At 41.6% G+C, this 101,542-nt stretch overlaps 14 protein-coding genes across 26 annotated transcripts; 5 read left to right on the top strand and 9 right to left on the bottom strand.

The window, feature by feature from the left end:
• The first annotated feature begins 9,140 nt into the window (after positions 1-9,140).
• Positions 9,141-10,602, top strand: LOC115743234. Its single transcript, XM_048276211.1, has 4 exons — positions 9,141-9,490; positions 9,653-9,789; positions 9,902-9,999; positions 10,131-10,602. Exons 1-4 carry the CDS (start codon positions 9,277-9,279, stop codon positions 10,357-10,359), a joined length of 678 nt encoding a protein of 225 aa, XP_048132168.1. The 5' UTR covers positions 9,141-9,276; the 3' UTR covers positions 10,360-10,602.
• Positions 10,603-18,340: 7,738 nt separating this feature from the next.
• On the top strand, positions 18,341-21,034 carry LOC115743231 (protein RGF1 INDUCIBLE TRANSCRIPTION FACTOR 1-like). 2 transcript variants are annotated; one of them, XM_048276212.1, is made up of 5 exons: positions 18,350-18,378; positions 18,435-18,543; positions 18,923-19,123; positions 19,522-19,737; positions 20,244-21,034. In XM_048276212.1, exons 2-5 carry the CDS (start codon positions 18,541-18,543, stop codon positions 20,517-20,519), a joined length of 696 nt encoding a protein of 231 aa, XP_048132169.1. In that variant the 5' UTR covers positions 18,350-18,378; positions 18,435-18,540; the 3' UTR covers positions 20,520-21,034. The 2 variants fall into 2 exon arrangements, with proteins under 2 accessions (XP_048132170.1, XP_048132169.1); XM_048276213.1 differs by having other exon boundaries at positions 18,341-18,543.
• Positions 21,035-28,522: 7,488 nt separating this feature from the next.
• Positions 28,523-30,248, bottom strand: LOC115743167 (protein TORNADO 2). The gene is made up of 2 exons (XM_030677832.2): positions 29,512-30,248; positions 28,523-28,967 (listed from the first exon to the last, which is right to left on the bottom strand). Exons 1-2 carry the CDS (start codon positions 30,007-30,009, stop codon positions 28,656-28,658), a joined length of 810 nt encoding a protein of 269 aa, XP_030533692.1. The 5' UTR covers positions 30,010-30,248; the 3' UTR covers positions 28,523-28,655.
• A 3,229-nt stretch (positions 30,249-33,477) lies between these two features.
• LOC115743161 (RING-H2 finger protein ATL51-like) lies at positions 33,478-35,501 on the top strand. 4 transcript variants are annotated; one of them, XM_030677821.2, is made up of 2 exons: positions 33,478-33,826; positions 33,943-35,501. In XM_030677821.2, exons 1-2 carry the CDS (start codon positions 33,790-33,792, stop codon positions 35,130-35,132), a joined length of 1,227 nt encoding a protein of 408 aa, XP_030533681.1. In that variant the 5' UTR covers positions 33,478-33,789; the 3' UTR covers positions 35,133-35,501. The 4 variants fall into 4 exon arrangements, with proteins under 4 accessions (XP_030533681.1, XP_030533684.1, XP_030533685.1 ...); XM_030677824.2 differs by having other exon boundaries at positions 33,481-33,826; positions 33,948-35,501; XM_030677825.2 differs by having other exon boundaries at positions 33,481-33,847; positions 33,948-35,501.
• Positions 35,502-38,793: 3,292 nt separating this feature from the next.
• LOC115743164 (transcription factor bHLH71-like) lies at positions 38,794-41,384 on the bottom strand. The gene is made up of 3 exons (XM_030677827.2): positions 40,914-41,384; positions 39,772-40,227; positions 38,794-39,320 (listed from the first exon to the last, which is right to left on the bottom strand). Exons 1-3 carry the CDS (start codon positions 41,370-41,372, stop codon positions 39,225-39,227), a joined length of 1,011 nt encoding a protein of 336 aa, XP_030533687.1. The 5' UTR covers positions 41,373-41,384; the 3' UTR covers positions 38,794-39,224.
• Positions 41,385-44,039: 2,655 nt separating this feature from the next.
• LOC115743160 (uncharacterized protein At4g17910) lies at positions 44,040-51,359 on the bottom strand. Of its 4 annotated transcripts, XM_048275951.1 has the most exons (19): positions 51,207-51,359; positions 51,030-51,093; positions 50,866-50,911; positions 49,736-49,869; positions 49,069-49,142; positions 48,782-48,944; positions 48,594-48,683; positions 48,296-48,369; positions 48,020-48,107; positions 47,156-47,282; positions 46,955-47,059; positions 46,390-46,519; positions 46,218-46,269; positions 46,089-46,133; positions 45,383-45,481; positions 45,122-45,303; positions 44,988-45,067; positions 44,832-44,900; positions 44,040-44,351 (listed from the first exon to the last, which is right to left on the bottom strand). In XM_048275951.1, exons 1-16 carry the CDS (start codon positions 51,254-51,256, stop codon positions 45,151-45,153), a joined length of 1,494 nt encoding a protein of 497 aa, XP_048131908.1. In that variant the 5' UTR covers positions 51,257-51,359; the 3' UTR covers positions 44,040-44,351; positions 44,832-44,900; positions 44,988-45,067; positions 45,122-45,150. The 4 variants fall into 4 exon arrangements, with proteins under 4 accessions (XP_048131908.1, XP_048131909.1, XP_048131910.1 ...); XM_048275952.1 differs by lacking the exon at positions 44,040-44,351 and having other exon boundaries at positions 44,485-44,900; positions 48,782-48,857; XM_048275953.1 differs by lacking the exons at positions 44,040-44,351; positions 48,594-48,683 and having other exon boundaries at positions 44,485-44,900; positions 48,782-48,857.
• Positions 51,360-52,252: 893 nt separating this feature from the next.
• On the bottom strand, positions 52,253-55,500 carry LOC115743163 (zinc finger CCCH domain-containing protein 12). The gene is made up of 2 exons (XM_030677826.2): positions 54,026-55,500; positions 52,253-52,722 (listed from the first exon to the last, which is right to left on the bottom strand). Exons 1-2 carry the CDS (start codon positions 54,915-54,917, stop codon positions 52,442-52,444), a joined length of 1,173 nt encoding a protein of 390 aa, XP_030533686.1. The 5' UTR covers positions 54,918-55,500; the 3' UTR covers positions 52,253-52,441.
• A 6,658-nt stretch (positions 55,501-62,158) lies between these two features.
• Positions 62,159-66,642, bottom strand: LOC115743165 (cinnamoyl-CoA reductase-like SNL6). 2 transcript variants are annotated; one of them, XM_030677829.2, is made up of 5 exons: positions 66,432-66,642; positions 66,152-66,309; positions 63,648-63,839; positions 63,153-63,487; positions 62,159-62,940 (listed from the first exon to the last, which is right to left on the bottom strand). In XM_030677829.2, the coding sequence occupies exons 1-5, from the start codon at positions 66,562-66,564 to the stop codon at positions 62,802-62,804; spliced, it is 957 nt and encodes a 318-aa protein (XP_030533689.1). In that variant the 5' UTR covers positions 66,565-66,642; the 3' UTR covers positions 62,159-62,801. The 2 variants fall into 2 exon arrangements, with proteins under 2 accessions (XP_030533689.1, XP_030533690.1); XM_030677830.2 differs by having other exon boundaries at positions 62,159-62,937.
• A 3,537-nt stretch (positions 66,643-70,179) lies between these two features.
• On the bottom strand, positions 70,180-74,335 carry LOC115743170 (protein YELLOW LEAF 1, choloroplastic-like). Of its 2 annotated transcripts, XR_007197796.1 has the most exons (7): positions 74,142-74,335; positions 74,037-74,050; positions 72,668-72,744; positions 71,394-71,605; positions 70,743-70,818; positions 70,332-70,587; positions 70,180-70,256 (listed from the first exon to the last, which is right to left on the bottom strand). XR_007197796.1 is itself a non-coding variant. In XM_030677838.2 (6 exons), the coding sequence occupies exons 3-6, from the start codon at positions 72,717-72,719 to the stop codon at positions 70,391-70,393; spliced, it is 537 nt and encodes a 178-aa protein (XP_030533698.1). In that variant the 5' UTR covers positions 72,720-72,744; positions 74,037-74,050; positions 74,142-74,335; the 3' UTR covers positions 70,267-70,390. The 2 variants fall into 2 exon arrangements, 1 of the variants encoding a protein (XP_030533698.1); XM_030677838.2 differs by lacking the exon at positions 70,180-70,256 and having other exon boundaries at positions 70,267-70,587.
• A 2,695-nt stretch (positions 74,336-77,030) lies between these two features.
• On the top strand, positions 77,031-78,282 carry LOC115743169. The gene is made up of 4 exons (XM_048275861.1): positions 77,031-77,271; positions 77,371-77,455; positions 77,562-77,734; positions 77,878-78,282. Exons 1-4 carry the CDS (start codon positions 77,069-77,071, stop codon positions 77,942-77,944), a joined length of 528 nt encoding a protein of 175 aa, XP_048131818.1. The 5' UTR covers positions 77,031-77,068; the 3' UTR covers positions 77,945-78,282.
• Positions 78,283-78,356: 74 nt separating this feature from the next.
• LOC115743166 (protein WVD2-like 3) lies at positions 78,357-81,446 on the bottom strand. Of its 3 annotated transcripts, none has more exons than XM_030677831.2 (6): positions 81,331-81,446; positions 79,986-80,433; positions 79,535-79,661; positions 79,064-79,135; positions 78,868-78,981; positions 78,357-78,695 (listed from the first exon to the last, which is right to left on the bottom strand). In XM_030677831.2, exons 2-6 carry the CDS (start codon positions 80,429-80,431, stop codon positions 78,531-78,533), a joined length of 924 nt encoding a protein of 307 aa, XP_030533691.1. In that variant the 5' UTR covers positions 80,432-80,433; positions 81,331-81,446; the 3' UTR covers positions 78,357-78,530. The 3 variants fall into 3 exon arrangements, with proteins under 3 accessions (XP_030533691.1, XP_048131816.1, XP_048131815.1); XM_048275859.1 differs by lacking the exon at positions 81,331-81,446 and adding an exon at positions 80,686-80,870; XM_048275858.1 differs by lacking the exon at positions 81,331-81,446 and having other exon boundaries at positions 79,986-80,596.
• A 637-nt stretch (positions 81,447-82,083) lies between these two features.
• Positions 82,084-100,255, bottom strand: LOC115743168 (uncharacterized membrane protein At4g09580-like). Of its 2 annotated transcripts, XM_048275860.1 has the most exons (5): positions 100,250-100,255; positions 84,212-84,403; positions 83,069-83,339; positions 82,824-82,994; positions 82,084-82,684 (listed from the first exon to the last, which is right to left on the bottom strand). In XM_048275860.1, the coding sequence occupies exons 2-5, from the start codon at positions 84,388-84,390 to the stop codon at positions 82,559-82,561; spliced, it is 747 nt and encodes a 248-aa protein (XP_048131817.1). In that variant the 5' UTR covers positions 84,391-84,403; positions 100,250-100,255; the 3' UTR covers positions 82,084-82,558. The 2 variants fall into 2 exon arrangements, with proteins under 2 accessions (XP_048131817.1, XP_030533693.2); XM_030677833.2 differs by lacking the exon at positions 100,250-100,255 and having other exon boundaries at positions 84,212-84,497.
• Positions 87,731-89,722, top strand: LOC115743199 (inositol-tetrakisphosphate 1-kinase 1-like). The gene is made up of 2 exons (XM_030677904.2): positions 87,731-88,873; positions 89,546-89,722. Exon 1 carries the CDS (start codon positions 87,811-87,813, stop codon positions 88,801-88,803), a length of 993 nt encoding a protein of 330 aa, XP_030533764.1. The 5' UTR covers positions 87,731-87,810; the 3' UTR covers positions 88,804-88,873; positions 89,546-89,722.
• Positions 96,868-98,714, bottom strand: LOC115743184 (transcription factor MYB39-like). Its single transcript, XM_030677868.2, has 3 exons — positions 98,386-98,714; positions 97,476-98,121; positions 96,868-97,112 (listed from the first exon to the last, which is right to left on the bottom strand). The coding sequence occupies exons 1-2, from the start codon at positions 98,667-98,669 to the stop codon at positions 97,476-97,478; spliced, it is 930 nt and encodes a 309-aa protein (XP_030533728.1). The 5' UTR covers positions 98,670-98,714; the 3' UTR covers positions 96,868-97,112.
• Positions 100,256-101,542: the final 1,287 nt, after the last annotated feature.

The following is a 101,542-nucleotide window of genomic DNA, read 5'->3' as shown; positions in this document are numbered from 1 at the left end:
TGTGATTAGATTAATCAGTTAATTAAACGCTAAGCGAGTTGGTTTTGGTGGCTTCTTTTTTTTTAAAATTATTTAGGAATAATAAAGTAAGTAATTATATTGGAGCACGTTTTGCTCGATGCGCGTGGTGAAAACAACGTTTTTTGTCTTTTTTCTTTTTGCGCGCTTACGTTGTTTTATTTTTTTTGGGCGGGGGGGCCACGTCACGTGGACGAAACCGCTTTCCCACGTGACCAACGACCCTCTTCCCACCTCACATTTTACAACGATTTATCTGCTTTTGTCTCGTTCTGTTTTTTTGTGATGCCCTTGAACTTTTCTAATTTCCCAGTTTCGGGCATCCCTCAATTGTTTTTCCTTGCAAAAGAGTACGGCACGACAGCCAAGCTCATACATTAGACGAATTTCAAGTTGGCCTCCATTCTTTGCCAACTAATGGCGTGCATGATAATATTTCTAGAGTAGAGATCCATTTAATAACGTAACTTCTAGAGCAAAGATTCGTTTGGTTACTCAACTTCATTTTTCTACTTTTGTAGTATTTTTTTGCTCCAAAAGTAGTTTTTGGAGCTACTTAAAGAAGTAAAAAAAAAAATTTCTCTTTCCAAAAGTACAAAAAATCAATTTTTGCTTAGAAGCAGAAATAGAAAAATCAACTTCTACCCAGAAATTGATTTCTTAAGCAAAAGTGTTGATATGAGCACTCTAAGTTTATGGGAAATCCTTAAGCTTCGACTCGTATTTTATAAAACATAAATTGTTGTCCATAAAAAAAATCTTTTATTAACTAATTATTTCAAATGTTCATATTTAATAAAATATTTTTCAAATCGTTAATTTTTCCACGATACAAACGAAGCTTTACTGAAGGATGTATTGCATCCGCATCGATTAAAAAAGTCTACACAATTAGAGAAAAGATTTTACAAATTTTTTCCCGCATGTGCTCCGTGTAATTTGTGGCGTACCAAGTTGGATTATATAAGAGAGGATGGATGCCTAATCAAGCAAATAATCAAACTTTTAGATTGTTGGTCCATCAATACAGCTTAGGAACAAAATACCAAACCAAATTATTGACCGTTAGCAAGGGATATTTAACCCCGATAAGCAATTGTGAATAAGTTTATAACAACGATGAGGATTGCTCGATGAATCAGAATATAACTCGCCACAATAGACTCTAGAGAGTCTGCCTCCATCCACGAAACCTGCTTCTATTGTAATGCAAACACTCAACGGATTGAGCAAAAGGCGTAAATATACATTTGTAAAAAATCATCAGAGTATTTCGCAAAGTCCTTTCAATATAATGTAGCAGTTTTGTTTCCTTCAAAATCTAATACAATTTCTCAACATCAACTAGTGTTTGGAAATGTTAAATCTTAATGAATTTCTCGCGAATATTATCGCTTTTATGATGTGCATCAACACCCAGAAATGGTAAATCCAGATTGAATGGACCGGGTTGAATCTGCCTTGTTGGACCCCAACCAATGAATATCATTGTGCTTTTCCCTGTGCTTAAAGAGCAGAGGATTTTGAGGCTTAGTGACAAAATCTATATGATTACCATTTCTATGACGCCTGAAATGACGGTTGAGGGCCCAAAAAATGTAACTTTTAAAATTATGTTGAGAATCATATTTCTATTCTAAGGTGCGATTTGGGACATATATCTTTTATTTTCATTTATAAATAATGAAACCATTTTAGTTGTTTTTAGTTTATTCAAACATTTCTTGGATAAAAGCAATTTTTTGTTATTGTCATGTCTAACTACAAGGTTTTTTTATTTATTTATTTCATTGCTCCGTAATACTTTTCACTCGTAAACTACAGTTAAAATAGAAAAAATCACCAAAAATCTTAAACTACACCCACCGTGACGCATTTACCCCAAGATTTATTTTGCGACGCGAAAACTCCAAACTTGTACCCATCTAACACATTGAGAATAGTTTAGGGCTTCTTGCATCACCAAAAAAAAAAAAATTGAAGTAAATGTGTCACGGTAAAAATAGTTTAAGATTTTTGGTAACTTTTTTCCTAGTTAAAATAAGTATAGACTTATTGTAATAAGCAAAGAATGCACATTTCGATATCGGTATTTAAACACTAAAGGTGCAATGAATATACAGTGTATTATCCATCATGTAAACTTACACAGAATGTTTGCTTTAAGCGATATTGAAGCACCTAATGTTTCGTGAAAAATGAGTGATTTGAAAAATATATATATTTTTAAAATGGCCGCTTATATCGCTCACAAATATAAATAAACAAAAAATATGTTCTCCTTTTACACGAATGTGGAGACACACATTATTGTTAATAATGAAAATATTTTTCAGGGACTAAATATTTCAAGCAATACATAGATCCTTTTAAGGAAAAATACTTTTCAAATCACTTATTTTTTTCGAAATAAACTGGAGCCTTGATTTTTCTTGTTCTTTTTGCATGTGACCGTGCTGGATAGACAGTAGACATGAACGTGCTTTATCATCCGCTATGAAAGTGTGCTCTCATCACATCTCGCGAGCAACGTGGAGTCCACTCAGGCTCATCTTGCGATTATGTTGTACGAGAACCGAATGACAATGAAGTATCATCGAGTTCAGTTTTTCCGCCACAGCGTCCGGCGCATCGTCCTAGATGAGGCGAATAAAATAGGATTTTGGATCTACCTCCTCTATATTCTAGTCGGCCCATCTTTGTCTCGATAGAGTCTTTCGGCAGCATGGTTCGATCCTCTTCCCCATTACTTAATATTAAAAAAAAAAAAAAAGCCGAGTCATTGGTTCAGGTACAGAATACTATTATTGATGAATGAACAGAGCGATATGCAATCCCCACAAGCACAACGGCTCGACAACAAGAGCACAGCTCTATCAACCGAGCTATATTCCCTCGGGATAAGAGGAGCATGCATGAAGGAGTCGAATGCTTTTCTTTTCTTTTTTTTCCTTGGGTCGGATTTTCCTAATCTAATCTCGGTTCCTAGTCTTCCTTTAGTGGGGTCTTTCTAAGTGTAAAATCAAAGGAAACTACGTGCTCTCGTGAGCACGTTACCATCTTCAGGTTGCTCATTTTTTTTTTTCAGTTGACATGTCACCCCCTCATCATTACCCCTTTTCATCTTTTCAAATGTAGAAAACCAAATGTCACGCTTTTTATTCCATACATTGAACAACACCCTAAAACTAAAAAAAAGCACGCGTTATGATGGAACTCTAGAGTCATAGCGCGGAATTCGACTCGCGAGATTATTGTACGATCTGTCGCATCAACCGCCACGTCTCGACATCCGTGTGCTCACCACAACTAGCGATGAACGATAATATTCAGGATTCATGTACATTGATCCGACGGCTTTTTTAAGGCGGACGGAATCTCAGCATCACGCTAACAAGCCTCCTCCTTCGATTGTCTTTCCTATAATTGCCTAACCAATCCTTTCTAAAGACACACAATGGAGGGATCCATTCTAGTTGGATCGATCACCTAAACCTCCACGACTGTCCGGGAATAATATAACTAGAGGGAAAAAAAAAAAAAAACTTTGTGTAACAGCTCCAAAATGTCGGGATTTTTCTTTTTATATTCAAGAGCCAATGTGCTGTCAAAAGTACGAAACTGCCCTCGTTTTAACTTTCTCTTACACCAAACGATTCCGCAGTCAAATGATTTTATCCGGTGACCGCACGCGGGGCTCGGTACGAAGGCCGGTGTGGCCCCCACCCGAGTCTGTCCGTATTAGGAAATATAAAATAAAATAAAATAATACGGAAAAAGCGGGGGTGATTGCAGGAAAATAAACGTGCACGCATGTGGGAGTGGGTCCTACCTTATGAAATAATATTTTTAAAAAAAGATGATAAATTAAAAATCACCAAATTCATGCTTTGGCTGGGTTTGATCATGGTCGTCCCTTTTTTCTTTTGCCCTTTATTTTAAAAATTTTACTTTGATGGACGGCAGCGGCACGCGATTCGTACTCCACGTCAACGGCGTCCAAAATTTGCCACGTCGGTGATGACGTCACCCCGTGGCAGCAACCCGCAATCATGCAGTCACCAGCCGAAGCCGACGCCGCCACGCTGTTCCACCCTTCACATGGGGCAGCCTTCTCGCTGTTGATTTGACCCCTCCCCGTTATATGGCGGATCCGCCGTCGGACCACTCATTCTCGACGGGCTTTGCCAGCGCGTACGATGACCCGACAGCCGATTTGCTCGAGAAACTTTTGCACGAGTTCTCGACCGATGCCGAGAAAGCACTCGGATGAATAAACTGGGTCACCTAGCCGATGTGCTATTCGAGGAGACCGCGAAAGTTGTGGACAGAGAGATCCTATTCGTCTAAGGATATTCATGGATTAAGGGGTTATATTGCGCACACTCATTATTAGTCTCGGCTCTCGAATGACATAAATAGTATAATTCGTTGAGATGTACGTGTGAATTACGTTAAAAAAGTCCCACATTAGAAAATCGATATGATGTGAAACAATGAATATAATCCATGAGCCAAATCAGTTACTATAATTCAAGTTGGCTCATAACTTATTTGACTTACGCTTTTGAGTGAAAGTTAGTCAAGTTTGAACTAGAACTCCATTCTAGATAAGTTCGGACTTGGACGCCATTCTATTGCACACTTTACAAGTGTGAGGGGAAGTTTTATCCTTTGAGCAATATTAGTGGTCCACTTCATGGTTTGGTCCAAAAAATACCACTTCATGATTCGGTTCGAGAAATGTTAAGTTTTTTAGTGAAAGTGAGATTGATTGATAGCCCACTTAATAGTTCAGTCCGGAGAAAGAACCAACGATGAAATTGTGGCTTAACTTTTTGAGTGAAAGTAGGTCAACTGGATATGTTGATGGATTCAGAATTAGACTCTCTTTATCGCGCGTTTCCAATAAATTTGGCAAAATCAAGATAAATTATTCACTCTCACGACATAATAATTCGAGGGGCAAGATCAAAACACCACAAGAGAAGCAAGCGTCGCTTTCTGTACGTGGTCTGACCACAAATTTCTAGCGACCTCCACCTTAAAACTTTTTTTTTTTTGTGTGTAGAGATTTTATGTACGGGGACAAAACGAGGGTCGGGACAAAGCCGTGCGTGCCCAGAACAGGGGTGTGGGGGACAGGACTCGACGAGAGAAGTCCCCGAAAGTGGCCACGAGCAAAGCACCACGTGATTATTAAGGGGCCTCTTTGCCGGTGCAAGAATCGAGTCAGCGGGGACGCGCAACGCATGATTGAACGAGTGAACCCGTTTTCCCACCTCCGTCCACGGATTCTGCATGGGTCCAACGCTCAGCTTTCAAAAGCGTATTGAAAGTTGGAACACTAATCACGAAAATGCCATCCACACTAAAAATTTTCGAAAAGCACGATTAAATACTAAAAATTATCAAATTAATGCAATCAAGCATTTCCATTAATTTCATTTAATTTGACTGACGAAAAATGTTGATATGAGTTTTTTTATTATCTTCTCTCTCTTACATAGCGTCCTAGGCTGCACTAAGATTAACTAAACTAAACTACTCAAACATCTTTTAATCAAAATCTCAAATTGTTAACCTAAATTTTAGTAAGATTACATTATAAAATAGAAAAAATAAAGTTTTTTTAAAGGAAAATTACAGGTAGGACGACTAGTCGTCGCTGCCCCTATGATGATGAGATGGCGGCTTCCCACTTGTGTTTTTTGTTTGGAAATTTTTTTTTACCTAAAGTAATTAACATTTGGTGCAAAAAGTAGGATTCGGGCCAAAATGATGTCATTTCAATGCTTTAGTTACCTTAGTGCCATGTAGGATGCCACGTAGAAGAAAGAAAACAATAAAAAAAAAAGTCACGTTAGTATTTTCCGTTAGTTAAATTGGATGCAGTTAACGAAAGGGCTTAATTGTACAAATTTGATAAGTTCTAGGACCGATACTGTATTTATCTCTACTATTCATATACGTATCGCGAAACATCAATGACAGAGAAGTGCATTGATGCAGGATTTTATGAATCATAAAACAATGAGAGACTCGAAGGAATAAATATAACTTTTTCCATTGCTTTTGGAGCGCATTAAATTCTGCCTAGCCAATGCTGCAAAGGTACGACATCGTATGTGTGGTGAATGAGAGTGGTTGATGTGGTGTTCTTTTGTAGCGCGACAAAAGAAATTATTAGGGAAAAGTACGTGTCAGAAGTGTCAAAAGTTATGTACGACGCTCACTTTAAGGCCAAAAGTTTCGCAAAGATCACTTAAGTGTCAATTTCTTTGAAAAGTGATTACTTAAGTGCTAACTCCGATATGTTGGTTGAATATTCGACGTGACATTTTTTACTAATATCTGAAGCTGACGTTGCTCGTTGGAGGTTTAGTCAGCAATAAAAAAATAAATTAAAAAAAAAACACTAAAAGAACAAACTTAATTAGATTAAAAAAAGTTAAAAATTTGAAAAAAAAAAAAAACTCATGCTGGTTGTGGCAAAGCCGTGGTCGGTGGCCGCCGCCACAGCTGCCAAGGAAGGACTAGATGTCGCCTGGGCCTTCTCGAAGCCTGGTGACCCTCCCCAACCCCGCGTGAGGACTCGGAGGCCCCAGGGAGGGCTTGCTCTCCCAGATCTAGGGCTGAGCGCGACCCTCACCGTCGGCGGCCCTCGCCGGGACGGTATTCGCATTTATGTCGAGGTAGTTCGTGCCGTGTTCTTTTGATTTTAGGTGTTTATCTTTGCTTGTTATGAGTCTGGACGAGACTTCCAACCTTCAATGTTCGCTGTCCTTCCCTCATTGCGTTGCGCACCAACTGTTTGACATAATGCCTGAACCAGATCCGCGTTATATTCCTTTGATTTTCTGGCGAGTTCTGTGTACGTTTTGGTCATTGAATGTGGTTTGCGAAGCTCTCGTTGTCATTTGTTGCTAGGTGTATCGTTTCCCTCGGTGTATTGTGTGCATGTTGGTTGCTCGACGGTGGAGGCTATGTTGGCCGCTCACCAATGTTTCGGCCACGGAGGGGATGAGGTCCTTGTCTCGTCGGTTCAATGACGCTGGCCGTCGATAAGGGTTGAGTGTTGCCGGAATTGGGGTTGAGGTTGGTCGAGATGGATAACGTCGTTCCCTCTCGGTCGGCATCGTCCCCAGTTTGGCTGGCTGAAGTGGCCTGAGTTTATTGTTTTTTTTTTTTTTTTTGTGGCTTGATTTTGTTTTATTTTTAAGTTTACCTGTTTTTTTTTTATTGACTTTTTTTTTTATAAATAATTTTAGAAGTGCACATGGACTGAGTGAAGTGGACATGGACTGAGTCTTGTAAAAAATTTTCCAGGTCAGATTAAATTTTTTACTATAAATGCCATATAATCTGTTTAGCCGGAATTTCTAGTCGGAGGCGCTTAGATGATCGTTTTTTCTCCGATTTGAAACTTAATAATTCGGCAGAAACTTTCGACACTGAAATATGCGCCATATACGACTTGCGACCAACACTTCGTTGGCATTATTTTGACTAGTCCAAATTACTTGGAGTTGATTTCATAACCCAATCCTGAGAATTTACAAGGCACGTGCGACTCGATAAAAAGCATCATGCGATATACATTTTTTAAAAAAATGGAGCTTCACATTGAGATCAAAGGTGAAATCAGAAGATCAACGCAATTCATATAATTTTTTTTTCTTTTGGAGGTTTCAGCGATTAGGAGTGTTTGAATCATTTTTTGCACTCCGTGCCAAGTTCATCTCCTGCATTGGCCAAGGATTTAGAATTTTACGGGACTAGGAATCGGATCAACGCCTGGAGAACCAGATCAGATTGAACGATTCGGTTCAGGCGGTTTTCCAATTGGGTGATTCCTTTGGCTCACCCATCGTGACCGGAACCAGACACCCTAACGAGAGGAGAAAAGTCCTTTGTCATCGAAGCTAACACCCCGTTGGGCGGTGCATGATCTGTACGATTTCGTCGGTAAAGTTAAGGCACGTTTTGATGAACTTCGAGGACAGTGCCCATTGGAAAAAAAAAGAGTCAAGAGTATGGAAATATTTTTTTTCTCAATCGGGTAGCTTCATGGTCATGGGTCGTACGTTGTCTTGGTCGAAGCTGCACGAACTGTTTAGGACTGGATCGGTTTAGCAGGCTGGGCTCCGCTCTTCTGTCTGGGCCAAAACTGGGACTCTGACTTTTGTTAGTTGAACGAAAATACACACACACACACACTCTCTCTCTCTCTCATTCTCTTGTTTGCCATACTCTTGTTATGCTGCTATCCCTCGAGAAAACTTTGGTAGACCCGTCCATGTCGATGCTGCGCGGATCCCTCCCTTTGCTCTCTTGCTAATCACTGCACGCCAAGGACAGAACCATCCTCGGGTGAGTGAGTTTTTCGGATTCGGACTCGAGTCGGCAGTTCGGTTGCGGACCCTTTTTATGAGTGCTTGCCTTACAAATGCAAAGACTTAGTTCAAGTCCTATCAGCTGCCGCTAGGAACTCATACTAAAATGGTGTCATACGCGGGTTAAACCGGGTATTGAGGATTCAGTACAGGTACCCCATGCGGGTCATGCGTGGACAGGTCTCCCCCCTCGGCTCTCGTCTCTCTCGGTCCTTGGGGGACCAGGGAGCTCGGCCTTTCGTTGGTCGGCCACGGCGCTCGGCGCAGGCTCCCCCTAAGGGGCCTCGAGCTTTCATATGATTGTTTCTCGTATGCATTTCCTATCTGCAAATAGGATGGACATCTCGACCAAATAAAAAAAATGGGTCCAAACGACCTTGATGGGCAGACTCTGCAGCAAATTTACAATTTCTCGCATGAGAATGCATCTTTCTAGCGAAGAACGAAATTTAACTTTTTCATGATCTTTCCTGCCTATGATTTTTCCTTGTTCTCTCCACGCTGTCTTTGGAGATACCAAAACTTCGATCTGCCCGCCTCTCTGACGATGCAGAAGCAATGGGTTCCGAAAGGACAAGGAAGTATGACCTCACTGATGGCCCGACTCGTTTACAACGATCAGGATTACAGAGGAGACGCATGGTTTGCGTAAGAGGAAGCTTCTTGATGTTGTCAAAGCAGGACAAAAGCCATTTCCTAGCGATTTCAGCCTCTTAGTTTGAACGATTACATTCAAGACAAGACATGTTGGTTAAATAAATTTGTGTGCAAGACCCTCCTTTCATCCTCTTCCGCTCGAGCTATACCCCCCTCCACTTCAACCCTTCGTGGGGCTAGTTTTCTAGTTCAGTTGGATTAGAGTATGGGTTTCGTGACGTTCCAGAGGAAAAGGATCGGGGAAACCCTTCTGCCGAGGGAGTCGCCGGCCTCGGCCGACTGCCCGAGGCACGTGGTGATAGTCATGGACGGCCTGAAGAGCTTCACGACAGCTCCGCTGGAGTGGGCGCTCGAGAATCTGATCAGCACCGGCTGTACTGTCACCCTCATAGGCGTGATGCCGTGGTTGAACATTCCTCGTGAGTCCTTAAATTTCTTTCCACTCACTTGTCGAACCCGACCTTACTGGAAGTGACTGGACAAGCTAACTGGATGGGCTAGCCTAATAACTTGGATCCCACGTCTTGCATAATTTCTGCTTTCGTGATCTTAGATGTTTCTTCTGGGCTTGGTGCTTTCAGTTTCCAGCAAAATCTCGTCCGGTGTTTGGCCAGTGGAATGGGCGACCTTGGCGAATCTACAAGAGAGGAACGAGTGGAGGAGTGACGTCAAATACCTGAAGTTGCAGGCAGTGATTGATCTCTGCAAGAAATATGGGGTAAATTAGCTCCAAGATCGAAACTTTCTGCCCAGAAAGGAAGTGTCTTGGTGAACTTATGATTTGACGGTTCAAATTAGAGAATGTTGCTCACGAATTATTGGTAATGCAGGTGGTGCCACAGAAGGATATGGTGATGGGATATCCTTCAAGGCTTCTGGTTGTGGAGAAGATCACCAGCCTTCATGCCACATGGGTGGTCTTTGATAGGTAAGACACCATCAAATTTTGTTTGTCCCTAAGCAGGCCGCCTTGTCTTAGGCACATCGACCACTCGCGAACTTAAAAGGATACATTGTCCCGAAGACTACTTAAAACTTTGGTCGATGGTGTCGTGGCAGGCATCAGAGAAAGAACAGGGAGTTCTACGCCAAGAGAATTCCGTGCAACATGGTGATGATGAATCAGAACGGAGAGGGAGACATGTTCAGAGGCAGAAGCTGCATCAGTGACAGTGAAGGCAACACTCCAGGGGAGTCTCCTGCCTCCTTTGTGCCCACCCCAGAGGTTTTGATCTCTAAAGAGCTCAGGGAGATCCTCAGGGACCGTGTTTTGTATTCCATGCTATGAGCTGGTTGGATTTAACCCGCAACGACGAGGACTTTGCGTTTGCGTCTACAGACACTTACTTAAATCTTCGTGGAATAAGATGGTGATTATGGATATACGGCTTATATTAGTGTCCAATCTACCACGGCCACACTCTTTAAGATTGTTGTGCTTTCTGATCCTCTTTTGCATTGCCTTGGTTCTGTTTCTGACCATCTGCGCTTGATGATTTCAAGCAAAGCTGCACCCTTCTTTTTTTTTTTTTATCTTCTCGTGCTACAGATTATGAATAAAAGAAGTCAGAAATTGGATTCTAAGTGTATTCTGGAGTTCTGTCTTTCCAAATTGTTTCAAGTTTGAAGGGTTAAGTGAAGAAATTGAATGGAGTCAGGCAAGGAGAGGCTCTAAAATGCCATGGAACTTGGTGATGATGACACAGGTAAGTGGACAGCGAAACACAGCATTAAGCAAAAGGCTGTGGCTTTAAAGCAGAGTGAAGATTCTCACAGTAGTGCCACCAACAGGCATGTAGATCTAACTAGGAAAAACGAACCCGAACAAGGTCAGAGCGAAGTAGTTCCGAAATCCGACGGCGAACAAGAGAAACAGACATAAGACAATCGAGATTCAGAAAGAAGTAGTCTCGAAAATCTAGCGGCGAAGAAGAGAAACAGACACGCTTTTTCAGAACAGCTCTTGCATGGGACTGCTTCTGAGAATATATCTCTTCCTCTAGCATGGATAGACCAGCTCTTCTTCCCTAAAAGCCCATCACATTCCATATATGCTTCATCAATTAGATTCCACAATGCTTTTTCTTGGCATATGTTCCTTCCCTCAAGAAATAGTAGCTGCATAAATTAGCATCTATAGAGAAATCCACCACCACAGGAAGCTACGAATAGGTACGAATATTCCTCTTTTTCCGTTTTCCTTTCTTTTCTTCAAATTGCGGTGGATCCACACACGGTCGAACACGGCATTCGTAACTACCGGAGGAATGACCTGGGTCGGTCCATACCCGCCGTACCAACAAGTTAATATGGGCTTTCGGTATGGCTCTAGTTGGATATTGATATCGTTCTATATATATATATATAAACAGATACATAGTGATTATTGTCAATTATATTTTCAAGTGGCAAGCCTAAAGAATAGTTAGTCAGGGAGAGAGAAGCCTAGCTGGAGCATTGATGCCTAGATTTTGGAATCCAGATATAATCATATGATCCTTATCCTTTAGAGGTGGTTTTACAAAAGCCCTAACTTAAACTCAAGCACTCGAGTTTAGTTAATTCATGGGAATTAGAAAAGCATCAGTGGAGAATGATGCTGGTGCTCATCAAAAAGAGTTGTAGGGCACTTCTTAGCCTCCTTTTCTCTCTCTTTAGCATGGAAACCTCACTAGACCCAAATAAGCAGCAACTGGAAAGGGGTCTTCAGTTTAGAAACTCTAACCATCGTTGAATTTACATTTCGAAAACAACCGATGATCAGGCCCGACTGTATTGCAGAATCGAGACTTCGATTTTTTTGAACCCTTCCGTTTGCGGCTTTCAAACTTAGTGAAATTCGACTCATATACTTGGAGAGTCGGTCGGATCGTAAACTCTGCATGGTTGAGATATTCAGTCTCCGCACACACAAATGAAAATATTAGACACTTGGACAACAATCCTTGAATTCTATAACAGACATTTCCCAAACAAACCTTAAATTAACTTTGTGGAAAGGTATATCTATCTGGTGGAACGCATAGGGCTAGCCACTAGAGAAGCAACAAAGAAAATTAGAGCGAAGCCAAGAACAACATGCAAATTGCGGTAACAACTTATAATACTACGATAATGTCTAGCGATAGACCTTGGAGTCATCTCTAGAATGCTTACCGACTCACTTTTCACTTGTTCTTGCCCAAATCCTTAAATCGAGACGAAAAAAAATAATTAATGAAGAACAAAAGATAAACAGATACTATGATCAGTGGGATTGATGGACGGGCAAAAGCAATGTCTTTCGATCTGTCCCATTATCGATTAAAAGAGTCAAAGGAGTCACATTCCCAAGATTTAAAAATCGTTTTTTCTTTCTCTCTTTCTTTCGGTAAAGTATTGTTAATGGTTTGCTTTCGAGAAAGAGAGAGAGAGAGAGAAAGCGACGAAAAGGCAAGTACAAGTTGCTGGACCCTCGTGAGCAACATGCTAGTTAAGAAGGAAGAAGAAGACGATAACGTGGATTAGGGTTAGTGATCACCCACTTTCCTTTCCATGCTTCGCAATGATCATCCCTTGAATTGCGAAGCATGCACGCACAAATTCTTGCTACCGAAGCGGACGCGAGCCCCCTCATTTCGTCGCTTTTGTCTCACCTCTTCCGCGGCGAAGTGCCGTACCAAGTGCCTATAAGGTGTTCGGTAATTAGCATGTATCGAGAAACGCAGGTTCCGCGGATGAAAGCCCTTGATTATTTCCACTTCGAAAGGCGCCACGTGATTCGAATTAGCTAAAACGATGTATTAATTGATCCGGCCAAGGGTCGGTGAAGAATGACTTGAATTTTTATACCTTGATAATTGCCGGTTCTTCCCTAGTTCTGACATGGATACGTGCCTTTGATGGATCGAGGAGCCGCGCGAAGTCTGGCGCGCAAGATTGGAATCGGGGAATGAATACACCGCCACAATGATATGCGTGCTCGACTGATACAGTGTTAAGAACGCAGGAAAACCGAGGGCGGATCCTCATGGTCTCCGATCTCGACTCAGATGCTCTTAATTTGACTGGCCGGAGCCCTTAGCCCGTCGTCGGAAATCTAATCTAGGATATCACCCTGGCCCCTAATCATAAAAGGCACAAATGACGCCACAAAAAAAAAGTTGTGACTGATGGTGAACGTAAGGGCTAGGCCGGCCGTTCGAGGAAGTTAAGCGTTGTGCGTTCTGTGGAGGGGGGGCCCAAAGGTGGGGCCCAACACGGGGCTTTTGAATTATTGAAGTCGAGACCAAAACGACATGGGGAGGGCGAGGCACAGTCAATAAAACGGCAAGACAAAAAAGCCAAAGTGTGAAACGCACGGCGCACAGGTTGGTCAAGCGTGGCGTGCCGTGACACGCATAAAATAATAATAAATAATAAATAATAAATATACAAAATAAAAAAAATAATTAAATAAATAACAAGTGGGTGGGTTTCTAAAGGGCTTACTTTGACTCAATGTACCACCCGCCCCCACATTCCTTGGTCAAATTCAGACCATCCTCATTACTTTTTTTTTTTTTTTAATTATATATATTTTTTGTCAATTTATTTTCGTCCTTTGATATTTAATTTCCGACCGAGGAAAGGACAACTTTTCAGTGTCGAACTTGCCGTCCCCTCATGAGAACCGCATAATTAAGCCTGCGCCACCCGTGTAATTTAGCAAAAAAAAAGGCTATTGAGATTTGATTGATTAGGGCACTAATTATGGGGCTGGTATCATGATGTGTGTGGTTAAGCATGCATTCGCAAAAGCGACACTGCTGCTTAATCATTTCGAATCTAAAACTAACCCCCGGTCATTTTTCCTGCGTCGACAGTTACGGCTTGTCGAGCGTAATTCCTTGGAATCCCCGACGTTGAAGATAAACAACCGTTCTTCGGCCCCGACAGTGGCCGACGGATAGAAAGACAAAAGTGTCGAAACGTTCGTCGATTGAATCCTAGTCAGATGGTTGTTTATTTTTTGGTATTTTCGGGTTTTTTTTATTTCCCAAAATGAATGTGGGATTAGCCTTGTTTGTTGTAATGGCAACTTTTTGGGATTTGCCTGCAGCAAGTGGATTGATCTTTGAAGGCACTCTTTGATATTTTTTCTTGGGAGCATTTAAAACCCTAGTTGAATACGTCCATATGCGCTCTCTCTCTCCCCGACTTTCCCCGCGGGAGGGAATCGTGGTCCAACCCCACTCTAGACTTTAGTGATTAATGTCCACTAATCTTAATAATCCCTCTTGCAAATATGGCCTTTTTTTGAACACATATATACACACACACAAACTGGAGTTACGAAGGAAATTTTGAGCTCATATTGGTTATGAGTTGAGAACCGGGATTAAACTCTATGAGATCAAATCTCTCGTTGTTCCTCGGCAGTTCAGTGTTAGAGCGGTCGGGTGTTAATTAACCGGTCGTAGTTTCGAATCCTACTTGGGGAGATACATATATATGAGGCTAATAATAGATTTGTCATTTTTCCCAACTCGAGCTCGCATGAGATAAAACCGAATAAACCTCTCTTGTTATTCAGAATAACCGCGGCGGCTCAATATCTCGAACGAGGTACAAAGAGTGGAATTTCAAATTTCTAACCGATCAGAAAAAAAAAAAAAACGTAGGGATTATTGCATAAATGGTTTCTGAACTTTAGCCCAACGTGCAATACCGTCTCCAAACTTTTAATTAGCTCGATGCGGTCCCTAAACTTTTCGTTAATGTCCAATCTAGTCCTAAGGTTATATGAAAATAAGTAATGTTTATCCTTCCATTGATTCAAGTTCAAGGACTAAATTGGATATTTTCATGCGATCTAGGGATTAGATTGAACATTTACTAAAAGTTCGGAGACTATATTGAATAAATTAAAATCCCATGAACGACATTGCACGATGGACCAAGATTCAAGCACCATTTGTGTCATTTTCCACGAACTAATTTATTAGTTTTGTGTATCAATTTTTTTTTCTTCATTTTTCAGAGTACTTGATGTCAAATTAACTTTCACTAAAACCTCCCACCTACATCAATTTCCAACACCATTGCGAGCAAATCAACCCTTTTTATATGTTTGGTTGGAAACTCCACATGGGGCACTCTTTCTTACAATGATGGAAATCATTTTCATTATCCATTCAATATGGTATTTAGAGGAATCTTTCTTCCCAATTATTAAAGGAGAAAGCGAATTCCGCTAATCAGGACAGTGTTCAGTAAATAGTTTGGAGCACTAGAAAGCATGCCGAGGTCTTCCATCAAGTCATTAAGACATCTTGGAAAAAAAAAAATTGGTAGTTCATGCTATTTATTAAGATTTGCAATTGATGGGGGGAGAGTGCTGTCAAATATGCCTATGATGTTACAATGCCACCTCTTAAATGCGCCCGGCAATAAGAAAAAACAAGGGTCGGATCTCGAACCGATATAAAATGATCGGTTCGAATCGTAGTTACACCCGGATCCGAATGCTAGAGGCCGACAAGCTCATCACCACAACTTCTCCGACGCGACAAAATGCCAACAAGTCTATTCGTATACGAGGGGGTATGTTACGGTGGTACAAGTTGATTAGAGATTCGCTCACGAAGGCTCTAGTTCATGATCGTGTGAAGAACAGTGACATGGCAGCCCTTATTTGAGCTACCATGCTCCATCGCAAAAAAAAAAAAAAAAAAAAATAAAACGAAAATAAAACGATACGATAATTCTAGCTAGTCAGGTAAATTCGACCCATCACAACTTGAAACCGAGTAATTTCTTGACTATGTAACTCTAGAAAGAGAACCGAATGATGTGTGCGGCTTCATTAAGTCGATTGCGACATGTATTAAGGCACATACATTCGCACCCAATGTGCTACGTACCGACTACTAGTCTAACGCTACCAACAATTACATCAATTGCTTCTTTCATTATCATCATGAAAAACTTGGTAATGGCTTTGTCCAAAGCAAAACATTAGGCGACAAGGCCCGCCATAAACACAACCATCCCCGGACTCGTCATTTCTTGTCTCTTGTGGATTAGGTGACTTCTAGAAAATTGACAAGTACCGCGGGAAAGTTACTAAGCCGGTCCTTTGCGGGTTCATAACGCTGAACAGTTACAATAGTTAATATTTAGAGATGTGCAATGCTGACTATGTAAAACCTAATTATTTGGTTACCCTCGAGAATCTCCGTGCGACTTTATAAAGATAAAGTGCATACTTTGACGAGTGATTGATCGTAACAACAAGAATTTGAAGACCGGTGTTGCAAAAAAGCAATGCGGGAAGATCACGTGAATATGAACGGCATATGAAATATGTCATCAAGCGATGTCGGATACTATTTCAACACTCTATACCAAAATAATTGCCGACAGTGATCATGATGTAGCAGGATGTATTAATCTTTTAACTAAGAGACCGTAAGTTTTTTGTACTTTTTTATCTGTTTCTCCCCTTTCTCTCTCTCTCGGTCTTTTACTCCATGGGGCCTTAGAATTTGATCGTTCAAATTTCTACCCGCTTCGATTTTTCCGTCCCCGTGGCTCGACATATTGAGATATTTGACTATTTTTGTTGACTTGCGTGGGAATGGTTTTCGCAAACTACATGTCTTAGGCACCCAAAAGCCCAAACGACCATGGTTAAATTTTGTCATACGTGTCTATACCACAACATCAAATGCATCTTCTCATTACCTTGCATTACATCACGGATACGTTCGAGAAGAGGAAAGTCCAAAGAACCCTAGTCAATTCTCAAACATACGTGTATCGATGTACCTTCTCCCATGGAACATTAACATAATTCAACCTTGTTTACTGCCCATTTGGACAACTGACATAGGACCTAAACTAAGCTAAGCAAAAACATAAGGAAAAAAAAAAAAATTAGAGGCGGATGCATCGTCATCACGACAAGAACCGAAGAAATTTGCCCAAGACCCGCCGAATAATCTAACAATTCATGAGTCAACCGAGCCAAACCACAGACAAAACCCCTGCGAAAATTCTGCGATGATCGCCAAGAATTAATATATGATTGCAACATATTCCACTTCGACATTTTAGTAATTAAAAAAAAGAAAAGAAAAGGAAACTAGAGGCCAAATACCCAGCGTGCGTTCTATAAAGATGAGAGAAAATTCCTAAAAAGGTGCTAAAGTATCCTCATTATTTATAAGAACGACCTGATCAAGGGTATTTTCGTCATGTACATTTTCTTGATTTTTTTTTCCTTTTTTCCCCTTCATTTTCATCGGTTGCCTGTTTCGGGTGATGGCCGGCCACGAGCGAGTTCGACCCTTGCCTACGGCCGTCGAGGGCGGCCCGGCCCTAGCTAGGAAAGGCCTGTCATTGGTGAAAAAGAAGGGAAAAAAAAGAAGAAAAAAATCAAAAAATATAAATGACGAAAAATACCATTGATCAAGTTTTTTTTTATTTAAATAATGTCCATTTCATACTATTATTTAAGAAAATGATGACATTTTAAGCTCTCATTTGAAAAAAAAAAAAATGAGACACTTCACGCATTTATTTAGAATTTTCCTTAAAAATGGGGTGTTGTACTTATCCTAAGGAGTGACGAGACGGAACAGGTGTGCCCGGAATTGCCATTGCGGAATTAAATATTCCGGTTAGGAAAACTTAATTGAGTGATCGCCAATAATGGGACGAGAGCAAAGAGCAGATATTAAGATATTGTGTAGACGAGAAAAAAAAAATTTAAAAACAAAACATGGAATTTGATAAGACCAAGGCGCATGAAAATGAAAGGGCAAAGGAATATTATAAAAAAAAATTTTAAAAAAAATATAAAAAAAAGGAAGGGAGGAGGTTGGTTCCTTGCACCTGACGCATCTTCTGATTAATGCTTCTTTAATGTCTAGTTTAGCTTAGTTCAGAATAACCCGTTATTAACGTGACGGATCGGGACGATCGCATTATTTCGCCGGTCTCGTTTATTTTTCACGATTACTATTAAACATCGAGAACAAAAAAGGTAAGAAAAACCGTCGTGTTATTCTTAAGATTAGTAATAATGCGTGGCGACATTAATTTTAAGATATGGTGATGTTATTTGTAAATGTGACCTAAGATCAGAGATCATCTATGTAAGTATTTCTTGCGGGAGGGTGGGGGCGGGGGGAGGTTCGGGTTCGGGCTTTGGTTCGGATGACGACTTGGAGCGGATAAGAACGACCTATTCTCATTCGCTTCTCGCTACAAAGAACTCATTTCTCTTCTTCCACCTTCTCCACTTTCTAAACCCTCTCTCTCTCTCTCTCTCTCTCTCTCCCTGAAAAAGCTTGTTGCTCGCACTAATACCGTCGTTCGCTCTCTCTCTGTCTCTCTCTCTCCTCACACTAGGGTAAAAGAAACGGAGTGCTCAATCTTCAAGCTGGCGATCGAAAATCAAGACACCACAGTTCGCGAAATCAAGCCGAAGAACCGCAGGATCATGGTATTGTGAAAATCGGTTCTTGCTTTTTTGTTTTTCTCTTGGCTCTGTTCTTTGTGTTTGCTGCAAAATGCTGTTTTTATCAATCGCAACATCAAATGGGTCTTGAATTTATCGTTTTGCAATCTCCTTTCGAAGGCTGCATTCAGCTGAAAGAAACTGAGCCTTGTCTTGATATCTGTGTTGGGTATTCTTCATCTCCTCTGTATTTCTGGAAGTAAGCTCTGTTTTCTATGCTGTTCTTTTTTAAAAGAACAATAAGCCAGGTTCTTTCTAGGCTTGTTGATCGTCCTTCCCCTGTGATTTTATCCGATCGTTTTGCTTCTTTTTGAGTTTCGATTGATGTGGGTTCTGTGGTTTTGTATTGGATTGAACGAAGCAGGGTGCTGGAGGTCCAGATGATGACGACAACAGGTGGCCGCCATGGCTGAAGCCTCTGCTCAGGGAGAGCTTCTTCGTGCAATGCAAGACGCACGCCGACTCGCACAAGAGCGAGTGCAACATGTACTGCTTAGACTGCATGAACGGACCTCTCTGCTCTCTCTGCCTCCTGTCTTACCACAAGGATCATCGTGCCATTCAGGTCCCAATCCCCCAAATCTCTCTCCGCCATTGTTTTGTGAGATTTTCTTGATACGGATTCCCTTTTTAACCATTTTCGTCTGGGTTTTCATTTCGATCGTCAATGCTAAAGTTTTGTTACCCGACTTTGGTCCGGCTCTTTCCTTTCATACTCCTTTTCTCCTCTTTTTAACAGATTACCCATTTTTAGCTGATCCCCTGAATCTTGATCATATCAGCATTAAAACCGGTTCATCGCATCTTTCTAATTTACACGCAAAACCAAAGTTACCCTTTTTTTTTTCTCTCTCCACTCGCCTCAATAAAGTTTTCATTTTTATGGGCATTCACTTGTTCCCCACAAATCCGCAAGTTTGAGCTAATACCATCATCTGATGGCTTTCATGGTTAATTGTGCAGATAAGGAGGTCGTCATACCACGATGTGATCAGAGTGTCCGAGATACAGAAAGTGCTGGACATAACTGGTGTCCAGACCTACATCATCAACAGCGCCAGGGTCGTGTTCTTGAACGAGCGACCTCAGCCCAGGCCCGGGAAGGGCGTCACCAACACCTGTGAAGTCTGCGAGCGCAGCCTCCTCGATTCCTTCCGTTTCTGCTCTCTCGGTTGCAAGGTAAACATTAAAGCAATTCAAACCAAAAGAAGAAAAAAAAGTCCCAAACTTTTCTTGCATTTGAAACAGTTCGTTTGGTGTGCCAGACGAAGAAAATGAAGCGCATTTAATGATGAAGCTTTTTGCCGAAAACCCATCGTTTCAACAGCTGTCTATTGCTTCCATTTGATTGTTGCCAAAATGAACATAATATTTGGAAAATTTCTTTTCATGTAAGATCGCTCTTTTAATGTCGGAAATCTCGGAAAAAAGTATTGCTTATGTCCTGTTGCTTTCCCAATGGAGGGAGAGTTCAAACCTTTTACCCGATCAGTCCGCTTCTCTGAATTCAAGAATTGCATTTTGATCAACTCGTGCTATAAACAGACTTTTGATTCAAAGAGGAGTTTTGGGTTTTCTGGGTCAAATGAAACATTACGTCAAAAAGGAATTCCTCAATTCAGTTTTCTTCTCTTTGGAACGACGACGGGTATATGCTCGAAAGTGATTAGTTTTCTCATTTTCAGATTGTTGGGACATCCAAGAACTTCGTGAAGAAGCCGATGAAGCCGAAGAAGCAGCGGGCAATGGCCTCCGACTCCGATGAGGATTCATACAGCAGCAGCAGCAACAGCAGCCGCCGCCGCCGCCACAAGAGCCCCCACCGCGTCCACCACCACCACAAAGTCCACAGCTTCACGCCGTCCACGCCGCCTCCGACCGCCACCAACTACCGGATCGCGAAGCGCAGGAAAGGGATCCCCCACCGAGCCCCCATGGGCGGGCTCGTCATCGAGTACTGATCAGCCCCCCGTCTGGCCGCGTATTTACGTCGTTGCCACGAAGTCAACGTCAGCAGTCAAGGTCCCTGCGATTCCGTACCCGAGCTTCTCGCCAAGGAGAGAGGCCGGTATGGGGATGGGCCCCCCCTTCTCTCTCTCTAGACTTTTCTCTTTTCCTCTTTTCTTTTGTGCATAGAAGCATAAAAAAGATAGATAAATGGGGTGAAAGATGCAAATAAGATAAAATATCGAGGACCACAATGCAAAAGAAGAATGTGATAAATAGAAAATAACAAGCGTATAGGTGGAAGTGAGTTTAGGTTTTAGAGTGATGGGAGCTTTTATACATATAGGTTTTGGTAATGGGGGGGAAAATGTCAATATGGGGGTTTTGTGGGGTCACTTCAGCTTAGTAGTATTTCGGAGAAGAAGCATGTAGTCCCAATGACGATGTTTTATATATGTGGATTGGAAATGAAGTTGCAAAAAAAAAAAAAAAAAAAGATTTACTAATTCTCGCATTTTGGATGTTTGCACAGCTCGATATTTCCATTTTTAGAAGTTATCTTGTCCTTAATAGTGATGATAGAAATCGAAAAATAATTGTCCATTTTTCTTTATTTAGAACTTAGGAAAATTGAGGTAAATGTTGCTGAAGATTCGTGACGTTCTTCGGTAGTACCTGTGTTTTTTCAATGAAATGCGTAAATCGGGGTCGATTTGCTAGAAATATTTCGCGGGGGGTTGGGGGGGGCCACGGCGGCCGGCAGAGGCAGCGTGTGTGGATGCGGTCAAAGCCGGGGGTCGCTGTCGGGACGTGACGTGTCGGGAGGTGATTGGAGGGTGGAAATCTAAGTCGTCTGGATTCGGAGTATGCGATATTAAAAACGCCCCAGCCGCCCTTGGCATCGTCCAAGGTGGTGCCCTGTGGGGTCCGCCGGTGGAAGTGAGTGGAGCTGAAACTCGGTCGTGGGGCCCGGTTTTGTCGTCGGGTGGTTATCGGTCGGGTTCCGTTTCCGGTGCGCAATTCGAGCTTTTCGCTCGTGTATGATCCCGATGCACCTCGGTAGTCAGTACACGCGCGATTCAAAAAGGTTAAAAACCATCGACATTGGTCCCAAAGACTTTGATTAGTGAACAACCGGGGGGGAAATTCATGTTCACGTCGATGAATCCCCGTTTAAAATGCTCGTGTTTGGAGCAAATAGCGAATTGGGTTCTGGATTATCGAGACGGCGACACGTTCTCGTCCATCCGAACTCAGCCCCGTGTTTTGATTATCGTCCTTTCAGAGAAGTTAGGAGAAGAGGATCTTTCGCTTTTAATTAGTTGTCTAACCCCGTTGAAACCCTTATGAGCTTTATTTTATTCGGAATCTAGTCTTTTATACCCGAATTATGGAGTTAGCTAATGAAATCTTTTTTCTGACATAAAAAAAAAATCATTTTTGGGGACGGAGTTTTCGGTTACAAATGTCTTATCAAGAATATTAAATGGTACATCTATGCTTGGAGATTAAAATAAAAAGGGATAATGTCACAAATAGTCTTTGAACTTTGATTCAATGTGCAATGCGATTCTTGAACTTTATATTTGTTCAATGTGATTTCTAAATTTCAGCCCAATATACAATATCGTCGCTGAACTTATGATTTATCCAATGTGGTCCCTGGACTTTTGGTGCGTGTTCAATTTGGCCATTGGATGGTACAAAAATGTTCAATATTGTCTTTCTATTAATTCAACTTTAAAGACCATATTTAACATTTTCATACAATTCGTGGACTAAATTGAATATGTATCAAAAGTTCGATAATCGTATTGAATAAATTAGAAGTTTAGGGACGATATTGTATATTGAATTAAGTTCAAGGATCGTATTAAATAAATTTAAAATTAAGAAGTAAAGGAAAACATTCCCTTCTTATGGGATGGAGCTGAATGAAAGGTTGATGTTTGCCGTGGGGCGTTGGATGTGATGATCTTATCATCGTCCACGTTGCTATCGATCTTCTCTCTTTCACCGTCAAAAAAAGTTTTGGGAGACTCTAATTTTTTTCTACCTTTTTTGACCGATGCGGTTGCCCCCCTCCTCCTTTTCTCACTCGACCGTCATGTAACCTTTTTACGTGGGGAATTCACCATGCAACACGAGATTCGCCATGCGTGGCCTCACGTAGCACCTAGGTTCCTCATTTTATTTTATTTTTTTTATTGCTTTTCACGTGCCAACTTCTGACCGTATGAATAAAAAAACACCCTCGAGAACTTCAAATTATACAAAATTTTTGTATAATAATCGTTCTCTCATCTTTTCATATTTGTGTTAGCACTTTAACTTACGTTAAGTTCCATGGTAAGTTCAATGATTTAACACTGTAAAAAAAAAAATAAAAGAGTAACTTTTTCGGGAATGACCTTATTAGTTTGTCATCATTTTATGTCGGGACAGTTTTGGGAAGAGTGAAAAGTAAGGAAAGGGTGCTTGTCGCTTAACGGTAAGAGCCTAGAGACGCGAAATAAAAAACTACGAAGGTTGATTAGGAGTAGTTTTTTTTTTGCGGTTTTCAAAAAATTGGAGGGCAACTTTGCAAAGGGTCATGTTTTTCTCGATCTTAAATTACAGGAAATTTCCTCCAATCTCGTTTAATTTTTTCTTTATTAGTGCGCTCTTGTCTAATGCTTATTATATGTTTAATCAAAGTGATACGTGGGTGGAGTTCAAAAAGTCATAATTGAGAGAAATTACCGACAATTAAAAGATTATAGAAGGATAGAATATAACCCTTTGGTCCGTGAGTCCTGGTTATCCTTCAGACGAAGCTAACGTGTGAACTCGCACGGAATCAAACGACCGCCAACACGTGTGGAGGGGAGCCACTCTCTTTACCGGTATTTCCGGTAAGGGCATCTAAAGGTCGCTGTCCCCGAGAAAAGCGACCCTACGACACGTAGCCTCCTTCTTTGTCTCCATCTACTCCTCTAGGGAAGAGGAACCGCCACGTGTGGGTGAAGATTCCAGGCATCGGGAGCTCAGAACCGTCCACCGCATCGCCACGTGTCGCGGGGCGGCAAGACCGATGTGCCACGTCGAGACATTCCTTCGGGAGCAAGGGTCTTGTAGGTGCGGGATCACTAAATTCGGTTGGTGCTCCGGACGAAATTTGTCGGGCGCCTCCGGTGCAGCCAGCGAGCTCGCTTCACATGAGCCGTTAAATGAGATCGGATTCATTAAATTAGCAAAGCCGCCGCTCTTTCCTAATCAATACACACCCAAATCTAATGACGAACGTGAGCCGAGTTCGTATGCGGGTGTAACCCTATACCAGCTCGTGTCCGAACCCTCTTCAATAACTAGCTTGGCAAATTAAGAATGCCTCGGCTAACTCAAAGTCGCAGCTTCTTAATTTCGAGAACGAAAAAAGATAATTGATATGGCGATCATACGATTGAATTTTGAGTGATAATGATATTCTACATTGAATAATGAAAGAGATTGCTTGCTCTTAATGCTGAATGGGGCATGGCATGTTCCTTCCCCTAACTTTCAGGATAGGTTAAAGTGAGAAACCATCAAACGAGACTAAGGGAGAAAGAAACGCACGGGGCAAGACGGAGATGGAATTATTTGGATCAAATCAACATCACAATGTCCAAAAACGACGGCGAATTTGCGGGTGGTGGGCCTCCCCTCCTCCCACGAATCAAAAACGACACGACGGATGTGATGCACCCCTAACTTTGTCCGAGTTCAGAGAGCTTTTGCGACGTCCGAGTTTCTCGCGACGTGTTCTCATCATCCGAATTCGGTGACATCGCACGTCCAACTAAGATTGTTTCTAGCGAGGGAAAAAAAAATGACTACAAATAGATTCAATAGATAGGGAAAGTATTGGGGTGCAAAAGAATAGGAAACAGTCTGGATCGCTCAAAATAGGACCGGACCAGCCGAGAACCGGTGGGTCTAAAGGGAAAATAAATAGATAAGGAGATAGGAAAAGTTGTCAAAAAATACTAAACTTATTGTATTTGTACCAATTTAATTATAAATCTTTCAATTAGATTAATTTAGTTATAAACCTTTTTTATCTGTGCCAATTGAGTCCTTTTGATCGATTTTAATCCATTATGAGCCGACAAATTGAGTTTAGGCTTAATTTTCTGATATATACTATCTAAAAGAGTTGGCTAATCGATGATTGTGAATTCCCCGATTGTCAAAAGTGTCCATCGATATAGAACATTTTACATTAAACATATCTTATAAAGTCAATCGGGAAAAAATAATCCAAAACATCATAAACCTATCGCACTTTGGCCAAAACCTTTCAATTTTTGCCGATTGAATCCCAAACCTTCGGACATTTTATCAATTGAGTCTATCCGAACAATTTTAATAGGAAATCACCTACTTGAACTTTGATGGTGTTTCGTAAGATGATCATTGTCTACGTCGGTGATTTTCGACTAAAATTATTGGAATGAGCTCAATGGGAGAAAAATTAAAAGGTGTCTAGTCGAACTGATCAAAGCGTGACAGGTTCGAGACTTTTCGGACTGATTTGTATCGATTGCGACGTGAAACGCAATGGTTTCCAACATGGAACAGATGGACTGACCTTGGCATATATCATCGTTTACCGAGTCTCTTTCCCTGTTCGACGTATTCAGCATCCATCTTGGTTCGAGCTGATTGGCCGACGGGGCTGTGTCAGGCCACCAACAATTTACCTAATCTTTGCTATTACAACCATACAAGAGGCCCACAGCACGCAGCGTTCCCAGCTTTGAGGTTTCCGACGAATACTTAAGTAGCGGAGGAGACGGAGAATGCGTTGCACGAAAATTTCTCATCGCAGCAAAAGCTTTTGACAGATTGCAGCGGACGCCTCTGAATGATCCTGCAGATATAGGTCGCTGCGATCACTGTTTCTCTTGACCTATTCGGCTTGTTTGTGCGTTCTAGTCGGACTGCGATCGTCGATGCTCACCCGCTCGCTAATTATGATCCACTGGATCGAAAGAACGGAACTAACGTTACATTTAACTTCTCCGAAAGATTGATTCCAAGAGAACTAGAGTTTTCCATTCTTTCGGGATATGGGACAAATTGTAAAGGTGACAAAATAGGTTAACAATCCATATTCTAACCCATATTTAAGAGTATGAGTTATAAATGAATTGTCTAACAAACATAAATAGGTCATTAATAACTTAATAAATCTTAAATGAAATTTAAATGAGACATAAATAGATTAGCTAACTATCTTAAAAATTAATTTTTTTTTTATTTTTGCCTTTTCTATTAGAAAAATGTCCACAATGTTTTAGTAATATAGTTTTATTAATAATTTATAAGTTTGGCTAAATTAGATTAGTAATATAGGTCGGATCAGATATGGGTCGTTGGATTTGCACTATATGAAAATGAATAAAAAACGGATTAAATAGATCAATATGAGTCGGATCATATTCGACCGGATCCAAACCCAACCCAACTTACTCATTTGACGTCTCTAGTAAACTATGACCTTTCGACTCGCGCATTATCCGATTGACGAGATTACCGGGGGAGTATTTAGTCAACTCGAAGTCGGGGAGTATTTAGCCTACTCGAAGTTTGCTTAATTCAAGTCGGATCTTCTCGCAGGTCCAAAAAAAAAAAGAACAAAGAACAAAGAATAATCAAACCCTGATTAATGGGAGAAAAAGTAATCCAAGCAACTACTGCTCCCACACGACAAGGCCACTATCAGCCATCAAAATCAAACTAAGCATGAGATTAGGAGGAAAATGTTCTAGGTTAGGTTCGGTTATCCAACTTGCTAAGTTTAGGATCAAGACCAGCATCTCATGTTTTGGTCGTGTGTTGGAGTGGGGGCCCACCCTGGAATCAATCGATCAATCAAGAAAGAGAGAAGTTTCAATTTTCAGAACTCAGATAAGAACGACCAACCGCTCACCACCCCGCTTGAATATGCTGGAAAAAACCCTAAAATGGGCCTTTCTTTTTTTCCTTCTCTTGTCTTTGCTCTGTCACGTATAAATACAAAAGCTGATGATGCAAACCAATCTCCCTTGTTGGGTCGGAGCAATCCCCACCCTCTTTCCTTCTCATTATAATAGCTTTAAGGCTCAACGATGATGATGAATGATGCTCTCAGCGCAAGTTGGAGGGACCTGTCTATTCATGGGGGGGACTTCACTCCCACCCCATATGATGTTTGTGAAAAGATCCAAAAGAGAAAACGGAAAGGACGTACCTTTTTTTTTTTTTTCCGGTTTTTTCGCTTTCGTTACCTAATTCTTCTCGTTTTGTCCCATTGACCCAGTTCGATTATTGCTGCGTATTTACCCGTATTAATCCATTTAACGTGATTTCCGAACTTTTGTAACATGTTCAGCTTAATCCCTGAACTGTAAGAAAATGTCTGATGTCCTCCATGAATTTGAATTAATAAAATGACTACATTAAGCATATTTCTATAATTTAGGGATTACGTTGAACATGTTCCGAGAGTTCAATAACTTGTTGGTCAAATTAAAAATTTAAGGATCACATTGTACATTGAGCTAAAGTTTAGGAATCATCTTGATCAAATTAAAAGTTCAAGAATCATAACTACATATTGAATCAAAGTTCATTGATTATTTGTGTCAGTATCCCTAAATCTGTTAACCTAATTGCTAGCATTGGGTTGAACCTTGGGACAAAAATTATGGTTCTTGAGAGTTGCAATGGAGGCCCATGATAATTTGTGATTGTTATCCCCAAAGGTGTTCTGGGCCGGCTCAAGGCCTCGGAAAGCTACAACTCCCATTGAAGATGATCTTTTCTTATAACTCGACTGCCGATAGCTTTCAATAGACTAAGCCTGTACCTTGATTTTTGACTTGGATAGAGAGAGCTGCATTGCCAAAACCAAGCTTTTACTTCATCGCTTACCGATCTCTTCTGTCCTGTCATTTAAAAGCAACGTGATCTCGAGCGACGGAACCCAGCTATTGACAAAAGACGAATAATGCCGTCACTGATCACGACCATCTAGCCGCAACTCTCGTGCATTCGAGATGCCTTCCTTACAACAAAAGTATTAAGAAGAGGGTCTTCACACGACATAGAGCGATGCTACAGTTATCAAACTTTTACTAAGAAATCAACGCGTATCATTTAGCATTTTGTGATCACAATTGGATTATGATTCGTAAAACACGACGGTTCTTCTGGAAATACGATGTCGTACTGCATCCTTGGCGCCATTGGCGCCAAAAAGGTTTTGTCCTGTTCTTCAAAGTTTGAATCGTTTCACGGTTATCGAGGTGACATTTATGTCGCTGGGTACAATAATAGATGCGACTTCGTAATGGTCAAAAAGGTGACCAGCTTTCGGTGCTGTCCGCAAATGTCGTGCAGCTTTCAAGCTCGAGTTTCAAAGCTTTGAACCCTAACTCACTCAAAACTTCATGTGTACAAATACAAGGGTTTTGTCGACTAGTCATGTAAACTAAAAAGTTTAACCCAAAAAAAAAAAAAAGGTTAACTAAAAACAAGACACCTAAAAAAAATAAATTACTTAAAGAATCAAATGTTTTACTAAAATTACTTACTTTAAGGTGGCAAATTTTACATATTAAAGCCACAATTGATAGAACTTAACAGAGTTAATGTTGTCCATTTCATAAAATGTACAGAATACTTTTCCAACATGAGTTGACGAGCAAAGATCTATAATGAAAATAAATTTAGCCGTATCACATTAAAGAATTTCTAGCTATTACCTAATTAAAGGAGAAGATACACACGATTGATCAGGTGACGCAGGTGACATTACATCAGTTTGAGCACATAACATTAATGTCGACGTATTATACGGAAATATACGCTCTCGAGACCTATATCATTCCTTCATGAGAAATAACAGCTTTTCGCATATTTCATACTCTCTAATATGGAATTATAACTTTGACACCCAAAATTGTACCATAAATTTTCCATCCCAAGCCATGATTTTAGAGCAATTATGAACAAGAAAAGAGTCCGCAAACTAAGAATCCTCCAATTCAATCCAAACCCTTAACCCTTTCCTCACCTATCTCCATTCCTCAGAAAACTTCCAACATCTCTCTTTCTTTCTCTCTCTCTCTTACAGGCACACACTAAGTGTAACCTTGCTTGTACCTGCGGAAGAGGTCCTCGGTCTTGGCGTTCCTGAAGGCACAACACCCGATCAAATAGACACATATCAACGCCACGAGCGCAAAGATCAAGACGATGTCGGCTCTCCTCCATTCTTTCTTCAGGTTCGCAAGCAGCCCAGCTTTGCACGAGTTGCAGTTGTAACAGAGCTGGTTCTGGTCGTTGCTCCAGTTCAGGCAGTCCATGTCCGCCGCCATGTTGATCGGGCTGATCCAGTATGTTGGGTTTATGAAGGTGTACCCACACTGCGTCGGCGGCTTACAACATCCCGACTGTTCAATAAGGAAATGATAAAAAGGTTAAAGATTTGAAAGATAAAAACAACCCAATAAAATAAAAAAAAATTTCTTGATGGTAAAGTCGAGGAATATTTGGAAAAGGAAGATGATAGCACATAGCTCGAGAACCTTTAACCCAGTTTCGCTTTACTTTCTCTCTCTTGTTCTTGCTGTTCATCGTTCTTCAAGAAACCACCCTAGCCCAAGATGCCCGTTAAGCTCTAGGAATTCATTAATCAAGAACGACGTGGCCCAGAGAACCCTAGGAAGAAAACCTTAATTGATGGTGTCTAAGCAAATTTGTAAATCGGTCTTAATATGCCCATCACTATTCCCCATCTCAACTCACGTATCAGCATCCAGAAGTTCGGGAAGGAGGTGGTCTGTGTGCACTGTAAACTTTGGAGTAAGAATAATGAAAAGGCGTTGTTTTGGAAGGTTTATGCACAAAGTGGTTCTTGTTCCTTTGTTAGAACTTTTGAGGTGGAAACATCATTTTCGGAAGAATGAGGAAGATTTTAGACATGGCTAAGATTACCTGCAACGGAGAGATCCTGGCATTGAAGAAATCCTGAGCCATCCTGTAGCTCTGGTTCAACTCGGCACACATGCTGGTGGAGCTAAGGCAGCTCCTAATCCTGTCCCACTTGTACGAGCTCTTGACCCTCCTCCTCAGCCACGCCGAGTAGTCGTTCAGATCGTACTCCAAGTAGGCCCGGCTCGGCTCCGGGTGGCCGTGGCCCCGCACCGTCACCATGTACACGAACACCACCAGGCAGGTGAGCAGCACGATCATGACCAGCATGGCCACAAGGTAGAATATCAGGAGCCACTGGATCCTCCACACCCCTCCGATGAAGCCGGCGAGCGACACCACCAGGATCAGGACCCCGATGATGATGACCGGCCACTGCAAGATCTTTACGCACGAGTTGTCGGCCTCCGTGGACAACCAGATCCCCGCCCCGATGACCGGGATCGACAGGAGGACGGCCACGAAGTTTATCGCCCCGATCACGTTGTTGCTTAGCGCCATGACTATATCGTTTTCGAGGAAACTATGGACCCCAAGAAATGTTTTAGGGCTTAGGATTTAGGATGCCGAGGGAGATTTGCGGTGGAGATTGAAAAGAGCAAAAGGTTTAGTACAGTGATGGAGAGATTGGAGAGAGATGCTGGAATATGGATGCAAGATCGAGCCTTTCTGGCTGTCCACCACACTTTGGTCTTGTGGGTTTCGGTTCCTTACCTTGGATGCATTAAGGAAAGCTAAGTAGTAAAGTCACGATGAAATGATAATGTTTGCATACATATGTGTTTCAACTTTATTGTTGGGTTGCTTCCATACGTCAAATCACTTTAGGAATACCTTTTGAAAAAGGAATACCGTGTATAGAGAGACGCGAAAAAGATTTTACAATTTAAAAATTAATACAACCTAAAAGTAAGAATTTAACTATATGAAGATGGAGAACCTATGGCTTTACATATCATATCCAAGTTTAATCCTTAATCGTAATTAGGAAACGAAATAGCAGAGGGAGTTGCACACGGAAAATCAATTGTGCACGTTTTAGCTTGAATACAATGTTGAAAATTTCTAATATAAAAACTTAAATTGATAGGTTGAGGAAGATCGTATATATATAAAAAGCATATAAACTCCATGATCGAGATACGCGTGATATCTGAATAAGATGGAAAATGGAAAAGAAGAAGGAGAAAGGGATGAGGGATTACTCTCATCATGAATCACGATATCCCTTATTTAGATGCACATTCTTGCTCGAATTCATTTTCAACAGACAGTGCACATAATACATGGTGCTAGAGCTAGAATAACTCTAATACAATGTCGGGTCGGGTTTTTTTTCAATTTAATTTTTTTTTAAAATATTTACAAAATTATTTTTTAAAAATAAATATTTACAAGTTTGGGCATCGCTCGGCGGTTGGGTTGCCGAGCAAGGCCCGCTCGGCGATTGGGCTGCTGAGCAGCTCTGCTGGGCCCAGCCCCAGCTACTCGGTAGCCCACCTGCTGAGCGGGGTTGGGCACTTGGGCTTCTTCTTCTTCTTTTTTTAAATTTCAATTTTTAAGCATTTTAATTATTTATACTTATAATATTTAGTTTATTTCGTATTTTTTTAACATGTTTATATTTATTTTATTTATATTTTTTTTCTTGGGAAAGCTTATCTTTATAACATAATTAGTAATAATTAATATAAAAATTATTAAGATCTATAATTAATAAATAATGTCGTAATTATGTAATTAATTAAAAATATTCATAAAATAAAATTGGTAAGATATATGAAATTAAGGAACCCCATTCTTAATTCAATATCTTTATAATATAATCAATCAAAAACCCATCTAGACGATCCCGACTAGCAAAAATTGCCATTAATAAATCCTGAAAATACTAGAAAAAATAGGAAAACCCATCTAGACGATCCCGAATTGCAAAAATTCATCGTTCATCACCGCCAACGGCCGAGTTTGTTTGGGGAAAGAGGGAAAGGAGGGTTCGTTCGATATTGAGAAGTAGCACCGAAGGAAGAAAATGCAAAATTGACAAGGAAAACGACGTTTTTTGGGGAAAAAGCTGGGCCAAACCGCCTACGGCCATTTGCCAATGGATTCGTCTCGAGAAATTACGTGAAATAAAAAAAAAATCATCTCAAACGGACACCCGAGCGATGAGATATGCTCTTCCAAAGTTTTGCTCTTTCTTTACTCATTTCCACTATTTTGCTACGGTTTTTAATCTTTCCATACGGTTTTTAACTCTTTTCTTGCGATTTCCCATCTATCTATTATCATGGTTTCTAACATATTCTTGCGGCTATATTACATTATATCACAACATTATTTATTAATTATAGATCTTAATAAATATTGACATTAATTATTGCTAATAATGTTGTAAATATAAGCTTCACAAGAAAAAAATTATAAATAAAATAAATATTCTAAGTATCAATAATTAAAAAAAATACGAAATTTACAAAAAAAAAAAAAAAAAACAAAGTGGGCCGGGTGTCTGCCTTGCTCAGCAGCCCAACCGCCGAGCGGGCCTCGCTCGGCAACTCAACCGCCGAGCGAGGCCCAAATCCGTAAATATTTATTTTTAAAAGGTATTTTTGTAAATATTTAAAAAAAAATTTATTTTGGAAAAAAACCCTGTCGTGTCTTAAATAACAAATGCAGATATTACATACAAGCCGATTTCGGTTTCAGGATCTTACATATAAGCCGATTTCCGCTTAGCTGATCTCGGTTTCAGGATTTTACATATAAGCCGCTTATTTTAGCACACATGAACAGGTATGCCAGACTGAAAAAGCATTCTTTAAGAGGGTTGGGAGCCTCAAACAGATTTATCAATGGCGAAAACCTAGTTATCAGGAAGCTAACATGGACGTTGCTCGTGAGAGGTAGCTCTCTATGGATCGTTTGGGTCGAAGCACAGACGTTGAAGCACGGAAAGTTTCTGGCAGATAACTTCTTGTGCTTCTTCCTCGTGTGGGGAGGAAATTCTTGAAGTTGTAGCGCTGGCAAAGAAACTTTGACAGGTACAGGTTGTACCTGGGACGGTGGATACTGTTAGAAACACTGGCTCCACAGGTAATTTGGTGACAGATTGAATTATTACATGTCTTAAGGCCAAGATTGAGCATACTTCTATGTAGGTGGGACGATGAGGATATTTTAGGTTGATGTTTTGGGTTTATTTCATTGGGGAATTTGAGACAAAAAAAAGGGGGGGGTTTCCTTGCTTATAGAAAAATGGGAGAAAAAGGAACCCATAATAATAATAATAATAATAATGGAACTCGACAATGTTAAAGAAATTTGCGAATAAATAGAAAATGTTTCGAAGAATTGAGTGAGACGATGCGGTGTATGAAAATTACTACCAGTACGTCACGGATGAATGTGGCATCTATGAAGGCACTGGAAATTGGAATTCATGCTTAAAGATATAAAGATACTAAGAAGGAGAGATGCATTTTACTTGACGTATTACCATATCTATCGTTCACGACATTAGTCGATGACACGAGCTGTCCATCTAATATGGCGGATATGTTCCGAGGGCCTTCGTAGCATGTGTAGAAAGATAAGCGTCGTCTAGAACAATGAAATTTGATATGTTGATGAAGAACCTTTGAAATTTTTTAACAAAAGTTGCCAACTCTTGAGAGAATCAGATGCTCCGTGTGAAAATCTCCAGCCTGATCCTCTGACTTTTTTTGAGTTTTGGCACCATGTTTTGTTGAACAGTGGCCTTGCACTACTTCCCTTGTTCTCTCACAATTTTCTACCGCTCCCACCTTTTTCTTCTTGGATTTGCAAAGTACTCAAAAGCTTATTATACAGGGAAACAAGAAGAAGAAGAGGAAGAACATTGCAATGTCTCTCATGGAGTTCATGCCATATACTCACACCCAGCTGCAACTACAAGGGGCTTGGACAGCAACAAATGAAAGCATTCCTTACTTTCAATGAATTCCAAACACTTAGTCAACAAACCGGCATCTCCTGGGAAAGAAAAAGAAGCAATTGAATTGGGTGGGAGGCAAAAGAAAAAGAAAGAGTGCACAAAAAAGCAAAAGAAAGGAGAGGAAGAGAATATAATTCCATCAGCAAACCCCACACCTTCCTCTTTCCAAGGCTGCTCCAACTCAGCTGCTTTTCAGCTTTGCCTCAATCCTCAAAATCTCTTCCTATCTTTGTCCCTGAGAAGTTGTCCATTAAACAGAAATTCGACAATTGAATCACTCACTGCTCAGACTCCAGGCCAGCGGAATGACCCGCGAGCCTTCCGATCCCCTTGCAATTCCAGGTATTCTTTTCTTCTTCTCTGGTTAGTTGATATAAACATCATGTGAGAACTGTCTCAATTTTGTAGCATCTTCTGGAACATTTCAAAGGCTTTTTATCTCTAGCTTGTCCTAAGAGTGCAGGAGAATTTCCTAGAGTCTCCCAGTCACTATACTCATGACCAAATTATGGAGTCTCCAGGATACCCTGAAACTTGGATGCCATACATGACCCCCAAGGATTGCTCGCAAGGTCTCTGCAGCTTTTACTGTCCACAGTGGTGCTCTGTTGCTCTGCCTCCTCCACCAACTTTTCGATTCTCAGATGATGAAAATCCAGGCCCAACTTTTTCCCCACTCATCATAGCAATCATTGGGATTTTGGCCAGTGCTTTCCTCCTAGTGAGTTACTATACCCTGATCTCCAACTGCTGTGGCGGCACCAGCTCGAGAAGAAGAGAAATCTACGACCCAGATGAGCAATTGGAAGAAAACCGTCGCCTGTCTGTCCAAGAGCCATGGCAGGTGGCAACCGGGGGATTGGATGAGGCCCTGATCAAGTCGATCGCGGTGTGCAGGTACAAGAAGGACGATGGTGGGGTAACAGAAGGGACCTGCTCAGTGTGCCTCAGTGAGTTTCAGGAGGATGAGAGCATTAGGCTCTTGCCCAAGTGCACTCACGCCTTCCACGTGCCGTGCATTGACATGTGGCTGAAGTCCCACTCGAACTGCCCGTTGTGCCGGTCTGACGTCATTTTCATCGTTCCTAGCGCTTCGCCGGCTCCGACTCCTGCTCTTGCGACTGATGGGAGCTCATTAGGAAATGAACCCTCCCTGGAGATCCACCAGGAGGAAAGCGAAGATGATAATTCACCGGCCGCACAAGATTCAGGCTCAGCCCACAAGACGGCTCAGCTGAGTAGCGTTCCTAAGACCCCATCGCTGAATTCTAGCGATTTGAGGAACCATGAACTCGTGCATACGGTGATTGAGGTGAGGGAAGGAAGCTCACAGACGCCACAAGTCAGGAGATCTTTCTCTATGGATCACTTGTGTCAAACCTGGGTGTCGGTCTCCGGTACATCACTTCAGGCGAACGGACAAGAGCGGCTAGTCATCAGAGTGGACGAGTGCACAGGAAATGCAGAAGCAGGACCAGCGAATCATTCACTAGGGGAAGTACCAAAGGCTGATCTTAAGAGAAGGCTCTTGCACTTGCACTGTGTATGTGGAGTGAGTCCGGCGACATTGAAGAGATCTTTTTCGAGCGGGAGGATTTCCATCCTCTCCTGGCCCGGGAGGCCGAGGAACGCTGCAGTTCCCATCTAGAAATAAATGTAAGTGGGACAACGGCAGCTGAAATTAGCGCGTTTTGTCTGCGGCGAGAGCTATTGTAGCGTCACCAGTTTGGTGGTTAATTTCTTAGCTTCATCAGCAAGATGGTTATATGCATAAAAAAGTATGAATGCCATAGCTGCCATGGAACTACACTGTCATGAGCAAAAGCAATGTGCTACAGTTGGCTAGTGAAGTAATCTAGCAGCCAATTTGCAAAGGCAGATCATTGCAAGAAACATGTATACTCGTTCAGTTGAAAGGAGGATGCTTTAAAACGAGTATTCGTCTTTCTAGGCCCAACATCGGCCTGACCGCAAAGCCCATACTGTTGAACGGGCTGAGCTTGGAATTATCCAGGTCCATCCATTTATCAATCAATGCCCATACGAATATCAATGGGCTTGCATGGAGGAGCAAATGGAGACTTTCTAACAAGTCTTTTGAAATACAAAAGAGTTTCCCTACGACCGAAGTGTGAAAATGATAATCATTCTGTTTTTTATATCAATTTATGGCCAAAACTAGATTTTTGTTTCTTGACGAGTTGCTGAGCAGAAAAACACATTTGATAACGACAAATATGATGGAAAGTAAAACCTTTAAAAAACCAAATATGTTGGAAGGATACCTGAGTATAGTCACATCCATCATCGAGAGTACCAAGCTTATTCCATATCGGGGTCCTTGTGTACGTCGCGCTTTCCTATTAGACAGGCACTTTTGTAAGTTTCGTTTCGTCAGATGATCGATATGATCAATACAATTGATGTAAACACAAGAAATGTGCAGGCGTGGGTTTTTTCGTTGTATCTCCCTCCAAGTATATTCACTCCTAGAGGTGCAGCTCCAATCCATCCATCCATCATCCACAACATGCCAATCGTCAGCAGACAAAGCATGAATTATGATGGGACATTAAGTTAAAAGAGTGTTGTGCTTTAGGGAATGTAGAGGTGAATGTACTTTGCTTAGATTGTCCCAACCTTTATGCAAAAATGTCCGACGACATCTACCTATTATTACCTTCTCATTAACTCCCCGGTTTCTCCTCCATGGTTCCATGTTTTAGTCCTTCGTCGACATGGATTTTTTGTTCCAACTGAGGCACAGTAGAGAGAGAGAGAATGAGGATGGAGGTTATCGTCATGTCTCCTAGTGGCACACAAGAAGACACGAGCCTTAATGGGAGGCATATGGATTCTCTATCACACATAGGAACAAATTTGAAGACTGATAGCAACTATGAAACAACTCGCAAGTGCCAAAAAAAGGAAAGAAAAAAGAGCATCAGTTCCGATCCCACAAACCATCGTCGCTCGTAAGTTCTTGCGACGGGGAATATTACTGGCAAAACCCGAAAAGGTTCCGGACGGAACTGATAAAATTAAAAAGGTTTAGGACTGATTCATGAACATCACATTTCATGAAGCAAGTACGTTCCCTAGAATTGAGCCTGGATCTACAAACCGACGCGAAACGTGGTAGGCCGACAGAGAAAAAGAGACAGGCCGAAGTCGAACCCGACATGATAGCTGCAGCGCACGTTTACACGAGCAATCTATATTACGAAGAGACATTCGACCGAGGTACGAGTGGGAAGCATGTGAAATTCCTTTTTGGGCTCATCCGGTGACAAAAATCTTGTGGGCAAAGATTAGGGGACGACCATGTTCACATCTTCGTTATCGCCATAGGCAAATGGATCTTATCCTCCACAGAAGAGTGACCAATTGGAAGGATGCCCTCCGTTTTAAGGTCGAGCACAGCGTTGTGTCCTTGAAGGTGGGAACCAAAAACTGCTTCTCCATCTCGTCAACATTTGCAACCAGCGAAAGAGACAAGGAGGAGATTAAGCTGATGAGCATCTGATTAAAATTCCCATAACGTATACGATATTGATATATTACATGAAAAGTTAAGTGACAAAATTTAGATGCGCGTTGGCGTGAGGAGGAATATATTTACCAGTTATATCATCCGCAATCGCCTAGATCTCGAGACATTCTTCAAACCAATATCATAAACTTTATCGAAATAGGTAAATCGAGAGTCCCCCTATCCGAGAACCGTATATGAGAATTTCATCTCGTGCAGCTCAAATAAAGTAAAACTCCGATAGAGGATATAGAATAGAAAGTTCGAAACTCCGAAATATATCTGTCGAATATAAGTATCTCACGCAACCATCTCGACAACTCTAAGTGATTGAGCTTAAGAATAGTTATTGAACCTCGAGCATGTGGCCCATACAGGAAAACAATTAAGCAGAAAAACAACGTAATAACATATTATTATGAATCCGACCAAAAAAAAAAAAAACATATTATTATGAAAATTTCAAAAGAAAAAAAAACATAAGCTTTTGTTTCTCGATTCTTAATCTGGAAAAATTACTTAACCAATGTTATAAGCTGTCGAATGGAGTTTTGAAAATACTATAACAAAAGTACCTAGAGAAAGTGAAATTATTGATGAGCTCACATAAAAATAAATGCTAAGTTGGCAATAGATTAGGCTTGTTAAAATTGCTTAAAATGGTCACAATTCCTCGAAAAGCTTCAATTTTCATTAATATGTTAGAAATGTCCGAAATAACTTTAGAAGATATCTAAAATGTCTCTAACAAATATATAGATTACTTTGATCACATGAACATTTGCCAGTGTTCCTCTTTTGGCACAGTAGAACACACGCATGACCTGCATATGGATAATTACCAAAAAATTAAATTAAATTTATTGTACGGATGTCAATTCAGTCATAAACTTTTTAATTCGGCCAATTTTAATTATAAACCTTATGACAATTTGTTGATGTAGTCCTACGAACTAATCTTGGTCGAAGATCGCCGACGTGTATGGCATTCATCTTATGTGGCATGACCGGTGCAGATGTAAATAATTTTCGCATTTTCTTTTAAAATTTTCTGATTTTTTTTTTTCATTTTTCGTTTTTTTCTTTTTTCGGTCCACCAGCTATACGCGAGGGCCGGGACGCCATAGCGGGCCCTCGTCTATCCCAAATCTAGCGACTCGATGACCTTGCTATGGTCGGTGAGGGCTTTGGGAAAGGCCCGCAACGCCCTCACCCGCGGCCAGCGTTTTCTGATTCAAATTGGTCGATTTATGACTTTTTTGGTAATTTTCACCTTGCCGCCTATCTTGTTATTAGTTAATAAAGCTTATGAAACTTTAAGTTCCACGAAACATTTTTCTGAACCACAAGACGCGACATGTTTCTTCCAGTTGGCTTGGTAATTCGCAGAGCCAGCTTGGTGGACTTAATTTGTTTGAGAGAGGCTGGGAGGATGATACTTAAAAAGTCTATTGTCTGGTGTAAAGAAATCACTTTCCATAGTGAACGAACCGTGACTGCTTATTCTCGTCGATATATTCATGGATGCATCCATGGATTTCAAGAGCAGTTGAAACAATCCAAAGTCCTGGATTTTAGTTCAATGAAATGAATTAATTAAGACTATTTGGGATTATGTTTAGGCAAAATGTTCCCCTTCTATTGCTGTCTATCCAAGAGTTGCTTCTCAAGAAGGGGCAAATCCTTCTATGTATGGTCAGAAAGAAGAAAAAGTGAAGAGGTTATACTTTTCCAATTGGAATAGTGTGTAGTGTCCATTGATTTACACCCCATACCATTGCCTGGGCTTGAACATTTGTGGAAACTTTGCAATTCAGTCCAGCCAATGCACATTACTTTAATCAGATGCTCTATTTCCTCTCTCTCTCTCTCTCTCTCTCTCTCTCTCTCTCTAGCATTGCTAGAACTGAGGAATTGCACATCCCACTTTGACAGTCCAAGCTCTTTGATGGTTTCTGCTTTCTTTTTTTTTTTTTTTTTCTGGTGATTGCCCAAATGAAATGGTACCCAAGGAAAGCTAAACCAATAAAAGAACCCATTAACACATTAATTACATACAGATAAGCAGAGAGAAACTCTTAGTGCAAGAGAAAGGAGCCCCCCATGAAGAAGAAGAAGAAAGGAAAAGAACGGAGAATTGCGATGGGATTCTGGTTATTTCAGCTGGATCCAGAGGGCAATCTAGGCAGCCTAATGTAGAAGAAGATATCAACAAATTTCACTGCCTTCCTCAATTATTCTGAGCATGTGGTGGACAGCTCCTGCTATGTCATCTACTGAGGTGAGCTGGCACCCTTCTTCAACCTGTGTGTTCAAAGCACCGAAGACACCCTCATCAATTCGAAGCCCCTTTGTTATAAACCCCAAAAAAATCCGAACTTGTTTCCTAAAACCATGAGCACAGACATTTGTTTCCAAACATGGAACACAAGCCATAGTCATGTAAAGAACCTGCACTTTTCTCTGTTCATGCTCTCTCCTCCTTGTGTCAATTAATGCTAGAGCAGATTTAATAATGTCTGCTACAGTTCCTTGGACCCCCCCCCACAAATATTAAATAATGTCTGCTACGACATATGATTATATAGTTCTCATAATGACTGTCATTGAATTTTTGCTCACATTGTTGGGATTCAATCTGTCTAATAATGCATCTTGAATCAAGAACAGAGAAATCATTGACCCAGTTGAGAGAGAAACAAAAAAAAAATTGTGTAGGACATAGCAAGGACGGGTGTAAGTCAAACAGCATTACCTTGGCACTGATTGAGTAGAGGACTAGATGGTCCAATGTGGTCACATTGAGGTGGAGGATGTTGAGGTGGAGGGTGTGAAACCCTGCAATCAACCTCGAGAGCTGTCGATGGTTCCTCCTCGAGAGGATCCTGAGGCTCGCATGAGTCTCGATGAGGGTGACCTCGATGTCGGCTATGGCCGCCCTGGCGGTTGAAGCGGAGGAGGCTGTGTACTTGTTGGGGGCTTGAGACCATGTGTACTGAGGATACATGAAGAACTGTGAAAATGGGGGTTGCAGGATTTTGGAGGGATCATCGTTGTTGGTGTTGCTGGTGGTGTCCGCTTCTTCATTGGTGATGTCTTGTCCTGCTTGGTATTGCGAAAGCTGAAGCTTTTGGGCTTCAAGGGACTGCAGGAGATGCTCTAGCTCCTTGACGAACTCAATGGCTCCACCAACTATGGAGGCTTGGTCACCCTTCACATAGGAAATGTTGAGCATCCACATGTTAGATCACAGATAATGAAAAAATAGCTGAGGCAGGAGTTAACAATTGAAGCCAAAAACGTTGCTGCTCTCAAGGCACGAATTTGCTTTTAAACCGAGTTTCGAAAGATGTCGAATTCCCAGCAAACATATATGGAAGAGGAGAAGCATGCATGCTGTCTTTCCAACATTTCCATACGAAACCCACATCACACTGTATTTTCCCCCACTTCAAATGACAGAAGGAACAATCCAGGAGGCGATGACAGAGTATGAGGGTCAACTTGAAGATGAACTGTTTCATTTCCTTAGAACAATGCAGCATTAAGATAAATACTCACTACCCACTACGAATTTCAAGATTTCAAATTGCTTTTGGTGACCAATGATTCTGTGGGGGAAGCATGTTGTGGAGTTTAACGAAGACACTTTTTTTTTTCCCCTTCCTCCCCCTATTGTTGGGGGGCAATGCAGTTTTCAATAAGGAAGAAAGCATAGTAGTTTAATGGCCAACCCCACAGAAAAATTCTGCATGGAGCGTATTAAATGTGAAAGGCTGCTGTATCCCTCCACATATAATGAGAAAGATGAAGAGAGAATGAGAATGAGAATGTACACAGCCATGTCGGTGTAGTGCACTTAATGAACACTACACACGAGAGAGAGAGAGAACAAACCCTTTGGACATAGGACTCGGGCATCAAGGACCGGAGGACGGCCAAGTGCTCGTTCATCTGCTTCCGGCGATTCCTCTCGACGGCAATGTGGGTCATCCTCTGCGTCTCCGCCTCCTCCTTGTTCTTGCACACCCTCGGCCTCCTCTTCCGCTTCTTCCTCCCCTGCGCCGCCGCCGCCGCCCCCAGGCCGGCCGCCCTCCTCTCCCCGGACCTCGCCCGCGGGTTCTGAGGAGGAGGCTGCGGAGACGGCGGGGAGCCGTTGTTGGAGTTGGCCTGCAGAGAGCAAGAACCCGCCGCGGCAGCAACTGCTTGCTCTTGATGGGGTTGTTGAATGAGGTGGTGGTGGTGGTCGAAGAAGTTGGTGGCGGAGGAGTCGTGGGAGCTGTAGGGGGCGGCGGAGATGGTGTCGTAGATGATGAAGTTGAGGAGATCGTTGGCCGAGAGAGCGTCTAGTGCCATCTTTGAGCTTTTGAGCTTTGGTGTGTGTTTCTTTTTTCCTTTGGGGAATATACTGACTCAAAAAAAAGACCATGAAAGACCACCGCTAGAAAGCTTTTGCTTAGGGCTATGCTATAGAGCACACCAGCGCTTTTATACCTAGCCCTCCCTAAGGTGAAAAAATACTAAGGACACGTTGTCGTCTTCTTCTTCTTCTTCTTTTAAAGAGATATCTGAGAATTATAAAATCCTATGTCAAATAATCGTATGGGTCAGTCCCAAAATTCCAAATTTAATCAGGTGGTACCCGTTATTCCGAACGTGATCATGCCCAACAAGGTTCTAATTCGACTATGCAAGCTGCTCGACAGTCGGTCTTGATTCCGCCCCGCTCCGGTAGTTCTCTTCTTTGCACAAGTTCATCATCGAGGAAGGAATTGAAGGGGTGCGTGTGGCCAACATTTTCTTTCTCCTTTACTGTATTGTTTGATCACACAAAGATAGGGATTATAGCAAGAGAATCCATCCAGCTTTGGGGAGGACAGGGGAAAATTGAGGATGAAAATGGTAAAATGAAGAGAGTAGAGAGAATAGGGAAAGAGTGCACGTGAGAGGAGCAGTGAAAAGGTGTCGTGCTTTTTCTGCTTCCAAAAAGTGAAGGGAAGGAAAAAAGATTTAAAATGAAAATAAGAGAGAGAAAGATCGTCTCTCTCTCTCTCTTCTCTCTCACTCGTCCTTGTTATGGTTCCCTTCCCGATTTCACAGACAAGCTGCCAATTCTGCCACACTTTCTGCAATGTAGAGAGAGAGAGAGAGAGAGAGAGAGAGAGGTGGGGACCCAAATCTATCAAATGGACAAAACATTGGATACAAACAACACGAAGAGCATCTATATTTATATGCTAAAAAGCAACTCCTCTCCTCGCCTCACAGTTCACAGTTCAAGTTCAAACCCTCCTCCTCCTCTCTTTGGTTGGGCTTAGGGTGAAAGAAAAGATAAAAATGGAATTGCCCCCCAGCTTATACCCTAACGTTCTCTCTCTCTCTCTCTCTCTCTCTCTCTCTCTCATCCCGCGGTGAAAATGTAGACATTGGCATTTACCCACCAAAAAAAACAACCAACACAACTTCAGGGGTTAAAAAGTTGTCTGGTACGTTGCATATCTATCATGGGGTTTCCAATAATTCTCAGAAACTAAGCCAAGCCAGCCATGCATGGGCATTGGCATGGTGCCTGTTTTGGAAAAATGAAGTGCCACGGAGGGGGGTGCAAAAGAACCGGCAAAACAGCATGGGAAGTCTGTCTGGCTGGCCACGAAGTATCAACAGGTGGGAGCAATAGTACTAAGCACGTACTAATGAATTCGTTGCTTTTTGGCATTTCCATGTTGGACCTCATCGTCTGAGAACAAAGCAGAGAGAGAGAGAGAGAGAGAGAGAGAGAGAGAGAGGAGGGTCATGTGTGGCCACTCTTTTTGGGTGCGTGGAAGATAACACAAGCACTGAAATTTATAGACACTGTGGCCTGGGGTGGGTAGATTCTAAATGTGCCGAAAAAGATCATCTCTCTATAGTCCCCTCCTTTGGTCATCCCATGGGGTTTGGCAGATTTTGCTCCCCCACTATCGTAGCTTCTCCCCCTCTCTTTTGGAATCCTTCTGCCACCAAAACTCTTGCCTCTACATAAGATGATGAGCACATTGGGAATCCTGACAATCCAGTTGAGCTTCAAACCATTTGGACATGCTCCCGTGCGACCCTTCCAATGATGAACGAAGGGAACGTAAAGATTTGTGTTTCTCTAGGCATATTTGGCGGGAGAAAGCTCCGACTGTGGGTGGTATTTTCCAATATTTTTTCGATCCTTTTGAGTGACATTACTATGCTTTAACTCTTGGGATGGATATGAATGACACTTCTAATTGGAAAGCAATATCGGAGTCCTTGCTGCCCCCGATCAGAGGGCTGGCATGTTTCTCCGACCAAACCCTTCCTCTTCCTTCTTACAATTGTTGTACTATCCACAGCGCATTTCATTTGATCTTCATTGCCCGACATGATCGCACTTAGCCTATATATTTCTTATGAGAAAGACAGACATTTTTCAGCGAAACAACAGTTATCATAATCCAAGTGAAGAACAGTCTGTGGTAAAGACAAAATACGTTAATACCAAAACAAATAAAAAAAAATTCCAGTAATCGAAGAAGATAAACATATTGTAACGTAATCTAGATACCCAATGATCTACAAAATTTCAAGATACGAGTAAGCAATGGTCAAATAAATAACACGATAGTATTAGGACATTTACTAGTTCGACCCAAGTACATTTATGCCCGAAATAAAAGCTTGGAACAAAACATTATCCCGTTGGACACTTAAAAGGGTTTCCTTAAGACTCGCATTATCCCGTTATTGCAATGCAATCATCCGATTCAAAGCACACTAGCTTTTCATGAAGCATGTAAGGCCACGAGCGACTTAGTTCCACACGCCATAGATGGGGCAGATTCAAAGGATCACACCACACCTTTTCTTCCCCATTTATCTATTCGTTGGAGGGGAGAGGTTCTTTGCTCCTTACTTTCAGCAGATAGATAGATAGGACCGGATAGACAGGATAAGACTCGCAAGGTTCTATGCGCACTAAAAAGAAAGAAAGAAAGAACGAAAAATACGGCTTCGTTTGTCTACGCATCAGAAGATTCAGAACCACATAGGCAGAGTCAACGACGATGTCCGTACGCTTCAGGGAGAGAGAGAGAGAGAGAGAGAGAAGATGCAGGCTTAAAAACAGTGGGACTTGTAGCCCCTTTTCCTATTTCCATTGTTGTTCGATTCTTTATTAATAGAGGAAAAGAAGACTGATGAAGTGCGCGCGCGCGTTGAGGTGGTGGGGCTGGTGGTCGTGCTGGTGGTCGACCTTCTTTGGACAATTATGGTCCAACCTTGTCAGAGACTTGCAGGCAAATCCATGTGACCACCAAAGCTTCTGACCTTCAGACCAAGAAAACTACTTTTTACCAACAGCAGCAATCATTCACTCCCCCCCTCTTCAGTTTTCAACCCCCACCCTTGCTTTCCTTCCACAATAACATCACGCGGTAAATCTCTAATCTCATTCTATGCATCCAAAAGAGCCAATCAAATTAATCAAAAGAGTCTGCCATCTGGGTATGGAACGTCCTTCTCCCCAGAAGCAACAACACTTGGGGGGTTTGAGAGATAAACAAGAATCTATGCATGCAGACGACAAAACCAACCCTGCGGACACGTACATGACCTAGAAATATGAGTTGTGTGTTGTCTTTTATACAGAACCAGGCAAAGTGACTGATCATATGGGCATGGGCAACTAACAAGCTCTAGTTTAGTATGCATCTGCATGTGCTTATACATGTGTGCACCAGCGACACGTGTCCGTTACATGCTCGCCGTCTCGCCTCGGGACCATGAGATGAAAAGGATTTTGCTTACCTCTTCGATTTGGTTTTTTTTTTTTTGTTTACCTTCTCATCTCGATCAGTGTGAAGAGAACAATCCATTCTGCAATTCGTTAATTATACATTACAAGAAATTGATTACCTTAGTTGCTCACACTAGATATATTAGATTCAGAATTGGAATACGAACCAATGTTACTAGCAGTGGAACTTTCCCAATGCAGGGGTGCCAAGTGCACGAAAGTTGAGACTTTAACATGCTAAATAATTCTCGACCAAAAAAAATAAAAATAATAACATGCTAAATAATCACTGCCATAACGTATAAACAAATAGGATCAAAGTAAAATTCCCTACCAAAACTTTAGCCTAATGCCGTAAAATTCTAAAGTCCCGGTGATCACAGACAAAACATAGGCATAAAGCAATAAGATGGCTAGGGATGTGAGTGGTGACGCAAACAGAGTCTCGAAAAACAAGTTAACCACACCCGTTAGCACATTTGCCTGCACATAAGCAGAAGTAAACATTAGGTGATATCAAGATTCAGCAACATAGTTTCCACATAAAGCACATTTGCTGTACCAGGAGGAATGAACCCAGTAAATTCCGGTTGAATGCATCTTCAAGAATTGAACTTTTGCTCCCACCAACATAATCAGAGAGCATGAGTATGGCTAATACCTACAAAACATGCCCTAGTCTCAACCTCGAGAGTATGCAAAGTACCATAAGGGGATAGCACCGTGTGTTTGCACAAGATAATTATCCACTGGAAGAAAACTAACGTCTAACTAGAGCTTAAGTTACTGTTCTAAGCAGTTCCACATGCATCTCTTTCAGAAGTTAACATTGAATAGCACATTTGACCACTGGCACTTTGACTGTCGATATCCATCACCCAACAACTTGAGGATTTAATATCAAGGACTTGTTTGTTTCCACTTAAAAATAAGCAAAACGTAATTGTTGCTTTCCTGCCAAAATCAAAGTACCATTCAATTAAAAAAATTATGAAAAGGCTATGTGAAAAGGTCAACCCTTAAGTGGAAAGGACGCATGTGTATTTCCCATGACTGCAGCATGTGCTACATTGTTCAGCACAAGATGACTCATGGATGAGTGAATCAGAACATGCATATCAATATTTATAACGATTAAATATGCCAGACTCTTAAAAAAAACAGGGACATGATATTGCTCTAACAGTCAGAAAACAGTCGTGGTGTAACATATTTCAACATGCTTCTAAACTTTGGGATTCACTATAGTAGAGGGAAATAGCAGTGACCTGAAAGTTTTGTGCCAACACAAGAGTAACATAAGCCAGGTTGCACTGCAAAAAAGAGATCAATCTTTTCATAAAGCTTAAGTAGAAGATTTCCTTGAGTAACGATCGATGCAAGCAAAGAAATCTCACCATTCTACGTGAAGCACGTTCAACATGCCTGTCCAAAAGTATTGTCAATAACCTGCCACATGCATTGAGAGAAAAGGGTCAGTTCATATCTCATCCATTAAACACATTGCAAGTGACAAAAAGATGAAAGGCTCCTAAAACAACGAAAGAAAAAAAGATAACAAGCTCATACCAGAATAGAAGTGCAATAATCCAGACCCTTCTTCTTGCCCATTCTTTGCCTCTCTGTGAAGCAGAGGTCTGGTTTCCGAAGAAGAGATAATTGCCTAACTGAACGCCAACAAGGTACATGCCCCAATATCCTGTAACATGCCATCAGTTGACTAAACATAAGCCAATTGAGGGTGAAGAATTGTTCATGAAGAAACTAAAACCTAAACTGCCAAGCAAAAGAATATTTTTGAAAATGAAATCTATTGCTCAGTGTTGCCAGGAGAACATGGCTCCCGAATTAACTAGCATGTAAATAAATTAATTACAATGCATTCCAAGAAACCATAGCTTCTCCAGAATTCATACTGAAATAAAAAATCTGGAATTCATCCATGAAGAAAGGGAACTAAACCATTGGACTCATGTATATAACCCCCTCCCCCCTTGCTTTCACAATTCACCTTCACCTTGAAATGCAATTAATCCACATAATTCTGGTTAAGATGCCAATCCAGACCCTAGCCAACTGAAAGTAAACTTCACAACAAGAGAGAAGCAATTAGCTAATTCCAAGAAGTCCTTACCAAAAATGCTGAATATTCCTTCCTTATTCTGACTGATGATGCTGGAACCTCTTTCACTGGAAATTAGATAAAAGTTTAACCCCTGTATGAGGCAACTTTGATAGCCTGAGGAATTAAAAAGTCATTTTACTTGACGACACTAAGCAAAGTACTGAAGATGCTTGATCATGCAAAAACATATCACAAGTATTAAAAAAGTACCTATCAAAATAAAGAAACCTAGTATCCCGCAATTCTTGGGGGAAATGTTTATTAAAGAGGTTAGCAATGAGACGGCAGCAAGGGTGAAGAAAAAATTCCAGTGCACTCCATACTCACCGACATGAACCTAAAACACGGAGGGAGAAGACTGACATATGTAAGATAGTAAGAAGCAACCAGAAATGCTTACAAAACACAGAATAAAGGAAATAAGTCTTATGTCGGAGATGAGCGTGCAGACTGCATGTCACAACATTATTCTCTTTCGACAGCTATGAAGCTTAAATCACAAACAAACTGCAGTAATTCATCAGAGATTCTCAAACAGAGGTCCAACAGGGTCTAAGAGGAGTAACCCTCCAAAAGTTACCAAGAGAGAATATAAAGCTGCATGGGGCATATTGACAAACCATTCTGCTATGAATGATGTCTAGTTTAAAAAAGCAAACAAGAAGCACACAAAGTGTGAAAGGATCTTTGAGTTCGGTTTTTCATAAGCTTATAGTAATTCTTTGATAAAAAGAAGACTATCCAAAGGTAATAGCCGCCTGCTCAAGAATCCTGGATAAAATAGAGTTCCTATGACTTACCAATATGGAATTGGTGTAAATAGTTCTATGCATATCTCTTCGGCTTAATATAGACAGACAGACATTGAGAAGATACTTACCCATCAAGATTAGTACTACCCTAAGTCCAGTCTCTTTACATTCATGTACATATCTACTTATAGAGCACCCTTGAGGATGATAATTAACTCTACTTATAGAGCATCCTTGAGGATGATAATTAACTCTGTCACATATGCAATGAAACAACACAAATGCTGGTAGCATAAAAGCAACTTAAGGGAAGATATTTCACCTGATAATCTACACCAGCTGTAGAAACAAGCCGTCCAAACCCTAAAGCAATTAGAGGACTGGTATTTCTTAGTGCTGTCATCAGATTCCTGACAAAAATATAGAAGAAATGAAAAATTAAAACAATCAAAATTGACTTTTAACAGTGGATGTGTTCATTATTGATAGGTTGACTACTTTCAATTTTTTGCAACTAATGTCACAATCTATCAATCTTGTGTATTGAACCATTCAAGGATGTAGAGACTAATGAATGGGAAAGGGGAAAAACACTCACATAGATGAAATATTTCGAGCTTGTCTTGACACCAAAGCATTTGCCAGCACAAATGAACCAACACCAAGATCCATCTGGAGAAGACAGAAACAGACAAATATGTCAAATATGCCAGTACAAGCAAATTATTATTGTTCTTTTTTTCTACTTCGAGTATTGACCTAGTTCAAGCTACTTTTAATGATGGTTCCATGCCAGCTTTACGATTTAAGAATAGCTTACTGTTTGAAACAATTGACTTCAACCCACAAAAGCAGCACCACAGCTCTATGATATAGGAGGAGCTTGTGCATCTTACCAATCCAGTGCCAAAAGTTTCAGTTTTAGCATATCTCCTCGGGAATATTCTAAAGTCAACAGCCAAGATACACAAACAAGTCACGATCATCTGCAGCAATCAACCTCGTGGGGCAAAACTATGTATTAGGAAACGGATAAGCTGCTAAATGAGCTGTAACATGAAAGAAAGGCATCCAACTTGAATACCATGCAAACCCTGTACAATGAAATATCTGTCCTCAAAGAATTAGGTGCCACTCTTGAAGGAAGAGAAGAATAAAATCTGCATGAAACTATCAATACTTGGGTCAGCAACAAAATAGAAGACATCCTCTCAAGCCAGCTGTGCAGGAAAGCATCCTGTCCTATACTGCTCAGAAAATTGAAATAAGAACATGCAGTCTTGAGAGCACATACATGCAGCTTATATATTTTGTATAAAACTCTAATGTATCAGCACATAAGATACGGAAAAAACAGTATTAAGAGTGGACCTCTCGATTGCTGCAGATAGAACCAGAGAAAATGTTAACAAAATTGTTGACAAGTACGTCCACTCTGATAGAACCTGAGACATGTAAATTTGTTTGTCATTAGGAGCAGACTAGAGTGTGTAAAATAGGTAAAAGAATAGCAGGAAAGATCAGGATTAGCCGATGCAATGGCTAAAGTGTAGCAACCTAATGCAGGAAATATCTCTCTCCATTCAAGCTAAAATGATACACCGGAATTTGCTAAAAGTGAAAGCACTTGTTTCCCAGAACAGATCTCGAGCAACCTCATAGTTCAGTGGTATGGAATATGAACAGCATTACATAAGTCATGTTCCATTATTCTCATTTTATCAGTATCCATAGTAAATTTTGTTGTATAAACCTCACTATATTGGAGAACAGAAAATCTAAAACAACTTAACCAAATAAATACTGCTCTGAAATATAATAATTCAGGATAGTCACCAATAAAAGGTCTAGGAATTGCCAATTTCTAAGCATAAAAGGAAGATGTCAAAACTTGTTGGATAAGAACACTACGGCAACACTGAGTTTTTGAAATTATGAAAATCAAATCCTGCTCACGATGAAGACTCGATAAACAATAGAAACCCTCTAGTACACAAGCTTCATTTAAAGAGCTGAGTTGCAAGTCTAAGAAACTTACAGTAAAAGATAACAGTATGGGGACAATAATACATAGGTAATCCATTGTCAATGTCGCCATGTAATCCCTCCAGCTCTTAGGTGAAGCTAATGAGTCACGGTTTCTCTTTGACGAGGCATCCTTGTGACCGAGGTCTGCCGAAATGGATTAATCTCAGAATTCCACTATCAGCTACAGGTATGTTACATAACAAAAATAACCCTTCCGAGAGGCTATTCCATAAAACCTAAGAGGTACTGTCTAGGGCTGCAGGCTCATGGCAAGTGCCAAAGGTATACAGAACTTTTGTGCTCTTGCTATAAGAAGTGAAACTCTGCCTTTTTAAAATGGTATCAAGTTCGGTTTATTTTGATGAGTACAATATATTTGGCATGAGCACATTAAGCATCTGTTCTAATACATTGAATTAAGCCCTGGAACCATATAGAGGGATCAAATTTAACCTTATCATTTATGCCGTACGTTATAAAAGAGTGGTGTTTGGAATTCGATTATAGTTGCAAACATTTCACAAACTCAGTCACACCACAATGCAGACTAGAGCTTCTGACATTCGCTTAACCATGAAACTAGAACATTAATTATATGACTGCTACTATTATCACCGATGCAAACACCACTGCCACAACATGTCTGCTGCCACGAACACCACCAATGTCTAAGCCCAACCCTACCCCGCTACGGTTCTACTATCACCACCGCATCACACGACAGCTGCTGTCAATGCCACTTATTACCATCACCACCATAATCTCTAGCATGACGGCCATCTCCCCCACTACCACCTTCTATCACCATCACTGAAACATTCTCTGTCACCTTTACCACGGCCGCCTCTGCTCCGAGCAGGTAAACAAAGGACAGCACCATCTTCACCTGTCACCACAGGCAACACTTGCACCGCCATCAGCCATAATATTTTCAAGATCAAGCACCCTCACCGAGTTTTCGAACTCGCAACTACAAACCAAATAAAGTCTGGAGCCATTCCGAACATGAGCCCTAATATCAACGGAACCATGTAACCTTAAATTGCCAATCGAGTAGACGAGTGCAATTTCAGAGCCCAGCACAGACAATGTCACAAGCAGCAGATACGGTAATCGCTTGAAGAAAGCAAAAGATGGTACCGGATGGAGAGCGAGAGCTGAGGGAGTGTCGCAGAAGCACAACAACCTGAGAAGATCGAAATAAAGCGAAACAACGATAAGACCGCCGCCAAAGCAGCGGGCGGAGCACGACAGTCGAAGGTAGGAGCGAAGAAGCGGCGGAGACAACTGAGGAAGGGGCTTACGGGGACGATGGTTGAGAGAGCAGCGATCTCGAGCATCGACGATCCCGTCAGATTGCTGACGAATCTGGCCAAACACGAAGGATCCCCGAGTGAGCAAACGCGATAATCACTGAAAATGAGCGAGCGAGCTAGAGAGAGAGAGAGAGAGAGAGAGAGAGAGAGAGAGAGAGATCAAACTCTTCTTTGAGATGCTTGCTAGGATTGAAGGACTTGGCGCGAGAATCCATTGCTGGCGGAGAAGAGAAAGTAACTACACAACCGAGTTTTGATCGCTCAGCTGGAACTGCAAGAAAGAACCAACAGCATACCTCTTCATCTGCAATTGAATCTATTAATACTTAAAAAAAAAAAATTTCAAACAATCTTTCATTCGAGTGGAAAAAGTTAATTTTGACCCAAAAAATAAAAAATGAAATGGAAAAAGTTACAAAAAAAAAAAAAAAACATTCTAAATTAGTACCGAACATTCATATTTGTGGGGGCGATAATTCGTGTCATTTCTAATTGTCACAAAATCGTTTCAAGATAAATTACAAGACATTCTCAACAAAAGTGACAATTTCGAGTTAAATCGTGTCATGCCGAGTTGAAATTTCTTCAATAAATTCTTATCGAGTTCGAATCGTATCGAGTAATGTGGTGGCAGAAATTGTCATCCTACTCTGAATAGTAATACCAAAAGTTGTATGCACCTCGCAAAATTCGCTGTCAAATGAAAATCTAACATGAAATCAGATTCGTTTTGAGCACGTTTGTTTCTCTTTCAGCGAAAGCAAAAAAGTCAAATTTTTGTTTTCCCGTTCATGAAGGCCAAAAGTGCAATGCACTTGCCTAAGCTGTACTAATAGAAAACACAGACATGAGCATGCGTAATGCCAGAAATTATTGTCAAAGTTCCAGGTGCAATAACTGAGGGATAGTTCATAAATCAAGCATCGCGGAGAACAAGTAACCGCTTTTAACTAGAGATTATTGAGAATTCCAAAAAGGGTCAATTTCACAATCTGGAAATCCAGAGTAATCCCACCCTCCCGGATGGACCTTCTCTCAGTAACAGGAGGACATTCGATCTTTGATGGATCTTTTCCCGAATACAAGACCGGGAATGAGATACGAGCATCAAAGCTCCTCGTACAAAATGAAGATCTCATATGCAAGAAAAAAGGACTCCTCAACTCATGCGCATCCTTCGCGATAAAAAAAAACTCATGCGCATACTTCCCGATTTCCCCCTCCTCTTCCTTTCCTTCGCCCCCTCGGAGTGAGGCATCTCCTGAAACCAGTAAATTAGTTGATACATCAAGACGAAGCTTGACAATCCTCTCCTGCCTCTGATGTTTCCTGCTCAAACCATCTTGTGAGTAGGGTCGTTATCGGGTAACTTCTACTGCTTCGGTGAGCTTTTCCCAAAGTCACTCAATGTCATCTATCCAGTCACCATATATCCTGCTGATCTTGTCTGGTCCCTTCCATTTCTGATGAGTTCTTTGCCCTGGCCTCTGTAATATGATTGTTGGTCTTTGTGATGGAACTCCGATGTGGTAAGCATCTGTATGAGGGACCAAGACCACTGATGCAACTGCAGTGTCTGCAGGAGTTTTTGGAGGACCTCCTCCCTGTTTTGGATCAGCAGGTGCTGAAGTAGGATCTCTTGCCTCAGACTCCACAAGCCCGCCACCATACCGGTGCAATTCTGCATATTCAGATACCATGTCAAAGATTTGGCAGCATTTGCATCATGAAGCAACTAAAATTATTTGGTAGAATCAATAGGATATGCTTCTAATAACATGGAAGAACACCGGGTTATTCACATTTCATTTGATGGTCAGAGGTGAATTGAAAGCTAAGCAGTGGTAATTCGAAAGATTCCCAGGGAAAAAATAGAGATGTCTCCTACGTTACCCGTGAATACAGTTTCAGTCTTGCAGACAAAATTTACCAGTTTAAGCCATCAAACACACGCAAAGGCAAAAAGGGCAATACACGGTGCACCGTACATATGAAGAGGATCACCAGTTAAGCACACATAACTGCCAATACTTGTATCCTAATTCCTAACACTATTCATTAACTGGACTAGAATTGCCTAACTTAATTACTATGTCCAAAATTGCTATGTCCTGGCCAAACTAACCCTAGTGTCATTTAAAATGAAAAACAACCAATAAGAAGAGTTGGCAACTATGTGGAGACTATGAGGATATTTTGCTTACAGGAAGTCTTAGCTGTCCAAGAAGAAAAATGGAACTGCTGCTTTCTCACACTCGACGATCCTCCACTTTTTTACAAAAGTTTCTTCCATCTCCAAGCAAGCATGTCATGACTATTCACTTCTACTTCCTATTTCCACATGTCTAAGGTCCACTTTGACGATTTGCACTTTCTATTTTTTCGAATAAGCTTAAATTCAAGTGGTTTATGCTTGGTTGGTTGATTATATGGTACAACTTGTAAAAGTTTTCAAGAGTGAAGGTATGGCTCAGAGAAGGGTTGATGATTTCTTTACTCTGCAAAGAAATCTGGGAGAGCGAAGTTAATTCTTAATAAGGTGGCTAGCATGTGTGAGTAATAACTAAGTAATGTGAAAAAGATTCTATTTCTAAGCTCCCTTAACCGTTTAGAAGCTATAAACAGAGAACGCTTGTCAGAGTACAGGACACAGCTGAACATACATCTCTTCATAGACTATAGACATCATTATTATGGTTAACTTATTAAAGTAAAACTGATCAGAGCAATTGAGTGCACACACACAAGGGATATCCATGAGAGCCATGGAGATTTAAACAATCATTTATAGCTAATACTAATTTAATTGTCCCTCTCGGTTGCTCATGCATCCTTTCTTCAGCTCAGAACTCATCCTTTCTCCTAAAACATATCTCCTCAATTAGAAAATACATGTTTCGGGTTCAATCAATGAAAGGAAATTATGGCACCCCCCTGGTGTAACTAAAATTGTCAAAAAACATTTCCCTGAACTTAGATTATACCTGCAGCTCCATGAGCGAAATGGCACTTGTTTCCAAATGGACAATAACCCGTGAGCTCCCACTTATTACAGATTCTCGTCTTCCAATTCGACGGCTTCACGTTTGACCCAACCCCAGCTCCACCTCCTCCTCCTCCTCCTCCACCTCCTACACCACCACCAACACCTCCTCCTCCTCCTCCTCCTCCTCCTCCTCCACCACCACCACCTCCACCACCGCCACCACCACTACCGCCACCTCCACCGCTATAACCACCAGGTCCCAAGCTTATGGCCACGCTCTCCCTATTCTTGGACTGCTCGTCGTGAAGAAAAGTACAACTATCTCCATACGGGCAGCCTTCCTCTGTATAAAACTTCTTACAATGCCTCCCCTTATATGACCTCTGTGACTCCCCACTGAATCCCGAAGACCCGAGCGATGGAATCTGGAACTCTTCTCTCGGCTCTGATGCAACCCCCTTCTCCTCCTCATGTGCTGCAACAATTTCCTGCCAATTAGGAGGAGGCCTCCTCAATTCCTCGATACTATGAGCAAAGTTACAATTTGTGACATAAGGACAAGTCCCAGCACGGAATTTGCAACACAGCTTGGTCTTAAAGAACATTTTACCAATCGCTTTCGACCTGCTGGATACGGCAGAATCCGAATTGTTCCTTGATTTTTTGCTCGGGGGCTCACTACCAGACCGCGACTGGGACTGCCTCGCGTCATAGTTAGAGTTCGAGGGAGTGTCGGAAGGCGTCAAGCCGCCGTTCCAGACACGGTACTCATCTTCCGAAGCCCATACCCCTGGATCAGCAGAATTCTGCATCCAGCTCTCATTAGGACCTCCAGTGATCACGTGAACCACATTACCACTGCCGAAGCCCGAATCTCTACCGTAATCCATCTCATCCAAAAAAACCCACCAAGCAACACTCAACTTCAAAACCCTCAGGTTGATGATGTTATAACGAAGGCAAAACTAGAAAACCCTAGCTCCGCGACTCGAATTCTCCCGATTAGCCAACAAAACCGAGGCAAGCACCTCGAATTTCAAACAAAATTAAGAAGCCGGTAACTATCTCCCCCCCCCAAAAGGAGCTCGTCGGATCACGATACGTAGCTCTGAGCTACAAAATTACTACTGAAACAGCAGCAACGAGCATTCGTTTTCTCATACAAGCAGAAACAAAATGCAGAGTCAGCTCAGGGATAGTAAAACCTGGAGATTGCAACTTGAACCGCATTAGATCTTGAAAATGAACGCATCAAACGATTACACAAGGACAGCTCTAAAAAAGAAGAAGGGGAAGAAATCTGCAGATCGAAGAGCCAGCTAGTAGCAGCCGATGAAGATGAGCTCACGAAAGAAGGAAAAGAAAAGGAGAATCTGAGAGCTGGATTTGATTTCGTTGGACTGACAGGTTGAAGAACAATCCCAGAATAGAGGAGTGGATTTTTCCTTTTTCTATTTTCTACTCGAATTTCTCTTGTCTGTTTTTTTTTTTTTTTTTTTTCCTTCTTTTTCGTCACGAGGACTAGGAGCAAGGATGGTACACGTGGCGGCAGCAGGATGACTCGATCGTCTTCCCGCCTGTGGCCGCGGGTTTATCTTCTTCACTCACAAGCGGGCTTGGGAGAGATCCATGATCCGGCCCGCTCATGCTGCACTTTGGGCCCGACGGGGACTGGATAACGGGCCATGACCTCATCCGCTGACGGCCCACCGAACCGGATTAAGCCTTTGAACCAAAAAAAAAAAAAAAGGTATAAGCCAGGCAGATAAGGCAGTGCAATATTTGGGCGGGCCGGCGGGCCGTCACTCGATATGACAATCGGGCGATGGTAAGATCGACGGGCCTGAAAAAGAATGCTCCCCTGACGTGGATGGGCATCATGCCTAAGGCCCTCGGGCTGTCACCAAAAAAAAAAACAAAGAGCTGGCCCGACCAGCCCGGCCCGGACCGACCCGAAAATTTAGGGTATTTTAGGGTCAGGCCACGGTCTTCTTCGGGGGTAAGGATCAAGTGTAAGATTTTCCAACCATTTGGGTCTGGACTTTTTTTGTTTTTTGCTCTTTTTCTTGAACAAGTACGAGCCCTTACCTCCATCGATCGCACTACTCTCTCTCCAATTTGAAAAGCACGAGCCCTAACCCTAAAATTGGGCCATGCTAACATAACACTCTTTGTGCGAAATGATTAAATTGGCAAATTGTTAAAAGGTCTAAGACTAAATTGACGAATTGTCAATAGTTTTTAGGATAAAACTAGAAACAACATGTTCATGGACATCTTAGAGAGGCATAGTAAAAAAATTGGATCTTGCTAGCATAACATTTTTTGTGCGATTGTGAGAGTAATATCATATTGTAGGCCATAAATTCTTAAAGTAGTGGACTCCACAATAATTTTTATTTACAGGTTATTTATTTTTTTGTGGCCCGGAACGGACCGTTAATCTCGTAGTGGGTTACACTACAAAAAAAAAACGGATTTAGCCACGAAAATTAGCGACGGAAAAAATTTGTCGTAAATTTGCGATGGATTTTGCAACGAATTGAGTTTTCGTTGCAAATTTGCGACAAAAATAGAGACAACAACATTTCATTGCTAATTTGTGACGAAATTTTTTTTTCGTCACAAATTTAGCGACAAAAACCCAATTTCGTCACAGATTTAGCGACGAAAACTAATTTCGTCACACATTTAGCGACGAAAACTCAATTCGTCGCAAATTTAGCTACCGTAACTAAATTTCGTCGCAACTTACGGGCTGTTGTTTTGTGTCGAAAAGACCTTTTCGTTGCAAAATGCGCGACGAATAATATTTTCGTCGCAAATTGTACGATGAAATTCAATTTTCGTCGCAACATGCGCTCAGTTATTTTGCAATGAAATTTAGTTTTCGTCGCAAAATTTCCCACGAATTCAAGTTCGTTGCAAATTTAGCGACCAGAACTAAATTTCATTGCAACTACCACGCTGTTGTTTTGTGACGAAAACGCCTTTTCGTCGCAAAATGGGCGACGAATAATATTTTCGTCGCAAATTGTGCGACAAAAATTGAATTTCGTCACAACGTGCGCTCGGTTATTTTGCAACGAAATTTAGTTTTTGTTGCAAAATTTCCCACGAATTAATATAAGTCACAAAATTTGCGACGAAAACTAAATTTCGTCGCAATTGGGTTCGATTGTTTTGCGACGAAATTTAGTTTTCGTCACTAAAAATCATCTCTAAACCCCACCGACACTTTTGCATCGCAAATTCCAATATTTCGTGGCTAAATTCGTGGCTGATTAAAATTTCCCCCTTTAAAATCCCGTGACCTTCTCTCTCACCGCACTCTTGTCTCTCTCTCTCTCCAGATCGCACTCTTGTTGTTCGACCGCTCTCTCCTCTCTTCATTTTGCTTTCTCCATTTTTATTTGTGTCCTATGGTAATTATAGAATAAATTATTCTTTATTTCATCATTTTCTTCTATCAAATGGTACAAGCTTCATGAAAGTTAAGTAATTTTTGTTTGTCTTTTTTTAGATACGTGTCTATTTGAAGATCTCGCAATCTAAGTGAATGTTGCGATTTTCATCAAATTGAGCATTTTCTCCTACAAAATATTGAACCAGATACTTGGGTAAGACTTGTTGACATTGCAACTTTTTTTTTTTAAATTGCGAAGTAAAGTTGAGCTCATACGTTAACGTGTACGTGTAGTGATGCAAGATTAGCGATAATATTTGTGACATTTTTCCGAAAAAACGTTCATATAGGGTCGCGAACTTGCAGTGAATTTCGTCTTTTATAGGTGCTAGATGAAAATTTGTCCACGAATTTGTGACGAAAAGGGCATATTCGTCACAAAATTTGCGACGAAAACTGAATTTTGTCACAAACTATGCTTCGTTGTTTTGTGACGAAATAGATTTTCGTCGCAAAATTTGCGACGAAATAGTGCTCGTCGCAAATTTGCAACGAAAAATGTATGTCGTTGCAAAATGTTGCGACGAAAATAAAATGCGTCACAAATTTCACGACGAGCACTGTTTGTCGTCGCAAACTACGCTCGATTTGTTTTGCGACGAAAACTAAGTTTCGTTGTAAAATTTGTGACGAAAGTTGAATGTCATTGCAACGTAGCAACAAACACATTTTTTCGTCGCTAATTGGCTATGAATCGTTTGTTTCGTCGCTAATTAGTAACAAATAATCTTCGTCACAAAATTAACAATGGCTTTAGGGTGTCGCTAAATTCGCGTCTTGTGGTAATTGTAGAATAAATTATTATTTATTTCACCATTTTCTTCTATCAATTGTCATAAGCTTCATGAATCTAAAGTAATTTATTTTTTAAGATACATATCCATTTGAAGGTCTCGCAATCAAAGTGGACCTTGCAATTCTTATCAAATTGATCGCTTATATTATAAATATTTCAGTCACTTCTTGAAATGGTATTTTTTTTCATTTTTTTTCAATTTGAAAGTAATTGTTTCGTGGCTGAGTGTATTTTAATTTTTACAATTTGACGATTTTAATTAAAAATATTAAATAATAGATATGGTATTTTAATATTTTAAGAGATTTTTTAATTTTTATACAGACACCATGCAAAGAGAGAGGGCTTGGATGTATAATAAGAATTTACCTAGACGTCAATGATTGACCGATGAGTTTCGATCTGGGTTGGAACAGTTTTTGGAGTTTGCTAGTGGAAAATTTGAGTTGATGGATGGAAATAAGTTAAGGTGTCCATGTAAAAGGTGCGATAATAATAAATTTCATTAGTGTGACAAAGTTAGAGAACATATTTGTAGATTTGGGTTCACTCCAAACTATTATAATTGGACTTGCCACGGTGAACAATTTATATTTAATGAAGGATATGGAACAAGTGACCAATTTTTAGTTAGGGAGGAATGTAGCTATTATAATCAATTGAACCCATATCGGAGGATGGTGATTGATGCGGCTGGTCAGAATTTCGTTTCAAAATCGAACTATGAGAGTACTAGTTTTGCTCATACATTTGAACAAGTGGGTAATAGCTATGCATCACAAATGGAAGAAGCGGGAGTAACATGTTTTGATGAGAATGTGCACAATGAAACTTTTACATCTAATCGGTTTTGTGAAGTGTTGAAAGCAGCGGATGAACCTTTATGGGCAGGTTGTGACAATCACACTAGGTTATCAATGACAGCAAGACTATTAAACATCAAGGCGAAACATAATGTGTCAGAGAATTGCTTCAACTATTTTGTTAACGTAATGCGGGAAGCAATGCCTTGCGATAATATCATGCCAGGTGATTTTTACAACATGAAGAAGCTAATGGTTGACTTAGGTCTTCCAGTGGTAAAGATTGATGTATGTAGTACGAGTTGTATGTTATATTGGGGGATGATGAAAATGTCGAATCTTGCAAATTCCGTGGCCAACCGAGGGATAAGATTAGCGGGAGGCGGGGTCGTTATCAGAAGCGTAAACCATGTAAGCAATTGTTTTATCTGCCCTTAATCCCCATATTGCAAAGGCTTGATGCGTTTAAAGCCATTGCTAAACACATGAATTGACAGGCAAATCATGAAACCGAGGAGGGTTTGATGTGCCATCCTTCAGATGCAAAAGCATGGAAACATTTTGATAGAACATATCCCGAGTTTGAGATGGAGCCTCGAAATATTAGGTTAGGTATCTGTGCTGATGGATTTGCCCCATTTGGGAAATCGGGAAAAAGTTATTCGTGTTGGCCGCTTATCCTAACTCCGTACAATCTACCACCTAGTATGTGCATGAAGACATCTTATATGTTTTTGATGTTGATCGTGCCTGGCCCGCAAAATTCGAAAAAATTGATAAATGTTTATATGCAACCATCGATTGTAGAGTTACGACAACTGTGGGATGAAGATGTTCTTACGTATGATGTTTCTACTTATCAAACATTTGTAATGAAGGCTGCACTTCTTTGGACGATAAATGACTTTCCAGCTTATGGGATGTTATCTCGGATGGAGTACACTGGGATCTTAGGATGTCCGATATGTAAGGAGAGATCAAAGTCATTCAGATTAAAACACGATAAGAAGGCCAACTATTTTGATTGTCATAGACAATTTTTGCCGATAAATCATACATTCCGAAGGAATAAAAAAGAGTTCATCAAGAATATGACTAAAGCTATTTTGGTCCTGTGCTTCTTATTTCGTAATGTATGTTTGTGGAAGAAGTTATGGAGTTGGTCGAGCTCAATCTGATTAGGGACGCCCTCGTCGGGCTTCCCGGTGTCAATGGCCTCTCCACTGAGCAAAGAAAGAGGCCGACAATAGCTGTAGAGCTGGTGGCTAATCCATTTATTATCTTTATGGACGAACCAACCTCCGATCTCGATGCTAGAGCGGCTGCCATCGTGATGCGTACGGTGAGGAACACCATAGACACAGGGAGGACTGTTGTTTGCACAATTCACCAGCCGAGCATCAACATTTTTGAAGCTTTTGATGAGGTTTGATCGCTAATCCTTCGATGTTATTAACCTTGTTGTTTGAAATGCCATGCTCTTGAGTAATTGACTTAGAAATGTGCCTATTGCGGTTCCTATTGATGAAAAGCGGCGGGCGGGTCATTTATGCTGGACCTCTTGGTCGCCATTCCCACAAGCTGATTGATTTCAAGAATGGGATATTGAGTTATTGCGATTTCTTAGTTTAAATCGAAAATTTCTCAACAAAACTACGATGTATTTGAATGATCGCCAAAAGTTTTGCAGCATCTTGGACGAGAAAAATGTGCAAACCAACAAGTGTCATTTTAGTAGTTTTTGACTGTTTAGGCGCTATGTTGTGGATTTACTGGGATAAGAGACCACTTTTATTAGTGTTATTATGGTTTTAAGTGTCAACTAGTGGGTGATTAGGTTAGATCAATTAAAGAAGGGCAGCGCTATTTCCACTCCTATTTTAGCTAAGCCAATCCTCTTCTCATCAATAGACCGAAGTACCCTTCTCCCTCTTCAATTTATTGTTTCTTTTTTTATTAACCTAATCAACATGATTGCTTTTACTTCTATTTTTCTCTCATATCAATTTCACAATATAAATATCAAATTAGACCCAATAAAATATCATTCTATAATGCATCATGTTATACTTTTCCTAGAGAATGTCGTTACTTTTAATTTATGGTCTCATGCTTTTAATTGAAATAGTTATATGAAAGATTAGAAATTCCTAGTTATAACGGCTTACGAACACACATTAGCTATCTATTTTTTTCATGAAATAGTTTGAGGGAAACTTCATTTCAAAGTTGAAAATTAAATTCAAAATTATCAAGAAGATTTGGACCTTGTGGATGATTTTTAGAAATGAATTTACAGGTTTCTAAATTTAAACATCGTTTATTTGTGCTTTTTTTTTAGCTTTTCACATTTTAATATGAATTGGAAGATGGGGTTGAAAATTTATTTACACATTCCGTACTTCCAAACTCGCTTAAGATTTGTTTAGAGGAAAGTTTTAAGCATATTTTAAATTTTTGATCCACTCGCTATAAGATTGAATTTAAAATTGTTATTAATTACTTCTTTATAGTAGGAGCTGAACAGTACGAAGTTTCATTTTTTTTTTCCTTTATGTGTTTATCCTTTGTTAATACATATCTAAATATAAGTACATTTGACATTTTATTATGCACATAGGAAGGTGAAAGTAGTTATCGAATATGAATGAGAATGGGAACCTACCACAATTAGATTTGAGGATCTCTTTGATCTTAGGGCACTTAAGAAGGAGGAATTTTGATAGCAGAAGGGAGGGATCAAGCCCCAAAGGGGTTGTACCACTTGATCCTTATAGCCAAAGGTCGATTTTTTTTTTTTTAATTTCTGGAGAGGAGTAATTTTTTTTTACTTCTTTAAGAGGTTCCAAAATTACTCCTGAAGCAAAAAAATGCTCCGGAAGTAGAAAAATAAAGTCACTTCTGCTTCAGAAATTGTGTTACTAAAAGAATTTCTGTTTCAGAAATACTTCAAATCCATAAGTATAGTCATACGTGCCCTTAGACACCAACAAAAGAAACCGGACTCGCAAGCAATTTGGGACGCGCCAATGCGGCTCAATGAAGACTCAAATCCACCATAAAACAGCAGCAAAACCAAGAGAAAGAAAGAAACGAATCGGTCATGGCATCTCTCAACCATGTCTGATTACTCCAAAAAAAAAAAAAAAACGACGAAAAAGGAAAGGAGGAGGAGGAGGAGAAGAAATCCAGCATTTATTTACATCGCCGTCCACTAGGCATTCATTGGGCATGACAAGCTGGAGGTAGGAGGCAGTTAACAATTACATCGTGGGAGAACGTCGGCAATCTCCGTCTTCTTCCCGTCCACCTCCCACTTGTATATTAACTGCACCTTACCTTTGGTTCCGTCGTTGACTCTTTTGCTTTACCTCGAGACAACGATAGGCCTGACGCCCCCGTGTCTGTCCCAAGTGCGGGCCGGGCAGCATCAACCTAACCACATATAAGTGTCCATATTCTAGGAATTTCTCCCAACTATATGAATGAAAGATTGTCATTAGGCTCTCTGCTGATGTGGAAAAGAAGAAATTCTCCCCTTCATCGGAGTGCGATTGGAGCTGGTTTTATACCTCCATTATTCCCGCACGTCCACCATCCGTCGATGAGCGCGAGAATTATTTCTTACACGCGCAGCGGCGAACCTAATGGGAAAATCTTTTTATAAACTAGATGAATCGAAAATCTACTCCTTCCTCTCTCTCTCTTCTCAAATTGCTCGTGGAATTTGAGATTTTTTTAAGAGTGATTGGTCCACCTGGACTCCTCTATCGAAATCCACCATGAGTTTGTTGAGCTTCTTGTTGCTGATCCTCTGCTGGATGATTTTCAACTCCTCATCGCAGCTGCACGCCACCAAAGCTAATTTCAGGACCCAACTCCAATAATTTTTCGGGTATTTGTAATGGGTCTTAAGATGATTAAAAAAAAAATTGCTCGATGTCATATTTTCAAACCAATTTAGTATTAAAAAATAAATTTGAATTCCCCCAAATAAAAAATGGGAGCTTTTAACCTTTGTATATTTCCAATCATGACGCGGCATATGAAATTTTCTCACCTTGGAGGCATCGAAGGAGCCGAGGGAGCGAGCATCTGCGCGAGCTTGTGGGCGTCCTCGGGGCGGTTGATGACGTGGCTGAAGCACAGATATCGACCGTAGGCGGAGACGTCTTCGAAGACGCACAAGTGGGCGTCGACTAGGAAGTCAACGTCGACGGTCACAAACACCCCGTCCTCGTACATCTCGGCCGCTCCTTTCAGATACGGGTGGGCGATGGACAGGTCCGGTCCCATCAGCAGCCCTCCGTTCATGGACACCATGTTCACCCCTCGGTCCATCGCCAGGGCCCACGCCGCTTTCTCCGCCAGTGTCTTCGACAGTGCGTGCCACAGCTGTGTTCATCGTGTCCAAACAAAACACGCCATCATCTCAAACTTTTAGCCAGTGGAAGCATATAATTCCTTTGCAACAGTAGAAAAGGAAGGAATTTTTCCCTTTCATCTTGAGGCAAGAAAGTAATAGTCAATGGGAATTCGTTTTTAGACAGACTACCTTGTATTTGCGGCAGAGGTTGACATTGCTCCAGTGTCTCTCGTCAAAATCCGATTCCAGTGATTTCCGGTCATCGCTCCAGATTGCCGCGGTCACGGAGGAAGTGAAGACCACCTTATCGATGGTGTCCGTCTGTGCACACGCCTCCAGCACGTTGTGTGCTGCCCTTACTTCCACTTCGGCCATGTACTCCTGTGACCAAAAACACACGTTGATGGTTTAGATAGAAAGAAACAAGTGAGGCTACAGATCAATGGAGATAAGGACCTAGAAGCCGCCACAAAGTTAATGGTTTGGCACTCAATCACGTGACAGTTGTTGAGAAAGCTAGCAGCTAGCTAGAATGACACTAAATGGCGGCTGTTAGTAGTCTATTTAGCAAGTACCCTACATGCACGATTTATGCGGCGTCTTAACCGCTAAAGCCTAAATTAGTGTGTTTCAACAACCAATGGTTCCTCAATTAACCAAGCAAGGAGATTTTTCACATTTTCAGGATCTTGACACTCTCACTAAGTATAATACAGTATCAAGAACCAAATACATCCTTACACCGTATATACAAAATGAATGGACAATCATCTCACGACTTTCAAATGAACCATGTAAAGTGAAAGAACTTTCCTATCTCCATAATTAATCAAATCTAAAAAAGAAAACTTACCACGGCAATTTTTTAGGCGATTGAATTAGGACAGCTTTTCCTCCAACTATTTTCTTAATATATAACACGAGAGAAGACTTAAAGTATAGGCTAGCTGTCTCCACCGGCGCAACGGTTACCGTGCACGAATGCATTCATGTGTGCGGGAGATTTGGGGATGAGGGGCTTAAGTAGAACATTAAATGAAGGCATGAAATGGATTACTGGGAAATCAACGCTGGAATTGACAGCCAACCACAAAGAGACTCATTGATTACTTTTACACAATCGAAGTGCGACCATCCAACAGTTATTACTTGCACAAGTGCATTGAGGACCCACATACATCTCGCGATGTTTACGGCCTTCCCGATAGCATTAAAGAATGTATGCGACCGTTGGGTCCTTATGAAGTACATTGAACATGAAAAACTTTTCTATTGAGGCGTTGACCAAGTTCCTAAGGGGCACCGCCAGTATCTGAATTTGGCCCATTGTTCTATCCCCACACGTATACCCCATCCAGGAATTTGTAGAATTCAGTTTTTTTATGGTCATGGAGTGGACTTTACAAAAGCTCAAGAATATATTTTAAGTTTTATTTGGAGTTATAGTATTCATCTCACACGATCGATAAAAACAACGTTTCGCCTTCAACTGTTTGCGGCCGGCTACGGGTCGGCAATACAGTGAGATGCATCAGGGCCACCCAATAACGAAATCATCAGCCCACTTAGCGATGGAATACCCAGTCAACAAATCACGACCTCTTATGTTTGCTTTTTTTTTTTTTTCCGTAAGTTTTACAATTTCAATTCTTGGATTTATTATTGTATTCTAACTAAGGTTTTCTAATTTATATTATACGACAGTGGCCGACCACTGTCCTCAGGGTACTTCGCATCCGCAAGGACCCAAGAAATAGTAGGACCAAGTTAAGACATATCATACATATTGGACGGTGAAATACCGGTCTTCTTTAATAAACCATTACAAGAAGGATTCCATCGATAACCCCTTAATAGGAAAGTTAAATTTTTTCAACTCACTAGATTTTTTCCTGTGTCATGTATTATCAATACATCGAAAATCAATATATTCTATCATTAAGTATGATTAATAAGTGTATCATAGGCGCTCCTCAATAAGAGCTTTTACACCAACGGTTTTGCTAAAGAGTATTCATAAGCCTAGTAAAACAGTCGAATAAGGAAAGTTCGTAAATGCAGTATTTTTCGATAATTTCATGAAATAACTAATTGGAATTCGATAATTTTTTCTGGTATTAATAGCAAATAAAGTGAAGAAATATTCACTAACATTGGAGCAGGAATTAGTCAGCGACTATCTTAATAGCAGTTATTGCACAGCTAAATTTAAAAAAGAAAAAAGAAAAACACACACGCACACATGTGTAATACCTAAGAGGAATTTTAGGGCAATTGATAACTACAAACTACCAAGAATGTCCAAATCAATGAGTCGTTTCATCATTTCTCGTGAAAGGACAGTGAATAACATGTCGTTCATCACTCATCAATTCAAGTTCTATCAGCCAGCTAGGTGCTCTGCTCCCACTTTAATAAAGCGCTTCATGGGTCAAACTATCGGTGTGTGGGAAATAGTTGTCATGTAAACGCGCGCTTTTAATGCGCCGAGACGTGGCAGATGCGCATCTGCTCACAGTACTCGCCACGCAAGTTATTCTGTTCCCCCCCCTCTCTCTCTCTCTCTCTCGTTATCGAGGAATTAGGAAAAAGAGATGGATTCCGATGAAATCCGCAAAAAACTAATTCGAACTCTAACCAGCGATCGACGAGAAAACAACAGATTAAGGGAAAGATCGATTGGCGTTACGTACATCGTAGTTCGGCTGGTCCTGAGGCGGCTCGAACGCGTAGAACAAACCAGAGCAACCTCTCAGGGCGTCGACGATGCTCTGGTAGTCGAAAGGATCGGAGCGGAAGATCTTCAGCTTCTCCGCGTCGAGCGACAGCTCCTTCAGCCGATCGATTTCACCTGCTCAGTCCGAAATCGAGGGGCGAGGGGCAAAAAAAACCAACAAAACAAACATCAGTGCCAGAAATTCGGAACGGAATCGCGAACGGATAGCTGACGGATCGAGTGAAGCAACAAGAGACCTTCGTTCTGGACGGCGGCGTGGACGGAGTAGCCGCGCCGGAGGAGGCGGTCGACGAGGCGGGAGCCGAGCCGGCCGGAGGCGTCCATGACGCAGACGGTGTTGGGGGGCTCGTGGAGAGAAGCCGGCGCCATTCTATAGAGAGAGAGAGAGATCGAAACGACGATGGTGAGGAGGGAGAGACGGCGGAAGATGGTTGAGAAAAAAACGAAGGATAGGTGAGATGGTATTTAAAGGAGGGAAGGAGGGAGGGAGGGAAGGGATTGGGCATTCAAAGAGCGTGTGGCGAGTAGATGGTTGGGGAGCTGGTTGTTGGCAAAATGATGCGTACAAAAGCAGAGTCATACGATCGCGTACGCCCTCTCGACCGTATTCGAAACCGAGTAAAAATCGACTCGACTCGACTCATCCTCGACGATGTTCGACACAGCGTCGCGATCTATGCGAAGAGATCGATCCGAAGTAGAGGGTGCTCGGGCCTACTTCAACGTCTTGTCACAATACCATCAAAGCGACGGCTAGTCAAGATAAACATATACTTATCCGAATGGCTTTTTTCGTTTTTTGAATTTTTTTGGGAATTTGAAATTGAAATAATAAATAACAAATAATTAGAGATTATTGTGAAGCTCACCTCTTCGAAAATATGTGGTTCAATATATATAGTTACTCTTACGGTCTCCAAAAAAAATTTCCCTTCGAATTTTCATTTGGTATTCGGCCTTTGCTTGGGGAACCATAAAGACAAAAAAAAAAAAAAAAGGGGTGACCGTTAGTTTTGACGAAAAGGTTAAAGAAGCAATTCTTTTCACCTGCAACAAGAAAAGGCACTCTTATCACATGCGTTTTGGTGAACAGCAAAGGAAGGAAGGAAGCCGTCCATTTGATTTGGTAAATAGTATTCGTGAATCGTGAACGACAATTTTACTACATGGGTGTTTTGAAGCATATAGAGTATTTGACTAAGAAACGCTATGTCTCGATCCGTTCATTATGAAAAGATCGAGGATCCGGGATCGCCGGTTCACCAAACTCTTTTCGCTGCCATCTGCACGATTCTTGTTAGGAAGTTAAAGACCTCGCTGCGATTATCGATGTGCACAAGCGCCGGATCGGATCAAACCGGCTGGTTGGCGATTCCTAGTTTCGAATTTTTTTGTAATCGGAAATAATCGAATCGATTCGATTCCAAGACCGACCAAATCGATATACAATTTATTTATTTTTTGCTAATTGGTCCTAATTGCATGCACAGGACCCGGTGCACCTGCACGTGGACGTAAGCTAGAGAACCCGTAAGGACATTGCGAACTCCATGTTTTGCACATTTACTTTGGTTGCGTCTATTGCGTCCACGATATGGAGTTCAGACCGTTTCGGTGAACTCCTTCCACGTGGCCACGGGTTAAGGGCAGAGATATTGGTTGCGTTCGTTACGTACCCAACAGCACCAAAAACTATTCCGACAACCCACACATAACTTGAAGGCGAGAGATTTCGAAAATCGCAGATGGGATTGTTTATCCATGAGAACTTAAAAAGAGTGTGTCCGTACCGAGTAATTTGATTGGCCGTCAAACTCGGTTGGGCGAAAAATGTGTTTGGTCGTCCGGAGTCGAATCGGGATATGATATGATAAGGTAGCACTAGAAATCCTCCGCCATCGCTCGTACCTCCATGTCTCTAGACGAGATTCAGCACTAAGAAATATCGCCGGAACTCGGGAACAATGCTTCCAACGCCCCCCCCAATCCGATCATCCCTCATGCAAAACCCTCGTTAAATGTCCGCAAGCAACTACAAAAGGAGAAAAGATAAACAAAAAAAAAATAATATAGCAAAATGATCGGACAATAATAATGGATCGGTTGAAATTCACGGTAGTTGCGTGGGGATTGGAGGGTCGGAATCAGGATAACGATTCGTCATTGGAATTGAAGTGGTGCTATCAACCTCGCGATTTCGAGTTTGAAATCTGTTTAATTTTCTTTCTCTCTTTTTCGGTTCCGCTTCTCTCTTTGATTTTCGACCGAGGTAAAAGCAGAGAAGGTGTTGTACCTATTTTCCGTTTTGTTAAGTTACATATATAAATATATATATTTTACTCAATACGGGGTTTGTCCTAACTTCTGCTTCAAATTTCTTCTCCGATATTTTATCCAAATTTATCCGGTCCGGAAGACTTGGCCGAAACACCAAACACGATAATTCGTTAACCTATTGAGGGTCGAAAGAGGAGAGGAGAGGGGACGGGGTTGGTGGGAACGTGTGCATGGTGTAGGTGGAGGCAGACACCACCACAAGGGCCACCAACCGGGGCTGCTCCCCGACCGCGAGGTCGTAAGAGCCGGTCTTCGCCAACCTAACCGGGCGCTCCACACGCAGCGTACGCCCGCTCCACACTCCGACACGTTTCGCTTCAAATGGCCATGCAAATCTCTCCCTGCTCTACCACGAGACGACACTTGAGATTCCAATTTACCCTTCTGGATTCAGAAAAGAAGTTGGATTCATTTGTTTTGTCTTGGAATAGATCACTGTCGGATTGCCTCTGAAAGCCCGAAATTATTACGTAGAAAGCGTGATTTATTATTTTAAAACATTTAAAATCACGAGATTCTTGTGAGACAATTGCCGACTGTTTTAAAAAAATTTGAAGCTGTGATTTATTATTTTAGTATTCTGCCGAACACGGTAATTATCGAGAACGGGTGTCTCGGGATGTTTCCGCTGATTTAGGCATTACGCGACGGAGGTTGGCGGAAATTAAAATCATGGCGACTGACGCTGATTTTTTTTTTTTTTTGTTCCTCTTCTATTTTTAACGGCAGTTTAATTGGAGCTACAGCAAGGGCATCCTCCATACCAGAAACATTCCACAAGTTTCCACCGTATTCGATGGGCGACAGGAAAATGGGAAAACAATGTGGATCTTGCTGTCCGATGTCCGAACTTCATGGCCCAATTAAATTCCTCTTAAAAGAACAGCTTTCATCAGTTCGGAGCCCCTCCTTCAGAGTCCCAGTTGTTGTTTCGTTAATTCTGGCGCGCATTTATGACAGCACCAGGCACTTTGTAGAAAACTTAATGTCATGCTCTATTTCATGGAATCTAAAAACCTAGTATTAATATGATTCGGTTCTAGAAGGGCGCGTCATGTCCGTTTGTTCGAAGGAAGACGGTTTTCGGGAAATTGGTTATCGACTTTACGGTGTTTAGACTGACGAAAAACTACTCAATTTACTTGAAAACAAGAAGTTTAGATTGATGAAAAACGAATTCCTGTTTTGGCACTCTTCGTAGACTACCAAATAAAAGAAAACTATCCATTTCCTTTGGAATCCAGTGAAAGAAACACATCCTTAAAGAAAGCGAATTTCGCCTTGCTAAAAGATGAGGTTGATTAGTCCTCCGTCGTCTAAACACCCGAAAGTCGAAAAACAACTTTTCGGAAACAAACGGACCGAAGGCTCGTGTTTCGATTTCTTGAATCTCCGACTTCCAGCTGGGCTCACTGCTTGTGCACGTGGTTGCGTCAGAGCAGCCAACCCAAAGGGGGCCCAAGAGCCCTTCAAAACGCGCGCGGCTTTAATGGCTCCGACCCGAATTAGATTCAAGGTGCAGGCTCCAGCTCCAAACACGCATACGACAGCCCGTTTGAGGCCAGACTAATAAGATGAGATTTGATTGCGTCAAACTAACAAGTGCCAACTCTAAAGTTACAGCATAGAGAGGATATAGCTGAGATAGATTCAGTCAAATAAGAGTGCATTGTGTCATTCGGAATTATTTTGGCATTAATAACGGTATAGACAATTATGCTTGCCAAAGTACGGACGGTGATATGACAAAACCGAGTCTACAAACGCTAAACAACACACGGATAAAGAAAAGGATAGGCTAAGCGGACTTCCGTCGAGGTAATCGAAGATTAGACTCACAAGCTCATCATACCCAGTTTCATCTTCTCCTGCTATCCCTATAGTCCCCTTCACTTTCTTTATCCTTTAAAAAGCCCAAGAAAGCGAGGAAGCCAAAAAAGGCGAACCCACCTGACCAGTTTCCACCGCCGCCGCCCCCGCCACCCCCACCATCGCCGTCATCACGAGGCGGGAGGCCTGTCCCACCATCATCGAGCTGTGGCGACTTCTCCTGGACTGCAATTCAAGTTAAACTTGTTAAGCTTCATTTAGAATCGAGAAGAGATTTTTCATGCACTTCCCCTACATGCATATCGAACGGATACCATTGAAGTTCGATAGGAATGATCCTAATCTACATATGCTAAATTGCTGATTCATAGAACTGTTACCATGAGTAGGTGCTTGAGTAATCGTCGGAGCTTTGTGCGTGATAGTCTGGGTTTGCCCTTCGGCACATCTTGCATTCTGCAAGCAGTTGACAGGTGTGAATCAAGGGCTTCGAAACTTGCAGTATAAATAGACAATCTGTTCAAGTGTGCATGAGTGCAAGCGATAACATGCGGAATGCGCGCGCGCGCATGGGCGAGAGAGAGAGGCATAAAACAGTATAGCATAGTATTTTAACCAGTAATTTGTAATATTCATCTACTACTCCACGCATTTTTTCGTAATTTATATCATGTGGTTATCTAGCTGCATGGTTCTGCCAAAAGATATAGACAGAGATTACATGCACAAGTGCTAATATTCTCTAAAGCGGGCAACAGCTTGATTTCTTAAAAGGTGGCATGGGTTAGTTACTAAATTTTCCAAAGATACCAAGACCAGCTTAAGAAAATTGAGGGAAAAAAATAGTTCTCATGCTCCATTGGGAAACTACCGTAGGAACAACAAGAAGATATGGCTCCATGTGATATTATTATTCTAGTTAAATCAGGTAGAGATTGTTTTTACTGAGTCAAATACCATAGAATACCAGACTATCACAGAATAGGATCAAGAAGGAAACAAACAGAGGAGCCAAAGTACTTCAAACTAACCAAAGCTGCAAAACAGATGGCTGAGGCCGATCTCCTTCCAACTGAAGCCTTGGCAAATCTCCTATCAGTAGGTTCTAGTTGTAAACCCATTCCAGCTGGACTCGAAGCAATGAGCTTTACTTTTCGCCTTTGGGAGTATAGATTTTGAGATTGCATGCGGAGATCCGTGGGCAAGTCTTTAGTTTGCCCTTGCAACCAAGCACCTGCTCTAACTGCAAGTAAGCATTAAGATAATTTCCAATTAATAAAATGAGAACTATGCCTATTCTTACTTTCCAAGAACCAAAAAAGAAAGTGTAGATGGCCCCGGCACCTACAGAAAGTGTGTAATTTGAGGTAACTGAATCAGGATGAAATATTCTGTTGTCTCAATGATAAAGAAGATGAGGAGAACTTTTTACGGTTAGTTAGGAATGCAGAAAGATAACCTCAAATAATATGGGCAAAAATAAAGATGGTGTGACAAGATCCTATTAATGCTATCGTAAATCTACCTGAATACACGCTTGAAACAAAAGTATCTAAGAGTCAACAATCAGTTCGTTATTCAGAGATAATATGGGACAGCACCACCGCAGAAAAGGAGATGTCTCTATGGATAACTTTTTCATTCTGTTAGTAACGTGTTACTCAGACCGCAGCAAAGCTTCAATAGAGCCAAAACAAAAGAGACCAGCCTCGAAACTTCAATCCAATGAAGCAGGACTAAACCAAGTTAGCAATGACAAAAAGTATGAAGGGACCTTCAATAAAATGCTTCATGGCTCAATAACAGGTTTCGTACTGATTTTATTTTCAAACTAGAATTTTGGATGTATTACCTCTATAATAGACAGGATAAAACTAATAGTCCCACAACTCAGATCGCCTTCAAGAAGGTGCAAGGTCAAGGTATTAAAGTACAGATGCTCATATTTGGGAGAAAAAACCGCCAGCAAGACCACGAGCAACAGCTTAATCTATAACTGCTATAATTCGTTCTGAAACACTCTTTTTCCAAATAGCACCTACTGTCACAAACTTCTTAATGCGTGAACCCCTTCCACATTTACAAACAAGTCACTAAAAGAGTCTTATACTCACCCTTTACATGTGTGCATTAAGAGGAGGGCACTTCCTGCCCATGTGGTATCCACACAAGCAAAACGATAAATCTTGCTAAAATTCGAATAATTATACAACACTCCAACCAAAATTTCATAATTGATTAACGAAGGCAGAATAAAACATTATCGATCAGCATCCAGGCCATTCTGCAATATATGTTGATTTACCTATTGGTAGTTGAGGGATGGAGGATATAGTGCTTGAAACCAACATCGACATCTTCGCTGGAAGTGATCAATGCAACCTGTAAACATAAGCACCCACCTACCTCAGAGATGAATTTAGCAATAGATTCAAACAATCAGTAAAGAGAGGATTTTCAGCAGTAACTGACTCAAAGAACAGGATCTACAAGAAAGATGAAGCACAAAGATGCAGCAAATGATCTCAAGTGAGAATGTACTGAATCTTGAGGTCATTACTCGTACACCTGCAGAGTATACACTCTGCATCCAAATATAAAGAATCAGGCATGAGAAGATTGATATCTTATGTTAACAAGATCACACTTTTCAATAGGAAAGTTATTTGCACTAACAGATAAGAAGGATAAAAGCATTTTAGTGAACATAAGGGGTTTAACACAGGCATGCTATATCAGATGTCTGACCCAAGTCCCAAAACCAAGAAAATGAGCAAGGAGGATAACAAGACTAACAAGAAGTAGCACGTAGCGAAAAGGAGTCTATAATTTGCACTAGTCCCGCCTCAAGTAATTTGCGCTAGCGAAGTTTATATGATGGTAAATGTAAACAACAAAGTCGTCATCCACCACGGAATGGCTACATACGCACCAGAGGACCCAGAATAGGGTCATGGCACATCCTCTGAACAATAAATGCCGCTAAAGGAAATAATTTCTGACACTAAGTGGGGGAAAAAAATTAATGTGACGTGGCTATACAAATTAAAGAATCATTGAACAATCCATCTTGAGAAAGATTGCACACATGGGCACAATAACTCGTTTTACACTAGAGCCAAGTAAAAAATTGATTGCCTGTATCGCTCGAAATAATTAGGCGATGAAAAATATTCGTATTATCAACGACAATTTATGGTGATGATTTAGTATCCATTCTGCACACATCTAACATCCCATATACGTATCTCTGGACCTTTTCCATCCTATCCGGTCTCCAAATAATTGGTCTCCAGTCACTTCTCCAGAGAAACAATTTCCAAGTTCTTCTAAGTTTCAACATCTTTGCTCGAGAGGGTCAATTAAAAGAAGCACACTTGGGCAATGACATGAATCAACAACAAATTACCATGAGCGCATGGTAATCACCATAATCCTAAAGCTTGGTTTTATACCACGGAATCGCCAGAACTTTCACAGAACTAATCAAATGCCAACTGCCCACATCAATCGCAAGTCAATTCTTGCACCCAAATGGAATGCCTAACAAAAAACCGATGGTAGTTCCAATCTGAATTTCCCGACAAACCCCACAATTCCACGCGATAATAAGAAATGAAGACTCGACAATCAAGAAAGAAACGTCAGGAGCAATATAGAATCACCAAGCATACCTGAACTTGGTCCCAGCCCACTTAGCCCGCCGATGGACAGGGAAGCAGTGGGCAACAACGAAACGACGAGGGAGAAATTGCTACTCTGTGGTGCGATTGGGCGCCGAAAGAGAGAGCTCGGCCTTCAGAGAATCGAATCAATAGGTGAGAGGCGAAGATAGCTTCGATTTCGCACGTCGTGCGTATCGCGGGACGGTGCAAGATTTGAGCTTTAACTTCTCAATTGCCGTGGCCGCCTTGATAAATCCCAACCGAAGACGGCGGAGAGCGGAAGAAAGTCGGTTCGTGCCTTCGGTGGATTAATGGAAAATTCTAAGCGAGGGGCTGACGGATTTTCTCAAATAAAGGCTGGATTTATTTTAAATAAGGTTTTGAAGTACTTTCTTTATTTTGAAGAAGAGTCTAGATAAATAATATTTTCATCATTATGTATTCTGAATAATTTTTTATTTTTTTTTTATTTATTTTTTTTTGCCTTGGCCGGCTATCGGCGAGGGCGCCCATCGCCCGGTCCGGCGAGGGCTGGCCTTGCGCAGGTAGGGGGTGCCAAATGGACCCATGGGCCCGGCACCGGCCCGTTGACCGGTCCGGAACCGGCCCGTTGACCGGGCCCACGGTTCCAACCCGGAACCGGCCCGGAACCGCCGGTTCCAACCCGGTTTAAAAAAAAAAAAAAAAAGAGGAGTAAGTTTGATAAAAAGAGTAATTGGGCTTTGGAACCGGCGGTTCCGAACCGGAACCGGAACCGGCCCGGAACCGGCGGTTCCAAACCCGGAACCGAAACCGGCTCTTCAAGGGCCGGTTCCGGTTCCACCTTTTTTTGGAACCGGAACCGGCCCCCTCTATGCGCAGGCAAGGGCCGGCCTCGCCTGCGGCCAAAGGACACCCTCCCGTGGTCATTCCCTTCAATGAAGAAAAATAAAATAAAGAATAAAAAATATTCAAATATGTAACGACGAAAATAACCTTGGTCTATACCTTTTTTGAAACAAAGAGAGCATTTAAAGCCCTTTATTTGAAACAAGATTCACTTCAAATTTTTATTTGAGAAAATAAAGGCACTTATTTCAAATTTTCCCGTGAATTAATTTGTGGTTTTATTTCACGATTGGAGGAAAAAATATCAAATTTATCACTTTGCATCGTGAGATTTTAAAAATGAACATTTTGCACTCGCTAAATCCAGAGTTTTCAATTTTTGAGACTCTTCAGTCAAAAATTTGGATGCGTCACAATTAAGAGCAGCAAAAAATGTTAGATATAAGAAAGGGTAAATTCATTTTTGGGTGATTCAGTACGAAAGTTGTAGACATAATCAAATTGAATTGATTTACGAATTGAATGGCTGAAAAAAGCACGGAAAATGAACAATTAATTAGAGCGGTTAAGTTAATGACCGTACTAAATCTAGTGTATTTCTACCTGAAAAAAGTTCACTTTTAAATTTTTTACTCTAGAAATTCGGCCTTAGACGCTATTCCAAATTTTCTTTAAGCGGAAATACTTGAAAATTTTCAAAATTTACAAATGTTGACACGTGAACTTACACATAACTTCTTGCTAATTTACTGAATTTTAGATGATATTTTTAGATGTGGGCGAGAAAAATAAATGAGCAATGATAATAGAAATAGTAGTTTAAAAGCAGGTAAAGTAATATGATCAAAGTAATGTAGGAAACGATCTGAACTGCAAATTGGGACAACATTGATTATAGGAACAAAGAGAGTGAAATGAATCTCCACCACAAGAGAAACTCCCCCATTGCAATTGCGCAAGAAATTGGAAAGATTGAAGTTTTCTTTTTCAATTTCTCGCATGAGGGAGTATAATTAGACTACCGGTTGCTACTATTTTAAAAAATGTCCCATATATTTTCGCGCCCGTTTGAACAAGCCCTTCTAACTTTAACTTGTCCAAATAAGTCGGTTCTGGTTTTGATACGTCTTATCCGATGCTAAACCCGACTAGATTCAGCTGGAGTGACCGTCGAACGACGTTCGTCCACATTTTTATCCACATCATATTTCGATTTTGTCTAGATCGGTTAAATATTCGTACATTATGTCCAAGCAGGAATCGCAGCCTTATGTATAGTTTCGGCTGGCCAAAAGTTTTTCTAGACGTGCAAGACAAAAAAAAAATCAAGAATTTTAGTACACACAGTTAAAACGTCTTTTTCCAGACATTTTTTGCCCCCTGAATCAATCCCTCACCCCACCGTTTGCTAATCCGGCTTTGGTTTCGGAACATGGTTTTTAGGGGAAGGTGAACAAAGCCAAATCAAACTTGGTTTCAGAGGGTGTTTGGGGGAAAAGCTTTATGATAAAAGAAAAAAATGCTTTTCGAGAATTATTCTGATTTTCAGATTAAAAATTTATTTATTTTTTTAAAAAATTTTGAGCATGCGTACCTTCAAATTTTTTTTTTTATCGTAAAAGACTTTCGATCGGTTGATCGTATCCAGTATATCTAAAGCGTGAAAGTCCAAAAAAAAAAAAAACTAATTCATGAAATAATTTTTCGAGCATCGAAATAAACCACCCTTTGGGACATTGTTTTTATACTATTTGAAGCATTTACCGAGGCCCACTAGTTTAGAACTTTAGTCAAACGGCTCCAAATTATTCTCTCTCTCTTTTTTTGTTGGAATAAACGGTGAAGGCTAATATAAGGAAGGGATAATGACACAAATAGTTTTTGAACTTCGATTCAATGTACAATATAATTTCTAAACTTTCAAAGATCATATTGCATATTTGACTAAATTTCAGCGGTCATATTAGTAAAATTAAAAGTTGAATAATCACATTATATATTGAATATTACTTTTTCTATAAGGAAAGAAGAGAAACAAAACATCGAGACTGAAAATCCTTCAACGTAGAAAAGAGCTCGCGCTCATGAGGGTTCCGCACACGTGTCGCCATCTCGTTAACTCCGAAGTCAAACTCGAGCGCCTCTATATAAATTGCAGTTCAGGCCGCACCAGCTCACAAGAGCCAGCAGTAAGGATCTCAAACCAGACCGCCATGAAGTCTTCTCTGTTCCGGGTCAACTCAGTGCCTGTCCATCGGTCCATGCTCTCGGGCTCACCGAGCCTCCGTCCCTCTCGTCCCAACTCGGATGCCTCCGTCTTCTCTTCCTCCAAGGTCGCCGCCAGAATCTCTCTTCGTCACGCTAATGGGCGGAGAGAAGGCGGCTCGGGTTCCAGAGGTTCGGTCCCGCGAGCTCCGTCGGAGGCGGACGTCATCGCGCGGCAGAGCGCTCCGGGCGACTCCCGATCCCCGCGGGCCGCCACCGGCGGCCGCGGCGGGTGCGGGAAGAGGAACGAGATCGGCGATTATTACCGCGAGATGTTGGAGTCGAGCCCCACCTGCTCGCTCTTGCTGAGGAATTACGCCAAGTATCTGCACGAGGTAAATGCAGAGAGCAAAGCCGGGCAAAAAAAGAGAACTCACTGTTTTGATTTGAGCTCGGTAGTCCGGTCACTCCGATCGTTCAAACTTCTTTCTGCGATTGTAGGTGGAGAGAGATGCGGAGAGAGCTGAGGAGTACTACGCGAGAGCGATACTGGCGAGTCCCGGCGACGGCGAGGTCTTGTCTCTGTACGGGAGGTTGGTTTGGGAGGCGGAGAGAGACCGAGATAGGGCTGGACTGTACTTCGATCAGGCGGTGAATGCTTGTCCTGATGACTGGTAAGTTCCACCCCCCTTTGTCTCTTCGGTCGATGGTTCAAGCTTTCGATGGACTCATTTCACGTCGATCGTTATGCAATTCTCCGAGCTGATCCGAATGGAGATTGGTATTCGATTGAACGTGGGTGTTTACGTGAATGCAGCACGGTGTTGGGGTCGTACGCGCACTTTCTGTGGGAAGCAGGGGAAGAGGATGAAGAAACGGTTTGATGGTTGAGTTCAAGCATCACAGGCCATGGTTCCAATGTAGCAACAGAGGTTGGAATTTCATCCTCATTACAGTGATGCCTGGGCGCAAAAATTGAAGATCACGGAGCATCAGGAGAGAGAATGCACAACTTCGATGCGGCTTTGATATTCAAGATACGATTCTTTTGGAGGTTTTCCTTCTGTCTAGCCAATTCGTATCTGTTCTGGGCCTTCTGGCAATGTTCTTGTGTTGATTGGAATGAAGATGATCTTTAGATGCTGCGAAATGTCCATATGTTGCTGGGTTTGTCCAAGTTATGCTCATACAAACCCATTAAAGTTGTGTTATATCAGGTAAGGCAAGATTGATCCGGAGACAAAGGACAACTCTGTTTCAACCATGAAGCTGAACACAACAAAGCTGGGGACAAATTCTCTTACCGGAATAGCAAGGATTCATCATCAGTTTCCGTGACTCACGCGAGAGAGAATGACACGATACAAATCCATTTCGTACGCCTGATCGATGAAACCCGAATCCAAGGGACATAAACATAAAGGAGAATAAAAATGCAGGAATCCGCTCATCTGGTCACTACGACACTCTTTACCTCTCCTTGGAAGGATTCAGAGCCTTGCCGGCGCTCTTCAGCAGCTTGTTTATGGTCTGTTTGGCGCTGTTGCTTATGGTCTTCTTCTGGGCATCGGAGTCCGAGTTCGGATGCTTGCTCCTCTGGCAAGGCAGAGGAGACTTGGGGCTGGTCGATGAAACCTGGTAAAAGCACAAAATGCAGAGTTCAGCTTAAAAGCGCAATCTTTAACATAAAAATAATCCAAAACAAAATGAACTCGATCCGAGGATATCGTTAACTTGACGGAATTGCTCGGATCCAAATCATGTGAAAGGACTATGGTGTGCGTGTGTGTATATCAAGAGATTTTACCTTTTTTGTACTTGATTTTGCTGTGGGATCATTCTTGTGGTAGAAACTTGGTAGGGGCAATGCTTTGAATGTCGAGCTATTTCCGAGTTTGCGAGTCTCTGCCGTTTCTCCTTTCTGAATTGTAAGATTGAGATAAAATTGGTGAGTCAATTTAAATCGTATTCAGAGGCTCACCATATAACGGTTGACTGAGTACCTTCATAGGCACTTGTGAGTTGCTCTTTGCCTCCTTGATCCCCTTCACTTTGCTCTGGTTCTTAACTCCAACCTGGCAACTCAATAAACAAAACGAGCAAGTTAGTCATGCCAAAAACGGTGGCAGCACTAAAATATCCGTTAATCGGACAGTACAAAGGCCAAATCGAGAAACCTTGAGGACCAAACCCTTAAAGTTGCAATAGGTGTCTGTGTAGACCTCGACAGTTACCACAAGAGACCGGGACAATGATACTATCTCTAAGCAATTCCTCATGCTAAGAGCACCATTAATTCTTCTCATGGAAAAGTGTCATGAGCAGAAAGAAGAAGAAAGATGCCGTGACAGATTTCTCATCATTATCACCTATTTTTCTTCCTTCCGATTCATGTTCTTTTCTTTTTCCTCCCAAACCAGTGCCGTCACCTCATCAGCATTGCGTTAGTTTCTAGCAAATGCATTTTAACTCACCTCTTCTTTGTTGTCACCCTCTCGGCGGCCCGCAGCTTTGGACGTGAGGGTTCTTTTAATGGTGGCAGTAGCTGAGTTTTCATGCCCCGGCTTGTGTGTTTCTCTGGCGCCTGAAGGGAAGTGGGGCCTGAAGAAAACAATATTGCCCCAAGACTGGGCTTCTAAGTAACAAGGTCGATTATGTTTAGATGGATACCAGTTAGTTTTAACAAGAAAGTACATACTGTAAGGTTAGTAATCTAATTCTTTGAGGCGTCATTTAACCTCAAGAAATTACCAACTTGAAATCCTAGAAGCATTTTATTTGTATTCTCTCTTTTCCTATGCTGTAGTAACCAATGGTTCGCCGTACTATATTGAAATCTTTACTGACTTTGAGTTCTTCTTGACAGGCGCGACAGTTTAATAGCACATCAAAGCTATACATAATGGTGATCAAAGGGGACCTTACTTGTTTAGACTATTTGATTTGGATAGTTTTGGCTGCAGGTTGGTAAAATCAGCTGAGCCTCGTCTTTCTCTTCGTGCCTTTTTCTCCGTAGAAGATGAAAAATCACCTGATGCTCGTCTTTCTCGCGACATTCTCCTCTCAGTGGCCAAAGAGAATGGTTGAGGAACAGTGACTTTTGCCTTTTGTTTTGCAGCTTCTTTTGGTTTCTTCACTGGATCTTTTTGGCTTTCTCCGGCATTACGAGCATCCAGTGCCTTGTACTCCTCCTTTATAGTCTCCTTCCCTGTTTTGATTTGAAGATCTCTGCCTTTCAAGTCCTCCAGTGAGTGCTCATCTTCAAGATGTGGAACGGTCTTATCCTCGACTACCCCATCTTCTGTTTCCGCACCGCCTTCTTTGGGCCGATCTCGATGGGGAGCAACTTTTGTATCTTCAGTGACCTCCATATCTGACATGAAATGATGAAAGTGAGCTCGGCGTTCAGAACAAGAGCAAGCACTTATCCACCTCGAGAATTCTTCAGATATCTAGCTTAATTATCGGTTCATGCAACAGATACACATGAGCAACCATACCACACACCAGATGTTGACAAAGTGATTCACACAAGCCAACCAAAACTAAGTAGGCCAGAAGAGATTTGGCTTTAAAGAAGGGGCTAGATCTTCACTTATAAATATAGATCATCACAGCAACAGACGTGTGATGGGATGGGATCGGATGAGAGAGATTTGGCATTTGCCAAAATGAATGTTAAGCTGTCCTTATGTTGCAGTTGAGTGGGCAAAGCTGTATAGGTTATTGCAAGTATCAGGTTAGTAGCCCCTTTCGACATGGCAAGATTTCATGTCAAATCACAGGAAGCAAGAAAGGCCCTTTCATTGGCCATGCTCAGGTTTCAGGATAGATAGCAGGATTTTATACTTCATGTACTTCGTATAGCTGCTACTCGCCCTCTCTGGTAAACAGCTAATGGTAGAATAGGGTCTTCAGAAAGAGGTATGTGAAGAAAAAGAGTGCCATGCCCGAACACAACATTACTTTTGCTCTCACAAACTTCCCGAGGCTTTGATCCTCGGCGCGCTCAATCTCTTACCTCCCATTACCTCGCTCCCCGTCATCCAACCAAGCACTTGTTTCTAACACCATAACAACATCATGATATGTGAGCCAATGAGTACATAACTTTTCCCGAGATCATAGCTCTAAAAGTAGAAAGATGAGAAGCGAGCAGCATTCACGGAAGTAAACTTGTACAGCAAGGTAAATGCACGCCGGGATGAACGATTAAAGGTCTAGTTTTTGGGGACATTTTTCTCTCCCAGCAGATGATGAAGAAACTTACCTTGCCTATCTTGCACTTCTCCTGTCTTCTCTCCCCTGTTGTATGGCAACCTTTGCGTTGCTCTGCCCTGTGGTTGATACTAAATACTAGTTTGGTGGATTCCAGTCAACTTGTTGAGATCGCTAAGAGGGGCATTAAGTGGTGATTAAATACTTAATTATTCACCAATCAGAACATTTGAGGTTCAAGAAGTAGTGCATGTGGCATGAAGGCAAGGAAACTCAAAAAAGATTGGCACCAAATCAGTGTCTTGACTTGAATGTCAGCATTTGGTGCCTCATGGCATATACTAAAATCTCTCAATATGAGGGGCCGGCCGGCAAGTAGTCATCCATATTCTGTTTTGTCCTTAACAATTTTTCCAACCTAAATGGTCATTTTCAGAGGAAAAAGTATCTAAGTAAATACTCTCTGGACGATCCATCAATCAACAAATGACTGCTCATCGCAAAATCTGGATAACTTCAGGTTGCTTCCTGGAGAAAAAAAATTGGCATGGCCATGTCGATATTGCCGGCCGACCCATGACAACTAGTTATCATCCTATCTCGAGCCAGCCATGAAGTGAATCTCTTCTTCAGTGAGGAAAAGTTAGCTTACTGAAACACCACTTGTTGGGCCAAGAAAATCTGATGATTGTCAATTTGATATAAAGCTACTGACTTCTTCAAGTTTACCCTTAAACTTGCACCTCCGGATGACAATAGGCCCTCATTGAGGACAAGAGATGGGTAATACTCGACAATGCACAGGTCAAGCCGAATTTAGATGATAAATCGAAAAGGGTATCTGAGTGTAATACACCAATGCAATTCTACAGTGACATAGTCTACTCAATAGTCAACATTAACAATGATATACAGGGAAATTTCTTTTCTTCCAGTTTCCCTTCTTGCTAATGGAACAACATAAACCGGTGTACGAGGAACAGACACTGAAAAACAGAGACCCTTCACCGTTTAGGCGGTCTAGCTGATAGTAAGATAATAATTCCTGTTTGATCAGGGCAGGGTAGAGATTAAGGGCTGGTAACCGATGCTTTTTCCAAGTTATCGCATGCAGGATCAATCTCCCTGGTGCTGACGAAATTTGCTCAGCATAGAGAGCGCTTCGTGTTTAGGACTATTTGTTCCTTGTCTATACAGAGGTGGACATTAAACTGAGTGGTGACCCAAGGAAAAGGATTTGCATGCTCACAAGGCAGGATCAGAGAGTAAATAATCTGGCATTATGAGGCCCCCTTGCCCATAAGTGTCGGAGTAATCGAGATGACCCCGATGAAAAATAGAGTGGCGATGGAATGGAAGTCATAAAGATCTCCAACGGACTGCAACTCTCCCAGAGCTAGTCCAGCCTGCATGAAACAAAATGTCACATGATCAACAATGAGGCAATTGTGTTCACATCCACTAATTGACTCGAACAACAATCAATTTTCTCTTGACAAAAATAACAAGACTTTAATCATAGCAACTTAAAAGTTGAAGGATTACCCTGACAGTTACGTAAGCTGCAGGGATGAGTCCAATGACAGTAGCAAGGAAGAAGGTGTGATATGGCACGTCAACTATTGGGGAAGCGAAGTTAATGAACGTGTTAGGCAAGGTCGGAGTCACCCTGAGGAAGAGCATGTAGTTCAACAGCCGTTCTCTTCTTTTAGCCACCTGAAGATACAAATAAAGCATGCCCTTTAAATTCATTCATATGTACAGATGCTACTTGGATTTCAAATATGCACCTGAGCTTGGAAGAACTTCAGCTTATCAGGCCAAAGAGAGAAGACAATGGGCCGTCCGATCATTTTCGATAGGAAATAGCACGACGAAGCGCCGGCAGTGGCAGTGAACACAACCAGGGCCATGCCTTTAAGAACTCCAAAAAGCGCTCCCGCGAGCAGCGACATGAAAATAGTTCCCGGGATCATGAAAGTCTGCATGAATATGTACACCATGGAGTAACCAACCAGGACTTGCAGGGTGTAGTCGCTTGTGTAGCCCTCAAGATGGTCTCTGCACAGTTAAACATCCAATAATTAATTAGAAAAATAACAATTCCAAGGATAGTAGCATTAAAAAAAAAATTGCAGCCTATTGATTTGGCTATTCAAAGTGGTCAACAGCGTCAAATATTTCAAAATGAACAACGACCAACGACCAACAGCAAATGGACTGATATTAATTGTCAACAAACTGTGAGCTTGGAGCTTCACCGTAAGCATCGCACAGCAAGTCACAAGGATACAGACATCCCTTCGGGGGATAGAGAAGTAAGATTCTTCAGGTATGGAATTGACTTGGTCAGCAATTTAGAATGCCCACATATACTTCATCAAGGCGATCTCGCAATCACCAATCTCTAATCTTGGTGGCACCTAATGCATAGACAAACATTCTAAAGGAGCATCACACAACACTCCACAAATTCTAACCAAACACATTATTATTACGAAGGGAACTTCTTCTGAAACCATAAGGATAAGAAGATAGCTGAGAGTCATCTTCATCATTTCATCATCTTCAACAATTAGTGACCTGACCAGGTCTAGAGTAAAAAAAGAGCTTCACCGATCAAACTCCTGAAAGAATGATCGCTCAAATTGAAAACCATCCAGCAATACAAGGACGGTGCATCTAGCGCCATGATAATCGGGCAACGGCAAGCAAAAGATCACAAGAAAATCGGAAGCGCCGCATCAATGACTGCCCATCATCGCACACGAAGCTCACAAGCAACACAAATCATCAAATTCGAAACTTTGCACGACAAACTCACTTAACCCGGATCGACCGCATTGGATATTACATATTTGCGACATCAACTATTCCCGCATAAAACCCGCTAAGCAAGCAACGGCAAACAGTAGAATTAGAAAGAGAATCACCGAAGGATCTCAAGATCTTGGAGGGTGCGAGGGAGCTTGAGGAAGCTGTAATCAGATGCGGGCATGGTCAGGTAAACGCCCAGGAGGCCAAGAACGAAGCCAATCACCACCGCCGAAGCCCCCGCCACCTCCCAGAAGCTCAACGGGAAGCTCGACCGCACTTCCCCATTCTTGGCCATTTCTCTCTCCCCCCTTTCTCTCCTCAGATTGTCCCTAATTCTCAGAGAGAGAGAGAGAGAGAGAGCGAGAGCGCTTCCTGTTGCTTTATGGGACATTTCTCCGCAGACAGCAGACCCCAGCGAGAGAGAGCGAGAGAATCTTGGAATGAAGGAAAAGAATGTCCATGTGACGTGTTTTGTATGAAATACTATGAATCCAATAATATCGAAAAACAGCATCTGACCCCAAAAAAAAAGAAAAGAAAAGAAATTGCTTTCGAAACACCCACGAAAAATGATTAATAATTTCGGCGAAGCGAAAATGTTTGTGTTTAAACAGAGTACGGCACATCGATCACAAATGCATTAACCGTGAACATGATACCGCTGCATATACGAATCGAATTCCTGCGAATAATTTTTCGAATCGGGTTTCGAAAGGCCACTAATTACACTAATAACGATGGGAACTCGTGGGGCCTAATAAACTCGGGTTTTCATTACCACCAAATTACGTCGAAGTTAAACACAATCTCGTTAACTTCAGCATATCGTAGTTGATCAAATTAGAAAAAAAAAATCTCAAGCTTTTTATGAAACGGGCTACCTTGTGTGACCTTACAACATGTTAGGTTAGGTTAACTAATCATGTGGTTTGGTTAGTGTAGGGTCCTTTAATTTGAGCCCATGATGTGCAAATTATTACCATGAGCTCCACCGTCGAGGTACAAAGCGAGTAGCTATCACGTGGCATTGGGACGCGCGGGGGGGGCAGGCACGTGAGCAGCACGTGATGGGGTATCGTAGGAGGGGCACAGTAGTGCGACTGCGCACTCCCCACATTGGTGTCCCACCCACTCGACGAATCCGATGCGTTTGTCGAACTTCCTCTGATGTCGGATCACCCGCAATCCCGATTCTTTTGTCCCCGTTCTTGGAAAATTATTAGTTGATTCCGGTGCACAGGAGCTCGGTCGATCTGTGCTGCTCGGTTAGATGGGCTGCGCGTAAATCTCACATGATCCGATCCTATTAATCATATCTCGAATTTGAATTGTTTACGAATATAGATCAATTTGTTGAATATACAAGATTTGACCGATCACGAAGTGAGTTCTTTGAATCTCGTGCAATGGAGGATGTGTTCAACAGAAAGTGAATATTGGACACTATGGGACAAAATAAGGGGCACATGTGTTATAAATATGTGTATTCATTATTTAGGGGCAGAGAAGTCTTTTGTCAGGAAAGAAACAAAAGAATTTCTCCTATTCTTGAAATCGATAAAGATCGCGGACACGGAAGGATACAAGCATTGCTCCTATTCTTGAAAGACAAAGGTTGTGCTTAGTTCGGCTTTTCGGGTAACCATTTGGAGAAATGTATGAGATTCTAATTGAATGATCTTTTCGAAATTTCGAAATACAAATAGTGAAAACCAAAGCCATACTTAGGCATCTTAGGCATCATGGATGAACCTGGCAAAATAATGGTCGCGTTCATTCTCCAAAGAAGTAAAAAAAGAAAAAAAAAGCGCAAGGGATTTAGTTAAAGGACTATTGCTTTTTTTTTTTTAAGAAAACTGAATTGAAATCCTCCGTTGGTTGTGAGGGAAGGGTATAACTAGAATATAGTTAATTTAATGAGGGTAAAATGGGAAGAAAAAATAAGTTGGCTTTCCACAAAAGCTAAAAGCCCAAGTCGGGTTTAGGAAATATAATTCCATCTCCCCAAAGCCGTCAAAAAAAGTTGTCAAACATTGCCTGTATTTGACCAAAGTTTTTAGAGCTCCAGAACCTCATTTACAAAGTTGAACCAAACAAAGCCAAAGGTCCAGTTGAACCGAATTTGTGCATGACTTTGTCGTTAATATCAAATAGGAACGAAACAAAGAACATTTTATATAACATAAACGATCGTATCGGTTACATCGCATGTCACGAGGAAAAAGCACTTATATACACGAACTTTTCTTTTTAATGAATATGTAAGTATTGATTGGTTTGTGGGATCATCTATCAATGACTTGTAGATGCGACATTTGTATTAAAAATGAAATTAATTTCTCAAAGAAGCACCATACGATAGTGACTTGTGCTCACGCCACGTCCTAACTCCTATCCCCGCTGAAGCAAAATGGGCCGCATGGACTTTCTCACCAAGCGAAACAATTTTGCAGATCGGGGGCCCAAAATAGTTCCGATGATCCATCTGGGAGAGGCCACGAGGGCCTGAGTTGGGCCGAACATTGAATTTGAGATTGGATATCATGAACTTTTTGCCATCCATAAATTTTGGGATTGTTTGTTCTGCCATATTAGCGATTTCTTGAGAAAATTAGTCGGAATGATTATATTGAAATTTGACGCAAAGGTTTGGGATTGAATTTGATAAGAATGAGAAAAAAGTATGGCTGAATTGGTATCCATACGATAGATTTAAGACCGATTATACAATTTCTCCGATATGAGTATCATAGAGGCCGTGTCTTTATTGACAGCTTGATGTTGCAATCTGTGTCTTGTATAAGAACCATCTTGCTATTTCGTTGTAGTTATGGTAGATAAGGATTTTCATGAATGTACATGGGTCATCACAACTGTTCAAATCAACTCCTCCTTCTTTACTTTCTCTTCTTCTCTTCCCATAGACACAACTTTGTGGGAGAACACATTAAAGGTGAAAAATTCAAGAGAGAAATTGAGTAATCGCTGAACTCGTTTCTCTACAATTTTGGTGTATATTTTAAGGATAGTGATCGTCATCGTACATCAAACATCTATAACTATTAGTCTATCTTCTATGAACAATCGAATTTCCCTCATCGGGAACTATTCAAAAATAATCTCTCGGAAAGAAGAGAAAAAAAGGATGGTGGGAGATTAAAAAAAAAGGCATAAGATGCCGAGTGAAGTGCCTTTGTCTCTGCTGCGAATCACGTCTTTGAAGAACCAACGACCAAAAGCCAACGTAATGCCAACCATCAACTCTCTTCTTTTTTGCACGAAAGAGGTTTGATGCTGGACCAGCTTCTTTATCCGATGATTTAAAGAGGCCTCGTGTTTGAATTGGGTGCGCATTGCAAGTTCGATTCTTCACGTCTCGTCTAGTCCATAAGGTTAACGAAATCTTTAGTGGGTTTGGAATCTACAAAAGCGTATCCGTACCTGCCGTATGGCTATGATATAACTTGTCGATTTCGTACTAAGGAGAAGTTCGATGCATTTGGGAATCATAAGGAAAAGAAATTGTAACTGCTCGATTGCGAATTTTGACGTAGAATTCAGCCAAAATTTCACATGATGTAAGAATGGTAAGTGTGTGCATTGGGCTCACTTTATAATCTCGCAAGGAACCATTTTTTTTTCGCCCCTCACATCTTCCTCCCGCTCATTCAGCAGGAGCACTCACCTTAATCCGAGTGCCTCCCGTCGATTCCGAATGGCCGAGCCGAGATTCACCGTCGGCTACGCTCTCCTGCCCAAGAAGCAGCGGACCTTCATCCAGGACTCCCTCCTCGCTCTCGCCCGGTCCAGAGGCATCGACCTCGTCGCCGTCGACCTCCGCCGCCCGCTCGTCGACCAGGGCCCCTTCGATTGCGTCCTCCACAAGCTCCGCGGCGAGGACTGGAGCCGCCAGCTGCGCGAGTTCAGCTCCAGGCATCCCGGCGCGGCGATCGTGGACTCGCCGGATGCGATCGACAGGCTCCACGACCGGATATCGATGCTCCAGGTAGTTTCCGGACTCGAAATTGAGTGTCCCGATGGGTCGTCGTTTGGAATCCCTGATCAGGTAGTGGTTTACGATAGGGAGAGGTTGTTGAATGAGCAATCGTGCGAGGGTTTGGCCTTCCCGGTGATCGCGAAACCTTTAGTCGCCGACGGGAGCGAGCAGTCGCACGAGATGTCCCTGGTTTTCAATCGGGGCGGCTTTAGCAAGCTCGAGCCCCCGATCGTACTTCAGGAGTTTGTGAATCACGGCGGTGTCGTGTTCAAGGTGTACGTGGTTGGCGAGTATGTGCAGTGCGTGAAACGCAGGTCGTTGCCTGACCTTTCGGAGGAGAAGTTGGGGTCTCCGGAAGGGTTGGTGCCGTTCTCGCGGGTGTCGAATTCGGTAATCCCCGAGAAGGATGGAGATGAGTCTCGGGAGGCCACGGAATTGGAGGAAGCAGAGATGCCTCCCCAGAGTTTGATAGCGGAACTTGCGAGGGGTTTGAGGAGGGCTATGAAGCTGAGCTTGTTCAACTTTGATGTGATAAGGGATGCTAGATATGGGGACAGATTTTTGGTGATTGATATCAACTATTTTCCTGGATACGCCAAAATGCCATGCTATGAGACTGTTTTGACTGATTTCCTGTGGGATGTTGTTCACAAGAATGAGAAGGATGAGGTGAAGTATGTGGAGGATGAAACTTGCTCTTCGAAGGGCTGATTCTATGTATATCCTGCACATGCTTGTGACGAGGAAGCCATCAAAGTGTGCGCAAACTGCAATGTCCGCGGTCAAAGATGGGGATGAAGGAAAGCCTCGGGTTTGATTGAACTCGAGCCAGGCAGTGGATTGAAAACCATTGTGTCAGGCTCTTTTCACTGTTGCCAATGGAGGTTAGTTGCGGATTCCTTCGCTGGAAATTGGTAAAAGTCTTGAGGCTCTATTCTCTGTCGACGAGTTGAAGCTGGTTGCAACATTTACTTTCATGGTATATTGGCATACTAAGCATGTCTGCTTGTAGCTTTTCGTTTCTTGTGCCTGACAACATTACATGGTTTTGATCCCTGATAAATGTAAACTCGCTCCAGATTCTCAGACCATCTGAATTCTAGCCAGAGCAAAGTTATCTCATTGCACTAGTTTTGCAGCTCTGGCAGCTTAAGAGAATCGAATTTTACAGTTTGGTCCATAGTCTTAACTCCGCGAGTCCCTCAAAAATTGGTTTTGCTTCTTCTCATGAGGAGTTCTCTGCATGAGGCAGTCAACTAATGCACGAGTACTGAAATAGCAAGTACAGATGCTTCGGACTTGTGCTACCTATCGATCTCGTCCCCGGTTTCTGTCCGATTTATTAGCACTTCCTCTTCAAACCCGCCACTCTGTTGGAGGGCTAACTCCCCTACTCAACCAACTGAGCTGTGAGTTCACTTGACAACTCAGCAACGCTCTCATGACTCTCTTCCATTCCTCCTCCCTTTACGTTGTTAGACGATTGCTGAGCGGTTCTGTTATTTGCTTCAGCTGCTGTACAGTCTAAAAACAGAATGACCAGAAGATGTGGTATTGGCATCTCTGGGGGGCTCGTGGAAGGTGGAACTCAGATAGTTATGGGGAAAATTCTTGCATGGACAATCAGTCGGTAACTCATTTTCTCAAGCCGAAAGTCCAATTTGAACTTTGCTTTCCTTTTTGACTTCTTGATCGAAAGACGCTTCAATCTCCTTTTGTTCCACCTGCGACTGAAACAAGAAGTCTCTCGAGAGTTCTTCACTCGCGGTTTCAATCACCGCCTTTGAATGTCCAGCATATTCTCAAACCTGTGAAATTAGTCGGCACATCGGCGGCGAAGTCCAACTAGAAATTTTCCCGGTGGGTCGAGAAGATATACAGGCGTTGAGTGGTTTATCACAAAGCCCATTTGGTTTTATATGCTCTTTAGCCGTTTTTGGCGAAGCGATTGCTTCCCCCGATGTCAGTTTTGGTTCTGCTATGTGCCCTCTTTTCGCAGGATGCGGAAGACGGCGCTTTCGATTGTCAGAATTTGCTATTGCCGCTTGTTTTTTAATGATCGACCGTTGACCAATCTAAGATGTCCCTCTGTTTAGCCAAAAAACCTCTGGCTGCAAGCGGTTTCGTTGCATGGTCATCGGCTAAACCTTGCCATAGATCCCCGAGACATCTCATTTTTTTGGGTCCAACCTAAATTCCTAATAGACTGATGTTGAATCATCAAATTGATCCTAGTGTTATGGACATTTGTGATTTTACTTTTATGGCCTTATGTGTGTTTGATGAGCAAGTACTAAAAACTATTGTGGAAGCAAGTGATCGAATGAGAAAATAGATAGAATAATAAAATATATGAGACACCTAATTTACGTAATTCGGTCGAGAGGGAGAGTAGTAATGAATTTCACTGTAGCTCCCTTGTGGACGTAGATCACCCGATCGAAGCACGTAAATTCATTATTCGATTTATTTTTTTATTTTGTCTATTTTATTATTCGATTGCTTGCTTATACAATAATTGGTATGAAAGTTAGATTTGATTGAGTTAAATCGAATCGATAGTGATAGAAGAAGGAAAAGTGGACATCGACGGATCTAATGGGAATGGTTTTGATTTCTGAAGGACATCAAGCAAGCTCCATGTTTGATTAGGAAAGTTTCCTTGTTGGAGGCATATATCTTAACAGAAATAATTATTTATGGCCATTGATTGTGGATCAACACGTCACGAGTCCTTTCACTTTCTCGTGTGGCCACTTGACAAAATGGCGGTGAAGATTTCTCAATCCTTGAGCACAAGGAGCTGTCCAATCAATAAAGCTGATCAGCACCTACTAACCACTCCGTAGCCATTAAAACTCAGGAAGGTAGAAAAAGAAAATATCTTCGTAGGCAAAATGAAGAGACTACTTGCCCTTCAATGAACCAACGAGTGGAATATCGTTTGATCTAATTGCTTGGGCATATAGCTGTGAGTCGACTGCATTTTGTTCTAGAAACATTGAACTTTTACATGAAGACCCGACTCGCCACACTCGCAAATTGAGAATTGGCCTGAGAAAGAAAGAGTTGACATTGGTAATCAATTCCCTTCCCTTGAAAAAACAGCCGCCAATGTACCTTTGAGGGAGAGGGAGAGACGGCCTCCTTCCCTCTCCATTTTTCTTCCTTGTTTTCCTCTTCCTTCTTTGAAGCTTTGATCTTGTTTGCATGAATAATTTCTGCAGCTGATCTTGAGTGGGCGTGGAGATTAGTTCGGCCATCTGTCCAATCGACAGTCGGCGAGAAAAATGGTCGTGATGTGACTCTATAACCTCTCTTAAATTAAGCCGCTCTTCTCTCCCAATTTAGATTTAGGTCAAGCTTTGAAGATTTTACTCTCCCAAGCTAGATTTAAATATAGATTTGAGAGTTTTCTATAGGTATTGCATCTACGTTTCTTTCAATATATTGATGTTGATGTCTCTATAATGCAATAGTGATGAGGGCGTTGAACGTAGACGCACATAGCAAGCCGTTGCAATAGAGTGGAGGATCTCAGTGTGTGCTTATCATTAGAGGTGTCAATATGGGTCATTGACTCATTTTCTAACTCACTTTTATATACTTTGGCTATATATGAGTTCACTAAATTTTAAAAAAAATGAGTAAAATATGGATCTAAGATTATAAAGTCTATTCAAATATGGATTTTAATGAGTTTTTTAGCTCAACCCATTTTCGATCCATTTTTTACTCATGGGTTATAGCTTTCCAAGACTCCGCCGCCACCACCCACCACCGCCAAAGTTGATATTAGTTATCCGGCACTGCATCCATATGGACTCCAAGGTGTGCAAGAAGATCGCCGTCACCGTCAACGGCGTCCTCGAGATCGAAAGCATGTTTTACCTAAACTAAAACCTATCTTCTGTGGATATGGAGGCGTCCTCGAGGACGAGGGATTCCATCTCTTCTTTGGAGGCGTAGAGGTGGGCTTCCTTGAAACCCTGGTTCTCGGAGCCCATCATCTTCGAATTAACGATCGGGGGCAGGGATGGAGGGGCCGAGGGCTGCTCGCTGATCTAGCAATGAGACGGGGAGGGGGGGTTCAGAGAAAGCGCGAGGGAAGTGAAGGAGACGGAGGAGGATGGAATTGAATGGAGGAAGAAAAGAGAGCCATATGTCATGGAAGTGGGGGGCTTAGGTGGGAGGCGACGATGAAGGAGGAGCTGCAGGTGGCTATGGCTGGACTTTGGACACCGCACACGGAACCAAGTAAACGAACGGCAAAACCAAAGAAGATGATGATGAGGAAGAAGATGAAGATGAAGAAGATCAGAGAAGGAAAAGAGAGTCGGGAGGAAAGTCGTGGGAAAAGGAAACTGTGGGTTGCTAATTTTTCGTCGGTCTGTCCCAGTCTGCGCAATAATCGGTCAAATCGAAAAGCAGTGATTCGACCAATTTAATGAATATTTAATTGGGACATATGGGGGTGGGCGGCAGCGGTGGAGGGAGCGCTGGTGACGGGCGGGAGGACGGGGGAGGGTGGGTGGGCGGGCGGCAGGAGTAGCGACGAAGAAGGGTGGGAGGTGTCAATATGAGTTGGATTGGGTATGTGTCGGGTGTGAGTCGAGTCGGTATGGGTCATTAAATTTTTATTACATGATTATGGGTCAAAGCGGATTGAATTGGTCAATATGGGTCGAATCATAATTGATCCGACCTACCCATTTTGCATCTCTAATTATTACTGAATTTAGTGATCGGCCGTCGAAATTTTAGAGTGATAAACTTATTCTGGAGGGATGAAAGTGTACTTCTAACTGCAGATTGTGCTTTTTTATTTGTTTCGGGCTTCTTTTTTGTTCAGAAGTTGTTTGAAATTTGCTAGACTTAAAAAATGGAACTCTCGAACTATTATTATGATATGAATGACATTAATCTTAACATAAAAGAAGAAGAAGAACATTGGTAATCATTCTGGAAGCAAATGAGAGGTCCAAAAAGATTAGGATCTAAGATTAGGGTTCAAGATCTTCCACTTTAGATAACATGCAAAACCCTCGATGAACGCTTAAAGCTGCTTGATCAGCATGTGATTTGATATTTTTAATAACTACGGCAAGACTATCGTGTTTACAGGCAACTTACGCTTGAAGGATCCAGGAAATGGAGTTCTACTTCTATCATATTGCTTGCTTGTTATGGCTATTGTGTTTTTGGGGCCAGCAATACGGCATGCAAAACCGCGGTATCAGCCATGCCACGAAAGGCAGGTGACGTCCACGTCAATTATTTCCGATCAAAATTGGCTGAAAGGATTAATTTGGAAAATGTGAAAAGTTTTAGGACTAAATTGACACAATTTGAAAAGTTTTCCCTCGTGGTTGTTACCGAACACAACAAATGAGGACTTACAACAAAAAAAAATTGTGTGAATTCATGTCGAGATACTGAGTAAGCGTATCGGGCTGTGTTGTGTAGAGGACAGCAATGCCCTGCTTAAACAGAGAAGCCGTTCGACAAACAAACAAACAAACAAACAGAGAAGATGAATTTTTCGGCTATGCTTTCTCTGCTTCAGTCTGAAAGCCCCTTTTTTTTACTGTATTTTTGCTGAAATTGTCATGGATGGTTTCCCAGAGATGGTTAATTGCCACAGCACAATGCGCTTGATGTCCATACAGTATCGAAAGAAGATCCTTACAAATGGAAAATGTACACAATGAAGACAAAAGCAGGCATTGCTTCGGGATTGCAGACTCTGAAACTAAGATCGATACAGACTAGATTGATCACAATCTAAGGCCAGGCAAGGTCAACGCAGACTCTTGGTTCCTGCAGATCCTCGCCGCTGGGGTCGTAGCTCTCGTGCCGGGTCATGGGCCTCTGTTTCGCACCGATCGAACAGGTAGAAGCCGCCCCCGCCGCCGCACAAGACGACGAGGCCGTCGCAGGACCATCAGAAGAATAGAGCTGTGAAGTCGGGAGAGAAGCAGAGGCAGCGCCCTGGACACGGATCAACTCGGACAAGAGGAGGATGAGTGAAGCCATGAGAAAGTATGCAATAAAGATGAGATCAAGAAACAAGGTTCGGCTCTGGAAATGCTCTTCGCTTCCTTCGGGTTGGGGGGGCCCTATTTATGAACACCTTCTTAGATCTTGGCTTTGTGTTGGGGTCCTTGAAAATTTATTCAGACAGGAGAGAGATCAAGAGAGAGGAACTAGCCCACCGATTTTGTGGTTGCAACTGTTGTCTGTTTTTCCATTTTCCCCATTGATTTCTGCGACAGCTGAAGAGACAAAACCGGGGGGGATTCCATTGTTTTTTGGCCCCCTTGGATTTGTCGATGGGATAACGACGTTAAAGCTTTAAGGGGGGCGCTTGTTTGTCAAACACAGCACACGTTATGTTATGGTGGATGTATGAGGCGTCGTGAATTCGGGGGACGAAAATAGTGATCTTCTCCAAACGTGAGAAGAACGATTATTTTTGTCTTAAAAACGAAAGAGCTTGCGTTAATCATGTTAATTGGGATTTGAAAAGTTGACAGTGTAACAAGATAACGGTGCAATCTCAACCGCAAGTGTTATGAAAGGCAAAAAATATTTAGCAATCACGGCGGGACTCATCTCCAATCTTAGAACTAGCATTCCTCTATTATACTGTCATACTAGCGGGGCTCCACATAATATGTACTTATTGAAGGATCGGGCTTTGCTCGAGTACACGACCCAATTTGCCGCGAAAAATTACCCGCGATTTACAGAAAGAGATCTCGACCGCGCATTTGTTTTCGTAGCAAGATGTCATTACTCGAGAGAGGTAATGGATCACTGTTACTATACAAGGACAGGGATGCTCCTCTGCGCAGTTTCTGTGATAATTTGAATTCTTAAACGTGATATGGATCGTCGGTTGGATTCCATGCATTTGATTTGGGCATCATCACACCAATGCATCCTGTTCAAATCATGTTAATTCTTGAACGTTGATGGCTCTTCCTCTTCCTTTGCCCATTTGTCTCCATGGGCTTGTAGATCTCTTAGCTATGATTTGTCTTCTGGGCTCGAGCCCGCGACTCTAAATACTTTGAGAATTTGATGGTGTGGCCTTCCCAGAAAACAAAAGAAATTTTGCATTCGTTTTGTTGTTCTAGCAGGAACAAGCAGCGTCTCTTGGACCTCTCTCTCCACCAATGTTAAGTCGCGAGACCTCTCTAATCCGATCCGATAAGTTTTCGCGCCACGTAATACTGTTTCCTGTCGAGAGAAGAATTGACAAATCCAATTTATGCTTCGACGTCGAGTTATTACGCTTCCTCATATGATTTATTAAGTAGGTCTCCACCACTGCTGAATTGTTCCTCAAGTGGCGCGCAATTTTTTTTTCAATTCTAGCTTCAGCCATACGAAATTGTACTCTATATCACAAACGTGGTTGCGAGGGACTTTTTCGGTATAATTATGGAAAAAGCTGTAAAACTATTGTACGGATGCCAATTCGGTCATAAATCTTTCAATTTGGCCAACTTAGTCCTAAACCTTTTGACGCTTTACCAATATAGTATTTCAATTTGGTCATAAAGACTTAATCTCTGCGAAAGGAGATCAAGACAACTTATTTCTAAGCTGAATGCGCTTTATAGACTACTTAACTCCTTTGTTTAGGGTTTAGTTTCTCGGCTTGGGCTGGTGAAAAAACAATTAGCTGGGGTCTCTTCCCTTCCCTCCTATTCTTGCTTGGTTAGGGATGTAAGGCCTAACTTGAGATACTCCCGACGCACAGTTGAGATAATTTATTCAAGAAAAAGGGGAGACGATTAAGTCTACTTTACATATGGTTACCCGCATCAAGAACGCAGTCGAATGGAAGAAAGAACATGAGTTAAATTAATATTCATCGCTCGTACGTATCCATCTAATGACTTCGATGTCGGTCCAACTCTATGTGGTACAATATGTACCATAAGTACATTTCCGGCACATCATACGTCTATCTTTGTTTTCCCTTTTCTATGCTTCCCGGAATGCATTCTGCAATTGTGCTTTTCAATGGTGAATCAAAGTCAACACACATGATTTGCACAAGTCAAAGCTGGACTTGTAACCATACATTATTATCCAGAACGACCCAACTAATCTGCAGGAAAACAGCTTAGGAGCGTGAAATAGATGAAGTGCCAAGAAGATGGTATGTCCTTTCCCTCCTAAAAAAATGGTCCTCGTTCTAACTAGAGCCGCCCTAGGAAACCCCTTAATTACGTGGGTTAGCCTCGCAAGAGGACAAGCTCCTAAATTCCTAAATCCACCTAATTATGTGGTTTCCCGACAGAGACATTAAGGACACTGAAAGGGAACACTGCAAACTTAGGTTGTTAGGTTAGTTACGGATTCTTGCAAGACAGTAGTCAAATTGGCTTATGCTCGTTGCGTGTGGTGCTGGACATAATGTGATCTGTCTTGTGAAGACTTTTAAGCAGATGCGACCACTTATGCTATAACATATCATTTAACTCCACAGCAACAAAACCTAAACCCTTTCTTTTTTTGTTTAATACAAGTGATTAGATGTTGAGAGAGAGAGAGGGTTTCAAGAAAATCAACGACTGTCGGTAATAGCGTAATGACCATGGCTAGGGCATTAGTCAAATGGAAAAGGGTATCACTCGTTAATGTTTCTAGAGAAAGAAGCATTCATGCACATCTTATACATATGAAAAGATCTTACAGGAAGTGAAAAAAAAAAGACAAGAGAGTACAGGTGTATGTGTGTATAGGTTCACGCAAGGCTTCCTCCTCCTTTCCTCTTTCCACATCGTTGGAACATTACTATAGGGAAGCGTCCCTAAATTTTGTTGAAGAATTATTAACACGTGAATAGTGAATAGGAATAGACAATAGAGCAAACCCCCCCAAAAAAGAAGAAATGAAGAAATTTTCTTTAGTATCCTCGGTTTGATGCTCGTAAATCCGTATGGAGATGGCCTCGACTTTAATTTTCCACAGTTACAGTGAGAGATGAACTCGGTCTTCGGCTGAACAAGCGAGAGAAATACACGCTAGTTAAGTATTAAGAGAAAAAATTTGACTCAAATAATAGCTAAGTAAAAAATGAGGAAACATATGTAATGTCAACAGGTCACATATCTTGTATGAATAGATATTTTTCCAGAACTTGCTCTTTCTAGTTCTCGGCGAGTAATTAAGTTCCTAATAACTTTTTGTCCAGACGATAATATCGGTCATGGTCTACACAACCGTGGTCTACTATGGGGCTTGATGGAGTTGCATATATGCGGTAAGTTAGATAGGAAGATGACGTTATTCCCTTTTTTTAGTCGTAATGCAGCCAACTCGATGTTGAAATAAGGAGTTAGAAAAACCAAATGAAAACGTACCTATTGCAGAATCTCTCTCAAGAAGGAGGCGCTTGTGTCATCTTCAAGCAAATTGTCCCAGTCCTCCACAAAGGTGAGGGCTGGAGATTGTGTGGGCAAGTCGCTGCAAATTGGAAGGCCCTCACTTTCCATCTGGTTCATGATTGCAGAACCCTCAGGAGAGGCAGCTGAGACCAATTGAGGAAGGCATGCATTGTCGCCCAACCCACCTCCATAACTTGTCCATGGTGATGACTGGTTCACTGCTTGGTGCTCCATGGTTGGAGCAAACCCTGGAACACCCAGATGGTGACTACGGTAATCTGGAACTCCCAATAGAGTGTTGGTGCTATGATCCAAGATTGGAGGTGGGCTGCTTGTGCCGATGATTTGAACTAGCAAGTTGTGGAGCTGTAGCTTGGCTAGTTCAGTGGCATTTGCGATGGCGTTCTCCAAAGAGCTCAGTGATGAGCAGCTGCTCAAGTGTGATCCACCAGTACTTAGTAGCTGTGAAAGGCTCATGGCTTGGTTGAGATGATCGGTCCTCGGCTTGTGGGTGTTCGGATCGATGCCCATCCGGAGCAGCTTCTTCCTCATGCGGGTGTTCCAATGGTTCTTAATTTCGTTGTCTGTCCTCCCCTGGAGATGGCTCGCAATCTTCGACCACCTATGATGCAAAATCAATTAAAGAAAGAAGGCAAATGTCCAACCAATCGAGTTAACAAGAGTATCTAAAATGAATGAATTGTTTATGGATCTATGAAACTCCATAATGGCAGCATCCAAATGTCCAACCAATCTAGTCTAGCGAATAACAGGTACATTAATTTTTTCTAATTCGAAAAAGGTTTCGAAGGTTCTCACTTGTTTGATCAAGCAAAAATAGACCAAAAAATTGGGAAAAAGGAGAGGAAAGAGCTAGGCTACTTACTTGTTTCCATAAAGAGAATGGAAGTGGACGATCACGGCCTCTTCTTCCTCAGAGAAGTTGCCTCTCTTGATGTCAGGCCTCAGGTAATTGATCCACCTCAACCTGCAACTCTTGCCGCACCTGTTGAGGCCTGCTTTCCTGGGGAGGTCGCTCCATCTCCCATGCCCTTCCTTCTCTATGTACTCGCTCAGCTTCGCGTCCTCCTCGGCACTCCACGGCCCTTTCTTCAACCCCTCCTCCGCCTCATGGTGGTCGCCAGAGGAGCAACACGGAGATCGGACCATTTTTGCGCTCGGAGGAAAGGAAGCGAACCGACTGACGAGCGCTGCTGCGACTGAGTATATGGATGGAGAGTTATATATTGTGATTTGGAAACTTCTGATGTACGGCCATGGGCTTTTATAATTGCATGGCCAACGTTAGTCAAAGAGGTCGAGGTCGTCACCATACAAGTAATGTAAGATTTTTATATCTTCTTTCACTTACCGAATTCTTTTTGAACTTTCCCAAAGAAGGGAGGCACTGTAATCCTCAAGCACTTTCCTTTTACCTTATTAACTTTTCGAATTACAAATCAACGGTCATTTGTGATCGTGTCTGTGACGAGAGATTAATTACGGTAACTGAGAATATATAAATTCATTACTCTCATTTAACTTATGCCAACCTTAAATGGTATTCACAGATGAAATAGTCGGCTCATTTTCAAATAGGTTTTATCTGACCCCGCTTTACTCGTCGTATTAATGTTGCGGACTGATTTTTTTTTTTTATAATGCTTCTTTTTTCTTTAAACAAAAAACCCAAATAAAATAATGATGTTGAGTGAAGAAATTGTTGTGCCAAAGGGGGTTTATGATGTCATTTGGGTTTTAGGTCCAACAACTGTGGATGACACAGAAACTTCAGGGGTTAGTTAGAAAATGCTGCTCACATACGGAACTTCGATCCTGAAATAACGAAGGGACATTTCTAGATTGTCTCTTCTAAGATCTCAAGATAGAAGTATCGTTGTTCTCTCGTTTGAGTGGGGACTTCATTTTCTTGCCCTTTTCAAGTAAAGTCAAATGGCAAAAGAGAAGAAGAGTTCAAGCAGTTTGTGTACACACGCAAAGATAGATCATTTTCTTTGTCCTTCGACCTTTCACATTGGTTGTTGTGCCTCCTCAAACTTATGGAAAGGATAAGATCAGGAAAATTGTAAAAAAAAAAAAAAATTCCTAAACTTATTGTATGATTGCCAATTCAATCCTAAATCATTCAATTGTACTAATTTAATCCTAAATATTTCGGTTATGCTAATTCATTCTTAAGCCTTTTGACAGTTTATCAATTTAGTCTTAAACATTTTGACAATTTGTCAATGTAGTCCTTTAGGCCGATTATACAGATAATAGATTTAGGACTAAATTAACAAAATTTGAAAAGGTTTAGCATTGAATTGACACAATTGAAATGTTTAGGACTGAATTAGCAGATCGTCAAAAGGTTTACGATTGAATTGGCACGATTGAAAAGTTCAGGACTGAATTGGTTACCATACCATAGGTTTAAGACTTTTCAAGTAATTATCCTGGATAAGATCTCGTACTTGTTTTCCATTCGGCAAAGTTTTTATGATCGGATTGCGGGAAAGTCATTCCTCGTGAATTCTTTAATCTCCACCTAAATGGTCGACCTCCGACCGAATGGAGATTGCAAACTTAACACGGCAAACTTAGCTCGTAATATGCATACACGTTCGACAACAACATAAAAAATCGAAATAAGAAACCTCACAAATTTCTCCATTGAAATGTATGAAGCAATCCTTTCTCACTAAAATCTCCATAAGATAATTATTCATTATAGGGTAGGTTCTGACTCTCTTTCCAAGGTCGATCGGTTCGGTTCCCGATTCCAAAAACCAAGAACCGACCCTAATAGAGTAGGTTTCAGGTTCTTGGTTCGGAACCTACTCATCTTGGAATCGATCACCCATACCTCCTAGTACATTATTCTAGATCCATCCTTGCATCTTTGTGCATTTCGAGTGTCTCTACGTGAAGATTAATTTCTCAATATCTACCAATCTCAAACCATCATATATAATAAGACTTGGAATTTATGCTAATTATCTGTTTCCCAAATCTGATAAATTGTTTGATTTCAACATTGTACGAGTCGTCCTTTCACATATAATGAAGAAGTAGCGAGGTCCAAACTATACAAAGATACAATCAAGCTCCTATTACAGCAAATTTTGGGCATAATGAGAGAATTAAGACCTCAATCTATTTCTCGTACTTTAAAGACAAAAGCAAAGGCCAATTTTTATTCTCACAAGACTATACTATACGGACGTAGATGCTGGACATCCTCGTTGAGGAGGGATCTGCGGCCAAGGCCTGATTTCAAGTTTGGAAGTCCACACCAGTGGTTTCAACTGCTCTTTGCTCAACACACGAGTCGATCCTACCCGAATTATGTCACCACCGCAGACGCAACAGGACATGAACTAATGTATGACTGACCTTGCGTAAAGCAAAGCATCAATTCGCTTTCGTTTAAAGAAATGGAACACCCCTTGTATGTCCTCATTATCGTTAACCTAATTACATGGTTTCCTGAATTCAGGATCTACACGAGGTTGACTGCGATCTCCATATGTATCTCTCAGCCACCACCAACTGTTCTTGATTCTTTTCTTCATTTTCTTTTCTTTTTTTAAGTTTCTAATCTACCTGAGCTTGTCTTTTTGGTCAGCCATGACAGTAAGCACCATGTGAAGATACTGGGCAAAGAAGGGGGTAAAAGGTCAGAGTTATCTTTGATTATCGAAAGTCATCGAAATGACATCAGCTGCTATAACCAGTCTAGCTAGTCAATTCACGCCATTGTGTAATTTCCAAACCTGTTTTACCAAACCCTAGCTAAACCCCTGTAAATATGCAAAGCAAGCTCCTTTTATTAGGACAAAAAACTTAGGTCATTCCATGGTTTCCACGTGACCATTTCTTGATCTACCTTTGAATTGTCATAAAGGTCAAACAAAATTACTATCTGGGATTCTCGACACAAGATAATTTAGTCAAACAGCCCGAAGATGCATTGTATAATGCCCATACAAGTCCTCCGCGAGGGAAGAAGTCTTCGAAACTAGCACCCTAAAGATAGG

This window comes from Rhodamnia argentea, chromosome 3 (genome assembly GCF_020921035.1).
Source record: "Rhodamnia argentea isolate NSW1041297 chromosome 3, ASM2092103v1, whole genome shotgun sequence".
NCBI classification, from domain to species: Eukaryota; Viridiplantae; Streptophyta; class Magnoliopsida; order Myrtales; family Myrtaceae; genus Rhodamnia; species Rhodamnia argentea.
Note: the sequence above shows the minus strand (reverse complement) of the source record. Positions and strands in the feature narration are given on the sequence as shown.

Coding starts and splice junctions, on each gene's coding strand:
- LOC115743234 (XM_048276211.1), top strand. CDS start 9,277: ATGGGTTTCGTGACGTTCCAGAGGAAAAGGATCGGGGAAACCCTTCTG. Junction 9,491..9,652: donor GCCGTGGTTGAACATTCCTC/GTGAGTCCTTAA, acceptor TGGTGCTTTCAG/TTTCCAGCAAAATCTCGTCC. Junction 9,790..9,901: donor ATCTCTGCAAGAAATATGGG/GTAAATTAGCTC, acceptor TTGGTAATGCAG/GTGGTGCCACAGAAGGATAT.
- LOC115743231 (XM_048276213.1), top strand. Junction 19,124..19,521: donor AGGATCATCGTGCCATTCAG/GTCCCAATCCCC, acceptor TTAATTGTGCAG/ATAAGGAGGTCGTCATACCA. Junction 19,738..20,243: donor TCTGCTCTCTCGGTTGCAAG/GTAAACATTAAA, acceptor TCTCATTTTCAG/ATTGTTGGGACATCCAAGAA.
- LOC115743167 (XM_030677832.2), bottom strand. CDS start 30,009: ATGGCGCTAAGCAACAACGTGATCGGGGCGATAAACTTCGTGGCCGTC. Junction 28,968..29,511: donor CCAGGATCTCTCCGTTGCAG/GTAATCTTAGCC, acceptor CTTATTGAACAG/TCGGGATGTTGTAAGCCGCC.
- LOC115743161 (XM_030677821.2), top strand. CDS start 33,790: ATGACCCGCGAGCCTTCCGATCCCCTTGCAATTCCAG. Junction 33,827..33,942: donor CGATCCCCTTGCAATTCCAG/GTATTCTTTTCT, acceptor TTGTCCTAAGAG/TGCAGGAGAATTTCCTAGAG.
- LOC115743164 (XM_030677827.2), bottom strand. CDS start 41,372: ATGGCACTAGACGCTCTCTCGGCCAACGATCTCCTCAACTTCATCATC. Junction 40,228..40,913: donor CCGAGTCCTATGTCCAAAGG/GTTTGTTCTCTC, acceptor TCCTATGTGAAG/GGTGACCAAGCCTCCATAGT. Junction 39,321..39,771: donor TCTACTCAATCAGTGCCAAG/GTAATGCTGTTT, acceptor TTGAACACACAG/GTTGAAGAAGGGTGCCAGCT.
- LOC115743160 (XM_048275951.1), bottom strand. CDS start 51,256: ATGGATTCTCGCGCCAAGTCCTTCAATCCTAGCAAGCATCTCAAAGAA. Junction 48,684..48,781: donor CATTGTACAGGGTTTGCATG/GTATTCAAGTTG, acceptor TGATTGCTGCAG/ATGATCGTGACTTGTTTGTG. Junction 47,283..48,019: donor CAGCTGGTGTAGATTATCAG/GTGAAATATCTT, acceptor TCCGTGTTTTAG/GTTCATGTCGGTGAGTATGG.
- LOC115743163 (XM_030677826.2), bottom strand. CDS start 54,917: ATGGATTACGGTAGAGATTCGGGCTTCGGCAGTGGTAATGTGGTTCAC. Junction 52,723..54,025: donor TTTCGCTCATGGAGCTGCAG/GTATAATCTAAG, acceptor CTGAATATGCAG/AATTGCACCGGTATGGTGGC.
- LOC115743165 (XM_030677829.2), bottom strand. CDS start 66,564: ATGGCGCCGGCTTCTCTCCACGAGCCCCCCAACACCGTCTGCGTCATG. Junction 66,310..66,431: donor CGCCGCCGTCCAGAACGAAG/GTCTCTTGTTGC, acceptor CGGACTGAGCAG/GTGAAATCGATCGGCTGAAG. Junction 63,840..66,151: donor AGGACCAGCCGAACTACGAT/GTACGTAACGCC, acceptor TTTTGGTCACAG/GAGTACATGGCCGAAGTGGA.
- LOC115743170 (XM_030677838.2), bottom strand. CDS start 72,719: ATGTCGATGTTGGTTTCAAGCACTATATCCTCCATCCCTCAACTACCA. Junction 71,606..72,667: donor CATCCCTCAACTACCAATAG/GTAAATCAACAT, acceptor GCTTACTTGCAG/TTAGAGCAGGTGCTTGGTTG. Junction 70,819..71,393: donor CCATCTGTTTTGCAGCTTTG/GTTAGTTTGAAG, acceptor AACTGCTTGCAG/AATGCAAGATGTGCCGAAGG.
- LOC115743169 (XM_048275861.1), top strand. CDS start 77,069: ATGAAGTCTTCTCTGTTCCGGGTCAACTCAGTGCCTGTCCATCGGTCC. Junction 77,272..77,370: donor GGTTCGGTCCCGCGAGCTCC/GTCGGAGGCGGA, acceptor GAAGAGGAACGA/GATCGGCGATTATTACCGCG. Junction 77,456..77,561: donor ACGCCAAGTATCTGCACGAG/GTAAATGCAGAG, acceptor CTGCGATTGTAG/GTGGAGAGAGATGCGGAGAG.
- LOC115743166 (XM_048275858.1), bottom strand. CDS start 80,440: ATGTCAGATATGGAGGTCACTGAAGATACAAAAGTTGCTCCCCATCGA. Junction 79,662..79,985: donor AAATCAAATAGTCTAAACAA/GTAAGGTCCCCT, acceptor TGTTTTCTTCAG/GCCCCACTTCCCTTCAGGCG. Junction 79,136..79,534: donor AGGGTGACAACAAAGAAGAG/GTGAGTTAAAAT, acceptor TTGAGTTGCCAG/GTTGGAGTTAAGAACCAGAG.
- LOC115743168 (XM_030677833.2), bottom strand. CDS start 84,486: ATGTCCCATAAAGCAACAGGAAGCGCTCTCGCTCTCTCTCTCTCTCTC. Junction 83,340..84,211: donor CAAGATCTTGAGATCCTTCG/GTGATTCTCTTT, acceptor TTAACTGTGCAG/AGACCATCTTGAGGGCTACA. Junction 82,995..83,068: donor TGAAGTTCTTCCAAGCTCAG/GTGCATATTTGA, acceptor TTGTATCTTCAG/GTGGCTAAAAGAAGAGAACG.
- LOC115743199 (XM_030677904.2), top strand. CDS start 87,811: ATGGCCGAGCCGAGATTCACCGTCGGCTACGCTCTCCTGCCCAAGAAG.
- LOC115743184 (XM_030677868.2), bottom strand. CDS start 98,669: ATGGTCCGATCTCCGTGTTGCTCCTCTGGCGACCACCATGAGGCGGAG. Junction 98,122..98,385: donor CATTCTCTTTATGGAAACAA/GTAAGTAGCCTA, acceptor TTTGCATCATAG/GTGGTCGAAGATTGCGAGCC.